Below are 133,925 nucleotides of genomic sequence, written 5' to 3' on the forward strand. Positions count from 1 at the left end.
ACAAAGTGACATTTGTTAACCTTTCTCTCTCAGCTTTTGTAGGATGTAGCCTAAAATGGGAGCGAGAATTTGTGGTGTGTAGTACTATGTCAAGCCCACATGGGTTATTCTGGCTTCCAGACAGATCAGTTAATTTATCCTTTTCGAGACATATTTGATCTTGTCGATCATTCATATATTAGCCTTGACTGTTCCTATCGTATCGTTTACCTTATTGATCACATGCATTGACCTTATTCTTGTCTAGTTATAAATGATGAGTCACGTTTGATCAAATGAAGTTGGTACGCTTGCCTTCTGTGCATTGTTTTCCTTCGCTTTCCCGCTTTTCATTTTTGATGTATATAGGTAATCGTGTGTCTGAAATGAATCCATCCAGCTCAAACCGTAACTCCGCCTGTAGTTCTACCTGGGTTACTGCCGGTCTCAAGCCACACGAAGAATGACGGTTGGGCATAGGGTCGGAAACCTCATCACGTCAAAAACAACCTTACTAAAAAACCCCAACCAGAATAAACAAGTCAAACCATTTAAAATCTGCTCTCCCGGTTGAAAGATAATCATTTAGAAGAATTGTGATGCCTCATAGGGAAAGCCAAGATTATTCGAAAGTTATGAGGCTGATGCCCCATCTAACAGCTGGACAGAAAATGTTAAATTCAGAAGAGATTCTGCCGTACTCAAGTCATGAAGAAGAAAATGCTCCACACACTCACAAAGGTCTCCTGATGTTGTCAAAAATCACGTAAAGCATTTATAGGATGAGAATTCCATGGATCCAAAATCATCAAAACATCCTTCAGAATAAAAAAGACGGAATCACAATGAATGTCATCCAATGATAGGTACACAACAATCATAGTAATGAAAACAATAATGACCAGTTTCACGAGAGACTGTAGTCGATCATAGAGAAGTGTCGAGGAAGGACCAAATCATGCAGATGGGAGACTCAATCGTCAAAGTTTGAATGGACAACAATCGGTATGAATATAGGATGGGACGACATGAACTGACTAGGAGAAACGAACGAGAATAACGAGAGATCCGCAAATTGATGTGCACTCAACAAAATGTTTATAATTGGCACAATATTTCTCCACAAATGTATGAATTAAGCTACGTGGGTTTCACTGGACCACACTACACAAAATGGGATCGATCATATTTGCATCAGTAAAATGTCAGAAGTTCAATGAGAGACGTGAGAATGAGGAGAGGAGTTGATGTAGCTTCAGATCACCATCTACCAGATGGTTGACAAGATGAACGTGAAACTGGAGAACCACTGGACAACTGGAGAAACAACATCACAAATATTCAACACAGCCTTCATTCGACATACTGACAAACTGAACCAATTCAAGATAACTCTCAACAACAGATTCCAAGCCTTACAAGATCATTTGGAAGAAGGGGAAATGGATTGAAGGAACACTAGTGTCAGCGTGTCAGGAGATTCTTGGTCGCAACAAGCATAATCATAGGAAGTCATCTCTGTCGAAACCATTTGCGAGATTTGATAAAGGAAGAACAAGAAGACGGTAATGAACAAAAGTGGAACGAGAGTAGAGGCAGTCAAGGCACAATCTGATTACATTGAAGCAATCAAGCGAGTGAAGAGGGACATTGGAGTCAACAAGTGGAAATGCGTGGTGGACATAGCAACAACAACGAAAAATTCAGCTAGAGAAGGAAATATGAAACAACTATATGATACAACGAAGAAATTGGTAATGAAATATAGTAAGCCAGAGAGACCGTTCAAGTACAAATAAGGCAAAGCAATGACTGAGATTCATCACAGCTGTCGCACAAACGGGGTTATCCAAGTATAAAGTACGAAGCTAAATGGAAGATTTTTGTTCATAGTATATGTATAAACTAAGGTCCGTTTAACCGGCAGTAAAAATTCACTTCTCCATTGTTCCATCGAAAGTGTTTTGTCACGAAATTTTAGATTTTGTGAAGTTTCAATGGAAGTAATATGAGGTGGGAACTCGATAACTTTTGTCTGTCTGAATGAAAAATTAGTTCCGTATAATGAGGCAAGTTTGGTGGCCCAATACGTCACTTTTAATGGAACACTTAGTCTAGAAATAATCGTTCCAGGTATTTAATTTTTACACACATTTAGTCTTTTCAATAAAGTGGACCCTTATAAACTTTATAATTGAACGTGAATATGATGCTCGTCAAACTGACAATATAAGTGTATTTTTGTTGAGTCTCAATTACAAAATCTGGATATGTGTTAACATAACCGCTTGTTTTAAAAGTCCAAACAGCATATTTGAGTGATAGTGTTACCTTTCGAATGAAAATTTTGGAACACCTAAAAACACTGGATTCTGATTTCATCATGATTGATTGCTTGCCTATACATCTTTTATTCCGATGATGACACGATTTTTTTCAATGTCAAGCAACCAGCAGTAGTTATGGTCTGCTCATACTGAACTGTTTCCAAAAAATTACGGGAGTTTATTGAAAAATTAATTGATACGTGTTCATAACGGAACTGTCGATGAAATGCAGTATATTCGAGATTGGTAATCTTGGTTGGCGAGTTTTGAACACATTCGAATAACGATATTAAATTTTCTATTGCGCCAAGTTTAATCACTTTGAAAAGCTCTTATTGAAATCTGAAGTGAAATATATAATTCTGTCATACTATTTATTACCTTATGTTAGAAATATCAGTAACGCATTCAACCACAGACATTTTTTGAAAGCTATTCTTTCTACTTAAATATTTAAAAGTAGCTCACGTTCAAAGTGTAAATTTCATTTCTGTAGTGCTAATTGAAAAATCACTCTTCATCTTATGTAATTCAGTGATCTTTATTCCTTTGAAAAAACGAACCCGAACAATATGTGTTGGTTTTTAAAGCATGTTAGACATCATGGGGAAGTCAGAGTGTGATCCTATTGTTCTAAGGATCTAATCGGAAACAATATTGTTCGCTTGTATATGTTGTTCGGATTGACTTGAGATAATTTAAAGCATTGATATATTTTTAAATTGCTTCAAGCCTAAAGTGATTCCATTTTTAATGTATGACATTTAGCGAAAACATTCTCTTAGAATTTCTATCTTTATATTTTTAAATGACTCACTTGTTCTCATCAAAATACGTACAATATTCACATTTCCCATATTGTTTTCTTCTATGATTAACTTGAATTGTATACTGACATATTAATCTTCGTCATAATATACACTATCCATGAAATCAAACTAAGAGTCAAACACTTCAAATAGTTTTGTATTTAGTCAGATATATTTTAATGAAAATCAATGCATTTATTATGGTAATATCAGTCAAAATTTTGGATTAACGATTAATACAATTTTTACGCTGTTGTTAATGGACCAGTAATGACTGACTATTCATTGGTAAGTCCAGAGAGCTGAAAAATTACTATATGGTAGACAAAGCAAACAAAGTTGCAAAACATATTATTTTATGTTAGATGGCACGTTATTGATTTTAGTTCTTGCTGTCACTTATCAATGAGACATATTTGCGGCGCTGCGAAACTGTGTGGGTTACTCGTAATTTAAAGTCACTTTGTGTTATAGCACAACGAGAAAAGCGAAAAAAGATCTAGTTATAATTTCAATTCGGGTTACGTATTCAGAAATGAAAGCTCAACTATTCCATAAGTTTGTAACCAAATGAAATAACTCATTTCCAGAAGCAATCATAAATCAGTTCACGACTAAAAATACACATGTACTCAAAAGATCACTACTGATAAGCATAAAAAACATGCCTTAATCTAATTGAATAAACGCTAACAATTTATTATCATTTTCTCCGGTTTTTAATTGTGTGTTATGCTGTAAAAGTCATTTATTCCTTATAAAAGTGGAATTTGGAAAGTCCCAAAACGTCCTAAAATCTTCTTTATACTCATTAAGATTTTACCAATGTTTTTTCGATCAATTAAAGAGTTATTAGGTTACATTTAATGAGTACTTTACTTTTATCTTGAAATCACTGACATGGTCTATGAGAACGTAAATCACTGCATCAAATCACTGAATTTCTTTCAAATTAGACTGAGAATATTTCACACTTTCCCACTAATGTCCTTCAGTAGTAGTAGTTTTTCAGTAGTTGATTATGCCCAACTCATATACAATCAGTAGGCTCACCAACAAAAAATGATATTTGCCTAAAATCTTGAGTCTCATACTATTTAATCAAACGTATATGTATAACACTTTACTTTATACTTTGATTTCAACGAAATTAACACTTACACCAAGCACATGTTCTTTAAAATTATTACTGTAAGTAGATTTTCAGTTCCAACTACGTCATTGGTAAGCAATATGGTTGTGTAAATTTACGGTACCAAGCCGACTAACCAGAATCTTAGTTATTTTTAAGATTTTCAGATGGGTGTTTGAAACACTTTTATTTATAATTACGAACGGTATATTTCTTTTAGTTACATATCACAGAATACAGAAAGCTTTTATAATCTTCTGTCTGTCTTAACAACTGGTATTTAAAACCATAAAGCTTTCATCAGTTTGTTTTATATGTTGATATGAAATTTACAAAACCATTGATCTTAATCGAAAGCACCACCTAACACCACCTTTTGTCTCCATGGTAGACACTTTCCAAATTTCATGTTAACTTCAGACTTGATTTTTACTAATGGTTATAAATAGCTTGTAAGTTGTGAAAATTAACGTCGATGAAGGATAAATCAAAGAAGGTGTAGCACGATCATAGATTGGAACAATACAAGATTCGTTTCTATTATGGATAATGTTCCAAGTTTCAATAATTAAAAATACATTGTTGCTCACATATCAGGAAAAATTCAATTTTTCATAACAACAGTTGAAATAAAAACCAAGATCGAAGTTTCCCTATATAGAAATTATAGAAAGATTAGTGTAATAAGTGTACGGAATGAGTAGGTAGAGAAATTCGTGTGTCTGAGTAGCTGCATAAGTATAGGTGTTGGTGTGAGTGGGGAAATCAATTCACGTATAATGAAAGTCAAAAGGTGTTTATACTGATCTTGGCCATCTTTGGAGTCTTTGTAATATTAGTCTGGTTACAAAAGTTCGGATCAATAATGCGTCAGTAAGAGTAGTGTTCCTCAATACTTGTGAAATCTGGCCTGCCCAAGTTGAGGATTTTAGACGACTTTCTGTGTTTGATCATCGTTTTCTTTGACAGATTGCTAACTTCCATTAACAACACCATTTTGGTAATATGGAAGTTTGGCAACGAATTGTCAAGTACAGCGACGATAATTCAATTAGCTTTCCCGTCTTGAAACACCGACTTCGGTTGCTTAGACAGGTACTATAAATGTCTTATCATGTTGTGCATTATTTTCCGACTCTGGAACTAGTTGAAAAATGCGTAGAGGTGGTCAGTGCATGATATGGTGTCGTAGTATGAAAGAAAGGTATGCAGGACTGACATCTGTTTATACTTCACGATTCCCTGGTTGAGGTCCTGGAGATAGCGCAATATGGTGTCTTCGAACGTTATCACATATGGCTCAGAATACAAGCCATTGGCGATCATGCTGTAACTTACGCTTGATAAGAGCTAAAATAACTGACAGAATCTTTTCTGGTTGTATTTTTTCTAACTGAACTGTTCCATCCGTCCATCTATCCACTATTATTATTATTTCACTCTCGTGCACTAATTTCTATTCACAATTTCGTTTTCTTATTATACTAACTTTCGTTTCTCTGTCACTTCATAATCTCATTTTTGTTATGTGGAGAATTCATATCTTGGTCGCCCCTTGTATCAAAGCTTACATGTTTAAATAATAGATTATCAATGTACCAATAATAATAACAAAGTCTATATATGTATATATATATCATCATAGGTTATAAATCAATATTTTTAAGCTAGCAACATAATGAATTCTACTTGACAAATAAAATATTTAGTCTGGAAGTATTCCTGAAAAGTTTTTAATGATCTGTTAAAATGATTTATTTTAAAGTTTTATTGGCCAGTTGTTGAGTACATTAATGTGTCAATAATATTTTAGAATAATCCCATGATAACTAATATGTTATCGTTAGTGAGTTAAAAGTTAAATTTTCAACTTTTTATAAACAAAATCACATGAAAATTGTTTCTATGTGATATTAAAGTCATTTTGTGTTTACTTTTTTTCAAACGAATCAGATTCTTGATGTAATTTATAATGAAAGTATTGAGTAAGCTTAAACATGGTATATATTGATAATCAGCCAACTGACTTTATAAACTGCCCTTGATTAATTAATAAAAATAGTCCATTATTATGATCAACAAAATTTCTTTAAAAATGAAAAAAAAAATGACACAATTTATTTTAACTAAAAGGAAATGATTTATAACATGGTTGGTTTTGGTTCATGATGTTACTATAATGACATTATTATCTGTGAATACAACATTTTATTACGTAAGAGTTGAAGTTAATACAAAAGTATATTGCATTATAACAATAGTTTAAGATAATTAAATAGAACAAGAATGGAGTATTTTTAAAATTATAACGAATTAACAGCAACAACATCCTACGGATCTGTCTTTTTCGTCATTTCCTAACCAAAGGCACCATATGGTTTTTCCATTATCACAACTGAACACCAGATATTTTCCCTTAACTGCTTCTTTTATTGGTTGTGTATTGTTGATAACACGTCCTTTCCAACGTGAACCGAACTCACGATCACATTGTACAGTTATTTCATATAAATTGGAATGATCGTTTTGTTTATTCCATCCATATTTTATAATTCTCAATATTTTCTGCTGCATCTCTGGATTTAGGTTGCTTGAGTAGACGATTGGTTTAGGTATTGAATCTGGAATTACTATGTTTCTTTCTTTAAGTATTTCGCTGTAACGGGATTATGAACACCGTAAGTTATAATTTTATACGTAATTTTGTGTACAAGCTGGTAATGGCAGCTGAAAATACATATTTAGTAATCTATTAGATCTAACCAATAAATTTGAGCCAGTCCCAGGTGGACGAATACAGAGTTTGAGAATAGAATGTTCAAGGTTGACATTAAGTAACCGGCCTATATGATTCCCTACCACCCCTTTTAAAAAAATTGTGGGGTGTGAATGAAAAATTTAGGTATCATTGATTGGTGGACTTGTTTTGCAAGTGTGTGCTCAAGTGATAATGAACAAACATTTTGTTACCTTTAATAATTTTGTGATTGGTCGTAAACTGTTCATCTTTGTAATCTGATTAGTTGAAATCGAAATCACATCTGGAGCTGTGATTGGATACCAGAATTTTCATTTTTTACATTTGAAATTTAATGATAATGAATAATTTTTTTTGTGTAATCTTAGTCTTGAAAAAAATTTAGACTTTTGAAGAAAAAGACACCAACTTAATTGCATTACCATGCAATCCTACTGTTAGTGAATGTGTATTGGGATCAATTTTTGTTTTCCGATCAAGTATACCTTGAATTGAAGTCGTTAGTTATCGGAACAGGAATAATCATATGTATCTCAGTAAAAGAAAGTTTTTGGGAAAAAGCATCTGTAAACCGGTTTGAATATTTGATAATAGTGATTACTGAATGAGGTCGGTAGTCAAATATTTAATACCAAATTAATAAACAAATTATCACCAAAGTGTGTGCATAGGCTTTTTTGTAACACACGGTGTGTTAATGGGAAAAAGAAATCAACATATCAATAAATCATCATGATAAATTACTGGTTGCAATATGTATAATTCAGGTGAACCAACCGTAGACGATCATTTAATGAACTGACTTTGACAGTATATGAAAGTAGTAATAAATTTTCCGAAAAAGACACTTAATATTTAGTAAAGGATTATTTTGTAAATGTTCATTCATAATGAGAATTAGACAACGTTAGATTTAAATGTGGTTAAATTGTAAAAGTCCATTGAAACGGCTTATTGTGTTCACTTGTAAATTATTTGTAGTTCTGTATTTTAAAATTAATTTTTGGTCGTAATAAAAACTAGTTTGTTTAATCAGTCATGTGTGAATATTGTTAACCGCCGTAATATGAAACCTGAATTATCTAGACATTATGAATGTAACCATTTTTGACAAGCATTTGAAATATCAGTTTCATGAAGTGTAAATGAACAATCCTACGTCGTCTGACTGACTCAACAAATATTTATCGACTTTAAACGTATAAATATGAGTAAGGTCAACTGTATCAATGAACATTTACAATGCTATTAGTATTATTTATTTTCCTTATTATTATTATTATTATTATTATTATTATTATGTCAATTGACAAGATTCAATTCTTGTACTATGTATTTCATTGACACAAAATTTTTGCATTTTCAATTTTCCTATAATGCTTAGTCACTTATTGTGACTGAACACTTTACTGCAAATCATCCCGACCTTTAGTGAATGACCTTTTTAATTTGTAAATATATATATCGTTACAGATGTAAACGTTAACCATTGTTAACACATTACATTGTCAAATTCATAAATGTCATGCCTTATTTTTGGACTTTATAAAATAATAAAATTATGGACTAATAACTGTATAGTGTGATGATGAAGTTAAGGAAAACGATTGTTTCCTAAATTATTTTTGATTTTTGAATATTTTAAGGGAATATTTAACTGGTACAACGAGATTGTACCAGTCATAAATAGTTGATGAGGTGTGCAAATGAATACGGTGATATAATCAGTAGTTATGAATAACTATGGAGGCTTAGTTTACGATCAGACGTACTTCTTACGTACGCATAGTTCTGGTTTCAGGAAATTTTAATATAAAACAAGAATATGAAGTTCTTGTTTTGTGTATCTATGAAACGGATAATATTCTTATTTCTTTTTACACTTACTGTATGACCTTTTATCACCATCATCATTTCAATGATGATGGTTTCAACTTGTTTTCAAATGTCATTATTTTATTCCTAAATAAGTTAATTTTCTCAATTTCGTTTACTTCTCTATGAGCTTTAATCACATTCATCTTTGTAATTATCTTATTACATTCACTAATAAATGTCATCATAAGTTTATTGACCTAACGACAAAATTACGATTTTCACTCATTTAAAATATTCCTATTAAAATGTACTCAAAATGTACTTTTATTAGATAGTTTACAAATGTGTTACTAAAACATGAACGCTAATCACATTATTTTCAATATAAAATTACTAGATTAGTCTTCATTAGATGACAAAATCTTGTCTAAGTTTTCTTAACCTTTATATCTAATAAACGTTAGAAACAAGTTTACGAATACATGAACGATAATCGCTTTTCCACTATTAATCTCTAAGGGATATCTAAATTCATGAGACATTAATAAGTGCTTAATCACTTGACCTTTGCGGCGGAAAAGTAGTAGATAAAAAATAATGGAAATCAAATTGTGGGTGGCCCTGAAAAGGGCCTTTACTCGTTCTCGCGGTCGAACGTCATCACTATTAGTTTGTAATGGCGCCACAGATAGGACAGTGCACTGCTCGCACGTTCGGCGATGGGTCGTAGGCACAGAAGGTATGAAACATTGCTTCACATCTACAGAAAACCCAACCAACCGCACCACCGGTTTCACACGGAGGCTGCGCAAGATTACAGATGTCGCAGAGTCGATTCTCGTCATGCTCTTCTTCATTTTCGATGTCCCGTTCAGTTAACTCTTCCGAGTTAATAGAAATTACTTCCTCCTCATCGTTACTGAGCGTTTCATCCAAATCAACAGTTCCTCGTTGTATAAACGGCACTGCTACGTTAGTCGAGGTTCTTGAAAGGGTGTACGAATGCTGTTCTCCATGTAAGTTTACTGGCGTTGTTGGTAGTCTACCGTGAACTATGAAGTCATGAAGTGAACTGCATTGTTCCTCCGACATTCGCCTGATTAACGCTATCACCGCATTCTTCATGCTTGGCTGACTCAGTTGCATTGGGAAATAATTTTCAACTGCAATATGAGTCAGATAACCATCATAGTGTAACCACCTGTCACAAATTGACTGTACGTTCACTTCGGTGTTACTGTGTATGCAGTAAGCCAATATGTGACGGCATGGTAATCCGTTTTCAATGAAGAATGGACACGAGCACCGGCTAGTGTCGACGTGTACGTAGTACGTCCCCGTGGCGTCCAAAGTACGTTGTTAAAACTACAAAATCATGTTATGTAGATTTTGATTTACCTTTCAACCGTTCGAGTGAACATGAGGCGAAAGAACAGTTGTACAATTTCTGATCGCACCCTCTACAATAACGGTTACTGGGTTAATGTTAATGAACGAAACACTTACCCTCTTTATCACATTCCGAACAAGGTGTACGCGACACAGAATATGGTGTGCATCCGGATACACCTGCGTAATAGCAGCAGCAATTGCAGGTGAATCATCGGTCACAATGCCTACCAGTTGTCGACTGTTGGTACACCGTTGGAAAAAGAAGAGGAATCGAGAAATCAAGGCCGACGTTTCGCGACTTAAAAAGGCAATGCACATGGGTATTGCCTTAAAATTCATATCCATGGCAACGACTTGATATAAATGGACGTTCTCGTTATTAGTTTTGTACGTCCCGTCAAAACCAATTACGTCACAAAAGTGACCAGCCAAATTCACTTGCTCAGCAGTCATGAAGAAGAAATACGATAGACAGTTCTCATCGTCCAATTCGTATTCGCAAAGCCCACCCAAGGATGTTATGTGAGCTTTCAATTTCCCGTAATCACCTATAGTGTACATTATAAATTGGCGAATTCCGTACCAGGAAGGTTCGCGTGTGAGAACACTTTGTACCGCATATTGCAGACATCTTGAGCGGTCAGACATTTCCCATAAGATTGGTAAGCAAAATTCCTGATGTGGAATGCAGCGGTACCGGAAATCAGCAGCGGTCTCACAGTTTCAAACTCCCCATCCGTTAACCTGCGCATCCATGAATTACCCTGGTACCTCAGGGAATTGCACTCGTGATTGTGATGTACATTCCCACGTACAACAGTCCAATAGCCGTCTATAATCTTACAAAACATAAATGCTGGACATTGGGTGTTCATAGAAGCCCTTCATTAAAAAAATTATAAAACAATTTACCAAATTACCTCCTCCGTCTAATACGTTGTGACGAACCGCTAGATCTTATACGCCCATTTCGCCAACACACAAATTTAATGTAGGATTTTTGATCTCTGCCAATATGCGAATCTCTCACTACATAATGACTGTAAGTCGATCTTTCAAAATTTGTGATAGTGGTCTTTAACGCTTCAACCGATGGAAACGCAACCAGAAACAAGGTAGTCAAAAAGACTTCCTCCATTTCCGTTACGTGAGAAACACCAGCGCTCGTACTCGGCACGTTACTCTGCTCCATAATGACGATTGAGATTGTGCTTCGTCGACAAGTACTGATAATTTATAACAATTTTCAAGACATAACTAACCAATTAAATCTAATTTTTGGAACTAGCCATTTCATTGGACGAAACACGGGATGAAAAATATTGTAATTTGGGGTTGGAAAATTTTTTTTATAAAAAAAATGGCCGGTCGGACAATATTATTCAATGTTCAAGGGGAAAATTTCTTTCCAATCTATTCCGTGTCGGATGTGATATAGTTATCCACTACAAGCGATCAATAAAAAATTGTGGAAGCTCATGGTCTGGTTAAAGTAAGACATTGACGCTGTAGGGTGCCTACTCAGTGGCCTAGATGTTCAACGTTCACCCAAGAGAATGGTCACAGGTTCGGCTCTCGCATACAAGGTTGTGGATGAGCACTGCTGAAGAGTCTCATACTAGAACTAAAAGGCCTTCCAGCGTTTTCGGGTTTGCAATGAAGATCTAGCTAAGATCAATTCGTGATTTAAGCGATTAGAATGCTACGTTCTTCACAAACTCACTATACTAATTGAATTATAGTTTGAGTATAGTTTATAAGGAAATATACACTCAAATAACACCTATTTGAAGTTTTACCACAACAGCTGATATGAAAATATATTTTCAACACCTACTTAACGGCTAAATTGGAGAATACCATTCGTAAAAGTATCAAAGTTTGGAACTATTAATTTTTACAAATGGAACAATATACAGCCAAATGAATTTAAAATATAAACCTACTATATTAGTATTTTTAAGATCAACAGTGAAATCAATTTTAATTTCATACCTTCAATTAGAGCGATTTATTTGCAAAATACTTTCAATACGTAATCAGTTAACATTTGTTACCTTCGTGTACTCTGTTTATCTGACTGCTTTAAAAGTATATCAATTATCTATAAACTCTTATATAACATTATTTCTTGAATGAGAAACATTTAAACCAGGTAATAATCCTACAGTGAATCAAAAACAATCTTCACAAAAGCTAAGAAGGCGAGGTTAGGATCTAAGGCTGGTGAAGGTAATAACAGCTTCTTATTGTTAGCATTTTTGAACGATCAAATTTATCAGTTACTAAAAGCATTTAAGGGACTCCTAAAAAAATACCTGAGGTCTTGTATTAGATTTATTACTATTCATCAAATGATCATCGGACTTTTAAGCTAATAGCACTTCAAGAAACAGCAACAAATAAAAAAACCTTACATACTGGTAAACTCTAGTAACTACTGCTACAGTCTAATGATATTAAGTGAATCTTTAAAGTGAACGTTTACTGCAAATAATAATAATACACTTGAAAAAAATATGATATAGGGCAAAGACCTAGGTATATCTATTTTATTCTCATGCCAATGCATGCTCTTCATCCCTTTAAAAGTGTAAATGTTTTCTTATTTTAGTGGATTAAAAATCAAGCATCATAAAATTCAGAGAAAATACATGAAAATTTCAATCTTCAGATATGCCATGTAATGAGATTGCAGAAACTAGTATACTTGATCAATAATTTACTTACAATTAAAGAATGATCTATGTAATACATTACAATTGCATTAATACGATAATAAAATATTTTTTAGTTCATTATTTCTACATATCATGAATGCGAGGAAAAACTGAAGTGTTCACAAAAATAGCGAATCAGCTGATGAATTTAGGATAATCGCATAGATTGTTTCTTATGCCAGCATCTACGATTTACTTATGAAATTATGAGACTAATATTTGAAATTTAATGCCCTGTAATTGAGTATTATTTAAAACAATGCTAGGACTATTCATTAAGGTTACCTCCATATAAAATAATTACAAAATCAGGCTTCTTATTTTTGAAGAACTGTAGTAGAAAAATTGCAAGTAATTAAGAAAAAAACTAAAAGGGCTACGACCTGATATAAATAGACGTTCTCGTTATTCGTCTTGTACGTCCCGTCAAAACCGATAACATCACAGAAACGACCTGTCAAATTCATTTGCTCAGCAGTCATGAAGAAAAAATACGATAGACAGTTATCATCTTCTAATTCGTATTCGCAAAGGCCACCCAAGGATGTTATGTGAACTTGTAATTTTCCGTAATCACCTATGGTGTACATTATAAATTGGCAAATTGCTTACCAGGAAGGTTCGCGTGTGAGAACACTTTTTACCGCATATTACAGACATCTTGATCAGTCAGACGTTTCCCATGAGATTGGTAAGCAAAATTCTTAATGTGGAATGGAGCGGTACCAGATATCAGCAGCGATCTCACAGTTTCAAACTCTGCATCCGTTAACCTGCGCACCCATGCATTAGTTTGGTACCTCAGGGAATTGCACTCGTGATTGTGATGCACATTCCCACGTACAACAGTCCAGTAGCCGTCTACATTCTTACAAAACATGAAGGCCGGACATTGGGTGTTCATGGAAGCCCTTCGTGAAAAAAATTATAATAACATTAACCAAATCACCTCCTCCGTCTAATCCGCTGTGACGAACCGCTAGATCTTATACTCCCATTTCTCCAACACACAAATTTAATATACGAATTTTGATCTCTGACAATATGCGAATCTCTCACTACATAATGACTGTAAGTCGATCTTTCAAAATTTGTGATAGCGGTCTTTAACGCTCCAACCGATAAGAACGCAACCAGAAACAAGGTAGTCAAAAAGACTTCCTCCATTTCAGTGACGTGAGAAACACCAGCGCTTGTAATTGGCACGTTACTCTGCTCCATAATGACGATTGAGATTGTGCTTCGTCGACAAGTACTGATAATTTATGACAATTTTCAAGACATAACTAACCAATTAAATCGAACTTTTAAAACTAGCCATTTCATTGGGCGAAACACGGGATGAAAAATATTGTAATTTGGGGGTGGGAAAATTTTTTAATGGGGTGGGAGGGGATTTTTAAAAAAAATTACAAAAATTGCCTGGAGGATAATATTATTCGTATTTATTTGGATATATTCGTGAAACTACAAATTTTTAAACATAAAAATGAGACAAAAATGGGCATAGTGAGTAATATTTGACTTTAAACATAGTATCTAAGGTGGAATTCACATAATAATATGTCTATATGATTTTAACTATTTCAGTGATGTTACTTAGGTAACCTTTTTTTAAGGGGTCTTGTTTTGTCGGGAACATGGGCTTACATGATTGAGAAAAGATTTAATCACATCTACAGGTAGTTTTGTGGTGGATGTGGATTCAGGCAGGAACAACCAAAATGTGCATCAATTGTTTCAGACTTTGTTGTTCCTTCGTTTCTATACCAATCAGTCTCTGTTCTCGTTTTCATCTCTTCTATTTTCTCAACCTTCTGTCTCCAGGCATTGCACTTTCAGTTGGTGATACATACTACCTATATCTATCGACATAAGTAGCACACACCACAATACTATCCATTTTGCCGTCGTAGACAGTGAACATGATATCAAAATAGAGGAAGCTTTTCCAGCTTTATATTACGTAATAGTTTTGTAAAACAATACGATTAGTTCACCATTACAAGTTAGAAGCCATTTAAATAACTTAATTATACTAAACTTGTGTATGAAAAAGATGTACACTCATCTACACCAATCCTATGCTACAACCTGAAAACTCTTATTCGCAATCACTTTTAAACCTATCCCTGAACTTTCTTTTTCTTATGAAACATTTGTAGCTATGTATTTATCTTCCTCTATCATTATGGAGCCTATAAGTGTAGTTACTAAAATCAATTGCTTTCTCAAATGTTTATTTTTAATTGAGAATGAGGTAATATTACAATGATCATATGTTAAATTAACAATTTAATTGGTTCAATTATATTTACGTATATTCTGCAAATAATTTACCTAGAAACCAAAATATTATTGTAAGTTTACTATTTTATATTTCTCAAGCCAATTACTTTTTGAAAGAATTAGTCAGAATTTTAAAGACAGTCTTGTTTTAAAAAAAAGCAATCCAGCATAAGCACATGACAAGTCAAATTAACTAGTTGATTGATTTTCTGCTCATTGATAGAAGAAACATTTTCAATCAATATTTTTCAAAACTAGTAATAAAGAATGACTTTGAAGTGATGGAGAAGATTTGTAGCTCAAGTGGATGATTTTGGTGAAGTTTTGTCCTTCTGAATGACACCATCAGCACAAACTTCAGGTAGTTTTTTTGAAGTTTGTCCTGATAAAAGCTCCACGACCAAAAACCATCCAGCTAAGAGAATAAAACTCCACTAAAATGAAGAATGACGATTGAATTATTTGTGCTTCAGTAACAAGGTAATGCTTATAGTTTTATTTCTACTGTTTAGAATAAAGTCAAATGGATTTCGACTGCCTCTCATGTAATTGCGATCATTTTTTTAGAGTCCAGAGTGAATTTATCAAAATCATTAGGTCTAAAATATATCAACAATCAAGATATGATTCTTCTGGTGCATAGTAAATTAGTCATTTATTTTAAAGATCATTTTGAATAAATTCTGCGATAATAAATCATTTTAAATACTTATGTTAACATGGGGTTCACTATAAAATCGGTAATTTAATCAAATAATTTAAGATCAGTTTTTAAAGTACAGCTAGATTCAAAATGACTTCATTATCAGGATCTACAGTTATATGTCCATAATTATGATATTTTACAAAGTTCAAAATAAGGCATGTATTAAAGAATTTGACAATGTAATATGTTAGAAATGGTGAACGTTTGTATCTGTTACGACATGATTACTTCAAGATTGTGTTATTTATAAATTAGGAAATTCGTTTAATAAAGGTCAGAATGATTTGTGGTAGTGCCAAGTCATAACCAATATAATAGCAATATAATGAAATAAAAAATCGTGTGAATAAAATCCATAGTAGGAGAATTTCGTCTTGTTCTTCGGTTTAATAATAATCCAGCTCAGAGGACAAAACTTCATCAAAATCATCTACCTGAGCCATAAATCTTCACCATCACAAAATAATAATAATGATGATAACTTTTGAATATAATATGTAATAATCGAGGTGTTATCACGGTAACTGAAATGAAATTCATGTGAAATGAGAAAGATGAATGCAAAGATTTAGAAAGATATAAACAGAATAAGAAATTGGAAGGGAGGATAAGAGGTTTATAATATCCATTTCAGGTATCTGATGATTCAGTCGTGAACCAAGGTAAACATAGAGGCTGGATAAATAAGTTCGGTTTTCTGGGGTTGATTCAAATGGATTCATTTATAAGAGAGGAACCGTAATCCAGCTCCTTTAGATAGATTGTTTGGAATTTGATATAAAACAGAAAAGGCTTTATCTATTTTAATATGATGTTCACTATATACCAAGTAAGAAAGGATGTCATTATTGATTGATTTTGTGACTTTTTTTCCCAACCATCCTGGTACATGTTCACGAACACACAAGGTTGAATTAGTATACATACATAGAGGAGCCCATAATGGGCAACCTATCCTTGACTTATTGTGTAAGTACTGGTTTGGCTGAGAAGATTACATGTAACTTGGCAGTGTGAAACGTCGTTTCAACAAATTTTTTCGAGTGGACCCAGTGAAATGTCACCCGCTATATCCTCTTTAAAATTCAGTTTTAGATAGAGGGTTTTTACACTGACCTAGTCGGAGTTTGGCCTTTATAACTCCCAACAGAAATTTTCCGAAAAAATGATCTGGGTAACCATTATTTCGTAATATGTTTTTCAGTTGATCTATTTCGCTATTTACACTGTCTTCAGAACATACTAGTTTGTTTCTGTGGCTGAGACATTTAACCAAATTTATGTTGTATTGAAGAGGTGTAAAGCTATGAAAATGAGTATACTGACCCGTCCAAATATTTTTTCTAAATACATTTCCTTTTGTGAGAAAATTTGTCCCTTTAGAAAGTAGGACATCGAGAAATAGGTTAGAAATTGGTTACAGCAACCAATTAGTATAGTCTTGAATCTTTCATATTCGACCTTTGTCGAGAGTATCGAGTCTTGTGTCTGGGTAAATATGTTATCAAATTAAACATTAGTCTTCAAATGGTTCAGATGTCTACATCTATCACAAAACTTAAGTCCTGCTGATTATACTTCCAGTTGACTTTTGTCGAGATTAACAGGAAAAAAGTTAAAAACATACTTGTTAGTCTTCTGAAAAACCAGGTTTAAATATATGGTTATACAGTCCTTTGATTAGGTATATGGCGACTGCAATTCAACTGCAAAAGCCGTTAACCTAAATACTATGTTCAAACTACTGGTCAAAATGAACCACGGTACTTTAAAGTTCAGTAAAAGATGTCGTTTAAATCAAAAAGTGTAAAGTATAAGACTAACACGTGTTTTTACTCGTGGATCACATTAATATTGTAGTGCAAATCCTTAGGCAGTTGAAGAATACTGATTTATTAAGAAAGGGGTTTTTAACGAACAGTTATAATGAACCTGACTGCTATTTCCTAGATACTTTTCATACTATGAGTTCTACACCCTTATAATTCTTACCCACTGTCTTTTTGCGCGACTTCTTGGCTTCATGATACTATCCTTTAAAAAGACTTATGATGTCTTATTAATTATGTAACGTTTCAGAATGATTACAAATATAAAGTTGGTTTTTCCTTCCTGTATTATTAGAACATCATGATAATGCATATAAGAACTATGTAATTTTTTTATTCTGACAATATAACATTCAGAAACTAATTGCTCTGAAGAACTGTTTGGTATTAGTCTGAATGAATATCAAAAGACTTATTAGATTTGTTTAACAACTCATTACATTTCAATGTTTACCATAAAATTCGGTTGGAATAGCAATCCTTTATCCGGTACCGACATTTTGTATTGTGAACTTGACTATCTTCAAAGAAATATGAATTAATAAACTTTGAAATTCTACTGTAGATTATCTAATAAGATTCAGATTAAAGAATTGTGAATTCCAACCAAATTAATGGTTGTGTTGGAAAAGTTGTTAAGAAGACCTTAAACAACACTTGAAAGACACTATTATACTATCAAACACCAAAGCTTGCCTAAATCTCGATTAAAAGCACTTACTTATGCAAATGATTCGACACAATGAATGCTGTGGTTGTAGGGATTGTCGAGTTTCTGGTTGAGATCATGAATCGATCAATATTAAACCACCACTGAAAACCCGGAAACGCTGGCCGATCGTTTCGTCTTAGTATAGGGCTCCTTAGCTATGCGCATCCATGATCCCGCACGCGAGAGGTAATTCATGGAGTTCTAGTGAGAAGCCGTAAACAGTGGTTCAATTCCGTGTTAGCTGTGACGCAGTTACCCACCAAAAACAATTGGAGATGGTCGCTCAACTTCGTGGATTGGTTGAAGTTAGATACTAACACCGCTGGATGCCGGCTCAGTGGTCTAAGGTTAAGCTTTAGCGCGTGAGACCGAAGGTTCTAGGTTTCCAATCTGTCGTGAGGAATCGTAGATGTGCAGTGCCGAGGAGTTCTGTGCTAGGACGACACAACGGATGCTACTTGACGGATGAATGGAGTCAGTTGTTGGTTTTGGATCTACAACTCACTATTACGCTATACATTAAAAGACATCTTGGTCACTGACTAATTCATTCACAGATATAGAGAAAAATTTTATTTGGAGGAAACAACTATTTTATCAGTCTAAACAACTATCAATTATACTAAAGTAAGGATAATGGTCAGTGTAAATAAGTTACCAATCTTACTCTCTTTTCTTTTTGCTGATACCAAGAACATCACAAAAATGAATAAATGTTATTTCACCAGTATTGTCCTCATCAAATAACTTTTTCCACTTCTGGAATTAAAAAGATATAACAAAATGAAGAATTATTTCATCTAGTGAACCTAAAAATATATGTTCAAGTGGTAAAATCACTGTATGGTCTTTGGAATAAGAGGTCTGAGTCACGCCATATAAATTGTTATTATTAATGTAATGACCAACTCTCAAAATCGAGCTAGTTATTGGCATAATTATAGTTCATTTCAACACAATGGAATGGGATTAAATGTTTGAAGACAATTGGGAGGACACCAGTAATATAGATACTGTTATTTTTATTAACTTTATTATGGTTGTTTTTCATCATCTCTGTGGTTAAAGCCCGAATAAAAAAGAAGGATCAGAAACCACATCCCGAAGAAAACAACTTTGTTACAAAAAGCGCTAACCACATAAAATAATTTAAACCTTTTAAACTCTACCATGGAAGTTAATGGTAATCATTTAGAAACGTTATGACGCCTCATGATGAAAGCCTAGACTCTCTGAAACTCACCAAGGCAATGCCCCTTCTAAAATCTAAGGCAACTCTTGTTATAGATACATGGGGTTTCCACATAATATGGGAAACTGAGAGTACTATTCAAGTAGTTACGGAAATAAGGATATATAACATGGCAGTGCCTAGAAAAAGTGAAACCCATTGAACGAAAGCTGTATAGAAAAGATAAGTTTGAAGTGAGTTGCTGTTGTACTCTGGTCGCGAAGAAGAAAATGCATCGCATGCACAAGGAGTTGGACCTGTGTTGTTCGAAGAAACATGAAAAGCACTTATATGATAGTAATCCCATGGCTCCAGGATCGTCAAAGCACCATTCAGCCTTTCTTCGAGATACTAAAAAACTCATCGAATTCAAGATATCACTCAGCAGTAAGTTCCAAGCCTTACAAGATCTATTTAGAGAAGAGGAAACTTCTATGATAAACAAATGGAAAGGGATTAAATAATTCATAACTTCTACATGTTAGGAGGTGCTAGACTACAAGAAGCACTAGCATAAAGAATGGATCTATGTCGACACCCTAGGCAAGATTCAAGAAGGGAAGAACAAGAAGACAAAAATTAACAACAGCCAAACAAGAGCAGAGAAAGTCAAAGCACAAGCCAAATACACATAAGCAAACAAGCGAGTTTAGAAGGGTATCAAACTTGATAGTTACAAATAAGTGGGAAAAAAGTTACAAGAGAATGAAATATTAAACAATTACATGATACAACGAGGAAACTAGCTGAAAAATATAGTAAACCAGAGTGACCAGTCAAGAAAAAACAAAGAAAACCAAGAGTAGCGAAAAAGATAGGTAGAACACTTTGAAAAACTCTTAAATTGACTCAATGTAAGTCAATTCTTCAGAAACTAAATGGAAAAGTCAAACATTGCTAATGATAACTGTAAATTCATTTATCTATTTACCTAGTAGCTATTACTACATAAAAACAGGTTACTAGTTGTGGTTATTGTTAGGTGTATTGCATATATACATATATATAACAAAACAGTTATTATATGTGAACATGCTTTAAATACTCACTGGTACAAAATCATCTGCCACTGTACTTTTCATAGAATATCTTTCAAGATCTTCAATTGTGATTATCCCATCATTGTCAGTATCAATTAATGAAAACGCATGTAAAATTCCTTGTTCAGTCATTTGGAACTAATATAAAACAGTTTACTAACAAGTTATATTAATACTAAATCCATAAGGAGTAATTTCTATTATTCACGTGTAAATTTATACATATATATATATAGTATAACAAACATTGAGTTTTGTTTATTGTGCATTTACTTATTGCATTAGGATTATTATAAAAGTAGATTTATCATAAAATCAGTCATAAAGGATAAACAACATATACATAATTGAAATTTCCACCAATCTACCTCTACAAACTTTGATTAAAAACAAATTTTTCTCTATAAATGATAATAATAAACTACACATTTTTGTTATTGTTCAACTTTTATAATTTGATTAAACAACAAGTAGACATTTAATAATAGGAGTTTATTTTATTGCAGTGACTATTTAAAAGTCAATAATGTTTATCTTAAACAGAGTAAGAACAAAGATTGGTGCAGAATAATGTGAATTCATTTTATTTCGTTAGGTTCTCATCAGCTGTTTATAAACTAAAATATTTGGAAATCAAAGTTATTACAGATATTGACATACATATACATACGAAGGTGGTTAGAAATGAATATATGTATCATGATATGGTGAAGATTCCGATAGAGTTAATGAGGTCATAAGAAGTTTGTTTCGAATCAATAAAGTTTGGGAGGGAAAGTTCCAGAACAATGAAATAGTGATTAGTGTTATATCCTAGTGAAGATTAACTTTCGAGTAACTTCTGAGAATTATCAATGGACTAATATAATCTATATATTCTTATGGTATAACTAGTCAGTAATTGGGTTATGTATATGTATATTCCTCTTACTATAAGCTTCATTTTGACCTATAATTTATTTCACAGATTGAAATCATGAGTCAGTTGAAGCTAGACCACCATTGAAAACCTGGAAGCACTGGACGGCCGTTTCGTCCTAGTATGGGACTCCTCAGCAGTGCGCATCCACTCATGATTTCAATCTGTGAAATTTCTAAAATCTCCACAAAACCCATTCTGACTATAATTTATTATTATACGATTTACTGCTCAGTTATTTAATTACTGTCTCTCACATTCACAGCCACTTTTTGGCTTTATTGTGTATGAATGTTATTTCTTATTTTATGGTGCGTTGTGATCTGTTTGGTTGGTATATAAATTCAGTATGTCTGAAATAAATGATTCGCATAGTGGAGGCTGTTATTGGCATTTTGGACTCAGCTGGACGGGCTAGGCGAGCAAAGGACCAATAAGACTCTAGGCTGGTCAGACCGGTCGGATCATAAAGTCACAACAATTAGAACGTAATAAATAAAAAATATTTATTACGTCATTCAACTCTTTCTGAATTTTAAGTTACATCACTGTCATTTTCTTTAATTCATAACTGACTGATTTCAAGTCGTATCTTTCTTTATTACAATTAATCTATTTTCAGTTACTTCATTATACAATCATCTAATGTTTGTTAACTTCATGAGTTCTAACCACTATTTCAATGTTCTGGAACTTTCTCTCTCAAACTTTATTGATTCGAAACAAACTTCTTATGACCTCATTAACTCTATCGGAATCTTTACCATATCATGATACATATATTCATCTCTAATCACCTTCGTATGTATATGTATGTCAATATCTGTAATAACTTTGATTTCCAAATATTTTAAGTTGTAAACAGCTCTGTTTAAGATAATATCGGGAACTATGTGTATGAAATAATGTTCACCATTTTTAATGTCATATAATGAACTATTCAAATTATCTATGAGGTGTTCAAGTTTTAAAGATTGACCGCATTAAATTATTGTATTTATGGATTCTTATATTAGTCATTGAAAAGATAAGTAAATATTTTTACTCTTAATAAATGATAAATTAATAAACGTTCAAAATTTCCGTCCAGCAAGTAGTTAGTATGATTTTCAAAAGATAGTATGATCGATAACCGTGAAGATTTGTAGCTCAGCTGGATGATATTGGTGAAGTTTTGTCCTTTGAGTCATATGGTTAATCGTGGAGCTGTGAAAAACACTACATCATACAAAGTGGATGCCACCTTCATCTTAGCCTGAACAAACATCAATTAGCGGCCAAACGGCATGACATATCATTGCTTATATCAATACATGTGGACAACTGTGGACACACATTCAACTGTGAAAGTGTTGAAATCTTGGATAGAGGGAACTCTAAAAACACCAAAGAATTTTTAGAAGTTTGGCACTCAGGTCAATCAGCAATCAACAAACATTGAAATCGATACAATTTATCAATCAATCAGAAAAATTATGGACAAATATAGAACCAAGAATCAAATCAATGGGACATGCAATCAAAATAAAGATATAAACGATGACAGGTTAAAGGCCAACAATAACCAATCAAGATCGAGGTCCACTGAACAAGCTGTGTGTTATATGTGGAGACGTTTGTGCTGATGATGTCGTTCAGAATAACGATGAAAGCTCTAAAACCAAACTATCCAACTCAGAGAACAAAACTTCATCAAAATGATCAATAATCACAAGTTTATAGTGTGCCAAAGAAAAGATGTTGTTATAAAGCATAGGTTGTTGTCTTGGCAAACTTGTTTAATGTTCAGTACAGAATAATGTAGAGTAAATTGCTGCAGAATAATTCAATATTAGTGATCACGTGTTTGGTCAACAGTAAGATCGGAAACTTATATCTTAGCATAATATGAATTAGTATTAAATGGAAAATGTAAAACGATGAATATTCAGGAAATACTCTGAATACTTTGTTCTTTTCTGGGTCTATATTATCAATATCAATTGGTGCATCTGTGTTGTTTCCTACAATTTAAGTTCCTACCAGGAGTATTTTTTTATTGTATAGAGGATTAAGAAATATCTAGTCTTTGTCAGCGTGAATCATAAGTCTTTCGATTCTTGACTAAATGCATAATATGTCCAAAAACAAAACAGTCGAAAGAAAGAATACAGAAAATTGATTAGTTTTTAACAATACAGTCAAAGTGAGCAAATAATTAATATAATGTCAATCAATTATATATAAGTTTCAATTATTGAAGTTTGAAGGATAATTAGAGATTAACAGGGAAACAAAATTTGCTTCAATTCTATTTTAGCACAAATTGTTACATCCACATCACCTATTTCATATACTTGAAAATGAGAAACCAATACAATTATCATAATTCAAAGGAAAAAGAAAAAGGCTAGTCACAAGTGATTAGTTATTGATTCCAAAATAAGCATGACGACTTCAGTCGAAACTACATTTATATATATATTGATTTGTGAACCCATTTCGATTAATAATTTTTTTTAAAAATAATTACATAAATGAGCTTGTTACAAAATCCCATTCTTCATGTTATGTTGAGCACAGTCCATGTTAATTCAATACAATGAATATCATATCTTCAATAAAACATCACACTGAAATAAATCACTGTTATAATGAATAAAATATCACACTGCAAAAATAAAGTAAACATGACATCGAGTAATCTTTTTAATTGAATTAAAAAAAACGAATTAATATTGAAAAAAAACAATCACAATGAGTTAAAAACGTAATTTGCATTTCCATTCCATCATATCACAAATAAACTCCGCCTGTAGCTCTTCTAGAGTTACTGCCGGTCCCAAGCCCGGGTAAAGGAGGAGGGTTGGGCATGGGGTTAGCGTCCCCATCCCGTAGAAAACTAACTCGCTAAAAAAACGCTTACCAGAAAAAATAATTCGAACCATTTTAACTCTGCCCTGGGAGTTAGAAGGTCTTCATTTACAAGAATTATGACGCTTCATGGTGAAAGCCGAGTTCCTTCGGAAGCCACGAGGCCGATGCCCCTTCTAACAACCAGAGCAAAAATTTTTATAGGTACATGGAACGTTCGAACAATGTGGGAAACCGGGAAGACCAGTCAAATATCAATGGAAATGAGGAGATACAACTTAGCAGTACTGGGAATCAGCGAAACCCACTGGACCCAAGCTGGACAGAAAAGGCTAGCTACGGGAGAGATGCTGCTATACTCCGGTCACGAAGAGGACAATGCTCCACACACTCAGGAGTCGCTCTTATGCTGTCCAAAGTAGCACGAAATGCACTTGTAGGATGGGAATCTCACGGATCCAGAATCATCAAAGCATCATTCAAAACAAAGAAGGAGGGGATCTTAATGAATATTATCCAATGTTATGCACCCACCAATGATAGCAACGACGACATTAAAGATCAGTTCTACGAGCGGCTGCAGTCAATCATTGAGAAATGCCGAAGAAAGGACCTCACCATTCTAATGGGAGATCTAAATGCCAAAGTCGGAATAGACAACACTGGATATGAAGATATTATGGGATGACATGGACTGGGAGAAAGAAACGAAAATGGAGAAAGATTTGCAAATCTATGTGCATTCAACAAATTGGTCATAGGAGGCACAATATTTCCACACAAGCGTATACACAAGGCTACATGGATCTCACCGGACCACACTACAGAGAACCAAATAGATCATATTTGCATCAACAAAAATTCCGAAGGACAATGGAAGATGTGAGAACCAGGAGAGGTGCTGACGTAGCTTCAGATCACCACCTAGTTGTAGCCAATTTGAAACTGAAGCTAAAAAAGAACTGGACAAGTGGACAAACAGCAATACAAAGGTTCAATACAGCCTTCCTTCGAGATACTGTCAAACTCAATGAATTCAAGATAGCTCTCAACAACAGGTTCCAAGCCTTACGAGATCTACTGAAAGAAGAAGAAACTACTATGGAGGACAACTGGAAAGGCATCAAGGAAGCATTAACTTCAACGTGTCAAGAGGTTCTGGGCCTCAAGAAGCATAATCATAAGGAATGGATCTCTACAGAAACACTGGACAAGATCAAAGAAAGGAAGAACAAGAAGGCAGCAATAAACAACAGTCGAACACGAGCAGAGAAAGTCCAAGCACAAGCTGAATACATAGAAGCAAACAAACAAGTGAAGAGGAGCATTAGAGCCGACAAGAAGAAGTACGTGGAAGAACTAGCAACGACGGCAGAAAAAGCTGCTAGAGAAGGAAATATGAAACAGCTTTACTATACAACGAAGAAACTAGCAGGGAAATATAGTAAACCAGAGAGACCAGTCAAGGACAAAGAAGGCAAGCCAATCACTGAAATTCAACAACAGCGGAATAGATGGGTAGAGTTCTTTGAGGAACTCTTGAATAGGCCGGCTCCAATGAATCCACTGGACATCGAAGCAGCACACACATCTTCCTATAGATGTCAATCCACCAACTACGGAAGAAATCAGAATGGCCATCAGACAAATCAAGAGTGGGAAAGCAGCAGGACCCGACAACATACCAGCTGAAGCACTGAAATCAGACATCGAAGCAACCACAAGCATGCTTTATCTTCTATTCAAAAAGATTTGGGAGGAGGAACAAGTGCCGATGGACTGGAAAGAAGGACACCTCGCCAAGATTCGAAAGAAAGGAGATCTGAGCAAATGTGAAAACTACAGAGGCATTACACTACTGTCAGTACCAAGAACAGTTTTCAACAGAGTGTTGTTGAACCGAATGAAAGATGCAGTAGACGCCCAACTTCGAGATCAACAAGCTGGATTCCGGAAGGATTGGTCGTGCACAGACCAAATTGCGACACTACGGATTATCGTTGAACAATCAATTGAGTGAAACTCGTCATTATACATCAACTTCATTGATTATGAAAATGCATTTGACAGTGTAGATAGGAGGACGTTATGGAAACTTCTCCAACACTACGGAGTTGCTGAGATTGTCAACATTATCCGGAACTCATACGACGGACGACAATGCAAAGTCGTGCATGGAGGACAGCTGACAGATGCATTCCAAGTAAGGACCGGAGTCAGACAAGGCTGTCTACTCTCTCCCTTCCTCTTTTTTCTGGTGGTCGACTGGATTATGAAGACCTCGACATCTGAGAGAAAACATGGCATACAATGTACAGCTCAGAACCAGTTAGACGATTTGGACTTCTCAGATGACTTAGTCCTCCTTTTGCATACACACGAACAAATGCAGATAAAGACAGCCAGTGTAGCAGGAGTCGCTGTATCACTAGGCCTCAACATACACAAGGGGAAAACGAAGGTCCTCAAATTCAAAGCGAAGAACAGTAATCCAATCACTCTTGATGGAGAAACTCTGGAAGATGTAGAATCCTTCACATACCTGGGAAGCATCATCGATGAACAAGGAGGTTCAGATGCAGACGTAAAGGCGAAGATAGGCAAAGCAAGGGAAAGACGATGGAAATGAATAGGACATACATTATGCAAATCATCAAACTGCAACACTAGAGAAGCCCTAACTTGGAATCCTAAAGGGAAGCGGAAGAGAGGAAGGCCAAAGAACACATTAGGTCGAGAAATAGAAGCAGATATGAAAAGGATCAATAGGAACTGGAAGGAGCTGGAAAGGATTGCCCAGGACAGGGTTGGATGGAGAATGCTGGTGAGCGGCCTATGCTCCTTCACGAGGAGTAACAGGCGTAAGTAAGTAAGTAATATCACAAATAGCGAATATGTTCAAAATACAAAAGTGATGTGGTAAGATATGATAATTAGGAGTATTTGAATTATAGTATGAACTAAGAATCCCAGAAATAACGTAATCGGATCAAGAAGTACTCGATAGGTACGAACGAATGTACTGTATTTGGAATTCGAAATCAAATATTCAACAAGTACAAAGGAATCATTAGTTCATTCAAACATCACATAAGATTCAATTCAATAGAATTAACTACATTTATATTTTTCTGTAGATTAAGAGAAATTATAATATGAGGTAGTGGAGAAGATTTGTAGCTCATGTGGTTGATTTTGATAGAGTTTTGTTCTTTAAGATGGATGGTTTGGTCATGGAGCTTTCATCTTTCTTCTGAACGACATCATCAGCACAAACTTCAGATAGAAGTTATCTTGAAATATAAATGTGTGGTGATTTCAATTTTTGGCTTCTCATAAGATAATTGGCAGATCGTTTTATATATTTTTGATGATCATAGATATCGTCATATATTTCAATTGATTAGCAGCTTTATAGCTAATTTGTACTGTAATACAGTAACTCATTCTTCATATTTCCTGTCAACATTTTCATTGACTTATTATTGAAAATCCGTATTTTTGAAAGTTAGATAGTCATATGAGTCAAAATTTATTTCTGTAATACTTTCCTTAAAATTCAGAGTAAAAATATCCCTTCTTTTGGATGGTAAACATTTGCAGTGCAGACTTGTTTCATTTTCTGATTTCGGTATTTAAATGACAGGTCTCAGATCAAAAACACTTATAAATGGAAATAACTTGATTTAAAAAAACCTTGGAATAATGGACATAGTGAGTATGTCATGTCATGAAACTTATTCAAAGGTGTGTTATTTTATGAAAATGAATTCTATTAATTCGGTCCTCACAGTAATTTTTTCTGGTTAGCGTGTTTTTAGTGAGTTAGTTTTCTACGAAATAGGGTCGCTAACCCCATGCCTAACCCTCCTCCTTTATACGGGCTTGGGACTGGCGGTAGCCCCAGAGGGGCTCCAGGCGGAGTTAAGAGAGTTAACTTTAATTTTTTTAATATGAGCACATACTATATAAGTACAAAGTAGTATGTCTATGTTAACGGTTTCGCTGCGCATAGTTTGTCATTGAACTACACTTTTAATTTTTGTATTTTAATAACCTTCTTGTATTTTTTACTGTTCATGGGCTATTAAAATTTCCATCTTCTTTACTTTTATTTTAATACAAAAGTTAACATTTATTTCTTCTGATCAGGTTTTTGATATCATTCACATTTGTGATTTATGCTAATTTATTCTTTTGTTTAATGAAAAATTTGTTTAATCTGATTGGCGTTTTTTAGCAAGATTTTTTTCTACGGGATGGAGTGACCGACTCCGTGGCCAGCCCTTCTTCTTTGCCCGGGCTTGGGATTGGCAGTAACTCTATAAAAGCTACAGGCGGACGTCAAGACAGTCCTGTTTTACCGAGTTGAAACTTGAAGAACTACTACAACCATTATCAAGAAGGTACAAGTATTTATAAATAGTTGTCTACTCACGATACTCAATATCCGTTGGCCGGATACTGTCAGCAACAGCCTCCTGTGGGAAAGGACAAACCAGCTTCCAGTTGAAGTGGAAATTAGGAAAAGTCGTTGGAAGTGAATAGGACATACATTGAGGAAATCAAAAAACTACATTACGAGGCAAGCTCTAACTAGGAATCTTGGAAGGATGCGGAAAAGAGGAAGGCCAAAGAACACATTATGTCGGGAAATGGAAGCGGATATGAAAAGAATGAATAGCAACTGGAAAGAACTGGGAAGAATTGCCCAGGAGAAGGTTGGATTCGGAGTGCTGGTTGGCGAAGGCCTGTGCTCCTTCACGAGGAGTAACAGGCGTAAGTAAGTAAGTTAATGTAAAGTACACTGAAATCAATTTAATTGATTTATAAAACCTGTGAAATGTAATGATAATGAGTATGTCATGATGACATCTTAATAACATTTAAAAATTTTAGTTGTTTTACGTCATTTAATCAATTCTGAAGTTTTCAAAGTGAAACGTCAGCTTTAATATTTTACAATTTTTCGGAATTTTATGAAATGTAATTTATCTACAGATTTACATTCACTTATAGACTATTCCCGTTCAGTAGAAATGCTCTAATTCAAGGTAAAGAAATATATTTAGTTATAAGACTCATAAACCAATGACTATGAACAGTTACTGGTATTTTTCAAACATAATTTTGGTGCATTATATGTTTAATATCCTCGCAGACAGATTTCTGTCAAAATTATTTCGATCTGTAACGAATGATCATATAGATTACAATATTTGTTAGTGTTATTTTATATTTTGAATTGGACTTGTTAGAAATTTCTATCAATCTCTTTTCAGTGAATCACTTGACCATTCATTTATTCAACTTAAAAAAATATCAATAAACAAAAGTCCAACCATAAAGTACAAATTTGTAAATTGTTTAAGAATTTGAGTAAGAAAGTAACATATCTAAATGGATACTACTGTTTTTCTGATTATATATTAGTTAGTAAGCTTTATTCTGAAAGATTTAACTTCTGACAGATGTTTTCAAATCTGCCTCCAAAACCTTGAGTGGCTTTGTTGAAGGGGGAGAGGTTCCGTATTTTAAGTGGTCGAGGGCGGTTGAGAGTATGTACGCTTGCATGAGTTTATAGACTTAGCATAGCTAATTGGTCTACTGACGTCGGTAAACCTGAAATCTTCGTATAAAGTCAATTCAAGTATGTTATCTTTCTTTTATAGTACAAACATTGAATTTTTCGAGCACTTGTCCATTGAAAAGCCGCCGATATACCCACCACGTTGGTGATCGTAATAGATTCCAAAAATAACCTAATATCAGTAAATACAATGACATGCAATTCTAAAAACTATTTATTTACACTGGTAGGGAAATCTCTAGGTCCGATACCAAGCTTCTAGTTCCCGAAATGTTTCAGTCGACATAAATGAACGGTCTAGACGTCTGATTCTGAATAAACTTTTCTTGTTTTGTAATGAATTTTAGAAGGCGTTAAGTGAATTACAACGCGTAAGATAAGTGCAATGTTTGAATGAACTAATGATTCCTTTGTACTTGTTGAATGCTTGGTTTCAAATTCCAAATACAGTACATTCGTTAGTGCTTATCTAGTACTTCTTGATCGATCATGAGATGGAACAGATAGATGTTCATTCAACTTCTGAAGCTTTTGAGGATTATTTGGAATGGTTTGAAATCTGTAGCATAACCAAGAACGATGTTAAAGGTGATAACATTGTGGCACACTTCCTGACATTCATCGGAAAAGAAGCATATAGCTTGTTAAAAACTTTGGCATATCCAGAAAAACCTATCTCACTTCCTTATGCAACTCTTAAGCAGCTATTATTAAATTATGTAAAGTGCACTAGTTTTGAATGCCGTGAAAGGGCGAAATTTCGTAAGATGATTCGTCGAAATGACTAAAAGTTTAGGGAATCCATCCTTTAATTGCAAAGAGAAGCTGCCAAATACCATTTTGGTGATCAATTTCATGTGCAGCTGAGAGATCGATTAATTTCATGTATAAACAAACCGTGTTTGAAGAGAGAGCTGTTAGGAATGCCGAACTGTTTTTTTCAGGATGCTAGAACTGCATGTATTAACTATGAAGCACTGAATGAACTTGATATCCAGTCGATGACGATTTCTAATACTTTGCTTAGTCGTCATGATGAAATACAATCTCAGGTCAATCAAACTTACGTTCGTTTATCAGTGATTCCTATTCTCGTGTAAATATGAAAATTGTTCCAACAAGGAATTACAAAATAAATCACGAAGGTGAGACCAAGTTTGGTAAATGTTTATCATGTGGAAAGTTTCATTCTCTCAATTGATGTGCATTTCGTAATGCTAAATGTTTTACATGTTGTAAGATAGGACACATTCAGTCAGTATGCAAAGCTACTGTTTATTTTGCCTCAAAAGGTACTAAATCTTGTAATTTTGATCCCAATAATTCAGCTGTTCCTAATGATCATTTATCTTCGCCTACCATTTCGAAAGATAATGCTCATATTCAAAAGCGACTATATACATCGCTCATCCCATAACTTTATCGTGGACACAGGCAGTATTGAGTCCATTGTTTCATTCAAGAACTTGAAATCCTTAGATCCTAACGTTGTGGTGCGACCCACTGAAGTCTCAGTTTTGAGGATTACTGGACACAGACTGCCCATACGAGGATGTTGTGAATTGCTTATAAGAGATGATAATTCTTCATAAATACCTTGTGAGGTTTTTAGTTAGTGAAACAGGACTGTCGATACTGGTGTAGGGCCACTGAGCCCTAACCAAATCATCCGGACTCCATGGCCAGTATCGTCTGAGGCCGGGCGGAGAATTCATGCAGACTATTGTGGTCCGTTTCTTGGCAAACACTATGCTCTTGTAGTCATCGATAATTTTTCAAAGTGGCCCGAAGTTTTTTCACTACTTCACGAGGCTCTGATGTCACAAACCTAGCATTAAGAAAAGGTGTTTGGTCGAGAAGGGTTTCCCATGGTGTTAATCACCGATAATGGCTCTCATTTTCCTGCAGATGCAATCACTACCTGATTGAATGGTATAGGGTGCAAACATCTGTTTACTGCTCCCAGACATCCTTGTTCTAATGGTCAGGCAGCAAATTTTGTCAGGACATTGAAAACTGTTATTGTTTCTACTGTCGCCTCAACATTTAACCAGCTGGAGAGGGGAATAGATACTTTTCTACTACAATATAGAAAAGCCAGACATTCTGTTACGAAGACTCCATCAAAGCTATTAAAAGGAAGAATTCTTCGGTCGAATATGAGATGTTTGGAGTCTGTATAAGTTATATATTGTCATGGAAATGATCTTCGACCATCCACGGGGATTGTGCCGAAGAATGTTGGGAAATCTAATGTGCGAGTTCTAGATATTAACGACTTAAGTGCATACGATCGACATGTTGATCAAATACTATTCCAGGAACCAGGTAAGTCCGTTCCAATTTCGGTTGTTAATTCTAATGCTAATGAGTAAATTTTAGATAATACAGAATCTGCATTTAATACACTGTCTGACAGACACAAGATGAACTTGAGAAGATGACGTACAATTGATTACAGACACCTAGACTCCAATTTAAGCTGTGGCGGATGTGGTGTTTGAATGAACTAATGATTTCTCTGTACTTGTTGAGTGCTTGATTTCGAGTTCCAAATACAGTACATTCGTCAAAGCTTACCTAGTACTTCCTGATCCATTTGCGTTATTTCTGGGACTCTTAGTTTATACTGTATTTCAAATACTATTGATTATCATAACAAGAGATACATATAAAAATGCCACAAGTATTTGTAGTTCGACAATACTCTAAATCAGTAACACCTTTTATAATGGAAACGTGCCAACCCAGAAGTTGCCGAAGTGTACGATGAAAATCCCATATTGTTCGACTATTTGCATTCTGAACCATGTCCCCTCAAATTGTTGTCATTGCCATTTCCAAAATAACAAGTGGTTATTGAATCTTATTGTATTGTATTCCAGTCAATGACAACTTGGGCTCTCAGTTAACAACAAACATGTAAAATTAATATACATTTTGTGACAAATATTTATTTTCATTCTCGTTATAGTTGCAGCAATATAAGTAAGTTGCTTGTATTGTAGAGGCAAATAAATTCCGAAGCCCGACATGATCTGGTACGCTAAACAATAAACTGTAGATCTGGTTCTTGTTGTAACGTTACATATCATATTTTTATTTTACATTTTTGGTATACACTTTGTATTTGTGGACTTTTTCACATATATGCGTATTTTATTTTCACCATAACAGAATTGGCACCCGGACTGATCAAGATTATGACTCATTAGCCTGCCACGTTCGAATTCACAACATTCTGGCCAGACAATATAGTGGCCTGGTTCTGCTACGCAGAAGCTGAATTCCACGATCACGGCGTGTCAGACCAACGTGTACAATTCTTCGCAGTAGGGAAAGCACTGCTGCACGATTCTGACAAGTACGTCACACCTAGTTCGTCTACAAGTGATGTTTCTGAACTTTACACCACTCTGGATAAGACTATCATAAAACGTGTTGACCTTACTGACCGACAAAGTTTAAAACAGTTCTTCTAGAACATGGAGTTGAAGCGTAGCCTAGTAACGCCTGTGTTACTATGTATGCGAGAGATCTTTGTTCAGCGGACTTTTGACAAGAGCCTTTCAGGACAGCTCTTCTTATCTAAGCTTTCCTGATAGGCTCAGGTGGTTATTATCTCATTTCAAAATAACTTTGCAGACAAACTGGCTGCATCTCCGAGTAGAATTAGGGAGATCACTAAATTATCCAGCATTGAGGTTGGTTCTGTCAAAGAAAATTCTCAAACAACACAAAATGACATTGCAGATTTCTGTCATACTCTCACTAGTTATTTTAGTATTCATCATACTCACAGGCGCTCCAAAAAGCCTATCACGAAGAGCATCTGTCTCTAAAACACGATAAGTATGATAAGTCCCCCATACATTGCAGAAAACCATGCAGTTTCCCAACCTTCAAACCATCCGGAACGAAAAACCTCTGAAAAATTTCCTCCCTCTTGTATACAATAACAGTAACCGTATCTGTTAGACAAGGCCGTTTGTAGTAAATCACTGACGTGATGGCAAAAGGATCGCCATTTTGTTGACATTGAAGCGGAAGTTATAATCATTCACAAACAAATTGTTGGTACATAATTGTTGCGAAGAATACATTTTACAGTTTCTTCAAAAATGCAGTCCTACACAAGTTTCAATGAGGTTTGCATAATATTTGCCATATATATAATCAGGTTCTGTGGGAATATTAGTGAGCTGAATTTAAAGAAGGAAAAGGGAAAAAAGAAGGAAATAAACCTGAAATGTGCAAATATTTTAATAAGTGTGTACGTGAAAACAGAATAAGAACAAACGTGATGTATGTATTACAAATGTATAAAAAACAAATAAGGAGATGAGAAAGTAAATCATTAATGCAGTATGATGCGATGATAGAACGAGAGTTTGCGCGATAATAATTTGGTATGACGCTTTGAAAGTCTTAATTAATTGCAAAGGATAATCCAATATCAGTTTGTATGTGTCATATAAACGTGGTGAAGATACAATGAATTTGAACAGTTCAAGTGTAACTCAAGATAAGCCTTACAAGATCTACTCGAAGAAGCCGATCTCTATCAAAATTGTTTGAAAGATATATGAGAGGAAGAACAAGAATACATCAATTAATAACAGTCGAACAAGAGCAGAGAAAACTAAAGTGTAGACCGAATACACAGAAGCAAGCAAGCGGGTGAAGTGGGGCATTAAAGACAACGAGTAGTAATACGTGACGTAGCCAGCCACGTATGGTGCTTGAATAAACTAATGATACCTTTGTACCTGTCGAATGCTTGATTTCGAATTCTAAATACAACACATTCGTTCGTGCTTATCTAGCACTTCTCGATTCAATTGGGTTATTTCTGGGATTCTTAGTTCATACTATTATTCAAATACTTATAATTACTACACCACGGTAACTGAAAAAGCTGTAAGACAAGAAACTGTGAAAAAAACTATATCACACAACGAAGAAACTGGTAGTGAAATATAGTAAGCCAGAGAAACCAGTTAAGAACAACGAAGTATGTTAATCACTGAGATTCAATAATAGAGGAACATGTGGTAAAACACTTTGAAGAACTATGAACTAGGTCATCTCTATTGAATCCACCGGACATCAAAGCAACACACACAGACCTTTCCGTAGATGTCACTTCACCAACGATTCATGAAATCGGGATGGCCATCAGACAAATGAATAGCAGAAAAGCAGTAGAACCTGACAATATACCAGCTGAAGCACTGGAATAAGACACGGAAGAGACATTAAAGATTCTTCGTTTTTTTCAGGATGAATTTTGGCACGGGAAAAATGTCAGACTCTTCCGAAGCTCCACACTGTTTCGTTTCAACGACCCTGAACGGCCTAACAAGAAGCGATAATTCTGTATTTCACTTGCCGTATTGGCGTAGCGGCCTGACTGTGTCAGTAAATCGCGTCACTAGAGATAATCATTAAACAAACAACTGAACGGAATTCGTCATCATACATCAACTCCCTTGACTATAAGAATTCAGTTCTTAGTGTATATAGGAGGATTTTACGAAACCTTATAAGACAATATGTAGCGAGTAGCTTGAGAAGATAGTCAACATCATCCAGAATTCATATGATGGACTACACTGCAAAGTCGTATATAGAAAACAGCTGACAGACTCATTCCAAGCGAAGACCGGAGTCAAACGAAACTGCTTACTCTTCTTTCTCTTTCTTCTGGTGGTTGAATGGGTTATGAAGAGCTTTGATGCACCTAGACTATTCGAACTTTTTAGATGACCTAACTCTTCTGTCCCACACCTATCAACAAATGCATGTGAAGACGATCAGTGTATCAGCAGCCTATGAACCAGTAGGTCTAACATACACAAGGTAAAAAGCAAGGTCCTCTTTAGTATCCCGGGATCTGACTTCAAGTAGATCATGTGAATGATTGTTATTGAAATATATATGTCGTCTATCCTGGTTTATAATCATCGGCTTAAATCGCGTCAGTCAATAGCGGAACTAAATAAGCCAAATACGAAAATGAATGTTGAATACGTATATTTCATACAATCTTTGATCCAGACGAAATATCGGAGAAGTGAAGAGAAAAGAGCGAAGCGAAATGACGCTCAGTGGAGAAGGCATGTAGCCAACTCCATTTAACCAAGCGTTAATCAATAGTTATATTCACACAAAAATAAGTTACAGATATGTGACGAATGGAATAAGAATTGTACACATACACTCATTTAAAAACAGTCAAGGTTGATAGGTGAATAATTAACAAGGTCAAAATGTGACTCATATAGAATGAATAGATCGGCATGTCCGAAAGCTAGAATAAGATATATGAGCTTAATATATTAACCGACACTACATCTCAAATACAACACTGAAAACACCAACCGAATAACATTTGGTAGAGAAAGTCTGGAAGAGGTTGAATTTATCACGTACCTAGAAAAACCTAATATTCAGAGTATGCCAACCCAATCAAATTAGAAGTCAGAAGTGATGAGGTCCAAAAATATTTTCGAAAGGCAATTGATATACTTAGAAGCGTTTAACCTATGCTGACTAACGGTTGAAGGAAATGAGTGGCATGGTGTACTAATTTATGATATAGTGCGGATTCGTGGCCGAGCGCGTTCAGCCAGGTGTGTCCATCAAACCTAGTGAGGTCAGCACCAAATCTCAAAGACTTACTGAACTATTTACTTTGTAGACTTACTTACCGCTACAGACTCAAACTTCCCTATGTTCTATCTTTACTGTAGACAAGTCGAGCGTGTCTCATATGTTGGAAGGTGGACGCAAAGCAAAAGACATAACCAACTCTTTCAAAAAGTCATTCACACACAAGTACTTAGTCGTCGATATAAATAGCCCAACAAAGGTGGTCGAAAAAGTGCTTAAAGTTCTTGATGAAGAACAATGCCGACCCTCCTAAAAATATTAAGCCTAGTTTTTTAAATAGTCTAATTCTATTATTAAAGCGCGCTATTTAAAAAGGACAGTGGTATTTTTCCTCGCTGAGTAAATTTCTTTGTTTTGATCGTTTATTACGTATCAAGACTACTGTTTTTCACTTTAATTGAATTTATTTCAGTTAAAGTATTCGACTAAAGTATCGTTTTTGCTGTTTTGTCGTTGGTACTCTTGAGTACCTCTTTTTCAACTGTATCTGTTAGTACTTTTGGTCCTAGCAATCTACAGCCCTTCACTTTTGGTCATTGATAAATTTTTTTTGTTCTGAGTATCATCACAGTTTAAAAAGAACCCCTATTAAATGACCGGACAGTGTAAAAAAAGCAGTTGTCAACGTCCGGGTCGTCGTTATCCTGTTGAAAGCGGCATGCAGTGCGACGAGTGCAAAGGCTGGTACCACGAAGTTTGCACGAACTTAACGCCTGCTGCTTTCAAACGGTTCAGTAAGAAGGGTTGTGTGTGGCTTTGTCAACAGTGCTGCTCGGATGCAAACAGTTTGCTAACCGAGGCCATCTCACTGGTTGATGCTGTAAAGAAGTGTTTTAGCAAGCATAGTCGGAACGCGTCAAACAGCACTCGATCTGTCGACACGCAAATCAACGTGAAGGAAACTAAGGTTAGTCCGGTGATAGATGACTCACGCCTGTCAAAGAAGGAAAAGCAGTCTCCAAAGAGGCCTGCCTTAAAAAAAGCTCAAGAAAAGTAGGGTCTTCTGTTCCCCGTCTCCCAGATGGGATCCAACAGGAAACACCTAGGAGCCGCAATCGCAAGGCTCGATCGGTTTCAAAAGGTAAACATAACACGACCCCTCAGGTCGTCGACAACCCCCCAAAACCCAACACTAGGTTTGACACAACTGTTATTGCTTCTACCAGCACCGTTGACGAATGGGTAAAGGTTGTGAGGAAGAAAAGTATTGATATAAAAGGGAAACCTGCCCCCGTAAAAGTGGTTGAAAAATCAAAAGCTGATCATAGCGACAGATCAGCTATTTTTCATAGAATTAAGGAGAGCGATAGCTCTGAACCTAAAGCTCGTTTTGAGCATGACATTGTACTGATTAGGCAGCTGCTTAATCAACTCATGCCTCAAAGTATGACTGGGGTCACCTTGCTAAAGGTGTACAGACTAGGGAGTCTAACGGACTCGAAACCAAATCATTCCAGACTGCCCAAAGTAGTATTCGGCTCTTCGAACGAACGTGACCTAATTTTACAAAATGGACACAAATTAAAGGGTTCAGGAGTCTTTATCCGAAAGGACCTACCGTTGGCAGACCGTGTTAAAAGACGGGAAGCCGAGAAGGAACTACAACATAGGTTGGACGCTGGCGAAAAGGACCTAAAAATTGTAAATTTTCGGGTTGTAAGACTTCGACAGAGAATGATGCCCAAGCCACTCTGGGTGAAGCACGAAGGCACTTAAACAGGCTTCGGATCTGTTACACCAATGCACGAAGCTTACTTAATAAGCGATCGGAACTAGGTGTACAGATTGACTCTACAAAGCCAGATATAATCGCAGTAACAGAAACCTGGCTGACACAGGCTATAGATAGTATAGAACTTGATTTCGAGGGCTTTACGTTAGTAAGGGCCGACAGAACACAAAAGCGCAAAGGAGGCGGAGTAGCTCTATTCATTAGGACTGCCATCCCATTTACCATTATCGATAGTGTATCCCATGAGAGTGGGACGTGTGAATTAGTTAGTCTTCGCTTAAAATGCAAGGGACAAGAGCTGCTGATTGGTTTGGTCTATCGCAGTCCAAGCTGTGAGGCAAATGAGATCCTGTTAAGCAGTCTAAATACTTGGTCCCAAAGTGGTCGATGTCTAATCCTAGGGGACTTTAATGCACCTATGGTAGACTGGGAAAATCTGCGAACTAAATCGTCGGAGAATTCTTTCGAGCAGGAACTAGTTGATGGGGTTATCACATGTGCTCTAGTGCAACATGTGAAAGAAGCGACAAGGTACGATCCGGACACTGAATCATCCTTATTAGATCTTATACTGACTCACTATGAGGATGATGTTGCGAACCTCCATCATATGCCACCCTTAGGTAAAAGTGACCACGCAGTTTTAACTTTCGACTTCCATATAACTGCCAGTCATGAGGACGCGTCAGTCCAGTCCAGACCCAACGTCTGGAAAGCAAACATACCAGACATCATGCACTCAGCATCGTTAATAGATTGGACAATAGACCCAGAGTCCTCCATTGAAACGGCCTGGGACGCATTTCGAAATTCATACTTAAAAGTTACCACACCTCACATCCCTTGGACTATACCAAAGGGGCCGAAAAACTCACCACCATGGTTCAGTAGGGAGGTCCGTATCCTTCTCCGTAAGAAAAGGAAAACGTGGGATATATTTAGGTTACTGGGGACTGATGAGTCAAAATCTCAGTATCGAAAGGCTCGGAACACTTGTGCCTCGACCCTCCGTAAGTCTAGAAAATTGTACGAAGAAAAACTTGTTAAGGAATCCATAGAATGTCCTAAACGCTTGTATTCCTATATAAGCCAAAGGACAAGGAGAAAAGGAAATATTCCTGCTCTATGGGGAGACAGTACTGCTTCATCATTAGTGGAGGACGACTTTGGTAAGGCTCAAGAGTTCTCGAACTACTTTAGCAATGTATATACCATAGAAGCAACCTTCCCGTCAGTGCATACAGATCCCCCCATACACACACTGGATAGCGTGACCATTAAAGAACTCAATGTCTTTGGTCTGCTAAATAAGCTTGACATAGGTAAATCCACGGGGCCCGATGAATTATATCGTAGGCTACTGAAGGAATTATCTAACTTCGTTGCAAGCCCTTTAAGTACATGCTTTAACCTATCCGTTACGCAGGGTCGCTTACCGAAAGATTGGAAAAATGCCATAGTAAGTCCTGTCTTCAAAACAGGCACGAAACACAGACCTGAGAACTACCGCCCCGTTAGCCTAACTAGTGTGGTTGTTAAAATATTAGAAAAGATTATTCGGAAGGAGCTGTTTAAGTATCTCGATAAAAACCGGATCCTCTCGGAGAAGCAGCACGGCTTCAGAATGGGTTATTCTTGTCTCACTAACTTATTAGTGGCTCGTGAAAGCTGGTGTGCTCTTAAGGACCAAAAGCTACCTGTAGACGTCGCCTTCATTGATTTCAGTAAAGCTTTTGATAAAGTTCCGCACAACCGGCTGTTATATAAGCTAAGAAAAGTCGGGATTGCAGGCAATTTATTGATGTGGATAAAAGACTTCTTAGTTGGGCGTCAACAAAGAGTTCGGGTGAACTCAAAGTTATCTAGCTGGGAGACTGTGCTTAGTGGAGTGCCCCGGGGTACAGTTTTGGGGCCAGTGCTATTCCTCTTGTATGTAAATGACCTTCCTTGTATCCTATCATCATCGGTCTTGCTATATGCTGACGATGTCAAGATATGGAGAACGATACGATGTGAGGGTGATAGCTTAGAACTTCAAAATGACCTGAAGAAGTTATCTGAATGGTCTCAAACATGGCAGTTGCCGATAAATACATCCAAGTGTGTTGTGATGCATATCGGTCATCAAGGCACAGATACATACACGATGAATAACACTGAGCTACCTGTCGTCCAGACATATAATGACTTAGGAGTTATCGTTAGTCAAGACTTAAAGACTACTGCACACTGCCGTGCAATAGCCGCCAAAAGTTTTAGAACGTTATGGTCAATACGTAGGGCTTTTAGTCATGTCGACGGTAAGACGCTTTTGACTTTGTATAAAGTGTTCGTACGTCCTAAACTTGAGTACTGCATACAAGCGACTAGCCCCTGCTTTAAAAAAGACAGTGAGCTTCTGGAAAAGGTTCAGAGAACGGCGACTTAGCTGGTTCCCGGAATAGCGAAGCTTCCGTATGAATCTCGACTGGCCAAGCTGAACCTTTTCCCGTTGTCATATCGCAGAACTAGAGGCGACTTGATTACAGTCTACAAATTGCTTAGTGATAAATTTGCACCTAACATGCCCTCATTTTTCTTGTCTTCCAAAACAGAGAATTTACGAGGACACTCCAAAAAAGTTCACAAGCCGAGAACAAATTGCTTGTCAGCTGACTATCGACTTTCCCATCGAATCATCAACGAGTGGAATTCACTACCTCAGCACGTGGTTGAGGCTCCATCCGTCGACTCTTTCAAAAGAAAGTTGGATCAACTGAGAGACCACCATTGCCAGGACTAACATAGGCCATCGAGCCTCCTGTTCTTCCCAAACTGAAACTGAAAACGCTTTAAACGCTATGAATGCAGTGGGGTTAAGCTATCTGCTTATAAACTCGATTTCAAGAACACCCTATCATAAAGCTTGCGCTGTTGATTGTTGTCTATTACCGTCTCTGATAAGTGAGTGCATTAGCCGAGACTTCAACTTACTTTTTTTCAATTATCTTTTCCGGTCCTACCCATGCTACTCCTCAGTCATATAAAGTATCTTCCGGTTAGACGTGAATTGCTACATGAAGAAACTGCATAACCATTATTAGGCAATTATCAAAGAATAGCAGTTATTAGACGTTGTTTTAATTTTTTCATGCTGGCGGTCCACCGACCTCGCCAATTACAGGTGGGAATTCAAAATGCCTGCAGGCAAACCGTCTGGTCTGAAGACTGCTCGCAAACTTCGAGATCATCGCCGAACCCAGAAATGGTCGGATAAAGCATACAAAAAGGCTCATATTGGAACGAGGTGGAAAGCGAATCCTTTCAAGGGTGCCTCACACGCTAAGGGTGTTGTACTAGAGAAGGTAAGTCACATTGTTCAAGACATTGTATCTTAGGTTGGTGTTGAAGCTAAACAACCAAATTCTGCCATCCGTAAATGTGTAAGGGTTCAGCTTTTAAAGAATGGGAAGAAGATCACTGCTTTCGTACCTAATGATGGGTGTTTAAATTTCATTGAGGAAAATGATGAAGTTCTTGTATCTGGTTTCGGGCGGAAGGGGCACGCAGTCGGCGATATACCTGGTGTAAGGTTCAAGATTGTTAAGGTTGCAGGTGTATCACTTAAGGCTTTGTACACACATAAGAAGGAAAGACCCAGGGCTTAGTATTTTTCATAATATATTTTCGTTTTTGGATATGGATTGTTAATTACGAATAACATGTTGACACGGTTTTATTGTATAGTGACATCTTTTCTTCATCTACTGATGTGCCCGGTATCTGAACTTCACGTTCTAGTGCATTAAGTTACTACCCGTTTAAAATGCATAGTCGAATATATATTTTCGCGTTAGTCTGCCTGTATTTGAGTACTTGTTATTTATAAAAGATGCGTACCGGCGCTGTGGGGGTATATCTTGTCATTCCGATGTTAGTATGTTCTCGAAATAATCTTACCACCAGTACATCAACGTGAAATGATACTGGTTGATTCATCTAACTCCTGGTTGTTTATTTAGAATCTCATTTGTTTCCATCAAGATTGAAATTGTGTCTATTGCTTCATGTTATGTATTGTTCATTGTAATAATTAGCCTAGCCAATGTGACCACTCTTTTGCTAGGTTATATCTGTTTACAGCTGGTTAAGTGTATGCTGATATTGTCATGACCAAATTCTCCAACCCAATACATACATTTTTTAAGCTTTGTGCCTCTTCATTATAAGAGAAACTTAGTCAAATGTCTTGCGAATAGAGCTCTTAAGATATGCTCAGTCGACACAATTGATAGGGAATTACAACACGTAATATTTTGATTGAATTGGGATATTCACTGGGTTTCTTGAAGAAACACTTGCGGGTACAGAACAAGAAAATAGTGACTGACGGCTAATAAGTAACCGCTTTTCTTGAAACTGCAATTCGATGGTGGTTTAGCTAGCGATGTATTACGGGATAGATTGACTAGAGCAGTAAAGAGAATGTTTGATGCTACCAACCTCTGCCTATTGTATTCGACCCGATCGGTGGTGATTCCGCAATTGAAGGATAAGTTACCTGGTTATGCCACTTCTATGTGTATCTACGAATCCAGCTGCTCCTGTGGAGGAAGCTATATTGGGCGCACTACCAGACAACTAACCAACGAGTTAGTGAACACCCTTCGTAATTAGGAAAAGGTCACGTCAAAAAAATACGCAGTTCGGTTCTATCACACTTGATCGATAGCAGTCATATAGCGGACAGAAACAAGTCGTTCGAAGTTATTTGTCGTATTGTTGTTATCAATGACTTATAAACTACCTTGGTTGGTTTAATAATTTCGTATATGCATATAATTATTACTGTATATTAGAGTAAAGCCTGATGAGGATCTAATCGAAAACAATATTGTTCGCTTATATATGTTGTTCTAAATTTATCTGTATCCCACGAGAAGACAGTAGATCCATTTAATAGCAAATAGCTATCTGTAGTATTGTGTATCAGCTTACTGCAGTTGGTTGAAGAAAATCGTAGATTGAGTTTGTCAACATGAATTCCTCAGACGGACGGTGACTTTCAAGCATTCAAACGCTCGGAGTGCAATTACAGTGCTAATTTGGAATAACTTGATGATGTGTATCATATTGTTGACTTCAAATATATGTAGTCATCAGATACGTATTGGACAGTACAGTACTCCTGAAAAGATGATTCACTGTTATTCTAACAACTAACAAGACTACAACTATTAGAAATGTTGACGTCATTCCGCGATTTATTTAGAAAACGAGTGAAGAACCTGAAATAATATATATTTACTTGAATTATCATAATACTCTACCAGTTTCAGAATCAAGTTAACTTCAATAAGCTAATATTTGCAAGCAGTATTCAATATGTTTCTGTCAAGTATGTAAGGTAAAGCATTTGGATACAGAATATTAATTGTTCAACGATGTTATTTTCACAAGGATCGATACTAAAAGCTTGTAACAATAGTTAGTCGTAGATTCTGGACACCGGCCGAACGTCCAATTTTTTTACGCTATAAACCGACAGTTATATCTGAAAATTCGAGCGAGTATGTTAAAGGTGGTTTGAAGTTGCCGTAAGCCGACTCCTCAAAGAGGTATTTATTAGCTAGTGGTAGAGATACATTAAATTTTCCTTTTTCTAAACCTTCACAGTTGTACTGTGTTATTAGTGAATAGTCCTAAGATGTTAAGGAGAGCGTTGTTTTTATGTTCCGATTTACCTGTAGCGAACAGCTCCTCAACTCAGACGGTAATAATTTATAGAATTGTGGGCTTTTCAACAAATGATAGATTTCCATTGCCTCTAAATTTTGAGTCACTTTCAGCTAAAAGTAATAAAAGATATGTTTATAGTATCTAAAGAGACAAAACATACACTATCCATAACGTATCTAGACTCGATGTTGTTTTCACAAGGTGAGATCCTCAAGTACTGAATCTTTCCAACGTTTCCTCGCTCAATCTGAAATATTTTTGGTGATTTATCAAAATAGCACTAATAAATGACATTACTGATTAAATATTGGCTAGTAAATCATTAAATGATACATGCATTCAGTCTCACAATACCTCCGGAAAATATAGGAAGGTGGTCAGTTTATAGAAGGGGGTAGTAGTATTAAGGAAAGCTGCGTCGGACTAGTTTCTGCTGGAATAGAAGTCGGTGGCGGTACAAGCTTGAGTAACTTCGACTAAAAACTGGCTATTTTTGCTGAACTGTTCCTCCTTTTATTTATGATAATCACCCTTTATCCCCTGAATTTTATTTTCTTGTGTGGCGCATATTTAGTTGTACTTTTATTATGCGCTTTCAATTAAACTCCCGTAAGCACTCATGAAGACATTGCACCTGTGACAAGGTGGCTGTCTAATAGTATCGCATGTTTTGTTCATCTTTGGTTTTCAACGGATGTCTATTTATAATTTTGTGCTTTGTAGTTACTAACCAGATATAGAGGTTTAGTATATTTTACACCGTATGACCACAGCAAGAACTGCAGCTTTCATGTTTTCCTGTTGGTATTCATAATCAATAAGTACATGGTGGTGAAGTCATCCTTCTTTTAACAACACAAACTAGAATAGAACGCTACCCATACATGCATTTATTATGATTAGTTATTAATCTTTATGACTTGAGGCATGGAAATTTCACTATCGAAGTAGTTACTGCTACAGAATTAGCACAAGTATTCATATTAGTCATAACCAGTTGTCGCTTGTAGTTTGGTGCTTCATGGCTCAAACGAAATAAGGAATTAGGTATGGTGTAATTAGTCTCTTTGAATGAGTCTATTTGTTTTACTGCATGTTAAAGGACGGAAATAGAGTCAATCCACAAATCTTGAACGCTTGATATTTAGATAATGGGTAGGATTTCCGAATTATATTGTATTATTCATTGTAAATCTAACCCGTTCTCAGCTGATGACATTGAATATATTATACTAAGCACATCTCTTTGTGATTAGTTCAAATTATGAGCATTATATTTAAGGTATTAGAAAATAATACAGACGAAACTGCTTCGTAGTGCTCACTCCTGTTAATAGATGAAGGGATATATTGAATTCATAATAGGTGGCTCAAACTAAGCAAAGCTTTTCCAAAGTTACTAAAATCTCATTAGTCATTAACCCGAAAGGATTAGTTCTTAGGATTGCATCGTTTCATTTAGTAAAACTAGTTGCTGATGAAGAATAGTAAGTTAGCCTTTTGCACGTTGAGGGAGAGAAGCCCATCGCACGTTCTTTGACTTCTCTCTCGGAGTTTATCGGATTCCGACTTTTTTTTAGCTTCAAATAAAACTTGAGTCAGTTTGGGAGTCATTAAGCGGAAGACTAAGGTAAAATAGCAACATACAACCATATAATATTGATGACTAAAATCACTATGATCTGCAGATCCATATTTCAGTCCGAAAGTTAGTAAAATTCATGTCAATGGGGTTGTAAGAAATGAAAAGTTCTAACAACGATCTGGGCAGCTGGACTGTGAATATATTATTATTCTGAACTATGGCCCGTGTGTCCACCAGATAAGACTAGGATCTTATCGCTGTCGCATAGATTTCTCTGCTGGTTTGCCTATTCATCTTTACGTACGGACGTTCGCAGCATTTTAATACACTATATTGGGTTTTCAACCTAACATCGACATATTTGAGATCCATTGAGCACGATATCAACTGTTGAAATTAACAGCTGTTTTGATGTGTAGTAGTAGAGTCTGGCAGAAAAGTACGTTGATTACTAAACATAGAATAGAATTTCCACCGAGATATGTCAAGACAATCGATGGGGACCGTCTACTGATGTAAAGTCCTTTTTAAAAGAAAGTACGTTTTTAATATCTAATAAACAGCCCAAACCTTTCCGACAGATGATTGTAAATCAGCAAGATTTTCAGTGAACTTGAACTTCGCAGACCATTTATTTTGGGATCCAATAACATCCAAATAAAATTCCTTGGGATCATTTAAGTGAATCAGTGGAGGTCTTATTTCTAAAGTATACTGAACCTTGGCTGACTGATTTCCAGGTTTGGTTTTTAGACGAATCTCCTTACGGGCTGTCACTAGAGTGAAATCAATGATACAATCAAATGTTATCTTATTCAAACGATGTTTGTTACTCGAAACAGTTCTTATCAGTAATAAGGAAAATAACTACATCATATGAGCAAGAGGATTATCAAAAAATGAAGTCATGTAATATCACATACATAGTATATTAGGCTGGTTTCGTATTTAATGAAATAGTGTTCCTGGTAGGATATCACGTAACTAGTCCACATAAAAACTGGCTTTGCGAAGTATGGCGTAACGATATTTCGAAATTATCACTAGAATAAGTAATAAATATTCACACGACGTTTGAGAACAGTAATTTATTATCATCCGAAAAGTAGTTGTGGATTAACAGGTTACATATACCGGCTTACTCCGTGATGTTCTGACATAGCGAGAGACAAATGAACATCTTGAGTTCGCACTTACCCTTGATAACGCGATTTAAGAAGCAGTTCGAGTGTATGTATAACGGCTTTAACGGTGGGGTTGGTGCGCAGATGTAATCAGTTCACATATAGCAAAAACCATAGCATAGTGATTACTAAGAACTTTGTTGAATAATAACAATAATCATTTACTAGATTTACAAACAGGTGTAACAGTAGAAACTGAAGCGAGATGATAAGCCGTGTGCATTGCTTTTTGCTTAAAAAGAGACTAGGGGACATAAATGTATCAGTAAACAGCAGATCTTTCCACAAAACAGCTGAAGTCTTCTTAACTTCATAACGATCGTAGTGTGTATCTACCAAATAGTCGATCTCGAAGTGATCTATTGTAGAGGGGCTCATAAATATGACTCCTACCTGAAGATGAGGAAGTTTCTGAAAGAGTATTAATTCAAATTTATTCAGAATATTGAATTTTATAACTTGCCGAGGAAAAACTTAGCACACGAATTAAAAAAACTCATAAATCCGACGGGGTATAAATTATATTATGTCTGGTAATAAATTTATCTTCAAACTATCTAAATATCAGTTGCAGTAATCTAAACTAAACCGAAGATGTTATTGTATAATCCAGGACAACAATAATATCCTGTTAATCGAACAGTGGGGAAATGCTTAATCATAGAAACGAAGATGGATGAATATGGAGATTTATGGTTTAAATGAACTTTCACGTAATGAACAGAACTTTTGATGATTAGAAGCAAGTGGGCTTTCTTATTACAATAACTATATGCTGATTGACGTAACAGTAATAAAATCTATGATAACTAAAAAATAGTATGCATCTAACTGATTACCTTCAGGTTTATGTTTGATAAAACATCTCTTCAAAAATATTCTCTCTAATTCCATTGTCGAGTAAAATATTAAGATGTGATGTGGTTCACAATTACGAACTGATTAAGGTCATTTGATAGAACCAATCACAGCCATCATACTTAAACTGAAATAATTAAAATTTTGTTTTATAAGGGCAATTAACTTTTCGATTTGTTTAAAAAAGTGGATCTACACTACGTTGGGTGATAAAAATGACACACAGATAAAAGGTTGATGCTAGAGATAAAACTGATACATTCTCAAATATATGAGACTATATATGTCTACAGTACGTATGAAATAGATAATAATGTGCCTAACTTGGGAATACAGTTTTCGAGTCTGCAGAAAATGTCAACTTACTTAAAGAAAGACAACGATTAACAAGGTTATTTAACATTTTGATCATTTAAGTGACAATGATCGGTGAAGCTATAAGACGGAATTGGCCTTGATTGTTAAGTATCTTGTTAATTTACATAGTAGTGGAATCAATCTATAGTTAATATAGTCAGTCACCCTAAACAGCGAGTGTCCGTGATCATTCTAGAATACTTTAAACTAGAACTTTATACAAAATAGAGGAGAAAAATTTATGGTGAAGGAGATACACTTACAAAACACTTAGTTGGATTCCACTTTTAATAATGTTATTAAACTTACCGGAGAACAAGTTATCTGAATCTAGCGTGTTACTTTTAACCAATTGATTTCAACAATTAGTCTAACTGATATTATGTTTATACTGGGCAACTATGTATTTAAGAACAAAACTACCTTATGAATGAACAAGATTGTTTTTACTGACTTATCATTAGATGAAGAACTATAAATTAACTATCGAACATATTCAGTACTTTTGCGACTAGCTTTAAAAACATCATAGTCACTTGTCTAAAACCTAATAATCCACTTAACTGAACGCCTTCAACTCGGCGCGATCATCATTCAATATCAAGGGATTAAGTTAATCTATTTACTTATCTCTATTCCCGTATGGAATAATCAAAATTACTATACCAACTTATCTACTCATATCCAACTGAAAATCGAACAAAGTTAAAGCTAGAAAAATATCTATATAAAAATATACATATGCAATACATTTTATTACATACTTGCGACTTTGTACACATACAGTGATAGAAACACACATAAGTTACTCATACTCTATCATGATTTCTGTCAATGGAGACGATAAAAATTTTGTTGAATTAATTATCCTAATACCTTAAACTATACATATTCAATGTAAAATTGAACTTTATCAAGGAGTAAACAAGGATGTTTTACTAAAATTAAATATACAAATGAATATACATGAGCAGGAGGTGTTTCAACGTAGTAACAGTAATATACAAACAATAAAGGAATAATCTATTTTTGAAAAACCTAAGCATTCAGATAGATTTATAAGAATGGCATCCATCCTTTATACATTTGACAGAGTCGGTCAACATCGGTAGCTTCTTTAATTAAAGTATCCACCTACAAGGTAAAATAAGTATATTAAAATTCAGAAACTATATATATATATATTGAAAGAAGACTAGGTAGTGTCCAAATCGAAGTAAATTATTGGTTCTAGAAGCTAGTGATTGTTAAGAAGACTACGTCAGGAAATGGAGCCTTCCTGATAAGCGGTTGCATAGACGACTTAAGATACCTAAAGAACTTAATGATTCATGAGTGCTTCAGCTATCAATTTAGTTTTAAATATAAATTCAGTGAGGTATGAGAGGTACGGGATCATGATTAACACAAAGAACAGAAATATCGGGAGACATTCCAGAAGATTTTGTTTACATTACTACCTAAATAGGAGATAAAAAGAAGGTATATAACGATTGTGTCTGAGGTCTTGAGCAATACCTGACAGCGCATTAAAGAAATAAGTCATAAATTGTTCATGACCTTAGTCAACGGGATAAAAGAAGTACTACTTTCAACAATGTACCATTAAAGATGACCATAGTCAGCTTTCCTAAAGCAATATGCACAGTGTTGGTGCTCATTAGACGAATCTATAAACAAGAATAACCGAATGAAAGAGTGAGTTTTGTGCACTAATACGTCGTCACACGATAAAACGATGTAATGGATATACTTATGATTAAGAAGTCTATTTGGATCATATATATATATATATATATATAATACTATCACGGATTAATTATTAGAGCTGTTGACATAATTCAATCAACAACAGCATAAAATAAAGATTATGAAGTTGGAAAATCCACAGTAACTTATGATATCATAAATCATTGATTAAACCCGTGTTTCAATAAAAAATTCTAGAATGACAACAAACATCTTGACTTGAAAATATCGTTTAGTAGACGCGTCAATAACCCTAAATTTTAGTCTTTGTGCTTGTTATCGTCCACGATTGAGATATATATAAGCCTTATATGAAGCATGTGCCTCCTTGTTTTTAAAGAAAGATATGAATGTGAATACCGAAAAACTCAGCAAAATGTTGGGGTCTTCATATTAATTGCCAACAACTATTTAATGATGGGTAGAATTCACAGTGAAAATTAGTGACTAAGCTATCCAACTTGGTCGCTTTGTTTAGGTATAGGCGTTGAGCATAAAAACAATACACTCGGACAATATCACATGGTGACTGGATTTGTAAAAATGAAATACTCTAATTTTTATAACACATGTATTCAGAAGCATCTAAGCTATAAATAATCAAAAATAATCACATATAAATAAAATAGAGCTATATCTCTTATGATAAGTTTAACTGTGAAGATGTATTCATAAGCGAATTCATTTTATGTCCACAAAACCCTTTCTAATCAAATGGATCATAAGTATAGTTCATCTAGTTTGTAAACTTACTTGTCCTTCAACAGACATAGGTAAAATCTGGCTGAATCCATCATGTTCTGTAATTTTACCTTTAAGACGATCTTCCATACGTGCTAATTTTTCTGTAGCTGCCCTGGTTGCACGTTCTGTCAAGTCCAAGTCGGATGATGCGTTTCCATCTGATGTAGAACCACCACGGCGAGTTCGTCCAGCTATAAAAAGAATTGTAAACATAACAGTTATTTTTACCTATATGGTCTTGTCAAAATTTTGTCATTTCTGAGTCTTTTTTAGCAATCAGTTAGTGAAAACTAGGTAGCACTGGATAAAGGTCTTGTTCCAGTTAACGATTCTTCAGTTGAGTAGAATCATGATCACACACAGTATATGCTTTTAAAATTCCATTTAATCTTCGGTTCACAGTCGTCATAAAATGATTTCTCGTATTGTGTTAGGCCTTTGTGGAAATGATTTCAATGGAGCGGCACTGTGTGTATTAATAAAACTACAAACTAAAAAGTCAAAACATGTTTTATACTTTGGTACGTTCGAATAGATTACTTTATCACCTAAAACCGTAGAAAGGAAAGAAAGTCAGCAGCACAACAACAGGACAAGCTAAACTATTCCACTGCGCTCCAGCCCTGCTAACTAGAGGTAGAAAACCAGATTCACCTGATGGAAATATATATTCTATAAGCAGTCTGAAGCACGAACGAATAAGCACAAAACTCAGGCGCATGAATACAGTACAAAAATGTCCTAAAAGAGGGAACGAATCTGTTATAACGCTCGGTTTTACTTCGTCTAGTGTTATAACGGTTGGGTTTCGACGTTTACACGTATGGGACGTTAATTTACCTTAAACAAATATCTACACTAGATTCCCTCTCAGTGTCTGTTCTACAGGACGTCAACACAACTCAGGTCAAGAACACGTGATTAGCCTGACCACAACGTAAATATATTTCCACGCCCAAAACCCCGACGCAATCCAACAACAATAAGTGAGTAATAATAATAAGGACAGGGGAATATATAACTCAACTGACACCTATCAGACTATCTACATGTCTGACTAAGCAGACAACCAATCATTATCATTCTCGCCCACACATCAGAATCAATGACATTTAAGGTCCTTTCCAAGTGGGGAATACAAACTGAGAGTAAAAGTGGGCGCTTTTGGTACAAAAAGAGGAAATTCAAAAATAAAATTACAAAAATGAGACGTTTACCAAGTGATTTGAGGGGAATCAAGCATTCCCAACAGACTTACTACTTTCACCACCAGGCAATGCGTTACTTCGTACGTTTCCAGTTTGTTCAACAACAGCATCAAAATAAATTGGACGGAACACTGCCAAGAGTGGATCGATTTCGTGACGTAGTAAACGCATAACTGCTTCTGAACAACGTCTGAATGTACCTTCATAACCTGTTGGACCCATAGCATGAACCATATTGCGAGTTAAACGGAATGGAACACGTTCGGGCCAAGGTAAAGTAAGACCATTATTGAATACACACGAAAAATCAACATGAACAAGATCACCAGATATAGAGTCGAACAATATATTCTCTGTATGTCTATCACCAAGACCGAGAACATAACCAACCATGCTCATAACTGCACAAGTACGTGCATAACATTCCCGTCCTGAATACCTGAAGTGAAAATAAACCCAATAATAATCGGTTATAAAAAAGTAACGCATGGGTATGGTAATAGGCAATCATTTCTATTAATCCTAGAACTTGCTAACAATATGTTCTCATTACTTATGCCCCCAAATGCCCTGGTATGACCGAGAAAGTGATAAGCCCGCCCTCCTTCTCGAAATACGCTCACACGGCTACGCGTATACAGTCTCTGCCGGGGAAGTCCTACTCACTGTCTTCTCGTGGCGGCGGTGTTGTTTACGAAAATGTCCGGTGCTTTTACCGGATTCCAATCCAATGGTGCACATGGGCTCCAGTATCCTGAGGGAACAAATGGCGTATGAACCAATCGTTGGTCACCGGTTACCATGGGACTGCATCTCCTCACGATGCTCCACTGCCTTGTGGGTTAGACCTTCAGGTCAAAGGCTCGGAGTGTGGCCCCCTAAGAAAACCACCTACTTCGGTCTGGGCACCTGGGCAGTATCACAGCCCACACACAAATAAAATGAAAATGACGATATTTACTGAAAATTCTATTCTCGCTTCGATTTACAAAAATCTCACATTTCCTCTTCTTCTTATTATTTACTGCGTCGTTTATTCACTCTCTTCTATTCCCACTCTGTCTATCAATATTTTTCGACTTATACAGCAGCTCGCCTATGGTGGAAACTCAGTTCTATCTAAACGTTCTCGAGTCATTGTCTGGTTGAAAATTGTATGCTACCACCAAAAACGAATACTGAAGCAGTTTTCCTGAAACCAAGTGCACCATTCAAACTGACTGTCTTCAGAGTTCGCACACTTATGCAGGTCGGACAACAGATAGGGCTGGCTACGTCTTTGTAACTTCCTAATATCGACGTTTGTTGTCTATCCGAGACCCGTATTCAAGACTCTGGCGAAGTACTACAAATTCGCTCTCCATCTGTCGCTTCGATAAGTTTGTTTCACGTGCGCTTATCCAGGGACCCTGTGGCATCTTCGTCTGGTCTTGCTGGCGTTGGTGTCGCACCAAGCGCTAGAGCTGAGACAGCACCATTAACAGTCGATTATGTGCTGTCAGATTAGAAAGTTCCATCAAAGTGAGAAGAAATCGGCATGAGAAACGAAGTCTTTTCGTCATCTCCGCCTATGCTTCGACAGATTGCAGCCCGGATGCAATCAAGGATAAATTCTACCACCAGTTAACTGTTCTTCTCCAGAAAGTGCGATCGACAGATATTTTAGTACTTGGATGCTCAGGTCGGGCGTCTAGGCACAGAAGAGAGTCGCTTAGGTGGCCGATGGGGACTCGTTGGTCACAGGACAGATAACGGGGACCGTCTACTGCAAATGTGCACAGACCACAACCTGTTTCTGTCCAGCACTAACTTTCGGCACAGTCATCGCCGATGTGCCACCTGGCGTCCTCCCACTGCATCTCAAGCCTGGACTCAGATTGATCAAAAAACGATCTGCTGCCGCTGGTGTATAAAACTGCCGCTCCTTTTGGAGTACCTATCTGGACTCTGACAATACCTTGGTCTGCGCCAATCTTACCTTACTTTTCAGTGGCCAACGAAGTGACCGCCACCAACGGATTGATGTTAGCAAGTTGGTTGCAACTCCTGTTGCAAGTAAGTATCGAATCGAGCTAGCTTCTAGGCTAGCTACCATTCCACCGAAAAGTATAGATGAGCATTGGTTGCAACTTCACGACGACATCAAAATGGCGAGTAAAGCCGCTTGCAGCTTCGCGAAACGTCCCGCTTATAAGCACTGGGTTTCTTCTTGCTCCTTACAACTCATTGAAGCCCGTCGGTCTACTCCGGGTGACCGTGAGTTTGACCACAAACGAAGGATGTTACGTAAGGAAATTGGGCAAAGCTTGCGTGAGGACCGAGAAGCCTGGTGGTCGGAACGTGCTAATGAGCTGGAAGCGGCAGCTGCATCTGGTAATTACCGGAAGCTCTTCCAACTCATCCGAGCCACTGGCAGCAAGAAGTCTGGTGTGAGCGAAACAATCCACGAGGATGACGGGATGCCAATCAGTAACGTCCATCGACGTCTTGGACGATGGGCAGACTTCTTCGAAGGGCAGCTCAACTGGCCTACTGCTCCGGCAACAACGATCAGACTGTCCTGTCCTCCATGGCCGGTGACGACTGACCCACCAAATGAGGCGGAAGTCCGCAAGGAACTCCAACTCTTGAATCGCTACAAATCACCTGGCCCAGATGACATACCTCTGGCTCTTTTTAAAGATAGTGGTGACTTTTTGACTAAGGAATTGACGACGTTGTTTACAAAGGTTTGGGAGCTAGAGAGTGTACCAACGACATGGAATGAGTCGATAGTTGTCCCTATCTTTAAAAAGGGTTAACGTCGTTCCTGTAACAACTATCGGGGGATAAGTCTACTTCCGATTGCGTCCAAGCTATTGGCTTCCGTCATATTTTGTGGGTTGTTCAAAACCCGAGAAAGATTGACTCGCGAGGAGCAGGCTGGGTTTCGTTCTGGTCAAGGATGTATTGATCATATCTTCACCCTCCGCCAAATGTTAGAACACCGTCATACTTATCACAGGCCAACAATCGCAGTGTTTTTTGACATTAGGGCTGCCTTTGATTCGTTGGATAGGACTGTTCTCTGGGATTGTCTATTGAAGAAGGGTGTGTCTGAGAAGTTTATTAACATCCTAAAAGCCCTATATACAAACTACTCAGGTAGAGTGAGGGCATACAACCACCTTTCTCCATTGTTCCATTCAAGCAGTGGGGTTAGACAGGGTTCCCCAATCTCACCATTCCTCCTCAACCTTGCCGTCGACGATATTCTGGAAACAACTCTGATGGATGTAAGTAATGGCGGTGTGGATCTGTCGCCTGGAGAAAGACTTCTCGACCTTGAGTATGCGGATGATATTGTCTTATTGTGCGATAATGCCCAAGCCATGTAATCCACACTTAATCAGTTGGCAATCAGTGTCCGTAGGTATGGTATGTGCTTTGCACCTTCGAAATGCAAAGTACTTCTACAAGACTGGCAGGATTCTAATCCTGTACTCACCCTGGATGGTGAGCAGATAGACGTAGTCGAGAAGTTCGTTTATCTAGGTAGCTGCATAAGTGCTGGTGGGGGTGTGAGTGATGAGATCAATGCACGTATAGTGAAAGCCAGAGCGGCTTATGCCAATCTGGGCCACCTTTGGCGCCTTCGTGATGTTAGTCTGGCTATAAAAGGTCGGATCTACAACGCGTCGGTGAAAGCAGTTCTGCTCTATGCTTGTGAAACCTGGCCTCTCCGAGTTGAGGATGTTAGACGACTCTCTGTGTTCGATCATCGATGTCTCCGAAGGATTGCTGACATTCAGTGACAACACCTTGTTAGCAATGCAGAGGTTCGGCATCGTGTGTTCGGGCACAGAAACGATAATCCAATTGGTGTCACCATTTTGAAACATCGACTTCGGTGGCTTGGACATATTCTACGAATGTCGTCCCAGAGAATTCCACGTCGTGCATTATTTGCGGACGCTGGGACTGGTTGGAAAAAGCGGAGAGATGGTCAGTGTATGACATGGTGTCGTGGTATGAAAGAAAGCTGCAAAGGTCTGGCTTGTGTCGGTCCTTCATGACTCCCTGGCTGGGGTCCTAGAGATGGTGCGACACAGTGGCTAGAGACGTTATCAGATATGGCTCAGAATAGAAGCCAGTGGCGATCCTGTTGTAACATTCTTTTACTTTCATAAAAAAAATGGTTGTATCTTCCTTAACTGAAAGATTTCTTCTGATTGTACCTTCCCGTTTCCTCATTATTACTATTATTATTATTACACTACCTTACACTAATCTGTTCGTTATTATTCTTTTTTTACGCTCTTTACTTTTTTTTCTCTTCCCATTTTGATTGTTTTGTGTGGCGCATATATATTTGGTGCCCCCTTGTACCAATATTTATGTATTCAAATAATAATAAACAAATAAACTTGTTATCGGGCTTTATTCAAGCATTTTTAAATTATAGCTCATGACGAAATGACATATCGATTATCGTTATCACCAAAGCTAAAACTAATTTGAAACAGCCACATTACCACAGAAGCCTACGAAACCAACCCTACAATTATTCAAGGATTAGCATCAAGATTCATTTGTCACGTCATAACCTCTTGTCAGCTTAAGAATGACTGAAACCGGCATCAAGAGTGACAAAACACAGCTATTTTTGGAAATTAGATTAGAAATAAAAGAACAAAAGCTATTCATTTAAATAACCACAAGTAAACATCTAAAATACTGGATTTCGAGACTGTTATTTAACGTTGTACACTGAATGTTCATTATTCATCAAAAACAACCAAGAATAAATTGTACAATAAATTTGAAATGAATAATAGAATTTAATTAGTTGGCATATACTACATGTAGGTCACCAGTCTACAGAGTAATATATAAACTATTCTTTAAAATGAGTAACACTAACCAGGAACTTGGATTGCTAAACGTGCTTAGAAACCAATTATAGAATACAAGTGGGAACATAGGTAACCATTTGTTCAAGTATTTATCACGTTTCACTCTGAAAATTAAAAAAATATGGTTTATTATAACAATATGAAATAAACAGGTACATCTTAAACAAGAATATCTACTCATTTCAATTAATTTTTGCACTTTTAAACACTACATACCAATAGTTTCAACTGGCAAAAGGAACCAAACATTTAAAAAATTTTGTAACTAGTGTGTACAAAGCCCTAATCAATCACACGAATGACCATCAACTGACTCATTTTGGACAGATATGTAATTCCCAGTTTTCCTCAAAAAGTGAATATCTGTAGGGGACACTGAAAAAATTGTTTTATCATTAACTAGATGAAAGTGAAATGTGTCTAGTAACATGTGCGCTCAAATCAAGATTGTCTGGAGTGGAAACTTGAAGAATTAAGCGTATTTATTATTTGAGAATAACAAATGATACAGTTATTATATGCATCAGATTTTTCAGTGATTATTTAATTTGCACAGGTTCGTGGCGAATAGCATTTTGTGGATTAGTTCGGTTATTTATTTATATAAATACATACTATAAAACACTACACCAAGCTTATGACTGCATAGAAACTTACGATAAAGGATCTTCAAGCAAAGGTGCTACACGGCTCATATTAGCCCAATTGATAGGTTTACCAATCTCATTATACAGACGTGTGATGATAGATCGAAATGGCTGTGTATTACGAACCCATTCAATTAATCCACCTTTTTCACTTAAAGGAATTACCGCCTGAAATTAAGGAAGTACAGATCCAAGAAAAAAAGATTCATTAAAGCAAGCAACTAAGATTACGCATATTTTTATTTTCAGAATCACTCAAATAAATCGAACATCACTTAAACATACAGTGTAATATAATTTTAATGAGCAAAAAAATATTATGAAAATTATATTTATGTTTCAAAATCGAAAGTATTGGTGATCTTTGACATAGTTTAAGTTCAATACAATATCAACAAATAGAAAATACAAGTGCAGTAATATGTATTGCATACCATGAACCTCGAATCGAATTTTCACGCAAACTGATAACATAAATATTCATAACAGTTTAGTTATGGATTATATAGTATAAGACTCTTAAAGACGACAAAATTATTCAAGACAGTCTATTAGTAATAGGTTGTTTTAAGCTATAATCATTCTAAATACTACGGCAAAAAAACGAAAGTGTATTTACTTTGTAATGTAGTTAGTAGATCAGAAGTGAATAATAAAGAAACGGAGTTAATCAATCCTCTCTTTTGTCGAAATAGTACCTAACAACTAGATGTTTTAAAAAACGACTTATTTGTTAACAAATCTTGTAAAAAAAAGCAACAAATTGTTCGTCTAAAATGAAATAAAGAAGTTTATTCACCACTTTTGAAAATTTTGTGATTTGCTAAAAAAAATTACACATAGATTAAAAAAAACCCAGTTGAAGTAATACAATCGAACGGTTTCCTGAATCAATTGACGGAGAAGACATATAAATCGCTCAAAAATGTAAATACAAAGTTTAGCTAATTGCAATAACATTTCCACGTATGTACAACCCCTTGTCATAGTTTATAGTGTGAATAAAGGTTTACCAACGCCTCGTACAGTTACGTAAATATAAATATCAATGAAAATTAAATATTTAAGTTTAGAAAAATGTATTATGGAGGAAAAAAATGATTTTATAAAATAATGAAGTGGCTGGAGTGATACACACGATCAATCCTTAAATCTTATACGGGTAAAATATAGAATAACTAGCTGGTTCGGTATGCATGCGGACATATAATAAAAAATTAGTTATTATTTATGTACAAAATGTTCCGTCAAAATAATATGACTATAGGTCATCTTCCAGTTGACAAATGGATGATCAAGAACCATAAATAACGGCAACCAAATAACCAATAATTATACATTTCTTATTGTAATTTATACTTACATAAGTACGAATTTGCAAGGCACGTCGTCGGGTATTTTCATTGATAACTAAAAATTTATTGATCATTCCATTTAATTCCATCAATCGAGAATCTTTACGAAGATCATCCTGTTGCAATTAATTTATTAGGAAACAGCTAAATGAAATCACAGAATTTTAAAATATTAACTAAATACTGAAACTGAAATAATGAGCACTGTTGAGAAGTCCAAAGACTAGAACGAAATGGCCGTCCAGTGCTTCCAGGTTTTCAACGGTGGTTTAGCTTAGATCATCTAGTGATTTCAAGTGTGAAATAAAATTATTGATAATAAACAATTTTCTTGATGGTGTTTATATTCAAAGATATATGTAGTTATCAATTAGTCTAATTAATTTTAATTTAATAGTTGTTTATCTAAAATCGAATACGCTGAAAAGCCTTGACGAAATAGTCTAACACCAGAATTCGTGTAGGATCAGCCATGAAACGATTGATTCCTATAATACAGATTTATAGATTCTTGAACCGAATCGTCTAATGGTAGCATCTTTAAATGCAACATAAAACCACAATTTTACACCCTAGATAAATTATAGCTGAACTCCTTTATGGCTACTTGAGATATTAGTCTAAATGATATGCAATTAAATGGATACAGAGAAATTAAATCCTTTAGAGAACTAAAAATTGGTTTTTATCAACTATTCCACACGTATAGAAAGTAGCCCGATGGTGAGAAATAATCTTTCCGGGGCTGTTAATACATGTTTTACGGTTGACAGAACTGATTTACGAGAGTTAAGTATCAAGTAGAAAACTGAGTGAAACGAGTACATAACAACTGCTTATTTATTCGGTTGGAATAAATAAGAAATAAACGTTTTCAGCAGAAGAGTCAGACACCTAATAAGACATATTTATAATATTACTACAAAAAATTGTGTTTACATACTTCACATAAACTAGAAAATGATAGTTTTATTATGGTTTGATATATTACTAGTGGGATATATCTTTGGGTAATTTTGGGATACAAAAGTGAAAAAGAACTTACATTAGGTTTGGCAACAATAATATACTCTCTACCATCTGATCCAACCCACGTCATTTTCTTCGGTCTAGTCTGTGATCCCAATATTTCTACAGAATCTTCTATATGTGTAAGACAAACTAATCTATCTGGTTGTTCAGCAAATGGCCAATGATGAGCGATTTGTTCAGAAGTAGCGTTGGGTAGTAAATGATTAGGAACTAGTTGACGATGAATTGGTATAAGGATACGTGAGAATTCACTTGTATAAAAAGAAATGTAAGAAACATTCAAAGGAGGGAAATTTTATTTAAAACAATGAAAGTGAGCAATTTATAGCAAATAAAAATAGTGTGAATAGTTAATGTCAAGTATGAATGCCTACCTGCTTTCAATAAGACGTGTAATTGGACGCACAGTTTGACGTAAACTAAAATTACGAAGTTCGCGTCGGTCAGCCGTCATGAATAATCCACATACTGTTTTCAGATGATTGCATAAGGAGATAGAATCCTAATTGAAAAACATAAACCCACAGTTAAAAAATGTAATGTTATGGAAAAATTAACCAGAACCACAATGACGAAATGTATAGACTTACAGCAATAAATTTCGACAAGTGTGATTGTTTTGTTCTGAAAATAAAGTAAGTTAACAAAGCAATATGAGTCAACCAAATAACAATGAATAAATAATTTAGTGAAGTTTCAACATAAAAAAGCAATGAAAAGAAGTATATGCATTTAGACAGAAACTAAACAACTTATAAGCAAATCATTGCATTAATAAGCGATTTTTGCTGGTGCAGGAGTAGGTTAGAAGAAAACTTGGGGCGGGCAAATCAAAGCCGTAAAGTCATCGACTGTTGGACTGCATTGTGCAGAAGTATGAACACTATCCAGGGTCCTTGTAATGATCGTAACCAATGATTAGATAAATTAGGTGACATGACCTAGAATCCTTCGCAACGGCGCACTTGTATTCACCCTTTGTCTTTTCTTGAATCGTTAATTTCTAATTAATCTTTTACAAAAACTTAGTACGCGAACCCATACTTTCTTCCCGAATCAAATCTTCAATGCCGAATTTTTCCTACTTCCAAAAATGTTGTTATTACTTCTTGTTATATCTTAGTGAAGATTAAATTGCGGGTAACTTCTGAGAACTATTAATAAAACTAATATATATATTCTTATTGTACAACTATTTAGTAAATAGATTGTGTATACCTAGATTCCTTTTATTATAAACTTTATTTTAACTTATAGATTATTATTATTATTATTATTATTATTATTATTATTATACGATTTACTATCCTTTTGTTGTACCGAGTTTATTAATTACAGTCTCTCACAGTCACAGCCACTTTTGGACTTGATCTTGTACAAATGTTATTTCCCATTTCATAGTGTGATGTGGTCTGTTTGGTTAGTATATAAACCAGGTATGTTTGAAATAAATGATTCGTATAGTGGAAGCTGGTATTGGTGTTCTGGACTCAACTGGCAGAACTAGCAGGAAAAAAGACCAATAAGGACGCTAGGCTGCTCATACCGATCGAACATCATTGGTTTGGCACAGTGTTAAGATTGTATAAGTCGTATTCCGATTGGCGAATATGTCACGAGATAATTAGCCGGGCTTAAAGTCATAACAATTGTAATACGTTGATATGTCACTGTGCAGAGCTGGCGTGGCAAATTGAACCGATGGGAATATGGGCCAGGTTCTATGTTGAGCATGACTGACTGAAAAAGCTTACTTTTAATTAAAAAACAGTGAGCATCATTACGTTACAATCCAAAAGCAAAAGTATAAATATCACCTTGTGCCCAAAGCATAGAAGTAGACAGTTGGAAGGAAAATGATCAATTTCTTAGTAAAAAACCCAAGAATGGAATTCTGTGTTGAAATGTATCAATCTCACAGGCTTATGACTGATGTAGCAGAGCAATATGACAGTATGTATCAGACTTCAAGCAAGGATTATTGGATGCATAGGTTATCGAAGAAATAAATCATCGCTGGTATTATACGTCAAACTCAAAAACACTGATATTCTACACCTAATGAAACAGTAATAGGTAACATTTTTTGAGTATAAGGAGCATAAGAATAGCAGCTAGCATACATTTCAATAACGAACAAAATTATGGTGATTCTAGAGAAAATCAAGTAGGAAGGATTCAATAAATATTGACTAGAAAATAATCGATACAATTTCATGCTATTTATGATGACGTACTTAATCATGTTGAAAATTTGCTGACAGCGATCTCTTCGTTGGCGGACAGTAGACTGTAAAACGAAACAGGAATAAACAAATTGATGAAATAAACTAAGAAAATGGAAACACAGCTATTTAGTTAAGTAGTAAAAAGGAAAGTCATACAATATAGGGAAATAAAATAACGAAACGATTAACTAGTAAAGTTATTAGCTATTTTCGTATTCACTGAATCCTTTTACGATCTCAATCAATGGGCTTTTTGAGACGACGTTAGCCGTCATACAACTTAATGAAAATAAATTAATCTTATTGATAAAAAAAGGTTTTTCATTTTCATCAAACTCTGTTACAACTTATTTGACGTAAGCTGATTTTTTGGGATTACATTTTCTAAAGATTAGTTTACAAACATTGTTGGTTATTATTGATTTGGAATGTGGGGACAGAACAGTTCTATCAGTCAAACAAATAAACTAAAAAGGCGTCTTTTGGTAATCCAAGAGGAATGATTGCTACACTATGCCGATGAGGGCCATAAGTTTTAGCACTAGACGTCTTACCGCAGATCACAAATTTGTACACTAATTCTACGACTTAGGTAGTTTCACATGTTATAAACTTGACCTTATCGAGAACACGAACCAACATTTATGCATTAAGTTACAATGGATACTGAAATAAATGTGACTTATGGTTCAAAGAAAACCACTTAATTGCTACAAGCCGTTTTACGTGGTACCTGACGAGATATTTATATACAAAAAAGTGCCATTGTGTTAGAATTACCCGTTTGTCAAAAATTCAGACTAAAGTGTAGCTTATTACTGACTTCAACAAGGCAGAAAGTTACTGAAGAGTGGCTAGTGTGAGAAATGATAAGCCAATAGCTACACATTTATTCTAAGGATAACGATGAATTGTGAATCAGTGGCTAGAGATCTAAGAAAATAACCTATCCCAAAATGATTTTGGAATTTGTTATTTTGTTTTTATTACTGATTTTCTTTGACTATGATCTTCGTCATTAAAGCTGAAATTAATATATCAATTTGTAAACCCACCTGTATATTTTACCGGAAGTGGCGAATATCTTCTATTTTTCAAAGCCTCGTTTCACAGTTATTAAGAAGAACAGGACAACCAACTGTGCAGTATACTCATCCTTTCGGTAGGCGTACACGTTTTGTACGCCCACTTGCAGCGCAAGTTGGCAAAAGGCAAAGGAGCTTTCTGAATCTGTGCCAAAATTTCTTTCAACACCAACCCCAGAATTCATGAAACTACTAAGATAAGTGAAGTGTTCAAGGCGCCCAACTACTTAAGTTTCTATAGTTAGTTTAAACCAGTTCTGAAGCACCAAGAAAAGGTGCATCTTTTAGAATATTTTATCTCGGTGATAACAACAACATAACATAAAAAAAAGCAAAAATACGACTCGATAATCGAAATGCTTACGTCATTCAGTGGAATCAAAAACCACATGGTCTGTAACGGATAAGCTTCAAAAATGCGGACTACTAGTTCGATTAACGTAGTAACTACAGCTGGAATTTCATGGCACACACGCGATAACAGTTGACTAAGAGCAGTGTAAAACTGATAAACAGGAATTCGCTGACAATTAATACGCATAAGCTAAAATGAAAGGAAAACAACTACAGTATGAGTACCTGTACAACGATCGATATTGGAAACTTTAAATGTAAATAACAGTAAAACTTGTCGATAAGCAATATGTTTATCTTTTGGGCTTAAGGTAACATTGGAGCCTAGTTCTCGAGTGCTTAGCTAGAACTTGAAAATTAATACTTTGTGTTTAAAAGGTTGTTTCTCAGCTACATATCACGAACATTGACTGCAGCTTCTACCTTGAGATAGTAATCAAACTTGTTAACAGAAACTACCCAGTCAAAAGATGTTGAACATAAAATTTACATATAACTGATATAAGTTGAAGAACAGTCGAAAGCTAGATTGCACTGTATTGCTGTTTTTAGTGAATTGGTAGGACACTTGAATGATACAACATAACCCAGGTTGATATTCATATGCAAGGATGATAGGTAGAATAAAACTCTCTATCATGAGTAAACTATTTTTAAACATTAATTACAAACTCTAAGTTTTAAAACAAGAAAAGGATTCGTCAACTGTTCAATATTTATTACTTGGTAAACTTACCTCTTGAACTTCATTGAAGACTTTTTGTTCTGAATGTAGATTATTTTCTTCAGTATATTTTTGAGACTTATTTAATTCATGAAAATTACGAACAGAATCTTGACCATAATCCAACCATAATGTTAATAATCTTGGCATTGACTGATAAATAAATTGACTGCCATAACTTAAAGCTAAACCGTAGTGTTTCAAAGCTACTTTGATTAGTGCACTGCAAAAATAAAAGTCAAAACACAGTATAAAAATAATACTAAGTGAATGAAAATTATTTTCAAATGAATACTTTGCGTCTTAAGTGAATAGGAGAATTTTTACCAAAACTCCAACTTAATATTCATAACACAGATAAGGATAAATTTCACTGTCACCAAAAAATTGCTTGAATAAGTCATCATAATTGTGTATTATTGCGGCGAAACTTATGGTTGATTTTAAACAGAAACTAAGAGCTTATATATAAGTAGATATATAAATATATATAAGAACTTTTGAACAAGAGAGTTTCTATCACAGTACAGATGAATACAGAAGAATTTGAAAGTTATTAATAAATATGTTGTTTACTAAGTTAACAATAACCAAGTAAAGATTGAAAGCATTACGAATGTCTTTTGTTTTAACAGACTAGATCAGTAGGTCAGAATTCCCAGTCTACGACGTTCACATCCGTTGTAAAAGAATCTGATGGATAAGACTGAATGCTTAACTACTATTATTTTTTCATATTTCTTCTTTACTACTCGTGTATTCATACGTTAACTACTGATGCACCTCGTCCTTTTCTACAATGTAACTTGATAAGTAATTTAACAAATCTATTTCTCATAATTTTCTTTGAACTACGAACTGATCTTGGGTAGATCACTACTGTAAACCAGGAAGTACTAGACAACTGTTTTGTTCAAGCATAGGACTCCTCAGCAGTATGCAATCACAACCTCTATACTACGAAAAAACAGCTGTACATTGCTTTCTGATTCCCGCTGGTAGTCTACCTAAGATCAGTTCGTAATTTCAAAAAAAAAAACTAATTTTGGTTTAATTCTAGTGTTCAGATATCTGATTTGATAATCAATAAATCACAAAATTATTGAAATTCAGACAGAAAGAACATAACTTTAAAGCAACTAGAGAATAACCGGAAAGTATGTTCAAATGATAGGAAAAATTATCAACTGACAGATAACGATTATCAGATAGTTGTTTTGGGGTAAGTAGTATTCGTTTTATCACGAACTACACAACTATATGAGATTTAAGGGCTAGTCTATCGCACCTCGACCAAATCGACTTACCATTGATAATTAAAATTGTTGATAATATTAACGAAAACTGGTTAGAAATGAAGATAAGAACGATGAATTACATCTGAGAAACAATAGTTAGGAGGTCAATATAGATAACTTATAATTATTTCAATTACAAAATCATTAGATTCATACGTAGTTTTATTTAGAATATGATAAAAGGTGTTTCATGATGGATCGTGTATATTACCGAAGTGCTGGAATTCAACATTAAAAACATTAAAAGCTAATAATCAAACAACGTTAGTGAAAAAATAACCACTACATTCCCAAATATGAAATCTTAAATACTTTTGTTGTTTACAGCCAACTGCCTCAGTTCGAGCCCGGTCCACATAACGTGCAAGACGAAAATGAGCCTCTTCATAACCGGAATTAAAACCACAAACTTGTTCATAGAGTTTTCCGGTAGTTTCAAAATCATATCTGTTCGTTTCTTCACAATAACGCGTGCGTAGAAGTAAAGCCTGATTAGTTCGAATGAAATGAACAGAGAATGGATAGTCATTTATGTACATCAAAAAAGAAAACCACGTGAAAAAATAAATTAGTTTGAGTTTCTGGGTTACTTAAAAGCATACTTAAAAGAAAAACAAATACATTTTGAAACATACTATACATGATAGTGAACTATTATCGCCAGTCCTCAGTATTTTAGAACTTTAAAAGTCAGTAAACGAAGACATAAATATTTACGTATCTTTATCTGATTTCAAAGTGTAGTGAATTTTGAAGTATGCTGTAACTAACTGTTAGCAAAAAGCATATTATTAACAAAGTAAACGTCAACTCCTACTTTTACACCGAATAGTTAGTCAACCTATTGGACAGTGAGGTATTCAATAAGCAAACGTGTCATACACTACTGAAATTTAAATTGACACTTTAGAAAGACGTTTAGTAAAAGTATAATGTACAATGAATCTTGACAAATAAGCCTAAACATATACGAAATGATTCGTCTAAAACTAAAATCAAGATATTTACCCTAAGTATTTATGAACAATAATGTAACGGTAACAGTTGTAACTAATCAACTAGATTAAATGATTCCCTTAGAAGCCCTTGTTAGAATCGTTCAAGAAAGTACATACGGAGTTGGTGTGTAACTTGACATGACTCCTATCTCAAAGCGCACATTGACAAGTTTAATCTCTTTAACTTTTCGAGATGTACATATATGCTTCCAAAAAATCGTGTGTTGCTGAAACAATTTGTGCCTTAATGTACATGAATATGTTAGAAGAGTAACTTCAAGACAAACGACCAGTTCAGAAGTTTACAATTGTATCTATCAACGTGCATTAGTATATTTTACTAAGAGCGTTTACGTAGTCTATTGTATTATGAATTCCTTTTGATTAGCAACCAAACTTTATTTCTTTTATTTTTGCTACAGTTAGTTCTTGTCAAAAAGATTTTGTAAAAGCAATTTATTCAATTTATGTATATATTTACCTGTTGTGCAGAAATGGTTCTATATTCTGTAGAAACTTCAATATTTTCATTGGATTGTTTGTTACGAACATTGAAAATACTACAACCAAAAACGTCTGGTATACCCTTATCCAAACATGCTTGAGCAGCTTCTCTTTTATCAGTCTGCCATAATAGTTTAGCCCTTTCAAGTAGAGCATCTGGAATTCCAAAATCTTCAGCACGAAGAACACAAGTATAAGCTGCCATAAATTGTCCAGATCTTATATGCAAATCAAAGTGTAAAGTATGTTTTCCATGAGAACGTCCATTCAAATACTCAATAAAAAATGAATTAAATTTTAGGTATCTTGGAATTGATATATAAAAGTAGACGTCACAACTACAAGTCTAATGAAAATGACAGAGTATTGGACGGCTTATGTTTCATCGTAGAAATAAGCACAAGTGATCAAGTATTCGAAAAGGATGAATACGCTAACAACTTTATGCCCTCTTAAAAATATGAAATCTGGATCTTTTTTCTCAGTGTCTGTATTCAAATTAAGTAGTGTGATAAAGTTGTTGGAAGAAATAAATAGTATTTATCTTACACTAACGAAAATCCACTACTGAGGGTTTTATTTAAGTTTCACTTTTGTAATCAAGTTCATATGAACACTTATGGTGTCTTATATTTCATTAAATACAGAAAACTGTAATCATGCAGATTAGTTCTGTATAAAAAATCCCTTTGACGGCATATATGTTAAAATACGTAACTACGGAACTACGTAATCTCCTTTCTCATCATTCAAAATTGAACGCAGACTAATGTCTTGGAAATTTCTAACAGTATAAATTTTAGACTTAACAATTATTTTTAATTCTACTTTGCTGATCAACCGAATAAAATCAATCAGTTTTTATACTACATATTTTTATTAAGCTGCTGTGGATACCCTGATAAATTACCATAAATAACTGAGAGTTTGAAAAGACAAGTTGATATATTACCGAATAGGCTGAATATGTTGTTAGAAGAAAAGAAAATTGTTCAATAATATCAGTTGTCTTATGTTCAGCTAGGTACTGGTAAAAGTAATTAGGTGGTTTCCATAAGAAATCATCTACTTCGTACTAGGCGGAACGTAAAATTTTAATTTTTACAAGATGATTATCAACGGAAAATTATTGGAAAACACAATTAAACGATAAATACACCTTTCTGTCTATTTGAACTTTATAATTTGCAAAACTAAAAAAACTGTCCCATTCAAAGTTTATGCATTTGTTGGTTTGATCACAAAACAACTTGATAACGAAAAGGGATATACTCTGCCAAATTGTTGGTTAATATTCAACTATTTAAATTCAATAAAATAATATGATAATAGATACATAAATTTTGGAAATTAAAATCATTAGTTACAACTTACTTTCTAGCTAGTTTAGCACGTTCTAACCAATTATAACCTAAAGCAGTACGTAGTCTCAATATTGTAGAATTCAATACTTCTCGATTAGATATTTGATATGCATCGCTGTTCAATGAGCTTAGAGCTGAAGTGACAAGTTGTAAAGCTGCATGTTGAATAGCTAAAACCGGTTCTAAAGTATGAAAAGTTGGTCGACTAACACGTATTCGAGTTTCTAATAATTTTAAAGATGTCTCAACGATATTCTAAAAAGATTTAACAGACAGCATACATAAATTTGTAGTAAAGGATTTAGGTAATATTCCTTACGAAATATCAATATGGTTCTAATTATTACATTAGTTAGCTTATCACTAATAGCTTACTACACATCAATTCATTCACTAAAAACAAGATATTTTAAATGCCTGTATAATGTTTACCATGCCAACTGGAAGTTAAATGAAATAATACACGTTTCAAAAATATATTAGCTTAAAGTACAATTTATTATTCAAATATATATTTTTTCAGCTGGACATATAGCATCTCTATATTTGAGAACAATTCGTTTCTAGTATAACATAAACGGTCCACTATAAAAACTGTTGTAGATGAAATGTCATGCAATAAAATATGTGCTTCTCAAACTTTTTGTCATAACAAAGACAAAAAGAGTTATTCAATAGGACTTTTGACCCGAAAATAGATTTCATAGGATATTATTCAAAACGCAACTTATAATTAATTCATCATCAACCATAATAAGAAGCATTTATGATACAATGAAATGAATTTTCTATAGGTTAATAGTCAACATCATTTTATCCATGAAATATGTGACTGATCAATCTTACTGCTGATGTGACATGAACCAGATTGAAAAAAGTACTAAACATTTACATTAAAAAGACCGGTAAAAGAAAAAAGAATCGAGAAAAACAGATGTTGATAAACTTGATATTAAAATAATTACTAGAAAAAAATCCAATACATATAAATACAAAATAATAACTCACTGAAAGTTTATTTTCCGATGATCGAGAATTTGTTGGATTTCGAATTTCATTCATGATAACATCACCTAAAGAACTTATCAATTCGATGTCAGATAAAGAGCTTAAACGGACTATTGTATCATAAGCACGTATATAACCACCAGGACCTTCAAGTGCAGCAGCGCCGAGTTCAGTCACTTGATCTATTCTTAAACGGGCTAAGATTTTTGACCAATCAGATGTTCGCTTTGAGAAAGTAGAAATCAAACAAATGATCTAGTTCAGTACATATACAAACTATGAATAAACAAAACCAAGTAAGTAATTCAGTGACGAAGACATTTCCGCAAATAATTCAATCATTTAAAAGATAATTAATTAAGGGAATGATTCAGTACTTTGCTGTCGCTAAAGTGAACGTCACATTCATACAAAATCATCTAAACAACCATTGCAAGCCCATGTAATAACGGAAATGGCACACTCAAACAACCATTCAATTTCATTTGTAACGATTCTAAATGATCGTACTTTTTCTGGAAACATAAGTCTCTGAAGTTACAACACATAAAAACTAAGTCCCATTAGAAATGAGGCTTTGGAGTAGGAGAGATGTAAAACACTAAAATGATGAAAATGATCAGTAAAAGTTAATGCGATCACTTTAAACATTTTATCTTAACATGTTTAAAAAAACAGTGAGAAATAAACAAAGTAAATTACTAGATGGAAGCTGCTTCTTAACGAAGACAGTCGTTCGAAGAGATACGAAACAATAATCATTAATCAGACAGCTGAAATATTAATATGTTGGAATTATATAACAGTTATTAGAGCAAATTCAAGCATCTAAATAAATACTCCATGATCAAATGAATAGTTTGTTAAAACTGATGTTATTTGATATACCATTAGTTAGGTCGAAATGTGTGAATGAAAGGTGAAAGACCAGATTTTAGACCTTAGTTATATCTCTCATAGAAGTATTCAAGTAAGTTAGTTAAAATTATTCAATGACAATATTTCTCAAGTGTTTTGATCATAATCAATGAGATAATATCATGTAGCGCCATGGCTTAGAGATAATTCTTTAGGTTTCGTTTACCGATCACCTTGATAACCGTTATCATATAAATCCAAACGGTGTAAGAACTCAGAAGGCAATAAGAAGCGGTGACTACAGCTATTTATTAGACAGCACATGTAACAAAGTTACGCGTACAGAGAGCGAATGGGATCAGAGTGGCTGGTGTGTGCAAGCGAATACAGAGGTGGATTCACAGTCAAACCGAATTAGGCCAAGCGAAAGCAAGGGCAAGGCAATCAATAAGATTCCAGCATATATATGGGAAGGAAAATGATTAATCAAGCGATATTTAAGCGACTAACATTTAAGGTACAGTGAGGAATATGTGCGTAGGCTGTCAAATGTGCTCAAGCATACAAATTTAAACAAACAAGATGGTGACTATAATAATACAAAGAAATATACGAACTGTTGCTGTTCGAAAAACACTACCTTTTAAATACGTTAATAAAACGGCTCGACAAAATTAACCGCAATCAAAATTAATCGTAAGAGTTGCTGTAAGCAAAATCAAATAATTTAAACTACCCAAGAGATATCAAAATGAAAAATAAAACGTGATTATTAGCAATAAACCTCGTGTTGGCACAATTAATTTATTCAGTTTATAATGGAAAATAATATCAAATACTGTTGAAGTCGCATAAACAGAATATTAAAACTAACCTTATCTTTCATTGCTAAAAATAGCCGACCTAGTCCAATCGACCAAGAACATTCAAAGAGGTTCTATGGAAATATAAAGAATGTAATAATTTGGACAAAATGATATGTATAAAACAAATATTTATCACTGTTAAGATAAACTGAGTCCTGACGAAACAGAAATAAAGCTAAAACCTTAGTGAACTAAAGATATTTATGACTAGAATTATGGATTAAAGGGTTTCATTATATGCATCTGCACAAAAAACAACTACCTAGGAAGCGAGAAATATCATCAGAAATAACAATCTATGGCAATCAACTTCATAGGATCAAATAGTTATTCATTATTAAGATACAGTATAGTCAAGGAACACTTCATGCGAATGTGAGAAAGATTGATTTAACGAGTGCAATAGACGTTCATGGAAAGTTATATTAAATATTTAATTCAAGATTATATTTGGGATGTCTAGAAAAGAATCAGAGAAAAATAGGTTAAAAGACTAAAGAAGTTCAGTAGGAATCATTTACGAAATAATAAAAGTTGAAGTACCGAATTTTACTAGGTGGTACACATCATATACATAATTCTTTAAACAATTTGTTTGACTACAATCAAGAGAATTATTATCACAGAAACTATTCACACTCAATGAATATATGTATGGTCTTTTTTAAAAACGTTCTAAAAAGTATCTATATGAAGAATTAAAATAATAAATATTTTGCATGAAACATATTTCTTAATGTAAATAAAATTTAGTGTGATTTTGATGCTCAAGATTTACATGCAAAGTTAACCTTATTTGGTCAGGTGATCAATGAAAATATAAAGTTGTGCAGAAAACATACCATGTTAGTAGTTTCCTGTAGAGTTTCCCAGTCGCCTAAACGCCAAGCTGCTTCCGCTCGATGAGCGTTCAGACAATCTACCCAAACAGTTGAATTCCCGAAAGTATTCGAATGGGATTTTGATTTTCTCACAAGAGCACCTGCTCGTTCAACTAGACCATGTAATCGAGCTGGGTCAGGAAGTTCACAACGAAACAGACCACTGTACATCAGTAAATGCTGGTTATCCCGAATTTCTTTAGAAGGCTGTTGACATTGTGAAGAACGGTAATTAGATTCAGAAGTAGCCAAGCTATGTTCGTAGGCAGCAGCAGCCATATCTAGCTGTCCTTCGTTTTCTAGTTCTAGAGCGCGAAGTAATGAAAAGCGTTGTGTTGTATCGCTTGACAATTCCATATTATTATTACATGATTTTGATTCATGTTGCTTCCCCTTATTAAATTCATGGCTAAAAGCAGTAAACGCTAACTGAGTAGCTGATAAGACACCTGCTAAACCTGAAATTTAATAAAGCATGAATAGAAGGTTACAGACGCATAGTTGAATAAAAAAAAACTGATAGCTAGACAAATACATTTAGCTATTAATTAACTACAACACCAAACTGAGCTATATATATGTGAAACGTTGATGTTCGAAACTAACCAGTTAAAATGATAAACAAGTAGAATTTGAACAACAAAAGAAACCTACTGATTCCTTAAAAAGAATAGAAAAGTTTCAGCAAAGGAATTTTTCTTTTCGACGATATCGTTTTCTTAAGCTGTACAATCGTATTGATAAGTTTTCTTTACATTGAGTAATTCATAGTAAAACAGAAGTGTTATAAAATTATCAAAGATAATCGAATATAAAAGTCTATCCATATGGAGTGATGTTGTACAGTTTAATGGAGTCATCAGGGATTATCAAAAGATTTCAAATATTAAAATATGACAGTCTATAAATAGAAGGATGTTATTTCAAAGTAATTAAAGTCATCGAATGGATGTTGCATCATTTAGCAAAGAAATATAAAAAAAAGTCAACAAATAAAGTTAATTAAGTCCCAGAAGTAATAGGAAACACAATTAGTACAATTAATACAAAAGACAACTGAATTATTATTTAAGATTGGCATCAATTCTGTCTTGAATATATATTTTTACAGTTAAGTGAAAACGATTAGTAGTTGCCTAATGTTCACAAATACAACTGAACCAAGACAAACACACAAAATAAAAAGTAGTCCTAGATTCACAACAAAACGAATATACGGATAACTTTTTGGGACGAACAATTAAATAGTCGAACGACTAGAGAAATAAAATAGTGGATGGCACGAAAAATGTGTGATTAGAATAAGATAACAGTATCAGTTAAAGCAAATCGGAATAAGCAATTACGCACTGATTATAAAGTCACTTGAACATTAGTGCTATAAGAGAAGCCAGAGAACGATGTCACGGATACACGGACTGACGAATCAACAAAGAGGAAAAGAATTAATACAAAGTTATAGGTGAATCATATCGGATCTCTTCACTAAAAATGAGGAAACTCGTTATAATTAGCATGCAAATAGTGCTTAGTACATAAGGATACTAAGAAACGAGCCAGAAGTATATAAGCATCGATTAACTCATAGAAAAACTAAGATAAATTGAATGCTTCTGAGAACTAAGACTTACTTAATATTAAGAGTAGAATGATTTCTGGGACCTCAATAACAGACATGTTTTGAAAACACAGCTATGCTTAGTGTCACATGGACTAATTACATGCGAGCTAACAATATTAAACATAAAATGACTGGTAGGTTAGTCTATTAAAACGTAATACTGGCATAATATCATCAAAAATAGAGTTAAAATAATCTCTTACCATCTGAATCGTGTAGAGATGCATAAGTATCCAGTAAGCCAATGAGTATTGTGAAAACTGTTTTACGAAGTCCATTAGAGAATTGCAGAGTAGATTGTATATCAGATGATAAAATAGAATTCGTTCCAACTTGGTCTGAAACTGTTTTCGTAAACCCAAGAGTATGATCAGTATTAGATCGACAAATAGCAGTGCCAGTGACAAACGCTGATTGTTGGGCTTCTGTGTCCTCACCGTATGCTAACTCCCAATGTAATAATGCCCTAGCAAAGCTGCCACATCGTAGACTGGCTTTGGCTTGTAATAAATTAGGAATGTTTGAAAGAAATGAAGAAACACGTTCGACACCTAAAATGTGAAAAGTGACACACAACAAAATAGTAACATATCCAAACTGTGCAACATTTAAAATTAGGCACAACATTTTACTCACCCTCCAACGGTGCTACAGCATGTTGAAGAATATTCACATCCTTAAGGACATTCTGAACAGCGCTGGCAGGTTTTACAGTCGACTTTGTTGCTTGATATTCCTGCTGAATCCTTAACCAATGCCTTAAATAATCCAATAAACTGAAAATTGTTTGAACAGACAATGGGAACCACGGCTGCCACGGTCGACTACTTGCAGGATGAACCTTAGTTACCATTAAACAAAAATTAATAGAATTTAAGACTGAATAAACGGAGGTCACGAACAATGGCAAGCAATAAGGACAGTAAACGTTTTGTATGGTTAGGAAAGTTTGAAACAGAAAACTATGAACCTCTTATTTGTAAGGGAGTCTTTCTAGTAAATATATACGGACACTTCGCTTGAGTAACAATAAGGGTGGACGACTATCATTAATAAGCAAATCAGACAGTTTCATAAGTTGCAGAACAAAGGGTTTGATTTGTAATCCAGGGGAAAACCTATGATATATTGTGTGCAGTACAAGTATATGGAGAATATAACAGTAGAGCACTCAACTACAGCTGGAAATTATAATATTTTATTTCTAAATATTGTTATCATTAAAAATGTTTGAAAACGATTAGCTATTCACACATTTGAGCAGCATTATTTTTCTTAAACATAAACACACGGTATTTTTCGATTTATTATTCATCTGACGATCGGTTAATTATTATGCTATTTTAAAAAAGAATATAATTTCCTGAAAAGTTTAAATTCTAAGAACAGCGATTTTTAAAATCTGTGATCTATGTAGTTTTCCAGTAGAACTTTTATTCCGATAAATGAACTCTTTGCCGAGGTAAACATTTTAACGATATAAAAGTATACGAAAGTTAAACACATACTTTTATACCACTAATAGAAATTGGCTTAATTAAAAGAAATCAACATTTAAGTATGTAGGTGAGATGAAAGTTTCCCTAATTCCGGTTCATATTTATGCTGTTCGACCATATTTCGAATGTAACTAAAATTAGTTAAAAATGTGCGGAAATAATGAGTCACCTTAGTCACGGGTCAGTTGTCATATTTTGATATCCCTGCGACTCAGTGAGACACATGATAATAAAGGATATCTTCACACTTGTTATTAATTTGTGTTGTTTACTGTAAGACAATCTTCCTTATTAAATCAAACTATATGGTAATTTTACTTATATTTACTTCAGTCATTTGAAGTGAGATAATGAAATGACGATAACTTTAAATATTCAAGCTAACTATTACACTGATTATTAATTGTCTTATTTGTACATGTAATCTTATATACTGATACACAATATCACTAAACGTTTCTAGAATAAATGAACAATACTAAATAATATGGAAATTAATTAACAAAACTAAATTCATCAGGCAAAACAGTAATTTATAAGATGAATTAACTAGGCGTGAAGGGATACATTCTAACAAATTTCTTTTTTACGTATAATCGCTAGCTGAGTATTGACCTTAGTAAGTAGCAATGCACAATATATTGTCGCTTCAAAAGTTGTAAGTAATTAAATGGAATATTAAAAATAATTTGAAATTTTAATAGCGTACTTCCTGAAGATCGACATTTTTTAAAAGATAGTCAAATTCAACATGACTTCCATTCTCATGAATCGATTCAGTTACTTCTGTGAGAACAGCTAAAATTTCAGAATTTAGCTAGAAAGTAAAAGAGCACAATGAGATCTTTCAATATAAAATTTATTTATTCTTTTTTTTAATAAAAAAAAGCAGATACCTTCAAAATATGAGAAAAAATTATCCACCTGCATACTTATAGCCAGACCACGGAACACATTGCATCGTGATTTGTAAGATACGTATAGTAGAGTGAAGTAAGTGTTAAGATTTTCCTTAATGTCTACAGTTTAAAATTCCTAACTATTATGAATCAAAGTATGATATGTTTTTTAACCACCTACTAGTTTACACTAGGAGACAATCCAATTTCGTAATACAAATGAATATTTATTAGAAATTTCAAACCATAATTGTATGTTTTTGGTTACAAGCGTATTTAGTTGCATGAGTTTTAATACCGAACACAGAAATTTAACGAACAATCCGGTAGAAATGTGCATAAGTCCAAGTAACCAACAGACAGAAAATAAATTGACAACAAGAATACATAATTAGAAATAATTATATTAACACGAGTATAGAACTAAACGGAAAAAAGTAGAAAAATGGGAATAAAATATGACTGATAAATTAAAAAGTATGAGGTAGCTACATTCAAAACATTAAAAAACAAAGAATAAATACATTTGAGTCAGTGCTATCATAGTTTAACATAATTATTTAATTCTTCCAATGGCTTATTATGACAATTTCACAAACTATAACAAAGAAGTCTGATTCTATCAAAAGGAAGGGTATGAATAGTTAATGACTAAAAAAATTGCCATTATTTATGTCCTAATGTAACCCAGCCTTCTTTGACAAGCTAACCAGAGTAGAACATTGAAGTAAATAATGACTGTCACATATGTAAAGTATGTTTTCAACACTTAATTAGATCAGGGTTAAGGACTTCAACCGATTAACTCCTTTCTTCACTTACGTAGAGTCTTATTTCTAACACTAACAAAGTTCACTCTTTCGCTACGGTTAGCCCGGTTTATAGCGACTTTGGCTTGTTTATTTATAACTATATTTTATTTTGTTTTGTGGTGTAAGGTGGTCCAGTATGTCTGTTTATAAACCCAAGTGTGCTTGAAATAAATAGCAATAAACATAGAAGCTTAACTGAATATTTCTCTTTGATCTCAAAGCTGGGTATACATAAAACATCGTGCATGAGTGACCAATGGGAATGTAGCTTGCATTAACTCAAGGTCAACTGTGCCGACCAGAATGTATTTTTCCTCAAAGAAAAAAATACAAGACTATAACTGGAATAGCAGATGTGGATGATAAGGATTATCATCAGAAATTCTGACTGATGAATTCAGCACGTCTCAAAACATAACAAGAACCCATTTTATATACTCATAATGTCACTCAACGTTTAGTTCATCGCGTATTCGTACAAGCAGAATTTGCGAAAAGCAACAGAAAAATCCTCTCGGCAGCTAACGAAGAACATATCCATGACATATTGGATGGATGATTTCATCAATGATTTATAAAGTAGAAAAGAAAGTTTCAAATGAATAAAATATTGTGAAATAATTTAGCTTCAAAACAAATAGACTACTACTGTTTTAGGGTTCTTATCACATAAAAATTAAGATAATTTAAAGTTTAAGCCTTGTTTCAGCACGATACGGAAACAATATTAGTGACCTATTATTTAAACACAAAAGTATTGGTACACCATAATATCCTTGCGACACACAAATAACTGAATTTGTGTTTGGGCTGAGATATTGTCAGGTCGATCAAACCGAAGCAGGTGTTTTTCATAGGAAGTCACTCCCAAGGCTTTGACATGAAGGTCTAATCCACACTGCAGCGGAGCAACGTTAGGAGATGCAGTCCCATGTTAGCCAGTGACTAACAACAGGTTCATACGCCATTTATTCTTTCAGGATCCTGGAGCCCATGTGCACAACTGGTTTTTCAACGTTTCTAGGTGGACCCTCCGTACCGACCAACCTGGTTTAAGAGCCAGGCATTTCTTGTCCTCTCCAACACCTTTAGAATGCAGTGAGGAGGAGTTATAATAGTGATAAAAATCTACGAGCATGTCAAACATGTACGTAATCACTTACTGCAGATATTCCATTTTGTGAATCATCTAGTAAGACTTGTAAGGCAGAATGTTCTAGCATTAATCTAGCAAATGTTGCATCCGCTTTTACAACAGGTTCACAAAATTGGAAAATATTAAAAACGACAGGAGATTTGATCTAGAAAAAAAGTGAAATAAGACGAAAAATGCTTTGAACGGTAAATAAATTTACAAAAGATTCGTGACAAGAAATTATCATGAAGATGAATAAAATTCCAGAGGAAATATGAAAACAATAAAATCAAACTAAAGCTTACGTGACTGCTCAAAGAACCAGACCATAGACGTATCCATGATTCGTAGGTTAGATCAACTTCATTTGTAATTATTGGTATACGTATAGCTGACCAGTTGATAAACGATTCTACAGAATATCTGAAAATAATAATAATACTCAAAGTGCACATAATTGAAATCAGTGAAACGTTTTCCAGAAACATATAAATAAAAAAGAAAATGCCTTTCAAAGCGAATATGATAACACCCGTAAACAGTAGTAGTAAGAAATCACTAGCACATTAAGTAAAGATTTAATGCAGTAAAATCTGTTCATATTAAAGTTTGCAAAGGATTTATGCTCATCAGTGAATTTAAGGCTGAATAAATGCCATAAGTACAATACAAAAATTACAACAATTGTACAAATAAAAAGGTAGAAACACAGAAAATAAGCATAGTTACCGGAAAAAAGAATAATAAGTAGAATTAGTAAATAAAAACCAAAAATTTAGTATATGAATAAATGGTAATCGTTAGTTATTTATGAATCGCCCTTATGAGATCAACTCTTCAATGCTTAGTGGTATATTCGTGAAAATTAGAATTTAGCTAAGTTCTGAATACCTCATACATGTCGAGGTTTGAATTCAGTTTATCAATGGTATTTATCATATTTCAAAACCGATAATGAATGTAAAAACTATAACAACCAAGTTAAATTCCAAAATATGCAAAGTTCGAAGTATACTGACGTTTAATGGATCTAATATTTGTCACCACGTAAATAACAACTTAGATCCGATCTATTGATTGTGTAGTTTTTCTACGCACTTTTAATATACTATACAAGTAATCAAAAACGTTTTGATAGCTGTAAATTAACTAAAGCAACTGTTAAAAAATACATATAATACATAAAACTAAACATAAAAGATACACTAATAACTGTGACAGCAGGGGACGGAAATAACTGAGAGTAGCAGCATCTTACGATAAATACCAATTTGGATAGATAAGGAAAATTAATGAAAGGGTAATACAGTGTTGATTGATTTAACCCCTATGTAAGTTTGATATGTAATAGTAACATAATTAGTTTATGCAAAAATTTAGGTTAAATAATAGAACTTTTGCAGAAAATTAGTACAATAAATGGGGAATCAAAGCACAAATAGTTTATAAGAAAGATCCTGGAATCAAAAGTGACCAGAGATTACTCAAAACTCACACTTCACCGGTCTAAAATTAATACCATCTGTGTCACTTTTCCGTTATAAAGATTTTTCAATGAATCATGTCACTGGACAGACACTGGATATTTACATACCGAGTCACAAAAAACCTTTTAAAAACTACTCACTTACCTAGAAGTAAGAAGTGGAGCAAAAAGGTCACGTAAATGTTCAGGGAACAAATTCCATAATTCGGAACCCCAAAAAAATGAGTTGAGTGAATTATCCGCAGGATCTTGTGTTGTTAAAGACGACGAATTGTTTGATTTTCCAACGTCTGGTACTTTGAATAACTTTAACAACTCCTGAACAGCTAAAGCTGCTGAATCCTAGAAATAAGATATGTCCGACACATCATTGTGGGGCAAGAACAGATAGAAAAGTTACTTTACTCATCTATAAAAAGTAATATTTGCCAGGAAAATTCGAAAATTTACCTGTGACTAAGTAATTCGTGTTCCTGTGTCCCTAATGTACAATGAGTGAATTGTTTCATACATTAATGATTTAAACACAAATTATTGTGAATTTAAAGAATTAGTAAATTTGGGCATTTTACAACTATAGTTTCATAATATTATACATATAAGGTACTTACTAATTGTCTGGGACTAGCAGCACGTAAATATATTTTTGCTAATTCACATAAAATATGAAACGGAAAACGACGATCATTTACAAATATGACCGATTCTTTTTCGATCTGACCAGTTTTTACTTCTCCATTAGATAAATATAGCCTGATACAATAATGTAAACAAAGTGAGAAGTGCAGTTTGATTAACAATAATAAATAATTGAATAGAACTTTGGTAGATGATTTTAATTAAATTGGTAATATAAGTAATAATTAAAACTGATATATAATTCGCCCTATTCACTTTACACATGTAAATGCCTGAGTGAATTGATAAACTGGTGTGTTAAGGTTAAAATTTTAGGAATGAGATTTACATCGATTTACGTCTACTGGTTGAAAAGACAATGCTAAACTACGGATGGTAATATCAGACACATAATTATTGTGAACAAGAATTCGATAGTAAATTATAAAAGTTCATTTGATTTCAATTGTTAAATCGTTCAATTATCCGATGATTTCCCCTTCCTTTATTGTTCTTATAATGCTGCTAATCTTTTATACTCCAGGTGCCTATATTTAGTTAGGTTTGCAATTAAACAAATAGGCTTTGTTGACCATTACAAATACTAACTACTTACTTACACCCATTAACCCTCGTGGGGGGTCATAGGTCACCTCGACCCTCCTCCATCGAACTCCGACCTGGAAAATCCTTTCCGGCTGCTATTCTTCAATTTGTTGTCTGCTTCCAATTCTCAACGCAATGTATCATTTGGCCTTCCACATTTCTGTTTCTCTTCAAGATTCTAAGTTACTGCTTACCTCGTGATGCAGCAAGATGACTTCCACAATGTATACCCTATCCATCTTCAAATACGTTTGCTAATTTCCACTTCAGTTGGAGGTTGGTTTGTTCTCTTTCACAGTAGAACATTGTTAATGATATCGGGTCAACGGACATTGAGTATAATGGGTAAACAATTAAATATAAATAAAATAATATATTTATAATATTCCGATGAGTAGAAAAATTAGATTTTCTTGCGTTTCGTTACTCAGTGTAAGACACTTCTTCAGAGAATATGTAACCACATCAAAATTAATCCAAGTTTAAATAATACAAAGGATCAAATAAATAACCTTGACCGGAATGACATGACATTGACTCGGTTAAATATGTTTCTGACTGATCACACCTAATATTCTTGCTTTGTTCCTTTGTATAATTTAAATGGGTTAATTTAATTTGGTTATTTATTCCCTGAAGTGGCTTACACTGAGTCACGAAACGTAAGACAACCTAATTTTTCAACTCATTGGGATATTACAAATATATTATTTTATTCATAACGATCCACTCAATGCTCAATTTATTCGAAATTAACAAATCAAACCTTGTTGATGATAGCTACAAGTAATTACTCATATTGATGATTATAATTTTGATGTTGGTTATCGGGGATAGCACAATTTCTTCCTCTACTTATTGTTAACGTTAAACACATACCACTTGTGTGTTATTTTCGCAAAAAGACATTTTATCAAATAAATGTGCTATTTTCTACAAGGGGGTGTATGGGATAAGAGGGTCAAGTCAACTGCAAAGTCCGAATCGACTATCTGCATCCAAGCTGTCCATTGTACTCAATGCTTTCCCTCAGATGTCGAGGTCTACATAATCCAGTCAACCACCAGAAGAAAGAGGAAGGGGGAGAGTAAGCAGTCTTGCCTGATTCCGGTTGTCAATTGGAATGCACATATCAGCTGTCCCTCGTGCACCACTTTGCAGTGTAGTCCGTTGTATGAATTCCAGATGATGCTGACGATCTAAAGCAAAACATAGTGTCGAAGAAGTTCCCGTAAAGTTCTCCTATCCGCATTGACAATTACTTTCTCATAGTCAAGGAAGTTAATATGATCGATCCGGTTCTCTGTAGTGTGATCCAGTCAGACCCATATAACTTTGTGTATGCATTTAGGGGAAAATATTGTGCCGCCTATAACCACGTTGTTGAATGCACATAAATTTGCAAATCTCTCACCACTCTCGTTTTTTTCTCCCAGTTAGTTTATGTCGTTCCACGGTAGCTTCATACCCAGTGCTGTTCATTCCGACTTTGGTGTTCAGGTCTCCCATCAGGATGGTCATCATAATCCCCTCCGTTTTTTAAAGATACCTCGATGATTCTGGATCTATGGAAATCCCATCCTATAAGTGCTCTTCGTGCTTCTTTGAACATCATCAGCGCAACACAATGATTAGGTGGAACATTTTCCTCTTCGTCACCAGAGTACAATAGTATCTATCCTGAATCTGATCTTTCCTGTACAGCTAGGGTCCTATGCGTTTCGCCGATTCCGAGAACCGACAAGTTGTATCTCTTCATCTCCGTAGCTATTTGATTGGTCCTTCCAGTTTCCCACATTGTCCGAAAATCTGATGTGCCTATATTGATTGTTGCTCTGGTTGTTAGAAGGGTCATCGGTCTTATGACTTCCGAAGAATTTGGGCATTCATCCTGAGGCGTCATAATTGTTCCTTCAACTCGTATGGAAGAGTTTAAATGATTTGATTTGTTTATGCCGGTTAGCGTCTTTTAAGCAAGGTTGTTTTCTACGTTATGGTGTCTCTGACCCCATCTACAACCCTCCTCCTTAAACCGGGCTTAGGGGCGACAGTGACCCGATGTTAAGTAGTATTAACTAATCTAGTTTTATCGTCATTCTATATTAGCATAATTATTAACTTCAGAAAACAAGTAATTTTTAGGCAAACATTAATGAGGTAAAAGTATCTGGAAAGTCGCTGAGAGAAGAGCTATATAGAAGTTAGATCATTTCACCATAAAAGGAAGATATTATATACCTTTCGCTTGCGTAATTATAAATACCTTACGTTAAGCACATTTGAATTTTAAGGGATCGAGGATCAAAAGTCGGACGACAAGTTATTCATTTTATGTTTATAACAGTTGAGCGAATGCATTTAGAAGTAAAATGAGATTTTGTTAGCACAAAAGATAAACTAAATCGAATTAATACTGTATTAGAGATGCATATATACACATGTTACGACTGTAAGAAATTCCATTTGTGCTTTGAAAGAATAAAAAACTTAGTCGATACCGAGACTGAAAAAAAAGAAAATGTTTATAGTGAAATAAATTAAATGTTCACTGGTCACAGAAGGTCCTATTAAAACTGAAAAAGAAACTGAGTTGATATTTCAGAGAAGATTAATGTAGGAGAAGGAAATCTAACAAATAATCCATAGTAAACAAATACGGCAGTTAGTGACTCAGTAAGGATATCTGAAGCAAAAAAGTATGAATTCACAACATACTTGCAAGGATCAACAGCCCCCAGGTTCCCAAGCCACTGTGCGTATAACAATCTCATTTTCTCATCAGTGTCTCTAGCAAGACCCTCCAGTAATGAAGCCACAATATCAGCCAACAACATCGTATTTCCACGAAACGAAATCCCGCTTGCAGAATCCACAGAGTGTGTCGTATCTGAAGACATGCTTCGGATCTCACCTCCTTTTGCTGAAGAAATCGAATGATCAAACAAACTTGGCAAACCCCAAAGTCGAGATTGTAGAATCTTGCCGTGTTGATCATTTGCTCCCAAATTTACTTCTGACGTCAAGGTAAGTCTTCGTACAGACCTACTAGAATGTGTTAGAGCTGATAACCATGCTGTAAGAGGCTGATGGAATTCCGCTTCTGTAGGGTCCACACCATTTATGAAACACGTTACACGCCTAGGGTAAAACAAAGTATAAGGTAGTTAAAAATCCAGGTGTGTATTATATACTCGTAGGAGATCCGATATTTACATATAGCATATTGGATCTTCAAAGAAATAGTTTCCTTTATTATCATGAGGAGAATAAGTATAAAGACTTTAACAAGAATAACATGAATTCATTTTATATTGTTCGTTTCACGTCAAATGCTTATAATTTATACGAGTGCAGTTGGTTAAAAGTGAATGTGTATTATCACGGTGGAGCGAATATTTCAATCAAGTTAATGAACAAAGTCCAGTTTATTACTTAATTTTAATCATTAACTTTGTTAAAATTTTCGCTCCACCGTGATAATACACATTCACTTCTAACCAACTTTACTCCTATACATTATACACATTTGACGCGAATTGAACAAAATAAAATGAATTCATGTCATCCTGCTAAAATCTGTGACTTAATGAAATATATAACCAATAACTTACCATGGACATAAATCATCCAGAATTTGTTGACATGTCAGTAGAGCAGGTAGTCGAGGCAAAAAGAATAAACATGATAATCGATCTCCGATTTGTTCTCTGAAGTTTGAAATAATTTTCGGTAAAAAAAAAATCACATTTTCATATTTTATTAAAAACAGTAAACTAGCACATGCAAATGTTAATACAAATAAAAATCGGTTTTTTTGTGACGAAGTCTACTATTTCTTGTATTGCACATAACAAATACATTATAATCTCAAACATAGTGATCTCGAGTTTAAAATTGTTTTCTTTTTCTTTATCGAACATCCGTTAACACTAAAATTGATATCAATACCCTTAATTTCTTCTTCGTTGTGAAGATCGTAAAAATTTGACTAATATATAACAGGACTCTAGATTGTACATTATTTATACATATCAATCGAGTATTTTTGTTCATAATTAGACTAAACGAAGTATTATTTAATCTACAGGTCATCAAATTCTTGAATGATAGTTGGAGCTGTTTTGCAAATTATTTAATGCTTGAATTCACATTTTATGGGAAACAACTTTGTATGAATTAAAATGCATAATCTGAATAAAGCCATAAGAACCATCAGGGCAGAATAATATGAATTTATTTAAGCTTTAATAGTATCATTCAAATTCATAAAGGGAACTAATTGTGTACGACACATAACCTTGGAAATATTTACGGACTGATAGAGAAAGAGTAAAAAGAGCACTGGATTTTCAGACATCCTTATCTTTACAGTTGATATTGGCGACTCCAAAACACTCCGAATTCTATACTAAAATGGTAGGTATTAAAAAGTATACAAGAAATATTACATAAAAGAGTATTCGGAATAACAGAAACTCAACGCAATGCAGCAAATAATAGAATGTTTATAGGGAATATTTGTTCAAATTATTGCGGTTCAAAAGATATATGAAGGATTGTAAGAAGTATTAACACGAACAACTAACGAAATATAGTGATATACAGAAGAGTTGTACCTTCTTTCATAAGATGGTATTATGTGTAAACCACGAGTTACCAACTCCGGTTACGGTAAAAATTGCAGGTCGAAGTCGAGCAAACTATTTTGTATTTGGGTACTGAATTATGTTATTTATTTAATGATGTTAGACTAGTGAGCACTACGTTTCAAACCCAAAATAATTTTCCCTATTTTCATTAAGAACTCCCCTATAAAATCTACAAATAACTTAAAATATCTTTATGATTTCAGGTTGAAAAACTGAAATGTACTTGGTTAACTTTTCTAACCATAGATAAACTTACACGACTTACAGTTCAATGAAGCAGTATGTAACTGTAAATTAAGTCGTTAATTCAGAGAACAATAATTATAAGTATTAGTGAATTAAGCTTTCAAATTTCAAAAAATATGTTTGACTAACCTTTTTTCTAGAAATAGATAATGAAATAAATCTATTACTTGATCAGGATCACTGGAAAAGAGCCCAACAAGAGTAGCACCTAAATCAGGAAGCAATTCTTCTAATGATTCTGGTTCTAACCTAAAAGGAAACATATGTATAACACATTGAAGGAGCTGGTCAGGGGCTGTGGAATGGTCACAATGTTGAATTAAATCTGTGAATAAGTAAGAAATTATGAAATAAATGGATGGAATTTTATTCAACTTATGGTAGGACTTACATGCGTATAAAGCTACGCCATGCTTTTACAACAACTTTTCCAAACGGTGATGTGTTATAACGCATGCATATTCTAAAGGAAGAAGAAATATTCCATAATAATAATAATAATAATAATAATAATAATAATAATAATAATAATAATAATAATAATAATAATAATAATAGAAACAATTAATCAGTATATAATGAATAGCTTAATTATACAACAGTTATTATCACAACACATACTTATTTAGAAGAAATAATTTTTTCAAGAACGTTTATTTTATTTAAAACAGTTTGTTTGTCATGAGCATTATGAAAATAAGTTGTGCTTACATTACCAATAAAATGTTCTGATAAGAATACGAAAAGTCAGAGGACTGGTATTACATATTTCATAATTTAGAATATGGAGAAAAATACCACCGTTAACATGTTAATAACTTTATGACATTCATTTCACATAAAGAGAATTAAGAACAATCATTTTAAACAAGTCCAAAGCCCGTTTACTAGACAAACTATCGCTTTATCAAACTACAGTATTTGAATTAAAATTAGAGTTTACCTGAGGAGGTAAATACATAAGAAAATATAGGTTGTAAAGTAAAATAAATTTAAAATCATGGATTTACAGTAGTTTTAACGCTGATTAAATATTGAAAGTGAACAATCACGTTTTATTGTAATTTATAAACCTTTTACCTACTAAAACGCAAATTAAACTCAACTAAAATCACAATTAAAAACGAGATCAACCAAAGAGAGTTAATGTTTATGTATAACTTACTTCAGATTAGCCAAAAATTTCGCTCGCATACGAGTAACATGATTTGAACCAAGAAGTTTTATGAACACAACTAAACTTCGTAAGGCTGACCAACGATGTTCAAGTATAACATCATCATTTAACAGCATATTATCAAAAAATGCCAATATTCCACAGACATAGTGTCCTAGAAAATCAGCCTATGGGAAATACAAAAGTTCAAAATGCAAATCAGTTATGATACCAGTTAACTGAAATATGAATTAACATATAAATCTGAACTACCTGAGTAATCATACGCGAAAAATGAATTTAACTAAGAAAGATCTCAGTATGACTTTTTTGTAACTAACTAAATTTTACTGGAATGAAGTAGTGAATCACCCTACAAACATTAACTATATTACATGAAAATTTCGAGGAGCACTAATAACGTGATTATCAACAATGACTATAAGCGGTTACATAATTGGAATATTTTAAACGCGTCTCACGGTCATGTAGATCAAACATTAAAAGTGAGATTATAATTATCAAAACTATAGCTAATTTATTAATGACACTTAAATTAAAACAGATAGCATTATCAAACATAATTTAGACAATGGATATTTGTTAAACTTTAGCTTGAATTGAATCACTAGTACACGACGAATGAAAATTTTAGTTTAACTGACCTGACTACATGTCAAAAACCTGACTCAACGAAATAAAAATCACGCCAATGTGTTAGAGGTTTAATACTACTTGTGTGAAGTCTGAATCGTATATTACGTATGTAAATACGAATTCCGATGTACCGAGTATCTTGTTGGATGAAAAGCTGAACATTTATACATCAAAAGCACAGGATCCTATGAGATAGAATCTGTTTTTTAAAACTAACTTCCATACAACAAATACCAACAATAATTTTGTGCAACAATCGTCATAACAATGATATCTAGGTATTTGAATATAAAACATGTTATGTTTACATGATAGATCATTAGAGATACACAATCACGAACAAAATGCTAAACTATAAATAGTTAAATTTACCAGAACAAAGTTCCTCCCACTAACTAGTGTACGATTAATTTGTGTCCCACACTGTGGAAGAATAATTGAAGAGATCCATCGTAGTCCCAAGCAAGCCCCAACACGATAAGGATAAAGTCGAAGGATAAACTGATGCATAAGACGGGAAATATCATTCAGACGGGCTATTCGTTCGATTGACATATTAAGATGAGCCTGAACGAAAATAATACATGTAAACCAGATTTTAACTAATAAAGGTTCCACAAGATTTCATATCTTGGTAATATCAATGAATGGTTACTAGTTTCCCTCTACATGTAGGTAGGTCTTTTGCATTAAATATTACTTTATGAGTAAAAAGCCGTCAAAACGGGGCTAAAACATTCATGTTTTGTCATATGTACATATGAAAAAACATGAATGTTTTATATGAATAAGAATTTAAACAAGATGCTAAATATCAGATAGGTAACTTATGTGTTAGACATTTAACGAGAACTTCAAAAAAAACGAACACTGTTTAATCCACAGTTAGATTAGAGATACAGACGCTATTATTGAATTCCACAGAAATCTAGGATAGACAAAGAAAAAGTGTAGTTATAAGTCAACTCATGAGAAGCGTTTCCCTATTTTATTTAAAACGCGAAGGATACCTCGATGGTTTAATATTGATCTCTGAATTTGTTTTTTTACCCGGTTAACAGAAACTAATCCTCACTCTTATTCAAGCAAACTTTTACCAGAAAAAGAGTAGTCGAGTTTTAGCTTGGTGGTTACAACATTCGGTCTTCAACCAGTAGGTCGCTCATACAAATCCTGTCTAATCTGGTTTAGTCAGTTGATAAGTACCATTAACTATCCTAACCAAATTGTGGTTCAAGGGCGAGTATATGAACGTTTACTTGGTGAGTTAACTTTCCAACATATTATGGAGAACAAATATAAAATCTATATACAATGGACACAATAATTCATGAAATAAATAATTATGTTCACATTTGTCTCTAAAATGTAGGTTAATTCACTGAAATCTAAGTAGTAATCAAGAAAGTAACATAGGGACAAAAATGTGCTAGTTATACAAGACAAGAAAGTTTGCTTACTTCGAGAAAGGCTAAATGGACCGCTTGATCATCTTTTGACGTACGAGTGAAAATGTACACCAAAGTTTCCGGTAGAATACATAGCTGAACGATTTTACCAATATAATCCTACAGTGAAGAAAATGTAATCGAAATGAATAATTTAAACTAGAGTTTTATCCATTCGATTGAAATCTTCATAGACATTAGTTGATTAAAGATTTACACGTAAACATAGAAAGACTTCCTAGTAACTCTTCTCGAATTAACTTTTACGACAAAATATCTTTAGAAAATAGTAATATATTCGAAAAATATAACACATTTGGAGGTATGTATAAACCTATAGTGATATCTTTCAAAATATCATAACTGAAGTGATGATCACCACTTAAAAAATGGGGGATCTTTATACATTGAATAAAGATATTAATTCATGATCAATGACTCATCTAAAAGCCGTTTAACGGGCTCATTTAAATTACTGATAATAACAGACAGAACGATATGTATAGATTAAACGTCAATAAGGTTACTGAAATGGACGAAAACGACGTACATATGTTCCTGACAGTATGAATGAGTTCCCATTTTTTTTTCTTATCCACAGCTTTCAAACACTAAATTCCGACGATGTCGTGTTTCACAAAAAAACGTAACATGAAACCAAGTTTTAGTAACCTCGTTTATTAAAGCTGTACTCCTGGAGAACACAATGCTGGGTGGTAATGAAAGCAAAAATTTAGGGTTTCGCTCCTACAACGCTTTTACAAAGGTACACAGGACATGTAAATAAAAACAATGTACCCAATGAAATTTATTGAAGAACGCAGTCTAATTTATTTTATTAACAATATGAATGATATGTTACTGTCTTCTTAACAGTTTGAAAATAATTACTTTTCAATGCTGAATTAACAATATATAGTTGAATTTCAAAAATTTTGTGATAATTGATAGAGAGAATGAACGACAGAATACTACAACTCGGATATATGCCAACCTTTTAAATGATATCACAAGGCAATGGTACCATACAATAAAGTTCAGTTAATTACCTATATACAATATCGTTATATCATCCTAAAACAAACGATAAAACACAAAATACTCTAATAACTAGGCTCGGACACGTTTGATAATATGGAGAAAATGTTTTGACATACGAAACGTCTAAAAACATACTTGTTGATTATCTAGGTAGGGTACTTCTGAAATAAGTTGTCTAATCCGTAAATGGCTCTCTTGATTCCCACGTATTACCAAGGTGATAAATAAAGCTGCGATGAGTTCCTATAAAAAGAAACCAAGATGAATGTATGGAGAATAATACAGTAGTCAACAACAAAAGATGGTTAACATCAGTTCCAAATATTACTTAGAACCAGAACCATACACTTGGAATGTATCTATCTCTTCCACAGAACCAAAACTGGTAAAACGAACAAAGTATAAAGATAGGATTAAGTGCTGTGTTCAAGTGAGTAGGTAGAGAGACTAACTGAACAGCTCGACAGCAAAATAACTGGGAACATGATAGACAGAAAAAATTTGTCAACAAAACCTTACTTTGAATAAAATCTTTTTGTCAATCCGAAAAAGTCTTGAAAGGCTCTCCATTGCTTGGCATAAAGACTGGTCCATGTGTGCAACTATAATCTAAAACAAAAATTTTATTATAATAAATTGAAGGACAGAACGAAACAAAGATGTATCGTTATACGCTAAAATATAAGTTTTGAAAACCGTCGAGTTTGAAGATCTCAACAAAATAATTTGGAAATAACAAGACAATCCAATGTAAAGAACACTCATAATTGAGTGTAAATATGAGATATTAGGTTTACTTTTTAGAGAGACTTAAAGTAAAAACTATAAAAAATGATAGCGTTAAATGGTCAATATTGACATTACGTGTGAATTTTCTAACAAACATTTAATCAGTCAATGTAATTCTGCACTTCTGTTGACTATTGTAATTGTGTTATACTGAGTAAACTTGGTGTTCTCAATTTAGGTATAAACTGTAAGACAAACTTTTAGTAGGAGAAAAAGGTTAAAATCTTTCCTTTTTCCCACTATTTGCTGTTTGACAGTTTTGTTATCAATATTATTAATAATTTATATACATTCATATCATTAAGTCATCTCACCTAGTATCCCTTATACTTATCACCAATACACCCTTCTCTTATTTTAAACAAAATTGTAAAAACCTGAGTCCTGTAAATTTATTTTATATTAATGTAAACTATCCACACTGTATACAATGGATACATACATCATTAACCATCTTATATTTAAAAGAATGGTGGCAGGAATAAATATGACAAAAGAATAATAAAGTAACGCATTTTAGTTACTGTAGTACAGTTCATTCAAGAATTATAAGGTTTTATCACGCATTTAACGTTTTTTTAACAATAATATTTGCATATATATTCAAACATGATAAACACATAAAAATGATACCCAACCTGTGCTAACTGGTGATCACTAAGACGGATTACTTGAGCAGATGGTAGATGAAGTAGTAATATAAGTTCTTGAATCTGCAATTAAAATAAGTAATCAATGACTTTCTCATGCAAAAGATATATAGTTAATAAACTGATACACACGAACAGTTAACTCATAAGTAGTGGTAAAGTTAAGGGCTCTTATGTTACACATACACATTACATATGCCAATCCATTTCGGGAATCCAAAATGATCAGGGATCCAACGGTGATTGCAAGAGTTCAGAAAGACATAGACTGTTGATTTGAATCAGGTGAAGAAAAAAGGTATTTCTAGAGTCCCCACAATTACAAATATTGGTGATTTGAAGCTTCAAAAGGACTGATCGGTAAGTTATCCAACTAGAAGATTTCACCTAACATCTTGAATCTATAACTACTTGTCTGGAGTCTTTTTATTTTAGATCCCTGTTTCTGTATTTTACCGTACAATAGAATCTCAAAACTAAAGGTGAACTAACCAGTTAAGTAATAAGTATAATGATATCGAAAAATACACCATTAAAGGCAACATAGAATAAAGATAAAACCACAGTTTGCATGGAAAACAAATTTACAATTTCAAAGGTGATGAAAACTGGTAGACAAAAAACATGAAAGAATAAGGAAATATAATCCATCAACCTTATAATCAATCCGGGTTGATTGCTAAAACTGTTATGACAAAAAGCAAACGAATTTAGTTTGCAAAAAATAGATGGGAAATCACCTTTTTTTATCACAATTTACTCCTACTTCCTTCCCAACGTGAATATTAGATTACAACCTAAACTATAACTTGTGAGTTGTATACAAGACTATTCTATATTCAGTGAAAATAGTACATTGTTAGAAGATTTAATGAACAATCCAAACACAATGTAAATGAGATATAATCTGAATCGTACAATATCTAATTTTTATCCCGTAAAAATGTTAGCATTCTACAAAGAGTAACATTGATTTTATTTTTTGAGTTATGTTATAATTGAAAGTATCAGACACTATATTCTCGCCAACCAACACAATAAACCTGTTTTAAGATCGAATAGTATTGTTCATCTAACACAAGTATATTTTTTAGTCAGATTGATTTATGAGGACTTAGCACCTTTATATGGTGCGTTTCCATAAGCATATAGACTAATCTTCTCGTATATCGAATGAAAAGAACGTCCAAATGACGACACGTAAATATTATTAAAAGTGAATCCCTTGATATACTTCTAACAACAGCTAAATACAATTATGAATTATACTTTTAAGAAATTGTAAAATTTAGGTAGATAAAAGATTTATAGTATCATAAGTAAACTGCTGGTTTGAAAAAGAAACCTATTATCTAACCTGTGTATAAATTGTACCAAAAAGTCCATGGGAATATTGATGCACTAAACCCAATCGACATAAAATCGATAGAATAGCGACAACTAAATCAATTACTTGAGTGGATGTAACACATGATGAACCATTAATTGCAAGTGTTTCACTAGACATACGTCCACAGAAAAATTCATAGTTATTCATCTGTAATTTTTGATTAAACATAAAATCAGCATAACAACTGGCTAGACAACATCCTAAAGCACCATATATCATGATATGATATTCAACTGTTGTAGCGATAGATATATCAGTTGACTTTTCATTGGACTGATTGTTTAACAATTCCATAATAGATTTATGCATACTTATCCATGAATTTAAATTTGTTTTCGACAAATTATTTGATGTATCACTAAAAATCTTACTACATACAGCAGAGAAGTTAGAAAAGAAAGAAGAAAAACGGGACAAGAAATATAGCATTGCACCCTTTACCAACTTAATAAATCTTTTGAAACCTTAAGTTATGTAAACACTAGATTGGCATTACACTTTAAACGTTACAATGTGTTACATTTTATTTTACAGCTTTAGAATTCAACAAATTGTTTTTCCTAAACTGGGGTCAGTATACCCAATAACTATATGCTTTTAGGGATTCATGGAATAAAATGAAGAGAACGATCGTTTTTTCGTAACGCTCAATGTTAAACCATTACGCTTGTGATGATATCCACAAGACTGAAAATGGGTTGGAGTCAGTCAGTAGAATGTACAACCAAACACATGTGTGCACCTGTTTAGGTTGCCGAACCATATTTGCAAATCGATATGAAAATGTTAAGATAAATATCGGAGTAATACAAGTAACAACAGTTTCAGTAGCAACAGAAAAGATTGTGTAAAATACATAATTCCGTAACAAGAAATGTATTAGTCAAATAGAAAAAATCAAAATAATTTTTGAACTCAATATCTGGAGGAGGATAAACAGTGGACACAATTGTGCACAGTGACTGATTCAGAGCAATGTAATCCGACGTCTCTAAACACTGGTTACGATACTCCCTCGAACCCCAACCAGGTAGTCTACACTTTATAACATGACTCAGACCAACAGTCACAGATTTAATGGATTGACCCACGGTTTTTTTGGTCGCTCCTAACTCTTCCAGCCTACTCTCACATCAGACAACATCGTTGGTAGTTGGGCATAAGTGATACATATCCCAACCATCTCAGTTGATGAAGATTTACTACCTCATCAATCGATTTGCCATCATTACCAAGTATACTATTCATTCCTTAATCGGTAGTCACGAAATACAAGATTAATTCTTAGAAGATACCCGTAATCGAATACTAGTTACCTTAGAATATCATATATTTTTAATGTCCGTGGTTTAAACCCCGAAAAAGAATGCAATGAACGGCTGCACAGTAAAATCGCCTTTTGGATGGCTGACGGATAGCTCACCTACATCATAGGTAACGCAAAATCAGCAAAGCCGAATGGGGTTCCAAAATCTGTGCTGATTCTATCAAGATGCCACTCACCATGGTTGATCAGACTTCCAAGATAAGTGAAGTGGTTATCTACTTCACTCCCTGTTATTAGTTTCAGAGTTAACGCAGACAAATCCTGAATTTTTGCAATTAGGGAGAGTGAAGCATAACCCAAACATGATTGTATTGATATTTAAAGTGGTCATAAGCAGATGTATTGATACTTTGTTTTTGCCAAGATTATAAATCCTGAAGATTATTTCTATCCACTAAAAACTGAAATTGAAAAACCTTAAAATCCAACCAATGTATACGCATTGTAAGATCCAACCTTATTACAAAGAGGGGAGTTTTTTTGTCTACCACTAACAAAAATTAGTTAGTGAGTAGACATTTCTGCTTAAGACAATCAAACTATAAGCTCAATATCTATGATATACGTTTTATAGGAGTATTCAACTATACGGCTTCATTCTAGAACATTGGAAAGCAAAACGCTTAAAGTTGATTTAACAGTAACTACCGTGACGGATTGAACAAGTTTTAAATGTGGTTAGAAGGAGAAATTACGTAATTTGAAGTCTAGGTGACTCAAGGAATACAAGTAGATTATATCTTCGCAAAAATAATTAATTTTATTGGCTGATTAGTGGCTGAGTTTCTATTTTAACAAAAGTTATTTACAAAAGTACGTTGCTATAAAACAAAAATAATAGAAAATTTACCGGACAATGGATGGTGTAAATCCGCATAAATTCTTTATGATAAGTGTAAAATAAATCCATATTTGATCAGTTGATAGGAAACTCCATTTTATGTGAGAGGCCAAATAAACAGCAAAATCATTTATCAAAGCTAAAAAATAAAAAGCAAATTAATATGGAACGTGAATAATTATTATTATTATGAACAATATTATGTTAACGGAAAAACCTTGAACTTACCATCAATAGTTTCAACCATTTTGCTTTGGTCGAACATGAAAGACAAAAATTCAATATATTCGAATAAAGATAAATTCTCCACGTTTTCTGCATTGTTTTCAATTGATGAATTTGAAAAGTCAAATCTGTTGTGTATACTATGTGTACAGTATAACGAAGGTCCAGTATGGCAGTTATTAACGCTGCATAGAATGCTGGTTGATAAACGGCACAGTAATATTATCATTGATTTTGTCATGGATTGATCATTCTTTAATTGCCTAAAAGATGTTTGAATAATAATTAAATTTAGTACTGAAAAAGAAGGAAATACAGTCAATTATTGAATATTGGTCATTGTTATTAATGTTATTCATAGAAGGAGTGAATAATTCAAGACTAAATATGCACATCCAGAAATAATCATAGTAATGATAATTACTTGATCAACTCACTAATCAAAGGTTTAATAGTTACACAAGCTTCGTAAACAAACTTAGTAGGAAGGATCGATACAGAGTATGAGTCGGCCTTTAGTTTTACTAATGTGTGTTTTCTCAATAGCTTATTTTCTAGAAACAAATTGGATGAAATTTTTAATGTCTACTATGTTTACTTATAGTCAAACGATGCTTGATGGTGCATTTTTACAGATCAAAATATATAAGATTAAAAGTGACAGAAACAGTATCGGTAAATGCTTACGTTTAAATGAAACTAGTGCTGCTGTACTACACGTAATCACGATACAATATTAACAAAATATTCCATTATAATAGCCAGCATTTCGGCGTTAATAGTTAAAGGTTAATAATAAATACAATTAACTAAAGTCTATTTGTCACTTACTCATATATTCATGTTATTTATTTGACTTCACAGATATATTCAAACACAAAGAAATGATCTATAGATATAAGAGAACGAGAGACTGAAACCAATTAAATGACTTACTTGAATAATTTGAGAAATAGACATTGCTTAACTGCTAGTTCGAAATTTCCATCCGATGAGGATTTTGACATTTTATTAAGTAGATAATGTAGCCATATAGTGATGTGATCTTTATCCAGTGTTATATAACTCATAATGTAGTCAACCAAAATGTCTGACAGCTCCTCTGCAGACATCACATTCGCAGATGAAACCCAAAATATTAACGAACATAATAATGATATTGTAGGTCCACAAATATAAATCCAATGCCTTTCATCACATTTTACTTGGGACTTAGAAAAAAAAGTAGGAATTCTTAATAAAATATAAGGATGCTCAACTATTAGAAAGGTGACCATGTAAATAAAATAGGACACTTTTACAATCCTAAAAATAAGTACTTAGCTCTAACAGAAGCAGTTAACCTACTAGCGATATACATATTCAAAATAATAAAAACGGAAATGATAAATAAGCTTTATCGAAACACTTGGACTGGATAATAACAAGGTTAAGTGAGATCTAGTCTAGAGTAGGTATTAATAATATACATCAATGTAATCTGACCACTTTCAATTAATGTTTGTTTTAAAACATTTCAGTAATTCTTTTTCTCGTGTATTATTAAGGATGAATTCTCGAACATTAGGTTAAAAGATATCGATTAGTGTACCAAATATTGAATTTATGATTCAGAAGGGACACATCAATATATAAGTTTGTATAATTCATAAGTAAAAGTAGCATTCTTGAGATGCATCTTATTTCACAATTATTTATTATTGATAGATTCCGGGATAAGTACAACAATACAGAATCTTACACAAAAGTAAATTAATTCAATATCTCACAATGTGAGAATTAATTTCAATAGTTTTGAAGATCTTAAGAAAGACGTACACACTACGTCAAAGAACAATTACTGACTTCATAAACTGTTCCTAATTCCACCTGCTTATAAAAGTTGCTTTAGTAAAGATTATACTGAGTGGTTTACGAGTAACATCGGTAACGATAAATCAGTAGGTTGTACTGTCAACCAACGATACGAAGAAATACATAAGTGAATATCCATAACTTATAAATAAAGCGAAATTTTAATTGCTGTATTTTAGAGTTGTAGGACGGAGCAGAGTAAGCTTTTATACAGCATCTCAAAAATAAAGTCAATTAAATGACGAAACTTCAAGAATAAATCCAATAAAATACAATTTATGCACGATGAATCACGGTAACAAAATACAACCCCATAGTTTCGTTAACATTTATTTCCGATACCTATTATTCCTAGCTCCGGTAAAGGAATAAAAAATGGATTTAAGAAAATGCGAATTACCTTCATATTCTTCAACCATGTGATTAACGACTGTAACACAGATATGTCATAAAGACTGAAATCTGGAGATTAAGAAACAGAACATAAAACATTAAGCTACAAAGAGAACATTGTAGATGACAATCTCGGACTGGTTGGAAATTAGTTTAAAAAACGTATCAGAAAAATTTGTTAGTCTTTCCATCAATTACTACCAGTTCACAACAAATTATCTAGCTGCTGTTAACCTTCAAGGCCTCCAAGTTAAACTGATGATATGATCGAGCTACTGTGGTTTATTGGCACATGTAATCACAATTAATGGTTCGAGGCTTTGAATAATATGGTCCAAAACCCTTGGTAACGACCTAGGTTAATTCACGCTTCTCATTCTGAACTCTATATAAATCTTTTTGGCTTTACTATTTCATATTTCTTATCGAACTATATCTTCGATGTCTAATCTGTTTTACTACTTATAATAGTGTTACTACCTCTAATATCATAGGATTCGCTCCTGAAAACTTCGTCTTGTCGTACTGAAGGAGTATCTGTCAAACGATATAAACCACACTAGACTTCAGGACCATAAATGAATACGACTCCGCGTATCTCGTCTCCGCAGTCACTATTCTGCTCCTCTGGCCAATCTACTAATATAAACTCAACGATAACTCGATGCATATGATTATGACGAGAACAACAACTGACTTCTAATTTTATTGCAGTACAGCAACAAATATCACGAATCAATGCAGTTGTAATTTTACAGTCAGATTACTTTTCCCACATAAACTCCATGTATGTGAATTCGAATACATTAATCGCTAATCAATGCTAGTTACTCTACTGCGGCTAATTAGGACATTTTCCCGTTTCACAGTCTTTTATCCTAATATGAACGACAGGGTTACAAAGAGCCAATGGATTTCTTCTAAGTCTATTGCACTGATGGATTCTCGTCAGTCAGTCAGCTACAACGTAGGACCAGGCACGTATGTGCATCGGTCCAAGTTGCCATACATCATTAACACAACATGATGGACACTGGATTCATAAAAGTAGTTAATTCAGTGATGGAAATATATAAAAGAAAGATTGCATATAAAGATATAGTACAGAAAGAAAGAATCGGTTCGTAGAAAGAAAGATATGAAGCGATTTTAATCTCATAGTTTAAGGGAAGACAGAGTGTATACACCTACGCCATTGTGATCGATTCTGAGCCATGTCACCAAGTCTCCAACCATTGGTTACGATAGTCATGCGGACCCCAACCAAGTAGTCTTCATCTACCAACATGGCTCAGACCAAATGTTAGTGACTTCAAGCACTGATGTAAGTTGGCGTAAGCCAAACGAGCTTTTCGAATCCGTGCTGAGATTTCGTCAGATATCAATCTATTAGGGCTCACCAGACTTCCAAGATAAGTGAAGTTGTCAACGCGTTCGACTACTTCACTCCCTATCCTTAGTTCAGGTGTTGACACAGACCAGTCCTGAAACAACAACTTGCATTTAGAGGGAGAGAAGCGCATTCCAAACATTCTGGCATTGTTGCTCAGTGCTATCAAAAGACTCTGCATTTTATCAGCGTCTTCACCAAACAGGACTATGTCATCTGCGTATTCTAAGTCGATAAGTGGACCTCCTGTTAGGAGATCAATGCCCGGGAATTCAGTCGACGAGGACGTTATTTCCATCAGTAGATCTATGATGAAGTTAAACGAAAATGCAGAAAGCGGACAGCCTTGTTGAACACCACTTGAGGTTGCAAAAGTAGATGACAGTTCGCCATAAGCTCTGACTCGACTAGTAGTGTTCGAGTGAAGAGCCTTCATAAGGTTTATGTACTTCTGAGGTACGCCTTTCACTGACAGACATCGCCACAGAACCTCTCAGTCAACAGAGTTAAGTGCTGCTTTTAAGACAAGAAAGACCACCATTGTCGGACGCCGATAAGTATGCCTGTGTTCTAGAACCTGACGAATGGTGAATATGTGGTCGATGCAGCCACGACCAGGTCTCAAGACGGCTTGATACTCTCGTGTTTGCAGTTCAGGAGTCTTAGTTAGGCATCCGATAATTATCGAGGCTCGTATGGAAGAGTTTAAATGGTTTGATTTGTTTATGCCGGTTAGCGTCTTTTAAGCAAAGTTGTTTTCTACGGTATGGTGTCTCTGACCCCATGTACAACCCTCCTACTTAACCCGGGCTTAGGGGCGGCAGTAGCCCTAGAAGAGTTACAGGAAGAGTTATCTCAACGAGAGTAAATTAGTGAAATCAAGAGCAAAAGAGAGGAAGCAACAGTACTAATGTTAATGAAGGTTTGAGGATAAATAAAATTGGTCAAAAGTGATAAATGATTTCGAAAAATGAAAAGCATGGATTTATTGAAATACAGGGGACGAATGCAACAGAACTGAATAGGAAATGATTTGTGTAAACATGTTGTCCAACTAAATGAAATAAATTCTGTATAATAGTAAATTACTAAGAGAGTTATGAATGTAATAGTTGTACATTGATGTATCGCCATAAAGCTATTCTCAATCTAACTTACCTTGAATAGTTATAACAGCGTTGGCTAATAGACGCAGACCAAAGTAAGTAGTTACAAACTTTTTAGAGTTGATAGGTTTCGTTGTTGAACTGAAGTGAATCGATTTGGTTAGATAGTCGAATACACCATGAAATGATTGAGCTGATAATTTTTGAATTGGATCTTTTAACCTAAAAATGTAAGTAGTTTGAGAAACCAATAACCTACATAAGCAATGTTTTATTCCGCAGAAGTACTTATACATATTAGCTACAGTAATTCCTAAGTTATGAAGAAGCTATTCATTGGGACGTAATTTTTTAGACATCAAAAGCTAAGAGATGACATATCTAAAAGGTGTTTTAAAGTGTATTTTAAGTTAATTTATATTTTTCTAAAGAGATCAATACAAAAAATACAGCGAAAAGTATTTACATCTGATTAAATCTCTAATTGCCTATTATGCTGAAAGTAAATCTTAATTCCTGGATGACAGGATCAATCTGGTTCACATAAAATAAAATTATACAATAGACGAAATCATTGAAATGTCACCGGCGCTTGACTTGAATGATGTATGTTTACTTTTTTCTTGCACTCAACTGCCAAGAAAATGATGCATAACCTACGAAAACCATACTTCCGTTTAAAATCTCTTACAGTAAAATAGTTAACATGTTTCACTGTGTCGAAAATTAGCTGTTTTATACCTAGTTCCGGACATTTTCTGTGTCTTGATTTGACTTCTTTCGAAAATAAAACAGTAACGGTCACATTCTGCACAACAAACACTAATTTTAATGGCTATGTAAAACAGTAAACTCTTGTTGAAATAGAGAAATTATACGAAAATAGATATACCACTTTGTCTTAGATAAATATATAATCTTTGTTTAAAAGAAATTGAGATGGAAACAATGGTAAATGGTGTATCAGTGAGTAGTAACCCACTTACCCCATAAGGCTTTGAAGATCTGATAAGCCACTCCAGATCCTTATGAAAACTATCCACTCTTTGATGGTTTCCTGTGTAATATCATCACAAACAGGATTTTTGACCACATGAGCTTGGAGGAACTCTTTAACATTAACGATATCGCAAGAAAAAAGAATTTTTGATATAATGGATTGATACTAAAAAGAGAAGGGAAAGAGTGTACGTGAATTATAAGCATAACGGCAAAAATGTCTTCATTAAACACCTGGTGAGTTATACAGATGAATAACATATTAGCAAACACAAACGAAAACTTTAATCATGACTATTAAAGTATATCAGCATGGTGAACTAAGATAAAATGTATGGAGAAGTGACGCAATTATCACAATAATCTTCATTCTTAAAAAGTTATCATGGTTACTACATTATAGACAAGTTAAAATGAAAAAATTGTTTTTATCTACCATTTACTGGTCTATTGATATTAGCTTTTATTATCAATTTCAAAATATATTTTAGAGAACTTCTCACTTGATATGTCAATTATTAAATCGTTAACTGAAGATTGCTACTTTACATAAATTTCAACCAGGACAACACTAAACTGTATCCTTAAGAAAGGTGTGTCCTGTGGTATGTAAAAAACGACCCAATAAAATGGCTACGGTGTGACAATCGTAGTTAACGAATCATTCGAGTTCGAAGAAATATGAATTTCACAAAACTTCCTTTGTGCAAAGCAAGGTCATTTGGACGAATTATATAAATCTGATAACCTAGTAATGAGTGATAATAATAATCCATTTTTGTATCGTTTGTTTAAATCTTCCTATTGATGTTTAGGACTGCGATTGATCAGTCTATTATTGGCATATGTGCATCCTGTGTAGATTGCTTCTTTATTGCCTCAAGTCACAAGCATTATAAACAAAGATGGATAGCGACAAACAGTGGAATCTAGGACGCGTGAACTAAAACTTCACCCCACTGCACAAACTAGTGGCCATCTGAACTCAGTAGCTAAGTAGATAACGCGATGACGTCTGAAGCGAACGGTGCTGGGTTCGAGTCCCGGAGTGAAAATCAACTCTGGGATGCAGGTACTATCTATCTTTACTTATAATAATAATTATTATTATAAACACTATACATGACAGTGAATGAGGCGTGTTATATCTCCCAACCAGTTTCGGATTATGAAGCATCATTTCGAACACGAGACACTGAATGAAGATTACAAAAGGGTCATTTGAATATATTCTACTGAGAAATTTTGCGTTTATCGTTATGAATAATTCACAGATATGAAAGCTTATTCTAGCTCTCTGAGTTGAGGATTGATAAAGAGAAAATATATCAAAAAATAATGGTACATTATTATTTACCTGTATACCAAACATTTCAATCGGTATAATAATCGAAAGCGGACTGAAAAGGTATTCATCATCTTCAAAGCATTTGGTTACTTCCTCATCAACATTTGAAATAAAAGGTATCATGCAGAGTAAATTCTTCCCATTAGACAAAAGATATATGGATAAGAAGTGTAAATTGAAATCTATTATTGCATATTTAAGATCCCGATGGTTGGAATTTCTGATCCAGTCACTTTTTAGGATTTGAAAACAAATCTAAAAAGGATGTATACATTAAAAAAAGGAAATATAAGATCAGTGATCTTTTAGAACGTGCAAAAGGTTTGTTCAACTAATCAGCGATCCCAAACAAAGTACAGTAGTAACAGATATTATAATCATATATATTCAGCACAAAAAATTTCAAACACTAAACAATAACTGTAAATAACTTGTTACCCATTCACTTAAACCAAACTGTGAAGTAGTAGATGGAGCGGTCAAAAACAGTACTCCATGATCGAATGTCAGACGGAGACTTTTGACCATCCAGTTTTATTTACAAGATTGTTATCACACATCTGTTCTAACTGAATTAGATGTAATAGGTATTAGACCTATTTTCAAACCAGTAGTTTAAAGTCGAGTTAATAGACTGGTAATTTGCTTCTCTCTCTCGACATTACTCAAGGAGGCACCAAATACATATGCGCCACACAAATCTCATTTGATTTATGAGAAAACTGCGATACTGCTCGGGTGCCCAAACCGAAGTAGGTGGTTTTCTTAGGGGACCACACCCGGAGCCTTTGGCCTAAAGGTCGGATCCACAAGGCAGTGGAACATTGTAAAGATATGCAGTCCCATGGTAGCTGGTGACCAACGACTGGTCCACAAGCCATTTGTTTCTTCAGGATACTGGAGCTCATGTGCACCATTGGTTTGGAATCAGGGTTTTCCAACTCCACTAGATGAACTCTCCGTGTCCACCGACTCGGTTAAGGCGCCGGACATTCGCTTTTCGTCCTCTCAATTCCGAAAACAACACTCCCGCCACGAGAAGGCAGTGAGTGGGACTTCCCTGGCAGAGGCTATATACGCGTGACCATGTGAGAGCATTTCGAGAGGGAGAGCGGACTCTCCCCACTCTCGGCCGTACCAGGGCATTTGGGGGCTGACACTACTAAAACTGACTACACTAACAGGATCAAGTCCCCAAATATATATATGGTCACCATTAATTAGCGAGTAATCACAACTAGTACTCCTTTTCAGTTTTTTTACTGATAATGGAATTAAAAAGCATTGGAGTTTGCAAATAATCAGATTAAGAAATCAATTAGTGAACCAGACAAATAGGAAAGTTTATGTGACACCGATATGACCATCTCTATTGTACCATCAAAAAAAAGTTAACGTGGAAAACAATTGACAATTTTTAAGTCCTTTGTGTAAAACTATGGACTGAGAAAGATATTTTTTAGCACTATCCTAAATCCGAATGCACATGTGAGTCGAATTGCAAACGTGAAAACACCAATTCTTTTCAATCAATTGTCTATCTAAATTGCATATTTCTGAAGTAAACACGAGTTTAAACCTACTGTTATCATTAATATATTTAACGGACTTATAATCAATATTCCTAACTACTGAACTAAAACTCGTTAATTTACTAAAAGATACTTCTAAATAACTATACTTCCGAACAAAAGAACAACTAAGCATCAAAAGTAGTGGAAAAATTCGAAAGCCTTATATTACTTTACTGACAAATACTTATAAATATTACATGAAAGTAATATGGAGTAAAAACGAATTATGTCGAACTTGGTGGTTTCGATTGGGAAAAAATAAATACACGATTTCGCCCGAGGCTTAAATCTTCCTCCATCCAAATTAAAAATAAGTGAATTCAGACATTTTCACTAAGTTGATTTTCCCCACTAAATTTCAGTTTAAAATTGAGAAAGGAATAATTCATACCTTGTTTATTCAATAAACGAAGCTTACAAACACATTAGTATTATTTATATTAAAGTGTTATGGAGAACCTGACAAAACCAAATAGATAAAAACTTACTCTATTTAATAACTTCTGATGATTAAAGCATTCATAACTAGGTTGGTTCAGTTTAACAATACGTTGTTCAATCATACTAAGCAAACGTAGACAAAGTACAGTTGTATTTTCTAAGTTTGTGCACTCATCTATTATCAGTAAATCTGGTGGTAAGTTCACAGTTCCTTCATGCCATGAACTCAGAAAAGTGAGTACTAGACCACTAGCAGCGTAAATATAATTAAATGTCGTAGAGCTGTAAATTGGTTCATGAACTAAGTTTATTAATGCGTCGGTGCCTTGATAAATTGCATCTAAGGCTTTCTGTAGGAAAAAGAAATAAAAAATATAGTTGGAAATATGTAGCTTCTTTAACAATTCAAATGGAATTAAAAATATAAGTCACTACATTTATTAGAATGCGAAAAATGTAAGTATTATGTAACAGACATTGAAAAACCAACCTGTTTACCGTGTACATCAGTTAGTTCCACAGCAATACATAGAATACGAAATATATGCTGGACAACAGAGGGTAAGTAAGCGTGAAAACTGGCAATTAATGAGCCCAGCGTATAACTATGAAATAAAGTTTATAAGTAATATTTTCAAATTACCTTAGAATAGACACTAGTCGGTATGCCTCCCTTAAAGCTGATAACTCAATCGGCAAACAATGAAATTTAAGCTCATTTGACTATAGAAACAATAATTATAACACGAAAAAAGATAACTTATTACTTTACTATCTTCAGGAGGAACAATGGTGCTTTGTTTAGTAGGCGCCCTCAGTATCCAATTGAAATCACCAGAACCTCTTTGATCAAAAAGTTCCATTGTGTTCAATAAATCTACGGAAAAATAACAATTCAAAAAAACTAACAGAAATAAACTGATTTATTGTGAATATATTGCCTTTAAGGTACATACATTTTTCATCTTTAATTGTGAAACTCTAGTAACTAATTCATAAATGACACTCGCTCATTCGATAAGTATATATGGTAATAATATGACATAAAAATAACTAGGTTTGACCTCAGGAGTTGTATACGATGGGTAAAAATTTAACATCAAATTACTACATGTATATTATAAAAATATTAGTATGACTCACATCCACAGACGGCAGGAATTTGTTGTTTTTTTAAGCTTACTTTAAAACGAAACTAGACAAATGGTCAACAAGATCAAGAGCGAATCACACAATTTCGTTGAGTGATGGTAGCACTATGTCGCCAGTTGATCGAATTTTAAAAATACACTCCTGAATTTTAGCTCACTGCAAATAAAGGTACTGGACAGTGTCTAAAATAATCTGTCCAATTTTGGTAAATAAAAACGCAGAACAGGGAATTGAACCTAATGATTAAACAGAGATCTAAGTTCACCGAACAAATTCATGGATGGGGTTAAATATATGGCTAGACATTAACACCAGTGGGTTTTTCAAATGTTGAATGGATACTCACCATTGGGAATCTGAAGGCGCCAACACTACATTATGCATTGTCCAATGTTTAGAGCCTTTTACTCTGTGACTCAACGGTAAAACGCTCATTACAGAATCAATCCTTACTGTTCAATCCCTAAGCTATATCATCTTGTGCACTACTAACAAGATCCAAGGAACAAGGAAACAACCATATACAATCGTCAGGTCTCAGTTATATTAAAATTGGCATCGGTGTGATAAGTATCGTAAATAAATCCAAATAGCGGTCAGAATTATATGGAAGTTACCGTTACTTAAAATTTTGTCTGTAGTGACTCACAATGATTTCAAAATACTGATGATTATTGTGGGAAAAAACTATCAAAAGTGATAAGGTAACTTTTTTGTACAGGTACCAACTCGTGACATGAACTTATGTGACACGTAAATTCTATCTGTTTCTATCTGTTTTCAAACTATGAAACTTGGTTTCATTCATCGGCTTTCATTAGTTTTAAAGCAATTCATTAAATTGTGATGCTCTCTTATCAATGTTCTGAATATTGTCAACGTACTAACATGTAGCACCCTACATTATCATGTTCAATAAATGTTAAAATGTTATATTTAAAAATGTACGGATTAAACAACGACAGTAGTGAGAACATAGTTGTCAAAGCAAAAACTACTATTTATGACGAATTAAATTTATCTGGATGAAAAGTAGAAATTTAAATAGTTAACCCTATTATGTAAACATGCGCGTACATATTGTGCACATATGCTAACTCTAAAGATATTTACCGTTAAAGACAGATACTAAATGTACAGCCTTCTTGAGATATATATTCAAATGATGCCTTTCAAGAAATAACATGAGTGACCTAATCAGATCTCCAACAACCTGCAGGTGGTATGTGAATTGTGGACGACAAGCGATCACGACTAAACGATAGATACACCATGTGGAGAAATCTGTTGAAAATACATAAGAAAAAGATAGTGCTGATTACAGATTCAGGTTATTAAACAACAGTATGCAAATTGCTTCTAGTCTTGATTCACTATGCTAGACCGTTAAGTCACATCGCGTGAAAAAGTTCGCTAGTCAAAAAATAGCAAATGTAAGTACTTGAGGGGAAAAATGAAAATGTTCACTTTCTTATAATATTTCAGTTACCATAAGGCACACACCGGATGAAATTTCGTCTCACCACACTTCTGCTCTTTCCGCTGACTTCTTCAGATTGGAGAAGACAGTGATGTGCTTATGACAGGGAATGTACCTGAGGTTAATGTGGTTTTGAATACAACTTGATTGATATGAATATACATAAAATGCTGATTGTAGGAAGCAATTTACTACAGGTGTAACTATAAGCCAAAGTCAGAACAAGTAAGCTATTTGGCTTGATAACCTTTACCTGTTTCGAACAGTAGCTAGAGGATAGGAAAAACGAGTCAACAAGGCAAATATTGTTTTATAATGAACATAAAATTGTGATTGGTGGATAAACAAGACATAGTCATACAAGGTCAAAGAAAGTTAATGTGGTGGTGGGCGTTTCACTTTATCACCGATGTGTTCGTTTATCGATCACACTTTAAACTGATGATGGTGTGAAGTTCGAAATTCGAGTATTAGTTCAATTGTGAATTAACATAAAGGAGGAAAAGTATAAAATGCTTTATTGAACCAGTCGAATTATGAGACATAGATACCGATGAAACAAAATATACATAATTACTAGTAACCGTTCAGTGCAAATGAATGTTTATATAACCGTATAACAGTTAGCATCTTATGAGAACACTAATGCTTTGTGTTCTGTGACATGAAAAAGATATTCATTAAAGTGACTAATAGCCGAGACATATATGATAAGTAACGTGTCAACTATCAAACTGATATCAGACGGCGAATACATAGATCAAGTTTTTCTTTACATGACACAGAGTATTTGAGGTTAAAACTGCGCAAAGATATGACTGACCAGCAACTAAGGATTAACGATATTATTTAGGCTGTAGAAAAAGCATCTAAATTTACGGAAATTTTATTATATTAAGATGTTTTTATTTCGTTAACTGTGACATTTAGGTGACCTGGGTAAATACAAACATCAAGTCATATATGAATCGAATAGGTATCGTATGATATGTCTAGTTTGAGAGAATATCCGTTTCTCGATTTGGTGCTTAGCTAGAAGCACACGTCAAAAGACCGTTCAATATCTGAGTAAATTTTAAACGAATAAAATCAACAGAACTTACCATCCATAAGAAAAGATGTCAAGGCTTGTGAGAGTTGGTAATGACTATACTTAAATGTACTTTCAACTCGGGAGAGAAGGGGTAATAGACCTGTAACCTGACATTCTCCTAAGTGATCTACACTTCCAGCTATTTCATCTAAAATGCAGTAGATGAATTTTACAGTATCCTGAGGATCGAAGCTGGAAGACAAAAATGGAAATATAAAGCTAAACAGGTAGTAGAGAGATATACTAGAAAACAAGTATTTAAGATGTTTGAAATTTCTTATAAAATGATATTAGAGGAACCGTTGGATTTACGCTTCCATAATATACCGATCAACATAAAATATGGAAGCGCTTAATTAGAAAAAATTAAGATTATCAAGCAATATGAAAATAAATTATTAACTGATTTGTTAGAAAGTCCTCCAGATCCGAGGCCCTTCAACCAAAGATTAGTGGCAATCATCAGACTGTATGACTTAATAGTAGAATAAAGCGAATTTACTGCTGGCTAAAATTAATTTTGTAACGTTATGACATAAACAGTTGAAACGACGTAATGAAATTTACACAAAAAAACTACAGGGTTCACAGTAATCCTCAAACTCTCTCTTATGGAAGGTGCTTCGCGTTAATAAAATACACCTATTAACTGAGAAACAACATCTTACTGAGTGAAGATAATTTTCAGTCTAAACTCAAAATAACAAACAAAAGAAACATATGGTATGTACATCTGATATTAATAGATTCAGGTTACTAAAAGTGAACCGTGAACGTCAAAATAGAATGTTATTAAATTTACACGAGCACTAGACGATTTATAAGAGTGTGGTAACGGCATAGTAGTTATGACGTCCGAGATTCAGTCACTAGGTAGCAGGTTCGAGACCCACTCCACTCACTTCAGTTTTAGTAACTGGGCAGTATCACTAGCCTGAACACATAAATTGGCACCCAAAGTCGAGTACACGAATCTATGCTTGGTAAATGAACAACAGCATCATAAATAGACAGGCGGTCACTTCCAATTTATTTTAGGTGATTTTAAGTAAATTTCCTTGGGGGGAAACCTCGGTACGAAAGAATACAGCAGAATAGTCAATAAGCGTAAAAGCAAACTTAATAGACAAATCAAAAAAACAACAATTAAGATGTCCATAGTAGGTTTTTTGATTAAATCCACTGAATACTAGTTTAAGTCTACCCGATCGATAAATTTATATTTTCCAATCGAATTTTTACTAATATTTATACTTTAGTTATTTTCTGTATTTAGTTCTGGACGCATTTGTAACCAGTACTAAAAAATAGAATTTTCAAGGTGAGAAAAATCATCTATATCATACGGAATTTAATTTTATTACGGAAATTGACTGAATATTGGTGACAGTCCCATGAGAATGAGATGAATGTACCGATTATGTAAGAGCATAAAGGAGAAAGAAAACTCGTAAAGCTTAACAAAGTAAACAAGGGGAAGTCATTTGTAATACCCTGTTCTGTCGGTAGTGTTGAGGGCCAAGGTAAGGAGAGCAGCTACACAAATTTCTTATGGATCCATAAGTCTGGTTTGTTGAAATGGCTTCCGTGGTACCTAAAAGTCATGTGTAAACTAAGTGAAAAACTGGTCGAATATGATGAATTATTCGGAATGCCTTATTTATGCTCTGTATCGGCTAAATGAGAGAGTGAAAAGTCCTTGATCAACCTTAATGATCCTTTTCCCAACTAGGAAGGATGGTGTTTGGAAATCGGATGACAGACTTGCCAATTTGAGCGCCTAACATAACTAGCTCTATAAAAGAAGTTGAATGAGTAACTACATACAGGTGAGGTGAGTTCGGAAAATCTGCCTATAATGAAGATGAGGTGTCAACTGAATCACTACAGTGGGCCATTTTAAATTTCATCAGAAAATTCTCCGAGTGTATCACTGTCGCTGCATCGCCTTAAAGCAATTCTGACCGAAAGCGATAGCAAGAAGAATAAGCAAAACCATTTAGACAATATCTTTATTAGGGACACGAGTGCACCAAGCTTACAAGTCAAAGCACACGAAACACATTTTAGCGACTAACCTTTCACTGTTTTTCATTGGAATCTTTTGTTACAACCTGAAAAGAATAGGTTGTTTGTGAGTAAAAAAGCAAAAAGTTCGGGAAAAACGTAATAAACCACTAAAATAAGTCGCCTGTTATAAAGGGTTCGCTATTTGGTCAAATGCCTTGAGAACTAATAGATAATAGCCTGGCCAATCGCAAGTTTTGCAGTATTCGGCCTACAATTATTTACATATGTATTATTATGTTGAGTTTGATGAATGCATTTCATATGGAAAGTTATTGTGTAATAATGCGCTACGCATGATTTGGGGATTTTCCCCAAAATTTCCCCAAAGTTGGGAGCTTGGGATTACATAGTCTAAACACAAAGATAAGCGTTTATGTTTAGAAGGCGTTTGTTCGAACTGTATTTATGAAATATAAATATTTGCTTTCATCACATGTCAATCCTGAACCCGAGAAAATGTGGGGAATGAACCCATAATCAGTAAACACGTTTGAATTTCGTATTAGCGAGTCACAGAATTTTCACAACGCGCGTTAAAATTTCGGGAAAACTCCTAAACCAAGAGAACTTTGAGTTAATTCCGAGTAAAAATGTTTGGACCATGGAAGATTTCGAGATTCCTGTTGTGTTACCCTAAAATTTATCCCAAGATTGATTTACTTTTTTAAAGTTGGGAGCTTATGATTGTACAAAGTGGTTTTCGGAGCTGTAATAAAACATAGCCAGTGGCCCAAACTCTTTCTGTCAATAATAAACAGGTTGTATAGACTTGACAACATGAGCTTACTTCAAGCGAAGTTAACTACCAAAACCCTAACCACGCGCCTTGGCTAGACGCTAGAATAAATGATTTAGAGTAACGCATCCAATGCAAATTCTGACTTCTACAATTTCGCATCAGCAATTAAAATTTGGTACTTATTTATGATTTCTCTAGTCACTTTATGTGCATTTGGCCTTCTGCTGTCTTAGTTTCAGTTTCAGTTTGTTGAGGACAGAAAGCTGGGTAGTCTCCATTAGTCCTGGTACTTGTGATTTTTTATTCACCCATATTTCTTTTTAATGCGTAAATATGTGGAGCTTCAATCCCTTGTTGAGATAATCAGTTTTATTCGTTAGTTATTAATTATGAGAAAGTCAATAGTCGGCTGACAAGCCACTTGTTCCGGGCTTGTGAACTTTTTGGAGTGTTCTCGTTAATTCTTTATTTTGAAAGAAAACGGTAAGGGGATGCTCGATGTAACTTTACCGTTAAGTATTTGAAAAACAATGATCAAGTTCGTTCTGGTCCTTCTATATGACAATAGATTCGGGTTTAATTTAGCCAGCCGATCATCATACGGTAATTCTGAGTATCAACTTAGTTGTAGTTCGTTGGACCTTTTCCGATAGCTCACTGTCTCTTTTTAGGCATATACTTGCTCTTAGCACAAAACTCAGGTTTAGAACGAACACTACACAAAATAAAAGTTATATAAAAGCGAAGTAACCAACAAGTACCTTACAGCTGTACAAACAAGTAATAGAAAAATAGCCGGTGACCAATCAATAAAGTATGACGCCTAATGGGGGTAGCGCCAGGTAAAACTCGGAAAAGTGTTGTCCGTGTTATACTTCGTCACCTAGCTTATTCTTTAGCGAATGCCGATGCCTACTACTGCAGAGACTGTCACCACGGTGGTGATCCTTGTCATCATTTGTTGCTGTGTAACGGATATTAGTAATGTCTTTATTCAGTAATGTACATATGTTTAGTATAATTTTAAATCATCAGAACACGATATTTTAATAGATTTTTCACTCCTTCTACACTAAAAATATCAGCCGATTACTACATAAGGATATACTTTTAATAATTTAACCTATGACTTGAAATAAAGTGAAATGATTTTGGGAGAGTAAAAAATGCATAACCGTTGATCAATGGCATGTCCATAATCATGTCAATTATTAAAACCTGTTCGCCGCTATGTATGTGTATGCTAGACAATGTATTTCAAAACTTTTATACGTCACTGTATGAATTCTATTGTGTCTGAGTTTCGTTATACTAGAAGATATATGAGGAGAGCGCATAGTTTTTATCCCATAAAAACTGCTTGTAATTGGTTTTCAGGATTTAAAATGTACGCCGCAACCTTATTCTTAATGACACCACTAATATTCACCAAATGCCTTAATAACTACATTCAGTAATCTCCGCAGCATAGAAAGGTATTTTCTTTATAAGGAAGGAAAGAACAATGGGTAGCATTCAAAAATCTACATGACGTAAAAGTAGAATTCAAGTGTTTCTAAAAAAACACCCTCCCTTTATGTAATACCTCAAACGAATAACTTTCTTCGATATTAATAAAGACGTGAGATGACCAGAGTAAAAACTCACACCAAGATACATGGTCTTTTTTTAACATTTTTTATCAAATGATTTCCAATGAAATAAACTTCATAGAATTCCGACAGGCTATATCAGTGCTGTTTATGTCTAAGCCTAAAAAACAACAGTTTTGCATTTAAAAAGATTATGTGTTAGGTCTTGAAAACTGAAAGCTATTTAATGTTTTAGGACAACAGCAGCATACAAGTCATGTCTCCTGAGTTTGTAAGCTAAATGCTTTTGATCAGAATGCTTCGTTTATGAAGGCCGAAACGAAAGAGACAATAGTTTCACCATTGCTTCGAGCAGTTATTATTTTTGGCCCAACTTTTGACTACTTGTCACCAGGTAGGTTCATTTATACTGGGATTATCTTTTTTCTCCACATTTTAGATATGAAATTAGTAGGTAAACATTCTTTGAAATGAGTATAGATGAAAGCTACAGAATATTAGTACATTCCTTGAAAGGAAGGCTTGGAGTCCCGTCATGTCCTTAACTCTAGGACGAGTTAAGAGTTTGGAGACATTTTCGAACATAAGTTCAGTGAAAATTGTAACACTTTTACGAACTTGTGGATATATGCTGCACGGCATATTCTTAATGTACAAATAACATATTTAAGTGATAAAAATTTAGCTGAGTATCGTCACTAGTATGTTTCTCTTCCGTAAGCCCTTTAAATGTTTTTCAACAGGGGTTTTCGAGTAAACATCCTATTCAGATGATCTATCCTTCGAATCGCTGGATAACTTAGACCTCGAACTTCAGATTTAGTTTTCTTTTTTCCCCACCTAATCTTCAGCAATTAAGATGAAAGTTAGCCCAATCCTAAAAAATGGTTTCAATGGATACTTTGTGAGAGCATCAACGGTATTTTCCAATGAGTCATCTGTGGACAAACCCCAGTTTATCGTGTAAAACATGTCTTTCGGATCTTCGATATCTCCTGAGTAATCATTGTATTTACCTTTGAGATAGTAAAGAAGATTCGAAGCTCCAGTTGATGATTTTGGTGGTCTGGTTCTCTAAGCTGGATGGTTTGGTCGTGGGGCTTTCGTCATTCTTCCAAACGACATCATAAGCACAAACTTCAAGTTGAAGTGAAATGTTACGGATTTGGGAACGGAAACGGCTGAGCTTTTCTTCTGAAGTCGGTTCTCTTCGTAACTGATAATAATCAGTTGTGCTCAATACATCAAACCTCGACGGTTAAGCCAGCAAAAGACGGAATGGCAGGTGAATTGACATATATGGTGGAACAAGTAACTCAAATGAAATTAGTACAAAAGTTAATACTATAGTAGCAGAATGTAACCTTTATCGAACTAAAAGACATGACAACCAACCAGTGGCCAATTTCGCTTACTTACTTGCGCCCGTTGCCCCTCGTTGGTGAACATAGATTGTCAACCAGACGAGAAGGCAAAGGTTATGCGAAAAATCAAACTGATAGGACGTTTACGAGCGTTTATCATTCCAGAGTAGATCTTAGCCCTTCTAATAGAATCTAAGTATTCTTGCGACCGCCTTAACAATTGCATATTCGATTAAGTGGGAGAATCGACTTCATCTTGGTAACCTCGTAATGAAGAAAGCCTCAATCTCATGAGCTACCATCACACTATCGCTGGAAAAGAATTGTTTAAAAAAGTAACATCAAACTCAGAGAAACGATCAATCAAGACAATTAGTTCCCATGGGGTTCTGTCCGTTGTCACATTAGTGCTGGCTATGTAAATATAAGCGCTAAGAAAGTCCGGGTAATTTTATAATTGGTTGATCCAAGCTAGGACGTAGTACCGAGAAGCTCACTTATCGACTTTAATTAACTCGTTTATTGACGGGTACTATATTATTTGAATAAAGGTCTTCTTGGTCTGTAACCAAAGTGTTGCGAGATGGTGTACTGGGTGGGTGGGGAAGGTTGACCAGAAACACAATCCTCAACCAAGGATCAGAGTAGTGTTGATATCTTCGGGGATTTCTTGTCTGATGATTGAATCCTGTGGGGCTCGAGGGCTAAATATCAGTCACCGAATGTGAAGTGTTTACGTTTAATTACTTCAAGTAAACCTTCATGTTATCTCCGAAGTTTCTCTCCAGTAGGGTAGTCTTTACATATACAACAATATTCTTAAGTTATGTAAAAAAATACTTAAATTGTATTAAATACACCCTCTTTGTATGCTTCTTGTTCCACCTCTAACAAAACCACTAGGAGATAGGTCGGGTAATCACCGTCTTCAAACCAGTTTATTGGCATTTATCATAAAACTAGCGGGAGTAAGCTCTACTTTCTGTACTCTTCAAGGTAATACATCTCTAATCTTACACTGAATTACATAACTCTTTAGAAAGTCACTATATTAGTAAAAACGTACTGACTGAAGTTGAAAGGGCCCGATGGGTATTACGTACGTTGAGATTTCAAAGCCTTTGATCGAATATACTAAGTATCCCGGTTTAGATATTAGTCACATAGTTGACTATTTAAAATCCGATCGACCACGTGCTTTACTAGGATGTGTGATGCTTTGACAGGGTTCTCGAAAGTTTTTAAAAAGGCTATGTCACTTTCCAACTGTCACAAAAATAGTGTCTCATTCGACTCTAATAGTTTTTCTTTGTTTCTTCGAAAAAAATCGGAACTTCTAGTGATAGTTCAACTGTTAATGAGAACTTTAAGTGAGTTAGAGAAATGTGTTGACTGACTTCGCTACTACAACTCCGGAATATGTTTTCAGTCAGGTTGTTGCTTAAGGCTAACACCCCTGAACGAAAGACTTACTTAAGCCCACCAAGAAAATGATAATATAATCCTTCATCTTAACCTCAAGTATGTTGAAATACACCTAAGTGTATCCAGGTCCTGACCACGAAGTCAATTTTGCGTTTATACTTCAAAATTAACAAGCTACGCATAGATAAACTTAATATTTATCCTTTGGGACATCAAAGCGATAATTATAACGCCCAAATCTACGTATCATGGATTTTGTTTACCATCAACTGGGAAATTAGGTACGCATCTTTCTCCACACCTTAATGCAAAGTAAAATGATCGGGCTAACGATAATTTCGATGAAAAAGACTCATGCCGAAATAACTACGAGTGTAGTAGTACCGTAAGGCCATACATCTTAAAGAGATAGTCAAAAATAATTTATTCGGTCACATGCACAAAGTAGGTAAACTGCCATGGAGGTCAAATACAGATGCTTTTTGACGAGAAAATATGCCGCCGGATTAATTCATGGTTAGCGACTACCAACGGAGCCAACTATATCCACGAGGGCTTTGAGCACATTATTACTGAAAATGAGAATGTGACAGAAAGAAGTGTTTCTTGATTGTCGTCTTAGAATAATCTAAAAGTCATAATAGATCACTATCGGAAAACGAATGACCACTATTTTTGGATGGGAATAATATATTAATATTAGTAATGACATGAGGAAGAATTTCCAATAGATTGGTTGGGAAAATGTTCACCCTGATATTCACGGCCTAATGCGGCTCAAATTACAAAAACGTTCACGGGCCACAAGCCAACTTTTTCACAACTCATATTTTTTGAGGGGAGCGCAGAAAACGGCTATCCCGAAAATTCCTGAACTTATTGTAGATGGGCAATGTGGGCGATCCAAGCATATGATCTCAGTCTATTTAATTGGAATGGGAATGATTCGACATCCGAGCTTACGCCGAAGATATACCTCACGGGTAATACCCAACGTGGATAAACCTTTCGTGGTATCCAGGTTCTGAGGCTACAATGGCGACCGCATAAAACTAATGTGATGTTACAGAAAAAATGTATTATTAAGAATAGATATAAGATAGAGGGTACGACCACTGCCGTATGGGCCAGTACATGAAGTGCGGTCAATTAGTCAGCGTTGGTTGTTCGTGAATGGCGATGCGCTTGTGGCAAGCCCATTTGACTCCTGTATCATTTATCTAGTCATTGTAACTCAGACTCAATTCACTATGTTAATTTCAGTGTGTATGATCGAAAGTATGTCTGTACATTAACGCTTAAGCTATCTTCCTATTGGTCTCAATGTTCAGATAATCGATAATCTATCCACACCCGATTAACTCTCAAATATATATGGATTTTTAACAGACTCACACACACTCTCTCTGTTTCATCGTGTGCTTGCTCACCAAACGCTTGTGGATTATTATTATTCATTGTCAATAAACTATCTCTATAACTGGTGTTCAGGCGTCTTAATAATCTCGAGTAAATTCGCAATTCTACTAGGAGATTAAGCCTACCTAAAATACTCAGTTACAAGATATTATTATTTGGAGTCAGATATTGATAACATCATCCTCAACATTTTGATGAACCGCTTTTAGAACACACACCATTCCTCTACGAATTCTGCTGCATACTCTCCAAGCGTATCTTAAAGAACTCCACATTGGAATTACTATTACAATTATTAACAATTCATTAACAGTCATAATAAATCCATCCATAACATTGTTCCTTTGGAATTATTGCTGTATATTCGCATATTTAAACCAAAAGTGACAGTTTTTCTTTTTGGTGAGTCTTATATATATTTTTTGTTGTTATTTTTGATTTCCCTTCATATTGTGTATCACAATCCTCGGCTTATTATTACTATTGCTTCTTCGTATCATGGCACTTGATAATTCGCTAAGCCTTTCATCTAAATCTATTTCCGTGGGTGCCATCTCTGCACCTTTACCTATTTTTAATCCACGTAAGGCTGAACTCTGGTTTGCTCGCTTAGAAAGCTTTTTTGTAGCAAACAAAATCACAAACCAGAGTACGAAATTTAGTTACGCAAATTCACTGCTGCCAGATGACGTCATTGAACAAGTACCGGATGTCATTTTTAAGCCGGATCCTGACTCACCATTCGATTGTCTAAAAAGAGAGGTCATTCGTGTCACATCTCTCACCGACCAACAGACAATTGATCAACTTTTAGCCAACGTGGAGCTAGGTGACAATACACCGTCACAGTTAAAACGCCACATGACAAACTTATTAGGAAATCGTACAGTAGACAAACGTCTACTATATCAATTGTGGCTCAGACGTCTCCCTCAAAACATTCAACAGATACTAGCAATTGGAGACGAAGACGTTGATTTTGTTAGACTAGCAGACATAGCCGACAGAATTTACGAACGGTCCAAGACTCACCCTGTATCTCAAATCCAATCAGGCTCAACTGACGAGATCGCTGAGTTACGACGATCAGTTGATACCCTTACGAAACAGATAGCTCAGATCCAATTATTGAATGCCTCCCACAGCAAGCGTAGAGGAACATCCACAAGCCGTAGACGACGTAGTCCAAGCACTACTAGACACAACATTTGTTGGTACCATAGAATATATGGCAAACAAGCTAGAAAATGTACTCCGCCTTGTAACTTTGCAAGCACACAGATAAAGGAACGTCAAGACCGTAGGTTAATGACGACTGCACTCACAGACCACAACTTTCAAGACAGTCGTCTATTATATGTTACAGACAAAAGAACCGGCACACAGTTTTTAGTCGACACTGGGGCAGAGGTTAGTGTAGTACCACCTACTGCACTCGAGAAAAACACACCTGACCCCAAACTAAAACTACAAGCTGCAAACAGGTCTGACATCAAGACGTACGGCAAAAGGCGGTTGCAATTAAATTTCGGTCCTAAATCTAATTTTTCCTGGAGTTTCATCATAGCGGACATCCTCGTTCCTATAATCGGCATTGATTTTCTGCAATTCCACAAAATACTGGTAGACGTCAGAAATAGGAAACTTGTCCTTGCCGAACAGAGTAAGGAAATTAGAGGGATTATATCAAATGAGACTTCCATACATTTATTAGTTAAACCTCATCATGAGAACGACAAATACGCCAAGTTACTTAATCAGTTCCCAGATTTATTACGACCGAAATTCAAACACGACAAACCGACGCATACCGTCGTACACCACATAAAGACAGAGGGTCCACCAGTGTTCGCACGTCCAAGACGCCTTGATCCCTCTCGTCTGGCTATCGCAAAGAACGAATTCAACAAAATGATTGAGTTGGGCATCATACGCCCCTCCGATAGTCCGTGGGCATCACCGCTCCATATGGTACCTAAGAAAAACTCTTCCGAAGTTAGACCGTGCGGTGACTATAGAGCTCTCAACAGCCGGACCATAACAGATAGATATCCTCTCCCGCATCTGCATGACTTCACTCATAGCCTATCTGACGTGTCAATCTTTTCAAAAATTGATCTCGTCCGTGCTTACCATCACATTCCAATTCATCCAGACGATGTTCCTGAAACAGCCATTACTACCCCCTTTGGACTATACGAATTCGTCCGTATGCCTTTCGGATTAAGGAATGCTGCACAAAGTTTCCGGCGTTTTATTGACCAAGTGGTACGGGGCTTACCGTTTGTGTATGCTTACATAGATGACCTACTTATAGCAAGCAAAGATGAAAATGAACATCTAACTCATCTGAAAATGCTTTTTGAGAAGCTAAACGAGTATGGGTTAGCGGTCAATCCTGACAAATGTGAGTTCGGAAAACAATCCCTCACCTTTTTAGGTCACGTACTTGATAAGCAAGGCATTAAACCAGTTCCTGAGGAAACACAAGCTATCAAAAATTATCCTTTGCCTGATTCATTCAAGAAACTACGACGTTTCCTTGGGATGATCAACTTTTACAGACGTTTTATCCCTAAATGTGCAGACTTAGCAAAACCACTAACTGATTTGTTAAGGGGACGAGCTAAATCATTAGCAATGACACCGCAAGCAATTCAAGGATTTGATCAGTTGAAAAGCGCTTTAAGCACAGAGGTATTACTCGCACGACGAAAGGTTGATGCACCTTTAGCAATAATGACCGACGCTTCTAACGTAGCAGTAGGTGCTGTACTTCAGCAACGTGTCAATGAACAATGGCAACCCTTTGCATTTTTCTCAAAAAAGTTAAACGCAACGCAAACAAAATATAGCACATTCGGTAGAGAACTGTTGGCTATCTACTTAGCCATCAAACACTTTCGCTACATGTTAGAAGGCAATTCTTTCACGATATATACTGATCACAAACCTCTAACTAAGTCCTTGATGCACAATCATGATAAATACAGTCCGCGCGAAATTCGTCAACTAGAATTCATTTCACAATTTGCAGCTGATATACGCTATATTAAAGGCAATGTAAATGAGGCAGCAGATGCACTATCGAGATTAAATATCAATACCTTCTCGATCCCTGATATAGACTATCAAGAAATGGCAAAGCATCAAAAGCTCGATACGGAGCTACAAAAACTTTTGCAGTCTAAGGAAACGAAATTATTATTCCAAAACATCCCCATAAACAACAAGGACACCTTAACTTGTGATACCTCAACAGGTAAAACTCGCCCTTTTGTACCTTTCGGTATGAGACGAAATATTTTTGAGAAAAAACAGACAACTGTAAAACCGTCTAAACCTGCAGCAGAGCAAGCACCATTCAAACTACCTGTAACAAGCAACACTTCAAATCATAGTTCAACAGCAGAACAAACTACAACAAGATCAGGAAGAAGAGTACATTGGCCAGATAGGTATGTAGCAACCACTATATTTATCTAGACCAAATCCTGAGACTACTCTTATAACACATAAAAATCCTACTTTATTTTCATTACTATTTTTTTTAATGGCCCCACGGATCATCATTATGCTTACATTTTAACTTTATACAATTCATTAATGTTAAATATACACTTGTATATACGATATGAAACGTTTCAACACACAAGCTGTTCTTACAATTTTACGCTTACTCATCATATTGAGTTGTACTTTCATTTTAAAAACAGTTCCGTTCATTATCTCTTTGTCGAACATAGATGTTAATCCAATTTTTTTTTGGTACATAAAAACATCAATGTTCTGGATGGGAGCTTATGTGGCAAGCCCATTTCACTACTGTATCATTTATCTAGTCATTGTAACTCAGACTCAATTCACTATGTTAATTTCAGTGTGTATGATCGAAAGTATGTCTGTACATTAACGCTTAAGCTATCTTCCTATTGGTCTCAATGTTCAGATAATCGATAATCTATCCACACCCGATTAACTCTCAAATATATATGGATTTTTAACAGACTCACACACACTCTCTCTGTTTCATCGTGTGCTTGCTCACCAAACGCTTGTGGATTATTATTATTCATTGTCAATAAACTATCTCTATAACTGGTGTTCAGGCGTCTTAATAATCTCGAGTAAATTCGCAATTCTACTAGGAGATTAAGCCTACCTAAAATACTCAGTTACAGGATATTATTATTTGGAGTCAGATATTGATAACATCATCCTCAACACGCTACAGGATTTTGGAAGATCAGTGACCTGTAGCGTGGAGTCGAGTCGTAGTTGACTGTGAACACCGCTACCAAGGAACGTGTGCCAGGATATCCGTAAAATCCTCCGGAAGCCAAATATCAGAAGGCAGTCAATGGATCCAGTCGAGATATATTTGCTGGCGATCTCGTGGTATCGAAAGGATACCGAGATCGTGCCAGGATACAAGCTTGGTTACAGAACGTAACCGAATTCGCACGAAGTCACAATCAAAGTGTAAGAATAATGGATGCTTTTTAGCACAGTTAAACAAAACACATTAAAACAGCCACTGGTACAATTGGCTATAATAATAATTGTTTTCAATAAACCAATCGTGTTCTCGTGATAAAAGTGAGTCACCGCAGACCTATAGCCCACTGTGAAAATGGTGTACAATAAGCCTGAATAATGAGTTAGCTAAGTCTGAATTAGATATCACTGGCTCTACATTGTTAGATATCTTTACGTTATCTTAGAGAGGATTAACAATGATTGATTTGCGATGCACATGGGTTTTTAGAAACGAATTCGGTCATAGTATAGCATCTGTTTTCATATCAAACATGGTCGATTAACTCAGGCGTCACATCAGGATAGTTTCAAAGGCGAGAATAAACAAAATACCAGCAGCATACGGGTTTTCCGCCGAGAAATTAATTTCTAAAAAATACCGATGGCAGAATTGATGTTTTGGCCTTCAAATCACCCACTGGGAAGAGACTTGAGTGCAGATAAAAGCTTGGTAAAGTTTACGAAGGAAGGAACATTGATCCATGGTCTGAAAGAAAACGGAAAAGAGGAAGACTAAAAAACACATTGCATCGAGAATCGGAAGCAGATATGAAAAGGATGTATAGAATCTGAAAAAACTGGAAACGACTGCCCAGGACGGAGTTGGTTTTGCGTGGCCTAAGCTCCTCAACGATGTGTAACAAGTGTGAGTAAATAGGTGATGATCTGAATCTGAATTATGCTACTATTAATCAATTTTGTAAGGTTTGTTTTACATCCTTTATCATACCTGTCCACATCTAGGCATCGACGGTCCATTAATAAGGTAACATTAGGCCTGTCGAGCAAAATCTTATTTTTACGTACTTGATCATTCCTAACTACTTAACACTATATGATTTGCAAATAAGTGAAACAGCACACAACACAATTCACTTTTCTCCCTATTTCAAGTTAGAGTCACTGAATTAAACTGTGAAATGGAAAGTTTCATATAGATCATCTAATTTTTGTCCTTGCTATTCAGGTTTGCATATCTGCACAAGGTCGGGTAGTGCCCGGTCTTCTTGAATCATTTGACTCATCAGTGTTAAGAAAGACATGGAGTGTATAATAGGGATCAAAATGAACGATTTTGTGTTACTGGCAGCAGACATGCGATGTGCCCACTCAATTCTTACCATTAAACACGATGAGAGCAAGATGTTCAAGTTTAGTAAACGAGTGCTTGCTGCTGTATGCGGTGAATCTGGTGACACTTCGCAGTTTTCCGAGTTCATTCAACAAAACATGCAGCTATATGAAATAAGAAATGGTAAATAGTGTTGTACGTCTTACTTTGCTTCAAGGATATGAGTTAACTCCCAGTGCAGCTGCTAATTTTACCAGGAACAATATGGCAGAATCCCTGCGTAGTCGAGTAAGATGGAATGTCATAAAGCTTTTATAGAGCAGTCTCCATACTTTGTCAATTTGCTTATAGCTGGCTTCGACCTTCAGACTGGCCCTGAGCTATATTTTTTGGATTATTTGGCGTCTCTAATTAAGGTGGGTAGACTTAATTTCGATATTTATCCTTCATAAAATTGGTATCAACTATCATGAGTGTAATCATTCTATATTGAAGAACCAAATAGCAGTTAGTTAGATCTTGAGTATTCGGGTTCATTTTTATGTAGGGCACAGTTGCCGTTTATTAAGGTTGAAAAAACCGTTTTGGTTACAGCAAGAACTAATGTTATTAGCATAATGAACAAAACTAGTTTCATTGCTCTCATAAACACTCCTAATTGGTAGTATTTTATTGTAACCATATAAGACTAGCTGACTTTTGTAAGTTAAGTGATTTACAGGCAAAATTAATGTTCCTATCTAGTCCAACTTTCGTTTAATTGTGGACTGGTTTTACTATAATTGGGCAACGGATTTATTAGTCATAAAACAGGATAATTGTGCTTAAAATAATCTCAGCAACTAAAAGTAGAAATAAACCAACTTGCTTTTTGAGGTTGACGTCGGAAGTTAAGCGGAATAAGCAAATTCACCAAGTATAGTAACAAAACATCTGTGTTAAACAATCTAGTTATATTAAGATGTGGAGTATAGATTTACAAAGTATCGATACAGGGTATGTGATGTGAATTGTATATAAACTATGGTATGTGAAGGAATGTCCGTGTGTACCCCGTCCTTATGTGAAAAGTATTGACCATATATCGACCTGGGATATGGTCGTGACAATTTAGTCATTCTGATCGATAGGCATAGATTGAGTTTATCTGAACACATATGAATTGAGAAGAAATTCACAGATAAATTAGATTTTGTGAATGCTGTCGTGTTCATCAGAGTTATTACCAAAATTATATCCAAACGGTCTCTAAAAATCTGACATACAGTTCATCTACTCATAGGAAGCACCATGAAGGTTAAATCTAGGTAAATTAACTTGGCATTGTTTGCTTGTATCTTCCGATTGCTGTTTAGGACTGAAATTGATCAGTCCCTTTTGGCATATGTGCATCCCTTGCGGATTGCTTTGGTATTGCCTTAAGTCACAAGTTTCATAAGCAAAGATGGATACTGGCTATCAGGATTCAGTAGCTAATTAGACAACGCGATGACGTTTGTAGCGAGCAATACTGAGTTCGAGTCTTTGAGTGAACATCAACTCTGGGATGTAGGTACATGTAGGTAGAGCCGACGAGTCCCAAACAGGACGAAACACGCATCCTGGATTCCACTGCTAGCCACTATACATCTTTGTTAAATTTAGTTGCTTATATTGAGGACATATAATTAACCTAAAGACGTCAAAAGAACAGTTGAGAGGCGTAAGTACAAAGAGATCTACACAGCAGATTACTGAACACAGGGTATTACGTATTGTAAAGGGACTCTAGAAGAACCTAAGCAAATACTCAATCAGTTAGTCAATAAAAACGTGAAACTTCGTACGTACGTACGTACAGCAGTTCGACTTGCCATACCACATTATCACAGAGATGCAGTTGTCGATTCAAATCCCATAGTGGTAGAGGTAGTAAGAGTATAAGCAGTAATCGGGAAGATTAGGGTTTGGAGATGTTATTTAAAGAGTATAATCCAGTGAAATAAATTTGGAAAGAAGAAAAAAGGGACATGAAGAATTCAGAAGATTAGGATTTGGGAGAACACAGAGAGTGGATGCATTTGCGCCATTGCAAACGATTTTCAGCCATGTCATTCAGGGTCTCTAACCATCGGTTGCTATCATCTCGCGGTCCCCAACCAGGTAGTCTACACCTACCAACATGACTCAGTTCACTTGTCAGTGACTTCATGGATTTGTGCCATGTTTTGGTCTGGCCGCCCCTTGCTTTCTTCCAACCTACTCCTATACCACTGAACATAGCACGTCGAGGCAGTCGGTGGTTGGGCATACGTAACACAAGTCTCAGCCATCTCAACTGATGAAGTTCTACTACTTCATCAATGGATTTGCCATCCTTACTTAGTACCCGTTTCCTAACAACTGAGTTACTTACTCGGTGGTCCCAGGATATACGAGCAATGCTTCGAAGACACCTATGATTGAACACTAGTAACCTACGAATATCCTCTACTCTTACTGGCCATATTTCACTGCCATAAAGTAAGACGGAACGAACTGCTGCGCAATAAACACGTCCTTTGGTTGATAGACGAATATCTCGCCTACGCCACAAATGACGCAATTTGGCAAAAGCTAGTCGAATCTTCTGTATCCGTGCTGAGATTTCGTCACACACCAGACCACAAGGGCTAATGAGACTTCCAAGATAAGTGAAGCGGTCGACACGCTCAACTACTTCACTCCCTATCATTAGTTCGGGTGTCGATGCAATCCAATCCTGAAGTAACATTTTGCACTTCGAGGAGGAGAATCGCATCCCGAACATGCTTTCATTGTTGCTTACAGTGATCAGAAGACTCTGCATTTTGTCAGCGTCTTCACCAAACAGAACTATGTCATCTGAATATTTTAAGTCAACAAGTGAATCTCCCGGTAGAAGTTCAACCCCTGGAAATTTAGATGAGGAAAGTGTCATCTCTAAAAGCACGTCAACGACAAAGTTAAACAAGAATGGAGAGAGTGGACAACCCTGACGAACACCACTTGAGGTAATCAATTCTGATGACAGTTCACCATAAGCTCTCACTCGACCAGTTGTGTTCGAGTAGAGAGCCTTTTATAATGTTAATGTACTTCTTTGGTACTCCTTTCAGTGACAAACACTGTCATAGAGCCTCACGATCAACGGAGTTAAATGCCGCCTTAAGGTCGAGAAATACTACGATTGTGGGGTGTCTGAATGTGTGTCTGTGTTCTAGGACCTGACGTAGTGTGAATATCTGGTCTATACAACCACGTCCAGGTCAAAAACTAGCCTGACTTTCTCTAGTCTGTTCTTCACGAACTTTGGTTAGGCGTCGAAGAATTATTGAAGCTAATATTTTAGACACTATATTTGTCAAACTGATTCCTCTGTGATTGTCACAAGAGGACTTTTGTCCTTTCTTATAGACTGGCACAATCAGTGATTGAGACCAGTCAGATGGGATTACGTCCAGTTCCCAAATTCTACCTAAGACCTCAGTTAATCTCACTGCTAATACTGGACCACCATCCTCAAAAATCTCAGAAGTAAACCTGTCAGGGCCTGCTGCTCTCCTTAGCTTCAGATTTCCTATGGCTTTTTCAACTTCGTAAAGAGTCGGAGGACTTACATTAACTTGCCATTCAGGTAGACTGGAGATCGTGGTAAGCCGAAGTGTGGCTGAAGGCCAGTTGAAATGATCCCTAAAGTGTTCTGCCTATCGATCGATCTAATCTCCTGGATTGAGAATGTATAATATGTCCATCTTTCTCTGAGAGTGTTTCGTTAACAGTCGGTTTCCTCAACAAGTCTGAAAAGTTGTCTGCTGTTACCTATTGCCGCTGCCTTTTCCATCTCGCTTGCTTTCGCTACCCACCACTGTTCACGATCATTGCGTAGACTTCTTGTCAGCTTGCGCTTAAGTTGACTCCGCTCTTCATTATTTTCAGAGCCAGGTGGAATGAGTTTCCGAGCATCTATCAGTGCGATAGATGCTGCTGAGATCCATTGTTGCTCCCTAACCTTACGAGTTATCGTACTAGCAGATATCACTGCTGTTTCCACGGCTTTCCGGATATCATTCCATGGTGCCGCGGGGTGGGCATCACATACATGGCTGCCTAACTGTCTTCCTAGTTGTTCCTGAAATATACTCTTAGCTTGACTATCATTAAGTAGGCCCCTAAGAGGTTTCCTTGCAGCGTCTTTCCTACGTCCAGTAAGACGCAGACAGATACGCGCTCGTACTAGAGCGTGATCTGAATCTAAGCATGTGCTCCAAAGTGAGCGACAGTCTTCTATCGAGCCCCTCCATCGGTGGCTGATAGCGATGTGATCTATTTGGGTCCAACGTTGGGACGAATTAGGGGGTCGCCATGTTAAAAGATGTTTTTGCTTATGCCTAAAGTTAGTATTTGCAAGAAACAGGTTATCGGAGCATAGCTGCAACAAACGGTCGCCATTATCTGTTCTTTGAGCCACGATGCTATAAGATCCACCCAGGTGTCTTTCCCTATCGCTTAGTTTACCTACTTGTGCATTAAGGTCACCAGCCACTATTACTACATCCGAGCGCCTAGCTTTTCGGAGAAGGTCGGAGAGGTTTCTGTAAAACTCATCTTTTACATCCTCTGCGCTGCAGTCAGTGGGAGAATAGGCAGAGACGACGAAGAGGCAACGACGAGTGTCCCTATCTTTCCGGATTCTTACTGTTCCGTTCAGTCGGACAGCGCACAAACGACTGTCTACTGGGATCCAGTGTTCGGACGTTGAAAGCCCCTACCTGTAGTTTAGAGCGTGGTTTCAGGAAACCAGGAATTACGTTCCGCGTACTCGAATCGTTTGCCTTAGTGGTGCGAGGTGATAACGGGACGGCTGCCCACACCGTGGAAGTGATATCTGCCATCATACTCGTAACAGAACACGAGGCAAAGTCGGTCACGTTAAATCCCTCCTACACCTCCAAATAAATCTCTTATAAACATGACTAACCCTTCTCACAGTGCCAGTAAACTGTTACTATCGGTTTGTTATCTTCTGATTCCTCCTTGTCTCTTTTTTCTCTTCCCAAATTCATTTCACTGGATTATACTCCTTGAACAACATCTTCAAACCCTAATGTTTTCGATTACTGCTTATACTCTTACTACCTCTACCACTATGGGATTTGAATCGACAACTGCATCTCTGTGCTAATGTGGTATGGCAAGTCGAACTGGTGTACGTACGTATGTACGAAGTTCTACATTGTTACTGAGTGACTTATCACTTCTTGTCTGCCCACAGCGTATTAGAGTATTCCTTGAAGGACCTGAGAAGGAAGTTGGGTTAATTTTGGTCTTAACGACCTGGGACTGTGACCGCAGAGCCCAAGGTATAGCTTCTTGCGGACGGTCGCGCACGGATTTTTGTGGGAGGTTTTTATTGTGTTAGCTCCGTCTTTCAAAAGGCCTTAACCTTGGAAACATAATCCGTGAGGTAAGGTGAGGTGTGACACTTTTTGGGTCGACCTTTTCTAACCCCTTCCTTCCTTGTGAGAAGGCAGCATCGCCGCAGATGCTGGTTGTCCGAGGGAAACACCTTACTGCTGTCACACCCCTCTACAGTCATGAGTACGACTTCGCCCTCAGACCTTGAGTTGCTGCTTTTAGTCTTACCGTTCTCCAATCGACCTGCATGGCATGGTAGAACCTAGAGGAACATATGTTCCAGCCAATATAGCTCTGTTGGGTCATCACGATAGGCAAGCCCAAGCACCACGTCAAGGTATCAGCTACTGTCGGTCTAAGCAAACATCATATAGTTATATATTTTCGAACGGACAAAACGGGTTTATATCAGTAAAAGTCAATGATACAGTAATAAAAGAGAAACAAGAGGATCATTTATACGAAGACAAATCTACTGACAGTATGGTGCTAGAGATCTATTTCGTTTGAAGTTATAGAACCTCATATTTCTAATTTAGTGGCGAGCATCCCATACACATTACAGTTAGTAACCTACATAGGAACGTCTATAACAAGTAGGTAGTTTTCTGGTCCTGGATCATTGTAGTATGTATTAAGTGTTGGAATCCGTAAAAGAAACTTACCTTATATAGAACTTTCTGTTATGTTGAAAATTAACTAGATTATCAGGTCGTTAGACAAAACTGTATGCTTTTTAAGGGTAAATTACGAGACATCACGCGAACTAAGGTCTTCTTGTTTTTTATACGCTGTTGTCTGAAATATAAAACTAGTTTTCAAACATCCCCAAAGTGTAGTCGAATGCGTAACATCTTCCAAAAATACTGGTTTGTATCAGTTTTTGACGGTATAAGCGATCAACCATTGGCTACTCAGGTAAAGAGTAGCCAATTCACGACATACATTTGGTTTCACATCAAAGTTCTCAGTCAATATCTTACAGCATCTAGATAATCCCGAAAAGAAAACTTCTATTTCAGTGGCCAGCGTCTACGCGTTCGCACGTTATAACGAGTTAGTTTTGATTTCTTCTAACGGGTAGGAATGTTATCAATCAATACAGTTAGGTCTAAAGCATGTTTACGGCATGTGAACTTTTTTCGTGGCTTGAGTTACCGTTTCTGAATGTCTGATATCGATGGTTACACATGTTTGCATCTTCCCAAGTTGCCGTGTTTCATAGTACAGAGGAAAAATCACTAAAAGAAATGACGGAAGCGAATATTACAAGGCTGACAGTAACGAAAATTTGGAAACCAAAAAAAAATTAAACTGATATGGTAGTATTAAAGAGAATAAATAATGACTGTTCCAATGTCCGCTTGTACAATTCAACAGTGTTTATTATGGTCTGAACAAGTAACTACCGCTTGCTATTTAACCTGTACTGTTTTCAGTCCATCTATTGCTGTATACACAAAGCTTTAGTGCCAGGAGTTCTCAACATTTTTAAAGGTGCCCCACATTCTTACAATGTCTAACAGCTATTCATTTATTCATCCCTGTTTGAAAAAGGATTAATCACATTCAAGTATATCGCTCAATACACACTTCTTATCTGTTTTAATTTATGTTTCAGGATCATGCATACCTTTATTATTTCTTTGCTTTCTTCAGGTACCTTTCGCAGTGCATGGATACGGAGCTCTTGTTGCTTTGAGTATCTTAGACCGTATGCACCGTCCAGATATGACTGTAAATGAAGCTGTTGCACTGTTGCGTTTGTGTATTCAGGAAGTTCAAAAACGTCTAGTTATAAATCTTGATCGATACATGGTCCGTATTGTTACTAAAGATGGCATCGAGGAGCTACCCGACCTGACTGATTTTGCTGTAAAAGAATAAATTTTATAAAATAAATTCTCCATACCTTGTAGAACTATCGTTTCTTTGTCTGGTAGTTAAAAATAATCAAGTTGGATTCGTGTCATGTGATTAAGCATCGTTGTATTAGGTTTTATTACTTTATACTAAATCTTCAAAAGGTTATGGGTCTACAGCGTTGCCTTCGTGATTTTTAGCTAATATATTGCCCGCGAAAATTGTGCAACTTTATTTCGTTGGATTTCATCAATCAACAAAGTACATAAACTATTGTAACCTATGGATCACTAGATTAAGAAACTACCAATAAGATCATTTAGACAAATGTATGCCTGCTTTTACCAGACAACCCGAATGAGATGTCAACATAAGACATCTGTTTCTCAAAGAAGTAGTAAAAAACATAGATAATTTAAAGGGAGAGAGCAGCATGTCCTGATGGATTAAACCCTAAGGTTTCTAAGGGTGGTGGTCCACACCTAGCAGCTAGATTGACCGATATATTAACCGAAGTTTGCGGATTGGACGTAGTTCCTCGTGACCGGTCTCGATCTCTAGTCGCTCCATTCTATGAAGAAGGACAAAAGTCCTCTTATAGATATCAAAGAAGAGTCGGTTCGGCTAACATAGCTTCCGAAATATTAGCCTTAATAATACTACGACACTCAACTAGTGCTCGTTGAAAGCAAACCCAAGATAACTAGGCTTGTTTGAGAGTCGAGTGTAAATGTATAGACTAAATATCAATCCTTCACTAGGTTTTGAAACGTGAGCATACTTTTTGACGTCCAACTACAGTTACATTTTCAGTATGAGATTGTGGAGATTGTCGAATTTCAGTTAAATCATGAATCGATCTAATTTAAACAGCTAATGAAAATCTGGATTCATTGAACGGTGTTTTCATCCTACCATGTGACTCATCGTAACGGTTACACGATCCTTTGGTAGGGACTCGAATTCAGGACCTTCAGTCTCGCGCGTGAACGCTTAACTTCCAGACCACTGAGCCGGCATCCAATACTGTTGATGTACTTGAACTTGAGGTGGCGTTCGATTTTGTCGATTGTGAGGTTCTGTAGCAGTCTGTCATTAAAATGCGCACCAAAGAAGTACATTAACCTTATACAGGCCCCCTACTCGAATCAAAGCTTATGATGATCTGTCATCATTATTTTTAACCGAAAGTGGTGTTCGTCAGGGCTGTCTAATTTTTCCATTTCTTGTGAATTCGTCACAATTATCCTTTAAGAGATAACACTCATAATCTAACATCAGGGATTGGTCTTTACCTGGAGATTCACTTGTTGAATTAGGATACGCAGATGATATAGTTCTGTTTGGTGAAGACTGACAAAATCCGGAGTCTTCTGACCTCACGGTTCTCTCCCTTCAAATGTAAAGTGTGACTTCAGGATTGCCTTGCTTCATCGTCCGAAGTAGTGATATGGAGTGAAGTAGTCGAATACTTCGACCGCTTCACTTTTCTTGAGAGTCTCATCAGTCCTGATGTCCGACAAAATCTCTTCACGGATTCAGGAGGCTGAATTCGCTTTTGCCGACTTTCTTCATTTGTGGCGTATGTACGATATGTCTCACAATCAAAGGATGAGTTCACTACACAGCAGTTCACTCCATTCTACTTTATGAGTGTGAAACATGATCATTAAGATATAGACAATATTTGTAGGTCACTAGTATTCGGTCATAATTATCTTCGAAGCATTGCTCGTGTATTTTGGGACCACCTATTATGTAATGTGGAGGTTATGAATAGAGTAATAGGTGAATATGGCAATTCGGTTGATGAGGTAGTAAATCTTCATCAACTGAACTGGTTGGAAAACGTTACGCATGGCCAACCACCACCTCCGTGAACAGGCGATGTCTTCTGGTGTTGGAGTAGGCTGGATGAAACGAATACATAGTATCAGCCCATGAAGATAATGAGAATTGAACTGAGCCATGTTAATAAATGTAGACTACCTGGATTCTGCGTGATTGTCTCAAGTAGCCGTTATAGAATATGGGTGACATGAGTTAAAATCGTTACCAATGGTACAGGTGCATCCATTCCTGGTCTTCCCCCGAATTCTGAGATTCCGATTCTCACGAGATATCTATGTTTTTATTATTCGAACTTATATTTTCTAGAGTAGTATCGTTGATGCCTAGTTTTTTAACCGCTACTCATCCTCTTACTATCTCTTCTATTCTAGGATTTGGCATGACAATTTCATCTCTCTGTACTAATAGGATGTGGCCATTTGAACCAATGTACATATGTACCAGGTTCTACGTTGTGAGCAAAATATCAAGAGGTGGCTGCTGTTATCTGCTTATCAGACTAGTAGGCTTTAAGACCCACCTGCATTTTTCCGATTGACTTAACCTGTCGAATTGGTCGCTAAAATCGCCTGCTAAGGTTACTACGGCTGGGCATCCGGCTTCCTGAGAGAGATCATGAAGTTTCCTGTAAACTCACTTTTCACTCCATTCGAAGTGCAATCAGTGGGGGCACAGGAATAAAGAGCGAGGATTCAATGAAGTGTCATTACCTCTTCAACTTCTAATTCCGCCATTGAGACGGACAGCACACAAGTGAAAATCGACAGGAATCCAGTCAAGTGCCTGTTCTGTTTTCAAACTTAATGTTATACCTATATTTCTGAAACCATGAGAATCTTCTTTCGTGTCTCCAAATACGCGACGATTACGTCACACCGGCTGTCCATGCTGGTTAGGAAAGGTAAAGTGAATGGCTGTGCTAAGATCCTGTGTGTATACTCCCGAGACATCATACACCGATGGCACATGATTGCCATATCTTAGTTTGTGATGCCTGTTTGATTAACCAAAGGGGTCGGACGTTGAAAGCTCCAACATGTAGCTTGAAGCGAAGTTTTAATAGACATAGACCGATATTTGGTGAAGTTGAGTTAATATCACTGGTGGCATATAGGAAAGTTATGACGTTTTCTGTTGGAAGCGTGATGTCGGTTGTTACTCCTATGTCGTTCACACCACGAAAGGATAGTTCTTGAGGTATCTGAAGAGATAGCTCTTGTCTTAGTGACTCGTAAGCGTGATCGCACAATCCAAGATAAAACTGGTTCAGGCCAGTCAGGGCCTTTTTCGAGTGGTTTTAGATAAGTTGGCTCCGCATTTCCGAGGCTCTTAACACTGCAGACTGGAATCCGTGGGGCACTGTGATGTATTCTACTTTTAGGGGTCGACCTTTCCTAGACCACTCCTTTCGTTATAGGAAGGCAATACAGCCCTATATACTGGTTGTCCAAGAGGAACATCTTACTGCTGTCATACTCGAATACAGTCCCCAGTACTTCTTCCTCAGGCCATACGTTACTGCTTTTAGTTTTACCGTTCTCCGACCGACCTACCTTGCTTAGTAGAGTCTGAGGTAACGAGTGCCTAATCAATCTACCTCGACTGGGTCATCACAATATGAAGGACCGACCGCAATGTTACGATAGCAGATACGGTAAACATTATATGTGAACCGATGAATACTCTGAGTAATTTCATTTAGATCCTGTTGCAGACGTACTGACCTGCAAGAACAACTGTTCAGACAAGTGGCAATTTAAGCAAATACATCTTTCTTTGTAAACTAATGAATTACGAAGCATGTATGTTTGCTGTATTTTGTTAGGTTATATATGCCCGACTGAAGTAGTGGAGATATAATCCGTTGCGTTCATTAGAACAATACTTGAACATTTATCTGACCGTAATATCATTATATCATCATTTCGCTTAGTATTTCGTAATGGTTTTAGGTGGTCTTTGGATAAAAGCTTCGATAATAAAGGGACCTATGTGTATGAAGTAGTGGAATTAAACGAGTAGGAAAGCTTGTTTCTTATTTTTTTCTGGTTATAATTTTATCTAGGAGGATGACTCAAATAATCATAACTTTGTGATAGTCTAGTAGTACATTCGACTAACAAATGGAGTAAGGACATCTGTGCTTAATTTGTTTTATATATGAAAGAAAACAACAGAAATTATAACTAAAGCCTTCTAATGAGACCTAGTTATTGTAAAATAATGTTAATTGCAATGTAATATCCAAGTGAAAAACCAGATAATTTGATTAAGAATAAGATTCTGAATTCAATACTCATTTATTTGGTGTAATTACGAAGCAAAAAAAACTGGGACCAATTTTAGTAAGTGTAGAGACTAATTTCCTGACTCCAATAAATAGTATCCCGTTAACCGATTATTTAACGCAGGCTAAATCTCCTAGTAGTATTATGAATTTTTCAAAAGTCCGAATACCAGTTGTAGAGGTAGTTTATTGTTAAGATTAGTAAAAATCCGCAAGTGCGAGGATATCAAGCACACAGAGAAACGAGAATGTGAGTGATTGTTAAAAATCCATATATATTTATGAGTGTTAATCGATTATGGATAAATTACTGATTGTATGTGTTTACAACCAATGGGAGAATACATAAAGAT

At 35.2% G+C, this 133,925-nt stretch overlaps 4 protein-coding genes across 4 annotated transcripts; 2 read left to right on the forward strand and 2 right to left on the reverse strand.

Annotated features, from left to right (window-relative positions):
* Positions 1–6,020: 6,020 nt before the first annotated feature.
* MS3_00004186 (uncharacterized protein) lies at positions 6,021–20,998 on the reverse strand. The gene is made up of 3 exons (XM_051212083.1): positions 20,752–20,998; positions 19,139–19,230; positions 6,021–6,903 (listed from the first exon to the last, which is right to left on the reverse strand). Exons 1-3 carry the CDS (start codon positions 20,872–20,874, stop codon positions 6,561–6,563), a joined length of 558 nt encoding a protein of 185 aa, XP_051072220.1. The 5' UTR covers positions 20,875–20,998; the 3' UTR covers positions 6,021–6,560.
* A 20,689-nt stretch (positions 20,999–41,687) lies between these two features.
* On the forward strand, positions 41,688–42,184 carry RPS23 (40S ribosomal protein S23; the record flags this gene model as incomplete). Its single annotated transcript, XM_012940301.2, has 2 exons — positions 41,688–41,855; positions 41,889–42,184. The coding sequence occupies 2 exons, from the start codon at positions 41,688–41,690 to the stop codon at positions 42,156–42,158; spliced, it is 438 nt and encodes a 145-aa protein (XP_012795755.1). The 3' UTR covers positions 42,159–42,184.
* Positions 42,185–43,862: 1,678 nt separating this feature from the next.
* MS3_00004189 (uncharacterized protein) lies at positions 43,863–110,830 on the reverse strand. The gene is made up of 53 exons (XM_051212084.1): positions 110,794–110,830; positions 107,947–108,128; positions 106,477–106,647; positions 104,979–105,088; positions 104,855–104,934; positions 104,702–104,816; positions 104,259–104,561; positions 102,206–102,451; positions 100,836–101,014; positions 99,902–100,071; positions 97,361–97,422; positions 96,043–96,317; positions 95,110–95,369; positions 94,891–95,020; positions 92,681–93,083; positions 91,312–91,386; positions 90,404–90,493; positions 90,020–90,127; positions 88,856–88,963; positions 87,768–87,962; positions 86,748–86,926; positions 85,974–86,045; positions 85,712–85,831; positions 84,299–84,394; positions 83,403–83,825; positions 80,075–80,216; positions 79,609–79,805; positions 78,283–78,400; positions 78,006–78,143; positions 75,841–75,948; positions 74,269–74,473; positions 73,836–74,183; positions 71,973–72,469; positions 71,139–71,201; positions 69,407–69,631; positions 68,409–68,653; positions 67,012–67,252; positions 65,845–66,020; positions 64,247–64,457; positions 63,521–63,700; positions 62,081–62,133; positions 60,434–60,467; positions 60,218–60,345; positions 59,857–60,094; positions 58,820–58,927; positions 57,467–57,624; positions 56,818–56,913; positions 51,965–52,353; positions 50,716–50,897; positions 46,385–49,347; positions 44,390–44,476; positions 44,235–44,339; positions 43,863–44,192 (listed from the first exon to the last, which is right to left on the reverse strand). Exons 2-50 carry the CDS (start codon positions 107,951–107,953, stop codon positions 49,270–49,272), a joined length of 8,535 nt encoding a protein of 2,844 aa, XP_051072221.1. The 5' UTR covers positions 107,954–108,128; positions 110,794–110,830; the 3' UTR covers positions 43,863–44,192; positions 44,235–44,339; positions 44,390–44,476; positions 46,385–49,269.
* An 11,230-nt stretch (positions 110,831–122,060) lies between these two features.
* Positions 122,061–130,650, forward strand: PSMB2 (Proteasome subunit beta type-2). The gene is made up of 4 exons (XM_051212085.1): positions 122,061–122,339; positions 122,374–122,444; positions 122,480–122,572; positions 129,231–130,650. Exons 1-4 carry the CDS (start codon positions 122,126–122,128, stop codon positions 129,456–129,458), a joined length of 606 nt encoding a protein of 201 aa, XP_051072222.1. The 5' UTR covers positions 122,061–122,125; the 3' UTR covers positions 129,459–130,650.
* Positions 130,651–133,925: the final 3,275 nt, after the last annotated feature.

The sequence above is a fragment of the Schistosoma haematobium genome, chromosome ZW (assembly GCF_000699445.3).
Source record: "Schistosoma haematobium chromosome ZW, whole genome shotgun sequence".
In the NCBI taxonomy this organism is placed as follows: Eukaryota; Metazoa; Platyhelminthes; class Trematoda; order Strigeidida; family Schistosomatidae; genus Schistosoma; species Schistosoma haematobium.

Excerpts from the sequence above, each read along its gene's own strand:
- MS3_00004186 (XM_051212083.1), bottom strand. The coding sequence starts at position 20,874 with ATGACTGAACAAGGAATTTTACATGCGTTTTCATTAATTGATACTGAC. Across the intron at positions 19,231-20,751 it reads TGGCAGATGATTTTGTACCA|AAGTGGAAAAAGTTATTTGA; the intron begins GTGAGTATTTAA and ends TTTTAATTCCAG. Across the intron at positions 6,904-19,138 it reads ATCAGCAAAAAGAAAAGAGA|CGAAATACTTAAAGAAAGAA; the intron begins GTAAGATTGGTA and ends ATCCCGTTACAG.
- MS3_00004189 (XM_051212084.1), bottom strand. Across the intron at positions 97,423-99,901 it reads CGCTGTTATAACTATTCAAG|ATTTCAGTCTTTATGACATA; the intron begins GTAAGTTAGATT and ends CTTAATCTCCAG. Across the intron at positions 95,370-96,042 it reads CTATTTCTCAAATTATTCAA|GCAATTAAAGAATGATCAAT; the intron begins GTAAGTCATTTA and ends AACATCTTTTAG.
- PSMB2 (XM_051212085.1), top strand. The coding sequence starts at position 122,126 with ATGGAGTGTATAATAGGGATCAAAATGAACGATTTTGTGTTACTGGCA. Across the intron at positions 122,445-122,479 it reads CAGAATCCCTGCGTAGTCGA|TCTCCATACTTTGTCAATTT; the intron begins GTAAGATGGAAT and ends TTTATAGAGCAG. Across the intron at positions 122,573-129,230 it reads ATTTGGCGTCTCTAATTAAG|GTACCTTTCGCAGTGCATGG; the intron begins GTGGGTAGACTT and ends TGCTTTCTTCAG.